This window comes from Haliotis rubra, unplaced genomic scaffold (assembly GCF_003918875.1).
Source record: "Haliotis rubra isolate DU_JTF1 unplaced genomic scaffold, ASM391887v1 Scf274, whole genome shotgun sequence".
Taxonomy (NCBI): domain Eukaryota; kingdom Metazoa; phylum Mollusca; class Gastropoda; order Lepetellida; family Haliotidae; genus Haliotis; species Haliotis rubra.
Window position 1 is genome coordinate 23,190 of NW_025766825.1, and position 104,690 is coordinate 127,879.

Below are 104,690 nucleotides of genomic sequence, written 5' to 3' on the forward strand. Positions count from 1 at the left end.
TTGCGGGTGGTAAATCGCTTGACATATGTCACTCCCTGATCTTTCATTTCGGATACGATGTCCAGTTCTGACATGTCGGCCAACAAACGATCTCTGTCTCTTATAATTCCTTTGCTGGTGTTCAGTGTTCTGTGTGCAGTAACTGAAACGTGGATTCCAGCAAATGTTTCTGTAGTCATCAGGTTGGCAGCTTGTTGTTTCCGAAGGCATTCAATCAATAATGATCCCGAACGCAAGCGTTTTATGGTCTTTACTTCACCTGCGATGCCATATATACCCTTGGAAATCACAAAAGGGTTCAGCTTTAGTGGTGTCTCGTCTACAGTGTCGAGAACCAGGAAACGTGGCCAATTTTCTGTTGATTTGGAAGGTCTCTGCTCATCATCATTATCGAGTGGACGTTTTGTTTTTGTGGGGTTTGGTAATCCATGGTAAGTTTAATTTGATTCATCATCCGGGCTCCCCCACCCACCACGGAGTATCACAAGGACAATGCTAATCACAAGTGGGTTTCCGACTTGCAGCACCAAGGATACCCGGATGATATACTCAAGCAGAACAATCAACAAGCAATTATTCCACCAGATTGGCCCATGAGCCACTGCCTTCTGGACATAGGACTCTAGGCAAATTTCAATAGAACATTTTATTGATGACATTCATGTTAATCAATCACAATAATACTAAATCGCAGTTGTACAATGAAAATATAATATATCATCTTGAAGCCAAGATCACTGACAAAAATTTGAAATAATTTCTAAAATTTGTGCAGCAAAATTAAAATGTACAGGGCTTAACATGACCAGCCGATTGATAGAACCGGGCCAGTTCTACCACCCGTCTAGGTGAAGTAAGGGGCGAAGTGGTGTGTTGGGCAGAGGAACACTGTTCCTGGAACCAGTGCCCTCAACCACCAGCCTCCCGTCCTCCACCGACACAGGGGCGCAACCCACGGCAAACAGGTTGGTGGACCAAATATCCCCCGGGTCCACAACTTCCCTGGGGTTGAAGGGCGCTTAGCGTGACCCAGCACCCACCACGAGGAGGTGGCCCTTCACGGGTGCCCTGTTGGAGGTACCATTGTAGGTTGGAAAGTAGTAAGTGAGTGAGTTTTGTTTTAGGCCGCATATTCCAGCTATATGGCGGCGGTCTGTAAATTATCGTGTATGAACCAGGCAATCCAGTGATCAACAGCATGAGCATTGATCTACGCAATTGGGATGCGATGACATGTGTCAACCAAGTCAACGAACCTCACCACCAGATCCCGTTAGTCGCCTCTTACGACAAGCATGAGTTGCTCAAGGCCAATTCTAATCCGGATCTTCACGGGTTTTATATATTATTTATATAAACTGTTATGAACATATTTCTCATGACCATTTTCTTTGTATTCATGCATTTCCACTTCTTAAAATATGATGTTCTTCACTCTTGCTCACTTAGTCAGCGCGGGGCATGGGGAGCCTAGTGGTTAAAACGTTCGCTCGTCATGCCGAAGTACTGGCTTCGACTCTTCACATGGGTACAATGTGTGAAGCAAATTTCTGGTGTCCCCCGCCGTGATGTTGCAGGAACATTGCTAAAAGCGGCGTAAAACATACTCACTCAGTCAGTCAGCTCAGCAATGAAATATCATTAATTAAACACTCTGGTGACGATGTCACAGTTATGATCACTTGATACCAAGGTTCACTTTTGTATGTGCTTTTACTGATCTCTTAATAGCAATCAGTTATAACTTCAAACAACTCAAGCTGACATTGCATTTTCATTCATTTATTTTGAAGATGGGAATGATAATGTTATTATTATGTTTTACAGATTAAAAATAGTATGCAGCAGAGAGGGTTCGGGCTATCACAGTCAGGCTGGTAAGGTTGTTCATCAGCTGAGGACCCTTTGCCCATATACATGCAATATGAAGACTTTCCACACTGCAGCCGTATGCATTACCCAGAGTACCAGAAGGGCTATGCTCCCGGTGGAGAACCGGGCATTCTCATAATCTGAGTTCAGAAGGTACCAAACCAAAGGCACCGAGAACAATGACATTTCAAAGACAAAGTCCGCATATTTAGAATGCTTTTCCTGAATCTTGCCAATCACGTTGTTGTCAAAGGGACAGAAAATTCAATGACATAAACATATTCATTGGTTTTATCAAAAGGACAAGATCGGGTTTGTTGGCAGGAATTCTTCTGAGGCTGTATATAGGCCTATTACAAAGAAGTTTAAAGCTGTCATTTTCCATGACGCCCTGGACATGTTGGAACCCTTGGAGTCAAAGCCACAGGCATGGCGAAGACGATAGTAGAAGCAACGCTCCATGCCATCATGTCTTTTATTATTATTAGCATTATCATATTTATTAGTTAAGGGTTAATGGTATCAGCTTTGTGTTGTTGAGAGGACGACGTGAGGTGAAACACATGTGAATGGTGCATCGTAAAATCATAAAAACTATGTTATGCTGAGGATTTAGCTGTTGGAACATATCCTCTACTTGGCACTGTCATACGCCCATGTCATGTTCCTATTATACTATATTTTCCTGACCTCTTGTCGTGTCATCTATATCTTCTAGTGTCTGTTTATAATTCTGCATAATTCTTCCTCTCAGATGAGTGAGTGAGTGAGTTTTTACGCCTCACTCCAGCAATGTTCAGCTATATCGGCGGCGGTCTGTAAGTAATCGAGTCTGGACCAGACAATCCAGTGATCAACAGCATGAACATCGATATGCGCAATTTGGGAACCGATGACGTGCGTCAACCAAGCCAGCGACTCTGACCACCCGATCCCGTTAGTCGCCCCTTACGACAAGCATGGGTTACTGAAGATTCATTCTAACCCGGAACTTCACGGGTCTCTTCTACACATGTCATCGTATACAAATTGCGTAGATCGATGTCACGCACTCTTCTCAGATGTCTCAAAATTGTTGATCCCAGCTAACACACAACGTTTTCGCAAGGTTCTAGGAAGGTTGTAGATTGGTTACGTCATGACACAACGTTGTCACAAGGTTAGTATTACGTCATTTCATAACGTTATGTCAGGAACAATAATAACAACGTTGCACACTTACGTTGAGTAAACGTTATACTTTGGGCTCCACAAAACGTTATAATAACATTTTCATATAATTTGGTGTCTCTGAAAACCCTTTCACTTGGAGATTCTTTCGTCACTATTCAGCTACAGTTTCCGAAAACACAAGACCAAAACAACATGCAAATTGACGAATAAACATTGAAGAATTTCTGCTTTGTTTCTTATGTACTGTTCACCACTGGAAAAACTATTTAAATAGTAACGTTAAATGGGAACGTTAAGACAACGTAAAATGCATTAGCATCAAATAACTTTAACCTTGAGTGAGTGAGTGAAAAGTTAAAGTCACTTTGGCAATATTTCAGCCAATGTCGTGACTAAATCAAAGTTATAGATGAATAATATTTAAAAGGTAATTTATGAAAAACCTGTCAACGAAGGACAAACAACTAGAATGTCACAGATATAAATGTAAAACTAGTAGTTAAATCAAAAAAACAATTTATCTGGGATAGCATATCACACTGTTTGACAAACAGAATTCCAAATCCATGCACATCGTTAAAGCGTTTTTCATTAAGAAAGACTGGCTAATGATTGGAAGTGTTGCATTTGCTTAACACTTCTTCAGTAATATAGAAAGTACTATCTAGATCTAACCTGTCGTATAAAACTACTGTTGTATATAGAAAGGTTAACACCAGTCATGTGTTCAGAATAAACACTATATATTTAGCTCGCCGAAAATACTATGTTTGTCTCACCAGACTCTTTTACCTCTCCCATACACACTAATTACAATGTTTATTCCCAATACAGGTTGTGTACCAAATAAAAAAATAACATGTGTGAAAACCTCTCCATAATATACTGTGATTCCTATAATTTGAGTGTGAGTGGGTTTGGTCCTACTACCATGTCAGGAATATTGGACCAGATCAGAAGATATCTAAATGAGAAAACAGTATCAGCATTAGTTCAGGCCTACATCACATCTCGCCTTTATTACTCAACTCACTCCTTTATGGTCTCCCAGCTCATCTTGTCAAGAACTGCAGCAGGTCCAGAATGCAGCTGCTCGTGTGGTCACTCTCACTCCCAAGTTCGAGCACATCACCCATGTCTTGAAGAGACTTCATTTGCTGTCTGTTCACTACCAGAACCATCTACAACATAATGCTCCTCACTTTCAAATCTCTCCACAATCTTGCCCCTGACTACATCTCAAGTCTTAGCCAGCCATACCAACCTCGGCGCAGTCTGCGGTCAGCTTACAGCCATCTCCTTGTGGTACCTTGCTCCAGAACCAAGTCTCACGGCGAACGGTATTTCGCATCAGCAGCACCATTCTTATTGACTGACTGACTGACTGAGTTTGGTTTTACGCCGCTTTTTAGCAATATTCCAGCAATGTCAAGGCGGGGGATACCAGAAATGGGCTTCACACATTGTACCCATGTGGGGATTCAGAACCAGGTCTTCGGCGTGACGAGCCAACGCTTTTAACCACTAGGCTACCCCACCGTTCCCTATTCTTATGGAACAAACTCCCATTCTACATGCGGGCAACACAAGAATTCTCATTCTTCAATTCCAGACTTAAAACACATCTGTTTAGCCAAGCCCTACTGAATCCCACTGAATAGATGTTGGTCTCAAAGCTCAGTGCTTATCTGATTTTATGTATGAATATATGTATGTGTGTGTGTGTGTGTGTGTGTGTGTGTGTGTGTGTGTGTGTGCGTGCGTGCGTGCGTGCGTGCATGCATGCATGCATGCATCTATGCATATCACGGCAGGGGACACCAGCAATGGACTTCACACATTTTGCCCATGTTTGGAATCAAGCCTGGGTCTTCGACGTGACGAGGGAACGTTTTAACCACAAGGCTACCTCACTGCCCCAGTCTAGATTGAGAGCTCACCACTGTTGGTGCTTCAAAATAATATAATGACTGTCTTTACTGCTCTAACAACAAATATGTTTATACCGCCTGTATAAATTGAACTGAAATAAAATTGTGTACTGTGTCTCCGTTGTCTACCGTCATTACACTACGTTTGCACTAATTTGTAATGTTATAATAGAATTAGTAAGTACTTCTCAACGAAACAATATTCGTCATCTGTGTTAACCTTTTTGTTAAACGGAAGAACTTGACAGTAAGTATGGCGATATAATCCGATACCTTCTTCATTTAATTCTGTTCTGTTACTGATGTTAAGATGTTCAGAAGTTTATGATTCCTACCTGTTGTCCTACATTTTTCTGCATTAGTTCCTGAGTATTACTTTTGAAAGTTGGCTTTAAACCGCTGTATGGGATAAGCAGAGGCGGAAAATATTTCAAAACATTAAAACACATTTTAAACAAAGAGACACATTTGATTTGTAAATACAACACTGTTTATTCATGACAAAACAACATCAAAACATCACACTGAATACGTTCAGTGCTATAAAGAACATCTATACCGATTCTATATTACAATTTGGCGAAATAATTATCTCATTTTCAAACAAATATAGCTTCATGTCTGTCTATTCCTTGAAAACAATTTTTTATGAAACCAAATCCCTTCCTCAGACCAGAACCAACATTATCTCTTTTATCTTTCATCGCTTGGAAACATATTTGTGGTGCCTCTTCATGATCTGTTCAAGCACTGGCATAATACTGGTGTCCATCTCCGCCGAGATCTCCACATGTCCATTTTCCCACTCGCAGCTGATGTTCAGATCTCGGTACACTCTTTCTGTCTTGTCTACAGAGTCAGCAATGTCTGTCTTGTTGGCCACAAACACAATTGGGACTAATGGCCCATCTTGCTGGATGATCTGGTCTCTGGTTGCTACCACAGACTGGAAGGATTCATCACACACTAATGAATAAACCAAAACGTAGACGTCACAGGAAGGGAGCTTCTGCATGAAGGGGAGATGCTTCTTTGTTGGTGTTTTACAGTATCGACTGTAACAACCCGCCCATTGATTCCAAGATCAGTAACAACTTTGCAAACTTTCTTTTGACGACTACTGGTCAGCTCCCTCCAGTGTTTGAAAAGCCTTGCAATGATGGTTGATTTTCCAACTGCGCTATCGCCAATAACTGCTAAGCGCAGTGTCTCACCTTCTTCTGAGCTGATACTGACTTCTGACTGAAAAGTAATTTGGCGACAGGACATGTTGATCGACAGCACTTTTCGTCCTGCTGTGGTTTAGCTCAGTGGATGCTCAAACCTGACTGAACGAGCCAGAAACTTCTCATCCTTATATGCAGCAGGTCGACCAGCCTAAAGATAGACTAGCCATGTCAACATGGTGTTGTTGTCATTGGCCAAACATCAGGTGTGAGCAACATCGTGTGACTTCATCATACAGCTGTTTATTCCTATATTAATCGCAATAGTGACAATCTGTGACGTAGACGGCGTCGTCTGTAAACACGACGCCTTCCCTTGACTTGTGGCTCATCACTGAACTAAAACGCCCTATGGTCATTGGCTGGAAATGATCCATTTCACCAATCATTTCCTGCAGATTTGTTGTTTTGAAATTCTATTTTTGTTACAATATCTTATTACATTTTATTAACTTTTACGTATCCAGATCATTGGATCATTTCAGCAGTCAAAGCCCTCAAGTGAGTGGGTAGGTTGGGTTTCACGTCACTTGTAGCAATAGTCCAGCAATATCACGGCGGGAGACACCAGAAATGGGCTTCACACAATGTGCCCATGTGGGGATATCGAAACCAGGTCTTCAGCGTGACGAGCGAACGCTTAACCACCAGGCTACCCAACCGCTCCAGTCACTGCCTGACAACCAAGTACAGTAAACTACGGTTATAACGAACTCAAAGGGAACACTCATTTTAGTTCGTAATAGTTATAGTTTTCTATTCGCATTTTGACTTAAATATATAGCAAGTGGCAGGGGAAACATCAGGCAATTCTTTATCAGTGTGTACTGTATATACTCAGTTTACTTACACTGCCTGAATCAAGAAGAATATACTGCAGACCTATTAAACATTGTAAATGGCGAGTAAATTGGTCAACCTGTTTGTCATGGGTTGTCCCCAGGTGTCAGTAGAGGATTCGATGATTCCTCAGATGAGAAGACTGCTGTCCTGAAGAATTCTTTAAACAGTTACGTTTGACTTTGAAGGTTTCTGAGTCTTGCTGGTTCTTAATGAAAGCTTAAACAATTTTTCCAAGGCACTTGCATTGCTCTTGATGTGCAAGATGTGAAAACAAATCAGTCTGCTCTAAAGTAACCTTGCAAAACCTTCTCGACATACACGTGCGCTGTCAAACAATTTGCCTTTACTCGTGTTTTGATTCCACCAGTTAAAACATCTTCCAAATGCATTGCTATATATAATGAACAGTATCTCTCTAATATGAAAGAAATAGCAGATTAATTATAAGATACACAAATTTCAAACATATATGCTCTCAAGGTGGAAAATATATGGATGATGATGTAGAAAACTACCCCTGAAGATCATGTGGCTTATTTACAGCCCTGTCCAAAGTTACACACGTGAAGATCCGGTTAGAATTGGTCTTCAGCAACCCGTGCTTGTCGTAAGATCGGGATCGGATGGTCAGACCCGCTGGCTTTGTTGACGCATCGTAACCCAATTGCTTAGATTGATGCTCATGCTGTTGTTCACTGAATTGTCTGACCCAGACTCGATTATTTACAGACCGTCGCCATATAGCTGGAATATTGCTGAGTGTGGCGTAAAACTAAACTCACTCACTCACTCAGTTTATGATTTGCGGAGTGCGGCGTTAGACAATCAACCAACCAACCAACACATTGATTGACTGATATCTGACTACAACATATGAGATCGGGAAAATAAAACGAGAAAGAACACACCACCTTCTTCTGGAACCATTTCCACTTTTCAGGTTGAAATATGGAAAACGAATTTACATGGTTGGTCCAGATGATTTGTGTGGAAGCGATAATCTGTCTTGTCGTGACAGTAATGATCAAACTGATGTTCACATACACACCTAACGCGTCGTAATATATCTTCGTTTAATAACGTTTACATTATATATCGATATATAAATTGTCATTTTTCGATCAAATAGAATCATAATGGATAAATATATTTATTACAACACTGCTTTAATGCACCGGTTAGTTAATGCTTTCAAGAAAGTGTTGCATTTCTCCTTTGCATGTTATCACTTTTACAGATCCGCCGACCCGAAATGTGAAGGAAGTGAACAAAATATTGTTTTACATTTTTGCCAATATATGCCGCCGACCTGATAAAAAACAAAGAAGGTGAAAAAAAAAAAAAATAAAAATAGCAAATTATACCTTTCAAATATTCCCTGAAACAGTGGAACAGAGAGAAATGTAATGCCACAGGCTGCTCAGCTGGCATGCGGCACCCGGCATACATGATATACTCAAGTATGCCAATAACATCTCCATGTTCCCCTTTTTCCCTCCCTACCGACCTGATACATTTTTAAATCCGTAAACCAAGTAATTACAAAGCAAATGCCTTATGAATTTCATGGTTTGATTGTTTAGTGAGGTGAGGTTGGGTGGGAAATTGGGTTTAACGTCGTGCTTGAGAAAATATTTCGCTCATATGACGACGTACATGCGTGTGTAATAATATGCGGCATGTGCGGCTGCTTGTACTAGCCCAGACTGAAGCTGGTTTTATAGTGCTAGCCCACTGAGATAGCATGCCGCAGTGAAGCATGAATACCCAACTCAGACACATTATACTGACTCAAAGCCGACCAGTCCTTGTTTGTACCCGTTAATGCCGAGCGCCAGGCAGGGACCAACAAATTACCATATTTTAACGTCTTTTGCTATGACGCGGCCAGGGGGATCGAACCCGCGACCTTCCGCTCTCCGGGCGGACGCTCTAACCACTACACCACGGAGGCGGTCGCTATGCTTTAGTGTTGAAGTCGTCATTTATACACAAAGTAGTGCATCTTATCACGTTTTCATCTTAAGATTCAGGGCATCATTACAGCAATGTTTTCAACAGTTTGGTCTCCAGTCGCTTTGTCTATCAGCTGCAGTTGTCCTATATTTCCTTTCACCTTATTCATTGACGTCATGACGTTGTTTTATGACACTATGTAACGTATTCTTCCACACATTTCTATTCGAAATAAACGGATCTTTCCCTTTATAGGACAGACTGATATGGAAGAAAGGAGTTGCTATTCTTCGGCCTGTTTACTGTTTTTGTTTCTTTTGCCTTGGAGTGTTTGTATGCCATGTCTCATGCGTTCTAAAACAGGTGCTTTTATACCTGTTGTTTTTCCTTTTAATATTTTGATATGTTTCTGTTGACATCAGACCATTAATTTTGTTTTGATCCGTACTAACTTTCTAACTATCAGCAGCACCTGCCTATTTGTCAATCCGGGAGAGCAAACGTAAGAAACGTTAGGTTCCATACCGGCACACGGTAAAAGAGCATTTTTTAAAATGTGAATTTCAATGTTTCTCTCTTGCCCCTTTTCTAGAACAGCATTTCTGTAATGTTATTTCTCTCTCTTTTTTGTCAAGTCAAAGATGATTATTGTATTTCAGGCGTCCGGCCCATAAACATTGGAGTTACATGCATTATACAATCACATACAGCTTGAATACAGAGATGCTTTTAACAGACTATCACGCTTAGACATTGCATTGTAGATGTATTGTGACAGTTTTAAGTTGATACAGTTGTCATAAGTAGACAGGACTTGTTTAAATGCTACAGTAGGTGACTTGGAGAGGTAACATTCAGGGAATATATTGTTTACGTAAATCTATATGTAACATGGACAGACAAATAAAAAATGAATTTCGTTCCCAATAGATAATTTACAGAATGGACAGATTCTTTTATATCTGATGATAGACATACGTATTCCTTCATCAATTATTAATCATTTGATAGGCCTTATCTAAATCGTATTAATGCATTTCTCAACTTTTTGGATGTTAAGCTGGATAGGTACTTTTCGGGTTGGAGTAGGGGTTTAAAACATCCTATAGGGATCATATCTTGAGCGATTATCTTAAAATGAATGCCAATCTTGATTAAATATATTGATAGCTGTTTCTCGGAATTTGTGCAAAAACGATTCACATTGCCAGATGACTGATTTACACAAAACCATAAGCATGAGAAAATAGGAGATTTCTTATAAGAGATGCCCATGTTACTTTACCCAACTCATCCAGATAAACAAGCATATTGTAAGCTTTTCTAGGTAGTCTATTTTTCGTTGGCATTTTTCACTATCACTAGCGTCTGGCTCGAACAAATAAGCCTAGCGACAACAAGCGATTTTGACAGAATCGTCCATGAAAACAAGTTGTAACTCGGAAACTAGGCAAAGCAGATGACAAGATTAAATGACAGTAGATTGTGAAAACATTAAAGCTTTCACTTTTCTCAACAATTGTCACGATTTCCAGGTTTAGACAAACCCGTAAAACAAGATAATTTACCCCGGAAATGTACATGAATTCTAAAGCGCCCCTCGTATGCTTATACCTCACATTACGTCAAGGGAGACGCGCGCCCACTGAAGTTTCGTTCGAGGGGAGAGAATTGTGCACCGTTATAAAAGGTCGATTTAAGTGAATTAAAGTTTGAAAATTAGTAGCTTCAATAACAGGGTTTCATTTATAACGATGCCAATAAATGATTTATGCATTTGTACCTCCCCAAGGTATATAAGTGATCTTTTGAAATTGTGATATAAAGAGGGAGTAAACTGACCCTCAAAACAAAATCATGTACATCCTTTAAAATGCCATGCTTCCACAGGTGGTATCGAATGCTTTTCAAGATCAAAGAATATCGATACTTGTATGTTGTTTATTGACTATAGCATTTTAATAAAGGATTCTAAACGTACCAAATGATCAATGGTACTTCGATTTTTCCTGAAACCATTGAATATTTATTTATAAAGGTTAATGGTTTCAAGATACCATGTTAATCTATTGTTTACCATTCGTTCCATGATTTTACAGAGACAACTCGTTAAAGAGATGATATGTAATTAGAAGGATCACTATGATCCCGGCCAGGCTTTGGAATAGGGACAACAGTGGCATAACGCCAAGATGTTGGGAAATTCCTGAAGTCCATATTGTATCAAAAATATTTAGAAGTGTTTCCAAAACATGATTCAGGTAAATGCTTCAAGAGTTGATAGTGAATATTATCAGCTCAATTGCTGTATCATGAAGGCTTGCTCCAAAGGGCAGTGTGGAGCTCATGTAATGAAAATAATTCATTATAGACTTCGCCATTGTCTGAGTTAAAATGTATTCTAATCTTCACCTGTTGTTTCTGATATTTTTGAAATTCTGGGACATAACTTGACGAAGAAGAATGTTTGACGAGAGTTTCACCAAGCTTATTGGGCAATGTCAGACTTATCAGTTATTAATTGTCACCATCCTTCAGATGTAGGACAGTAGATTTGGAACCTTTGCCCTTTATTCGATTTGATTGAAGTTCCACACCTTTGAAATAGGTGTGTGTGAATTGATGGTTGGAAACATAGTTCCTCCAAGACTGACGCTTAGTCTGTTTAAACGTGCGTCGAGCCTTGACATTTAAAATTTTAACTTTATCTCAATTATGGACTGTAGGATGTTTTGCGAAAAAACGTTTGAGCTTTCTTCCTTCTCTTTCTGAAGCTTGTTTACATTCATTAGAAAGTAAACCCTGGTTTTCGAACATGTGGAAGTGCAGAGGACTTGGGTATAGTTCGGTCAGCAATGTCATTGAGTATATCGGAAAACGACTGTATAAGATCTTCACAGTTCCTGAAAAGGTCATGTTTTAAGTGTTCAACACACAGAGTCTCTTATAATGACCAGACAGCCCTGGCGAAGTTCCCTTCTTGATAAAGGTGGATCATCACCATGGTTGATTGTTTTGAGAATGGTGTGGAAGGGATCACTCCCATATGTCATCATGGACCGTCCATTCAAATTCATTATACATGATGGAGTTCGCGGTGACAGAAGAATGGAGTGACAGAAGAATATGTTCCCAATAGCTGGATGGAGATAGGTGGCTGAATCACCATTGAAAATACATAAATTATTATCGGAAATGAATTCCTCAATGAATTTACCTTTTTATTTGTATGGACACTTCCCAAAGCGGGTTGTGTCCGTTCACGTCATCCATGGTAACACATGGCTTCGGAAGCTGAGCATAGAGTTTGAAGATCCAGTTGTCGAATATTATACGAAGGGGATTTATAAGCTGCACAGAGTCAATGCAATGCAGAGTTAAACATAAATAGCAACAGTCTGCGGATTTGTATTAAGTGGGACAGGGCTATGAATAATGCCCTGCCGCACTAAAAATAGAACCAGGTCTTTGGCGTGACAAGCAAACGCTTTAACCACGAGGCTACCCCATCATTTGTCAAAAATGCCGCGAATTCATTAACAATTTGCAGTGTCGATCTTTTTCAATTTAAAAAAGCATATGACACTAAAAACATGGCATTTTAAGACATTTAGTCGATTTTTGGATTGCAAGGCCGTTTGCCTCAATTTATATCCAACTTTTAATGACAGGGAATTTCAAGCCCGAGTCGGGTCCACCCTGCCTGACCATTACAATCAAGATCATTATGATGTCCCACAATTTAGTATTAAGATTAATAGTTTATCAAAGTTGTTAACGATTCAATAGATGGTAGTCAATTGCGGATGATTTTAATATTTCCTGTCGTGGCAAAACATGGATACAATTGAAAAGCAATTGAAATTGTTTTAAAATTAAAATGAATAAAATATATAAATGGTGTTAAGAAACGAGATTCAAGTTTTCAAAATCAAACTTAAATATCAACAACAATATAATGAATTAAGAAACCTTAATGATACTTATACATCTATCTTCACAGATGGATCCATGGATAGTGGCATAGTTGCTTGTGCCACTGTCATTGGATCCATATCAGCATTATTTCTTCAGATTGCCAAACAACAGCTCCGTCTTTTACAGCCGAACCGATATTTGCTCATTACAATATCAATAAACAGTCTAAATATAAACAATACATAACATTTTTCATATATCTTTCTTGTCAACAGGCCATTAAAAACATGTTAAATAAACATCCACTTTTAATCGAAATTATCGAATAACACAAATGATCTTGCTACTGGCCAATGTATGTTTTGTAATATATTGTAATGCTACCAACAGTAGCATTTGCTGCCTTTATATGTATGTCCTTCTATGACTGTTAAAACCAAAGAAATTGATTTCTTTAGTCATAAAATGATGTTGAGTGTTTGTATGGATACATATATACATCTAAAACAAGTGAAGTGGAAGTGCATAGTGATAGTGAATTAGGAACGTCACCAATATAAGACTTCTTGAGCCGGATGATGGTGCACAAAGTAGAATATCACAATAATTAGTCATTATTTTGTTTATTTCTAGAATACGAAAATTCCAAACAAAATTCGTTTGAACTTTTGAGTCCTTCTTTGAATTATGGATTGTGAGTGTGCTTTGAAACAGGAGATTGGTTGTACATTGCTACACAGACATACCGAGTAGATGATCCCAGTCAATACAGGGATGTAAATAACTGTTTAAATTGCCGGATTTTGAAACCTTTTCAGCAGGCGTGAACAATGGCTGTCGTTTTTTTCTTTAAAATTCTTGTTTTAAGATAACAGTTTATCGTTGAGATTATCATGTGAAATATTTAACAGTCAATACCAATTCTATCAGTTTATAATGTTGTGTTTATGGTTGAACTTTTAAAATCCATCATGTTTTTAGTGAACTTTCTCGTTCATCATAGGTGTTTCTCGAATCATGTCCTGAGATCTCCACTGATCAAGGCAATTGCTTTTCGACTAACGTGTTTCTGTCTAGGAATACAAGTGACAAAATAAGAAATTTCATCGGTGCACTGTGTCATGACACATGTGCTTTTGGGGATAAGCGAAGTGCCTTGTACGGTTCCGATTCCGAGCTCATGTTTATGAATAACTATCAAATAGTGATGATACCAGGTGTAACATTTTGACTGCATTTCAAGAACAGGTTTATTACTATATCGTCAGAAACGTACAGTGGCTTTTGTTTGAGTGCTAATAATAAACAATAAGAATAATCATATGGCCATATCTGCAGATGATTTGAAGCAACCTTTCATGAATATTCATAATTTATTGACTTTTTTTAAGTTAAACATGCAACATTTGGTTGGTTGCAGTTTTTGGTTTTTTTACTTTTTCGGTCTTGGTATGTGAACCCATCATAGCAAAACAAGAAGGATTTAATTTGTAAACATCAATGTCTTCTATACAACATGGCTACAGTAATACTAAATACACAATTAACATTATTTGTGACAGGGAAAACTCTTCACTGAGTAAGTAATAATACCAATACAATGACTGCACAATGTTACTTCAAGCTTTGGGACAAAAGAAGATTATACACAGAATGATGAAGTTTCAATTTTGCTATCATACTTGCGTTGGATCCATGCTCATTTTTTTGCGGTAATATCTACAATCTCAATTTCAAGGATATGTTTAACAATATCCACATTTCCTCCTTCACTGGCTAAATGAAGGATTGTGTTCCGATAGCCGTCTACTAGTGTCAGATCAGCACCTTTCTCCACAAGTAAATCAAACACTTCCTTGTAACCACAATAGGCGGCAATCATCACTGGTGTCCTGTATCCAGAGCCTTTCTTGTTGATGTTCTGTACAACGTTCTTCTGTTTCAAAACAAGCTTCATTAAATCCACTTGTCCAACCATACTGAGCTTATGAAGAATGCTTTCACCTTCATCGTCTACTACAGACAGATCAGCTCCTTTACTCTCCAGCAAGGCAACTATATCTCGGTATCCGTGCTCTGCTGCCAATAACACTGGCGTCATACCTTTATCTTCTCTGTCATTGATGTTGACAGCATTCTCGGTGAGAATATATTTCACTATTTCACTATTTCCGTCTTCACAGGCCATATGTAGAACGTTCCATTCATTACCATTCACTAATGACAGATTAGCTCCCTTTCTCACAAGTAAGTCAAATATTTCTACCAGTCCCTCCTCTGCTGCAAACAAAACTGCTGTCGTCCCGTGGATGTTTCTTCTGTTGATGTCTACAAACTCATTCGTGAGGACATATTTCACTGTATCCATATGTCTGCTCTCTAAACCAAAATAAAGAATATCTTTATTTTCACCATTAATAAGGGTTAGATCAGCTCCTTCACTTACTAGCAATTTTAACACACTCGTATGTCCCGCTTGTGCTGCTTCCATTGCTGGGGACGATCCATCATCTGATTGACTGTTGATTTTCACAATATTCTGGGCAAGAACATACTTAACTAGCTCCATATTTCCTCCCTGACAGGCCATGTGAAGAATATTATATCTGTTGTCATCCTCTTGTGACAAATCAGCTCCATTTCGCAGAAGTAAGTCGAACATATCCTTTCGTCCCTCAGAGGCTGCTAACATTACGGGTGTTATTCCCTCTTTCCCAATATCATTGACATCCATACTGTAGTTCGTGAGAATGGATTTAATTATTTCCATATTTCCTCCTTTACAAGCAACATGTAGGATGCTGTTCTGGTCAATGTCCCTGATTAACAAATCAGCATTTTCCCTTACAAGCACGTTAAATACGTCTTTATGACCTTTATATGCAGCCATCATCACTGGCGTGAGCATGTTTCTTCCTCCAAGGTTGATATCAACACTACTCTGTTTGAGGATATATTTTACTATTTCAACATCCCCTCCCTCACAAGCTGCGTGAAGAATACTGTCACCTTCTTCTTGCATCAGGGACAGATCAGCTCCTTCTTTCACTATCAAGTTGAATATATCTTGTTGTCCTTTAAGGGCTGCTTTCATTGCTGGCGTCCAGTCGTTTTCTCCCAAGCTGTTGATGTTGACAGAGTTCTGTGTAAGAATATATTTCACGATATCCAAGTTTCCTCCTACACAGGCCAAATGAAGTATAGTATTTCTATCATCATCCACGAGGGAAAGATCAGCTCCTTTCTTCACAAGTAGGTCGAATATATCCTTATGTCCCTGAAGGGCTGCTTTCATTGCTGGTGTCAGTTGTCCTCTCCACGGCTGTTGATATTTACGGCGTTCTGCTTAAAGACATATTTTATTATATCCAAGTTTCCTCCGTCACAGGCAAAATGTAGAACCGTATTGCTCTCAGCATCGACAAGAGACAGATCAGCACCTTTTCTTACAAGGAAGTCGAACATATCAATGTGTGCTTTCTCTGCTGCAATCATCACCGGTGTTTTTCTTTGTGGAGCTCTGACGTTGATTTCCGAGCGACCATCAGATAAAATGCATTTCACTCGGTTTATGTCTCCATCAATACAGGCACCAACAAGCTTGGTGTTTAAATGTATTCGGTATCGCTGTTCATCAGGTTTTCCTGTAAAGAGTTAAAACTGGTGTAAGATATTGCCCGATTGGTTACCTGCATCTAGAGGTAATGGCCACATATGATATTGTACAGGACATGTCCGATCTAGCAACAAATATCAATGACAAAAAAGAAACCTGAAACACTTAGACCTTAGAGACAATTACAAAACTAAGCCTGTAGATTGTGAAGCTGCGTTGTTGTTTTCTTTTATATATTTTTCAGGCTATATACATAAAGAATATATGCGTAGTGCCTAAGTAATAACATGTATACAACGGACAAACAGAAAATGAAAAGCAACCATAAACATTCTCTATGTCCGTGTGCTTGCAATAATGTAGAAATTACGTTTACATTTTCGAAAGAGCCTAGATTAACACCGAAAAAGCTGATGTTCCCATCTTTTTTCATCAAATGTGAGGGTGTTTGCAATCTCGCTAATGTTAACGGGTCATTTTCTTATCTAATACCAAATGATTTTCAGCAATGGTTGTAGACAGATGCCATGATTTGGAAGCACCAGGTGACATGCAGAAGTGCCAGACATGAATCATCGATGAATGGCCGTTGGTTTGTTGTTTAACGCCGCACTCAGCAATATTCCAGCTATATGGCGGCGGTCTGTAAATAATTGAGTCTGGACCAGGCAATCCATGAGCATCGATCTACGCCATTGGGATATGATGTCAACCAAGTCGCCGACCACCCGATCCCGTTAGTCGCCTCTTACGACAAGCATGGGTTACTGAAGATCAATTCCAACCCGGATCTTCACGGGTGAGCTCATTGAAAATTATTTCCATTGGCTCACCACAGTTGCATATAAAACACATCGCCAAAACGTATATTTAAGATGTCTGTACCGTTTTGTTCTGAGTTATCCCATGATATATCCTCTTCACATGTCATTTCACCCATTCCTGGAGAGATATACAATGTGGTTTAGATTATGTTGCATGATTTATAACCCAGAAACAAGTGTTGCTAGTGTACGCAATAAACTAATTGTTAAGGAAACAATAAATAAAAATATAAAAACATTCAACCATCTTCAAAAACGACAAACGTGTCTATGAACCTCCAGAGCACATGCATACGGATTTAACATAATCCACCACCAATTGTCAAGGGTAACTTGTGTTTCTGTGTTTAAAATTAAAGGGCATGAACAGTGCATGTCACACAGGAGGGATTTGTCGTTTTAAGCCACTATCCATATCCGTTAAAAAAATGGTCAAGTTGCTATAGTTTGATTAATTGATACGTCAATAAATTCAATTCGCCTTAGCATCAAGAATGTGTGAATGTGTAAATTATTCTTCGTCACGTCAGCCGTGACCATTAAAAACTTATGGATATACATTGAAGAGATAATATATTACAACAATATATAACTGTGACTTTTAAAAGTGTTACCAATGGAAGTAGGCCCTTCACAAAAGAAAAGCCAAATGCAAAGACCCAGCCACAGGTGAAAGTCTGTGGGGCCAAACCCAAAGTAAATAATGTTTCAATGCAATGTAACATATTTGTCCTGCGGTCGTCCGTTCTCCTCTCAATGATTTCATTCGCGGTATCGCTGAAAGATGGATAGTATAAATCTAGGTGGGTGATTTTCCAAGTACCATTGGTGGCCTCAGTTAAGCTGATGGGGATCAAAAGCACAAATTAAAAATTGTATTGTTTTAAATAGTGCCATGTTTATGGTTTCTGTGTCAGTCTTGTTTTTACTGTCCTTTGTCTACAGGTTCTATACGCTAACTTCCCTGTATCTGGATCCCTGTGTCAATTGTTTTAGTCACGATGTGGCTTAAACACCTCCGATGTGAATGTAAATATTGACTTATCCCTTTTCGTTACAACACATTTCTGTTTGAGCGTTTTCAACTGCTTTTCAGTATATTAATCTTTTAATCACGACTGAAACACTGTCCATGTGACTATAAATATTAACTTACTCACCTCTTCTCATCAACACAACACACACATTTCCACTAATGCGTTTAGAGCTGGTTTTCAGTCAATAGAATGACAATACTGCACAAAAGCAAACATAGGTCAAAATACTAGAACCAACGGAAGTATGGTATTATATGATATACTGTGCAGCAAAAAAAACCGCCAGTACGAATTCAAAATAAGACAGGCACTGTAATCAAATCTTAACAGAAATGGACATAATAAGCGGATCAAAAACAATTTTGGTGTACAATATCCTGACACATCAATGAAAAACTCAGCACAATTCCAAGACATTACGTGAACGTTTGCAGTCCATTCAGACTCTTGACTTCTGTATCTAGTGTGACCACCACCAGCGGAAATGACTGCAGCACAGCGTCTACAGCATGGAGTGCACCAATCGATTGATGAAGGCCATTGGCACCTGGAACCACACTCTGAGATAGGCCTGGCACAATAAATCGGCTGTGTTCGGCCTTGGTATGACATTATTCAATCTCCTCTGAATTTCATACCAAAGATGTTTAATTGGGTTTAAATCAGGACTAAGGGCTGGCCACTGCATAATGTTGACACCCTTCTACTGTAGGAAGTCCCGTGTAGATCTGGCAGTATGGGCCCGGGCGTTATCATGCTGGAAAATGTTGTTCCAGTGACGTGCGAAATGTGGTATGACATGGGGTCTGAGAGCTTGGTCGATGTAGCGCACCGCTGTGATGCCGCCTCCTCTCCCTGGACCAAGGTTCTGGAACACCACAGGACCGACTCTCTGGTTCAGAGACTATTCCACCCCATACCACGATGCTTGCACCTCCCCATGAGTCTCTTTCCATAACACATGGTCTGAGTAACGCTGGCCAGGTCGTCGTCATATTCTTGTTCTGCCATGTGCAGTTGATACGCAGTACCGACTCTCATCTGTGAACAGAACAGTTATCCATTGCCTGTATCGCCAGTTTTGGTGTTGTAGGGCAAACTGTAGACGTTCACGACGATGACGAGGGGTGAGGATAGGTCCACGGTAAGGTCTACGGCAATGGAGGTTCCCGCTGTTAAGACGTCGGCATACTGTATCAGTACTGATTGGTCTTCCGTGTGTTCCCACTGTCTTGCGTGCTGTTTCAGATGCCTGCATGAAGGGATTCTGTACATGCTGTCGCATAACATGGCGGTCTTCTCGTCTTGTGGTCACCCTTGGTCTGCCATTACGGGGGCGATTATATGTGGTGTTGGTGTCCCGGAAACGTTGCTGCAGCCTGTAGATGGTCCGAACGTTAACCTGGAAGTGATTGGCAACGGATTGTGCAGTGTGGCCAGCTTCAAGTCTTCCTAGCGCCTGGTTCCTCTGAGCTGTCGTGAGTCCCGGCATCCTGCTGACGTTGTAATGTGAATGTTTCAACCAGGTTTGGTGGTGCATTTTATAGGGCTGGTCCTTGTGAACAGCACGTGGGGCATGAGTTGCATGAAAAACATGGAGAACACCGTACCATCTCCGAGATACGGTTGCGTTTTTCAGAACATTTCCTGGGTTCCAGTCTGAGTTTGGGAAGAAATGTCTTTGCTCAGGTAAAGTTGGAGATGTTGTCAGAAATATACAATCAAAACATTAAATGAGTTTACAGTTATCTGTGTCTGCGAAGGGAAATTCCAAACTGACGTTTCTTTTGCTGCCTAGTATATTTTGGAAGATATGATGTCAGTAATTACCTTTGACACATACACCTCTTCCAGAACGAGCCTCCACGCATCTCCTGTCTCGACAAGTCTCAGATGAACAGGGGCCAGCTTGATTCTGAAGACAAACGTAACAGGGAATAAAAGACTAATGTGTGATACTGACTTCGTTTGTTAGGGACGCCATAACAAAGCTACTTACAGTTTTGTTTGGCTTTGGTATGAAAGTTAATTGTCCACATTCTTCTCTATAGTCCAGTCTCAGCTTCAGCACATGACACATGAGGGTGACTACATCATATCCGATGCTCCAACAGTAGCCTCTGGCTGCACATTTGAGACTGCACATGCTCACGCCAACCATTGGAAAGTTTTCCACCTCGTGTTTGTTGATGATCTCGTTTATTTTACTACAATATTTCACAGATGTAACAGTGTCCACTGAGGACAACATGATGCACAGCTGTAGCAGGAACATGATTATTTCATATTTCATCAATTATACGAAAACATCAAAACATGCCTGCACGCGTTCTTCGTTCTGGAACTGCTGTAATCCTACTCACTCTTTATACTCAAATTTGCTATGTTTATCTCAGAGATTATCGAAACATATCCCAATTTCATCGATTTAATTGATCTAGATAACTGTAAATATGTCTTTATCTTGAAACGTACGATAGTCTGAACATATCTTTTAACGTATCGGTCTCTTTAATGGTATATTTATGGGTGAACATTCCTCTACTGAAAGATTGCAATGGATTACGTTTTTTCAACGGTCACTATCTCTCTTATTCTATTTCAAGCGAAATGCTGCATAAAAAGAAACATATAGTTTGACCCACACAATAAACTGAACTACTTTGACAAAACTGGTCAAGTAATGGCAAGTTATAGATTTTCCAGCAAGACTGACGTTGATTCCATATTGTAGAAATTACTGGTGAATCAAGTGAGTGAGTGAGTGAGTGAGTGAGTTCAGTTTTTGCACTCAGCAATATTCCAGCTATATGGCGGCGGTCTGAGTGGACCAGAATCCAGTGATCAACAGCATGAGCATCGATCTGCGCAATTGGGAACCGATGACATGTGTCAACCAAGTCAGCGAAACTGACCAGATGAGTGAGTGGACGACAAGATAGTCGCCTTTTTATGGCAAGCACATGGGTTGCTGAAGACCTATTCTACCCCGGATCTTCACGGGTCGAGTGAGTGAGTGAGTGAGTGAGATACGTTTTACACCGATTGTAGCAATATTCCAGTAATATCACAGCGGTGGACACCAGAAATGGGTTGAAAATATTGTACCTATGTAGGAATCGAACCTGGGTCTTCGGCGTAACGAGCGAACGCTTTGACCTCCAGGCTACCCCACCGCCCCAGATGCCCCAGATGGCCCAGAGACCAGAATTGAGTCTGATGCAATTTCCCATTCTGACGTGTACGTTAGGTCCCCATGTTTGTTCACTTGACTTTGCATGTATTTGTGACTGGTCCCCCGGTAGGGTTCACCTTACTTTAACCACTAGGCCACCCCAGAGCTGCTTAGTGACAGGAATGAGTCAATATAAAACACTGTACGGCTAATGTGGATCATAGTAAGAAACCAGAAAGTACAGCGCAGTAACATCGACAGGAATTAAAGGAGCGAAGAGAACTAATGAAGATTGATTTTTTATGATGAACAGAATCTCACCCAAGTGTCTACTGATATAATTTATCTCTCTCATGTGTAATTAACGCATGAAAAGAAATAGTGAATTGGATTCACAAGAAGAAGAGGGATTTGACGTTATAAATCGTTCATATCATTATCAGACAAATTAATTTTGTGTCTTAAAAATATCCAAGGTAGTCGATTTTCTGTCATCGGAAGCCAAAGAATTCCGCAATTGTACTGTATCGTTGAGAAATGACTTGGCATAATTTACACTTTTACAAGCGATAGTTTTGAAAGGTCTCGGAAATTGTAATTTGCACTGCCAGATACCTTAGGAGGGACGAGTTTATTCAAATATTTTGGAGTTTTTGCATGTATCTTCGCGGGCATAGTTATTGGAAATTTGTCTCATCATAAATTTTAATATGACTCATACCCCGAACAGCACTGCAAACAGTTCTAAGTGCGTCTTGATTAAGTTTTTCAAGTGTTAGTGCTTGCTGTTTGGTACAATTGACCCAAATGTGACAACAATAATTGAAAATTGACAAAATAAATTGTTTGTACGTTGTTTGTAAGGTTTAACGTGCGAGACGATATTTAAAGTGAGTGAGTGAGTTAAAACTTAACGTCACATATCATTGCAGCCATATCGTGACGGGAACAGTTTATAGCAATATTCAAATCAATAAATGTACAACGTAAAACCTGTCATCGAAGGACAGTAAAACTACTAAAATATCACAGCTCTTAATTTAAAACTAGTACGCTATCATAAAAATATATCACGAGAGACAATAGTACAATATAAGAACGGGCTATAGATCACCAGCAACTGAAGGTTGATCACCATACTAAGGGGTCTTACAGTACCTTTTTCTGCCTACATGGACCCTAGTTGGATTTACATCATCCCTTCAGCAGCCAGCGATTGTATTCAGATTTAGCCAGAATTAAAATCACAAAAATTCTACGCTTAAAATCCTGGTAAGTTTGAAATTTACTTTGAGAGTTTTGGGGCTTATGTCCCCTCTCAGGAGTACACTAATTTTACAATACTTTAACCCCTCTTGAGGGTACAGCCACTAACAATCTGAGTTATTAATTTAAACTTCCCATCACAAAATATTATTAATATCTATTTACAAATCTGTTAACAAATCTAATTCTGTTAAAAATGCAATAATTAAATGAGGACTTATATCAGTAAAAAGACGATATTTAAAACGACTGAGACAGTTTACCATGGTGCAACCTTTTTAGCGATACAATTAACAAGACAAGACAAGAAATTATTTTAGGTCAAAGACCAATACATTTTACATCAACTGAATATTTGCCGATGCACATGGCGAGGTAGGCACATAACAATCGTATTATTATTGTTATTATTGCCCAAGAGTGAAGATATATGTAAACGATTCACACAAATTCAACTTTGTTTCTTTCATTTAAGATATGATCAACACACTTCGCAGCTTTGAATACTTTAAAACTGTTTTCACATTTTAACAATTTGATAAACGTAAATATACTTATATTTTCCAATAAAATATTACTTAAATGTTGTTTACGTATTTCTCGATATTTTTGACAAGACAAGAGTATGTGGACTGAGACGACAACGTGTAAATGCAGTTCTGTACTTCTTAACATCAATATTACTTAAGTATTTCTCGATGCACAGAGTTTCCTTAATATGAAGATACAATCTAGTTTCACTCAGAGTTGATAATTAATGTTTCCACATTTGAGAATAAATTTCCTTAGCCCTTTGTGTAAATTCTCTCACAAAATCGCTACTTTCAGCAACATATTGGGCAACCAAAATATCAAACCTGAAGAGCGTATCTCTCAATAAACTTGCCCAATTTCAATATCAGGTTTCTCATTTGAACTTCTTTACTGATAATTAATTGATCTCGTCACAATATGGCTGCATTATTGCCGATGTGACGCTAAATATTAACTCACTCACTCACTCTCACTTGAACTATTCAATAATGAATTATATATCAAAACTATATATCTATCTGGTTTACTTCTCAAAATCTTAGACCCGTGAAGGTCCGGGTTAGAATATTTATCTTCAGTAACCCATGCTTGTCGTAAGTGGCGACTAACTGAATCGGGTGGTAAGGCTAGCTGACTGGGTTGACACATGTCATCGGTTCCCAATTGCGCAGATCGATGCTCATGCTGTTGATCACTGGATTGTCTGGTCCAGACTCGATTATTTACAGACAGCCGCCATAAAGCTGGAATATTGCTGAGTGCGGCGTAAAACTAGACTCACTCACTCACTCTCAAAATCTTAAGCCAATATTTGATAATCCTGACAAGACGAATACCTTTCAAAGGAAATGTACCAAATTCTCCATATAAGAGAGCTGATGGAGTTGACATAATATTATAGTAAATGTTTCATAAATTTCAAGTGTACCCTTTCAATAGCATTAGCTTCCATAAAGCCCCAAACTTCACAACCATATGAGAGAATAGGAGAAACAACTGATTGGAATAACTGATACTGAATATCTGGAGTAATCTATACAGTATCATTGAATATATTGTAGAATGAACCAAATGCCTTTAAACCTTGTTCTGATAAGATTGAGCTAGTGAACAATTGCTACCCGTTGAAAATACTAAACCAAGAAATTTAAAGCTATTGACTACCTCAAGAAGTGAACCATTATAAGACCACTTTTCAGCCTTGCCCTGTCTACCTCCTGTTAAAAAAATAACAACCTTTGTTTTTGTAGTATTTATGGTCAAGCCTCATTTCGTGCTGTAAGTAAACATCATATCGAAACTGCCTTGTATACCTTTAACACTATTGCTAAGGAGCACCATATCATCCGCAAATAACAATAGAAGAAAACGCACATGAGAAATAACAACTCCCTAGTCATCAATAGAAGAAAGTTCTTCTACGATATCATTCATAAATAATGAAAACAAAATTGGCGACAGTTTTTCTCCTTTCCTGACACCAATGGACGACACAAAAAAAGGTTGAATGAATATTACTGGACAGCCTCACACAAGACTCAACCTCCTCACACATACTAAAGGTAGAAGTATTGAACTTATCCCAAGCTTATATAATTTATAGCAAAGTGCATGTCTATTTACATAGTCAAATGCTTTTCGATAGTAATGAATGCACAGTATAATTTAACTTTACTTTTAATATTAATATTAATTAGTCCATGTGCAAACAAAATGCAGTCAACAGTGCTGTAATTTTCTCGGGAAACCGGCCTGTTCTTCAATAATTAAACTATACTTTTCACACCATGAAAATAATCCTCGAATTCAAAATACCAGTAAACAACTTCTCAAACACGACAGTAATGTGACGCCTCTATGATTATCCAGTATCAGCCATATCGTGACGAAAACATTCATACGATAAAAAGTAAAGACATTTTGAAGAGTAAAAACCTGTCGACGATGGATGGTTTTATATTGTATCGTACTATGTAGTTAAAATGTTTTAGATTTAATTACTAGTTTTAAATTTATATCTGCGATTATCTATTTGTTTTACTGTCCTTTGTTGACAGGGTTTTAATATTAACTGTCAATTACTATTAATCTATAATTTGATTTAGTCACGATATGGCTGAAATATTGCGGATGTGACTTAAATATGAACTCACTCACTCACTCATAAGAAATCTCAGCAGTTTCAGCAGTATTACAGCTATATGATGTAAACAAATCGTGTCTGAACCAGACAATCCAGTGATTCTCGCCATGCGATACGATGACAGAACATGCGTTTATGAAATAGTGATGATACCAGGAGAGTGTATCCTGCCCCATCGGTGGCACCCATCATAAATATGTGCTAAGTCTAGTCATTTATTCACCTTAAATAAATCGGGAACGTATTGTATAAGTCAAATTGGAATTGCATCGGTAAAGTAAGTCTCAAATGTTTATGACTTTTATGTCCCTAAAATGAATTTCCTTCAGTATTAAACTTCGCTTTTGGCTGGGTTGTACTTACGGAGTAAATTGTATAGAGTCTGTTTTAATAGGATCTAATGCAACTTGCCATTTGTCATATCAGTCAAAAACTTTACGTAGATCCTTATTAAGACACAGAGCTGTTTCATCAGGATCGTCTATTTTAATATAAATTGATGTGAAATCTGTGAAGAGAAGGACAATGCTGTTAATTCCTTCAACGATGTCGTTGATAATCTTTAAACAATAAGAATCCTAAGACAGAGCCTTGGGGACCCCGGCTAAGATTGATCTTTGATCAGACGTGTAACCATTTGTAACAACTCGCTGAACTCTGTTGTTTAGAAACTCTCAAACCATTTCAACAAATTGCAAGTTACCCCCGATACTATAACGTCTTAGCTTATGTATAATACCTTTATGCCAAACCTTGTCATACAGGTACGTTGATTTACCGTTGGATCGCCTGGCATAAAACCGGATCGTAAGTTTGTAAGTATTTTGTTAGCCTTAAAGAAATTAAATACATGTTTAAAGCTGCATTTTTCGAAAATCTTTGCTGCACAACGTTTTAGCGCGACTGGTGTACACTGCCTTTTTGTGTACATGGACACTCAAAATGTAGAGTGCTGTTCCACCACATTGTATTTATGAGAGACGCTGGTGAATCTGCAAATGTATCAATTATTATTATTTGTCTGCATATTGTAAATAGTCTAATGGGAAGCGACCGTAAAATGATCCCGACTACTATAATCTACTCAATTCAGTTCAATTGTTTATTCCAGTCTAAAGGCCATAGGCCCATGAACAAGTTAAGAAGTGCAAGTTTTACAAATTGCGCAAAGTTATACAGAATAGTACAAAGTTATACAGAATAGTACAAAGTTATACAGAATAGTTCTATTGGTACAGGATAATAGTTCGTAGTAGACAGAGATGTTAACATTTGCAAGACAGTGTTTTCGTAGATGTCAATGTCTTAAAGTATCATAAGCTGGGCAAATAAGACAGAAATTGTATTCGTCTTCAACGCTATGGTAATCACAGAGTTGGCATATTCTTTCTTCATGCAGTAGTCCTTCCCAGCGTCCGGTGTTAACTCTCAATGGCAGTTCTGATGATCTAAGGCCTATCTGATGTGACATATTTTGGACTATAAATTTGTCAAAATAAACAGTACATTACAAGATTATTACAATGATACGTACCAGTATTCTCGTACAGAATGGATATTTCTTTTGCTGTCAGTGGCTCCGCTTGCATAGATCTGCCGTTTAGTTCCTTGCGTTTAGCAGCCAGTATATATCTCGAATGTTGGAAGGCTATGTCGGTCAATATATTTGCCGGATATTGCTTCCCCTTCAAATATCTTCAGAAACTTCCATGCAGGTGGCAAAAGTACTGTAAGTCCCCATGGTCCCTAGTATTGATCTACCTTTAGTTGTTGGCGATCTATAGCCAGTTTTTATATTGTACTGTCCAAATAGTGCTATTGGTTTTAACTTTCCACACTAGTTATAGTTGTAATTGTGATATTCTAGTTGTTTTACTGTCCTTTGACGACAGGTTTTTATATTATGCACATATTACATTTCAATGTAAAATATGTTCTCGTCACGATATGGCTGAAATATTGCCGATGTGACGTTAACTGTTAACTCACTCACTCCACAGAAACTCGATTGAAAGGACTTCAAGGAATCTGGTTCATACTCAGTCTGTCATGTTAACTGACATTTAGGGAGAACCGTGCTAACAATTTGCCCAACATCTCAGGTTCAATGCTTTCTGGTTGCCTATTTTCCCCGACCGAGCGCAAGCACTTCATCATAGCTTTGATATCACCTTCAGTTTTAGGCTATGTAATTCCGCCTGTTGAGAGTGGGCTTAGGAGCTGCGCTACGACCGTTTTGAGGACTGCTTTGGATTTACGCTCATCTGTCTACTAACATCGTCCGCTCACCTCGTCTCAACTGCCGTCAACAATCGCCAATCAGTATATCGACAAGAATCAAAATTTCTGTAACTATAGACATTCAGTTAAGTTTTTAGATTTGTGAGCTAATATTTTAGATTTGTGACTCCATAATATTGTTTTAGAAATCTGTACTGTCATTCGTTGTAACCTTGCTCATTGTTTATTCAATATATTATTGAACTTATCTGTGTTCTATTTTGCTGGTTTAAAGGGACTCACAAATCTTTTGTCTCAGCAATTCCTAAACCGTAACAACATACATGTACATGTAGATAGGTTTGAAGGTGAACTGGTTCCTTTTGGTAGTTGTGGATTTCTGAATAAAATAACTTTTGCTTTTCTATGACAACAATTTTGACTTCGACTGAATTTGGTGGTAGGTGCAAAACTTTAAAGCCGTCCAATGTTTTTTCACCAAACTTGGCACATAGATAGGTCTGATAGTGAGACGTTTGGTAGTTTCGGATTTCTGGATAAAATATTGTTGGCGTTTCCATGGCAATAGGTTTTACTTCGACTGAAATTGATGGTAGTGCTCTATTCCGGTGCAGAACTTTAAAGCTGTTCAATGTTTCTTCACATACATAGGTCTGGTGCCCTGGTTCCTGTTGATAGTTTGGATTCCCATGGCAACAAGTCTTACTTTGACTAATTCCACTTTGGGGGTATTCAAGAACCTAAGGACATAAATCACGGTACCACTCTATTTCCAGTATCAACATCACTTTAGGAAAACCAAACTGTGGAAACCCTCAGGCAGTCTGTTGTTCATACAAGCATGCTAGTATATGAATACAGTCTGCCCATTACCCATGGAGTGAGTGAGTTAAAATTTTATATAGCATCGGCAATATTATATCCATATAGCGATGAAAACAAGGTAATAATTTTAAAATATCTGTCAACAAAGGACAGTCTGTTATGTATGATTTCTCCATTTGTGAAATTGTTGCATTTGGTGATTACAATGCAAGAACTGATACTTCCTTGATTCTGTGACTGATTCTTGTACTGCCACTTACACGTTCTTCCGAGGAGAGAGGGGGGGGGGAGGGGGTCTGGTTGACTATTGTTTATGTTCCAGCAGTATATTTTGGTATGACATTGATTTTTATGTTCCAGCAGTATATTTTGGTATGACATTGATTTTTCTGTTGATACACGATGTGACTCATTTTTCGATTGTATGACTATGCCAAAGAATGCAAATGAAAATATAGAACCACTTCAGAAAGACATGCTTAATACATCAACTTCACATGTAATGATAGTACGGACGCTTTTCTTGCTAGTAACATGTCGAATCTTCTTGCAGAGGAATGCTGTCTGAATGATATTGATGTGGCTGTTGATAAACATTATTTAAGAATCTACTCGACTTTGTGGTCCTCAGAAGCATTCATCAACACGACGTCGTCCAAATTTTGCAAATAATGAAAAATGGTATGACGATGAGTGTATTTCGTTAAAGTTTCAGACACTGGATTCTTTTAGAATAACGGGGAATAAGGAAACACCCAAAGAATATCAGCACGTTAGAAATACATACAGAATTATGTGCAGAAGTAAAAAGGTTTATATGAAGATAAGTGTGTAAATAATCCTGTATTTACCAGTAATAGTGGCAAATTTAAGTCAGACACAGGATCAGATAAATAGTGATAACATTCCCGCCGGGGAATGGACTGAATACTTTAAACACATCCTTAATCTAGTGGACGTTCAAGTGGACGCTGACAACCTGGAATCTGCAACTCTATGTGAATCCAATCACACAGAGGAGAACTGTAACTACTGTCAAGATGAAACTTTGACATTTTGAACTCTGATATATCAGAAAGTGAAGTAAATACTGCTATAAACAGACTGAAATGTGGACTGCACCTGGCCAAGATGGTCTACTACCTTACATAATCATGAAATGTTGTAGTACTTTAGTTCCAATTGTATCATGCGCACGGGCATGTGTCCTTCTATTTTGGGCTGAAAGTTTTATTATACCTTTACATCAGAAGGGAAGTATGAACGATGTTAATAATTATAGAGGTATATCTTTGATAGACACAATAGGAAAATGTTTGACTGCGGTTTTGAATAGTAGATTAGCTCAGTTTGCTGATTTGTATGAGAAGATCCCAGAAGCACAGGCTGGATTTAGACGTGGTTACTGTACTGTTCATAATATCTTTACTTCACAATGTTTGGTTCAAAAATATCTATAATGGCTGAGTATTTAAAAAGGGAGGAAGTTTTCATTGTATTTTTGTACATTTCAAAAAGAGGCTTTTGATTCTATTAGCAGGGTTTCTTTGGTATTCTATGATGAAGCATGGGGTTCATGGTCGTATATTAGTTCTTATAAAGAATATGTATTGTAAAATTCAGTGTGCAGTTAAAGTGTCTAATACTTCAGTGTCAGAGTTCTTTGATTCATTAAGTGGTGTTCCTCAAGGGTGTATTATTAGTCATTGTTATTTTCCATGTTTATGTTAGAACTTGTATGCTCCCCAGGGAGTTGAGATTGACAATACGATGTGCCGTTGAGATTGACATCCAGTGAACGAGGGAAAAACAAAGCGCCTTTGAGCAGCTGAGCTGAGCTGGATATCGGCGCTATACAAATGTTAGTATGTATGTATGTATGTAACTTCAGAGCATGATATAATCTCTACTCTAAGAGGTATATCAGTCGGTCAAGGGTTTATGGAAATAGTGTTGTTATTATATGCGGATGACTTGTGTTTAGTTGATGATAGTGTCACTGGTTTGCAGCGGAAGATAGATATTCTTGAGAGTTTCTGCAATAAGTGGGGTATTCAGGTTAATTTAGATAAAACAGAAGTCATGGTCTTAAGAAATGGTGGTATATTAAGACATTATGAAAAATGGTTCTTTAGTGGCTCTCAGATAAAGGATACTACTTATTATGATTAATTGGGTATTTTGTTCTCAAATGGATTGTCATGGTCACAGTGTGAGGTGAGGTGAGGTGAAATTGGGTTGAACGTCGTGCTTGAGAATATTTCGCTCATATGACGACGTGCATGCGTGTGTATGTGTATGTGCGGCTGCTAGTACTAGCCCAGACTGAAGCTGGTTTTATAGTGCTAGCCCACTGAGATACCATGCCGCAGTTAAGCATGAATACCCAACTCAGACACATTATACTGACTCCGAGCCGACCAGTCCTTGATTCATCCATTAATGCCGCGCGCCAGGCAGGGACCAACAAGTACCATATTTTAACGTCTTTTGGTATGACGCGTTCCAACCCGCGACCTTCTGCACTCCGTGCGGACGCTCTAACCACTACACCACAGATGCGGTTGGTCAAAGTGTGTAGATACGTTAGCTATTAAAGGTAATAAAGCTCTATTTTTCATCAAAAAGTTACTTTTTAAGTTCCCAGGATTGCCAGCTAATATTTCATGTAAATTGTTTGACATTAAAAGTAAACCTGTGTTATAGTATGGTGCCGAGGTTTGGGGATTGATATCCAGGGCTAGAATCATTTATACTAATTTCTGTAAGTTTGTTCTAGGGGTTAGGAAATATTATTCTAGTAATGCTGTTTTGGCGGATTGTGGTAGACATCAATTGTATATAGATTATCATGTTAAATGTGTTAAGTATTGGTGCAAACTTTTGAGGATGGATAATAGTAGGTATCCGAGGCAGTGTTATCTTTTAATGAAACAACTCGATGAATCTGGCAGGACAACATGGGCAAGTGGTGTAAGGCAATTACTTTTCAGTTTCGGAATTGGTGATGTGTGGTTGTTTCAGGATAGGGGTAATGGGGATATGTTTTTAGTGCTTTTTAAGCAACGCATACGTGAATGTAATATACAGGTAATTTTTAATAACATAAGTACATCTGATAGGTTCAAATATTATCTCCAGTTAACATCGTGTTTTGATATAGAATATTATATCATGAATATTAGAAATTGGGAGTTTAGGAGATATTTATGTTTGCTTAGATTAGACGAGCTACCTATTCAAACAACCATTGGTATAGATAAATGTTTGTGTTTCTGTAAGAATTGAAATGATAATGTGGTTGAAGATGTTATTCACTTTTTGGTTGTTTGCCCAATGTATAATTTGAAAAGGAGTAAATAGTGCCCAAAGTGTTCAGTGCTTGATGTGGTGCACTCCTCAAGTTCTTCTGCAAGTTCAACCTGATGATATCCAGATTTTAGGTCTGATTTAATGTAAAACTTACTGCCAGCTAGATAATGTAAAATTTCCTCTGTCTTAGGTAAAACAAAACTGCCGTTTACAGCGGATTTGTTAACCTTTTTAAAGTGCACGCACATTTTAATTTTTCCATTCGTCTTTCTAGAAAGGACTACACTGGAGGCCCAGGGCCCCGTTCCACAAAGCGATTGTAGCGCTACGACTGGCGTAAGTCTGTGTCAAAGTATAGTGTTAAGGTTACGATCGCTTTGACGAACTGGGCCCAGGACTATAGAATCTACGTATAGCTCCACAGGCTAGCATCTGTTTAAGAGGATCTTTAACCTCCTGAAACTTGAATAGAGGAATACGTCAATGCCTCTTTTGAAAAGGAGTTCCATCCACAAATTCAATGTGATGTTGTACAGCAGTTAAATGACCCATATCTAATTCTCCACTTGACTGATACAATGCTAGTAGTGAGGGGGACTTTTCTTGGCTTTGGTACAGGTGTACATTCTCCATCATTCATCCGAGCGATTGGTAGATTCAGACTGAGTTCACATTTCCAAAAGCTCGCAAAAGAAGAATCAGGATATGCTCATAATATAAATTATCCGCTCAGTGTTGTGAGCTCTGAAAGTTGCCAGCTTAAGGACATCATATGTAAATGGTGTATTTGAACCTGAAGTAACATCATCCATAGGTACTTAAATAAACATATGATCCTTTGACATTTTGAATCCGCAAAAATAACTTTCAGAACTGCTTCCATTATACAGCTGTTCGACCAACCTGTCAGCCTTCTGACTGTTATACCTAGTTATACCTAGTTATACGCATAACTGGAATAGGAGGACTGTTATTTTTTAAGAAACGCCTGCATAAGAGCAATACGATTGGTTTTCAGTGATGCTGTCCAGACAATCAGATTTGAACTTCTTGAACAAATTTAGGAGTCATAGTTGTGAAATTAGGCACGCAATATTTCAGTTTCCTTGAGCACTATTCCAGCGGGGAACTCCACAAATGGGCCTCACACATTGTATCTATATCGGAAACCCGGGCGTTCAGCTTGACAAGCGAACGCTTTAACCACTACTCTACCCCAATTGTCCTTATAGCGTCGTGAATTTTGGCTCTTAGGCAAATGCCACTATCTGGCCCTCATTACATTCCCATACTCCACTCTCATTCCATATGCACTCTCAACCAGCTTACAACCTGTACACACACTGTCACTCTATCAACTGACCTGTGTCTTATGACAGTCCATTCGGAAGTGCACAAAAAACAACAATTATAAGGCTTGTAGATCCCTTGTTGTGCATTATGTTCACATATTTTCTTTGTAACTTACGAGATGACATAATAAATTCTCTTAAACCAACATAACTCACTTGAAGAATGACAACTTGCTTGACAACGACATTAGAATCTATGTCGAAACATCGCCTTTCACAATAAAAGAAGTTGTATATTCATAAAATTGTCATCATTCTTCATCAACTCAACTTCTAAAATGCCCATCAAAGAAGGCAAAATGCACTTGCTTGCTCACGGGCAACATAAAAAAGAAGCACTTAAAAGATACCATAAAGGAGATGGCAATCATTGGCAGATAGACCGACTGTCCATGGCAATATGTGAGTTGAAGACAAGTCACACATAAATATATCATTAGTACAACCGATAAGTATCGAATATATTTTGATATTATCAGTTGCAAGATAAAGGTTCATTTAAACTTCATGATAAATGGATACATGAGATTGATAAAAAATTTAGATCATTTAAGATATAAAAAAATCGGTGTAAAACGACAGCCATTCCAGTAAAAAGCACAGGTCTCCTTTGATGGTTTCATGATCAAGTGTAATTGATGAACTATACATTATATCATATAGCACAGGGATCATGTACTTGATGCGAGTGTACATTCTATTGTCCTCAGTGAATACTGTTGCTCTGGGGAAATATTGCAATATAAAAAACGTCATCATAGACGTTCACGAGGAAGAACACTTCACAATGCTAGGTGTGAACATGTGCAGTCTCAAATGTGCAGCCAGAGGCTACTGTTGGAGCATCGGGTATGATGTGGTCAGCCTCATGTGTCACGTGCTGAAACTGAGACTGGACTATAGAGAAGAATGTGGACATATAACTTTCATACCAAAGCCAAACACAAGTGTAAGTAGATTTGATGTTCTGTCGTGCCAAACGAAAGAAGTCGTCAGTATCATACCGTCTATTATGCCCTCTATTACGTTTGTCTTCAGATTCAAGCTGGCCCCTGTTCATCTGAGACATGTCAAGATAGGAGATGCCTGCAAACCCGTTCTGGAAGAGATGTATGTGTCAAAGGTAATTTATGAATTACGCTCCTCCAAGAACGTATGTAATACTAGACCTACTCTAAGTTGGCCTATTTTCAGTATTGCCATTTGTTTGTTATTCAATATTTTCAATGTTCTTCAAATAGTATTAAATCTGTGATCAGCTACTAGTTCTACAGTTTCAGCACATCACAATTGAAGGGTTTGGTTTGGTTTGGTTGTTGAAATATTGTAGCTATATGGCGGGGGTAGGTAAATAATCGATTCTGGACCAGACAATCCAGTAATCAACATCATGAGCATCGATCTATGCAATTGGGATACAATGACATGTGTCGACCACGTCAGCGAGTCTGAATACCCGATCTCGTTAGTCGCCTCTTTCTAGAAGTATGGGTTGCTGAAGATCAATTCTAACCCCTGCACTGACAGATCTGAACGAAACCTTTGATACTACAAATCAGGACAAGGTCCTTTCTGTACTGAAGGATAGTTAAACTGTTTTAGGTTTAATTACTAGTTTTAAATTCGAATCTGTGATAATCTAGTTATTTTACTGTCCTTCGTTGACAGGTTTTTACAATTTACAATTACTTACTATGTATAAAATTAATTGTTCTCATCACGATATGGCTGAAATATTGCCGATGTGAACATAAATTTTAACTCACTCACTCATTGTACTGAAGGATCTAATTGGAATTGTTTGAACGGCACTGAACTCGTCTAATTTCTATCTGACTGCTAGATTCTAGCCTGATATCGTGGGAGCGTGAAAAACACACAGGAACATCTGACCTTATGGTTTCAGTTTATGTGTAAATTACTGTTTGGTTCACTCAATGCAGAGGCACTTAACTCGTTCATTTCCTACCTGACTGGCAAATTCTAGTCTGATGTAGTGAGAGCGGAAAAAACACCAGGAAGATGTGACCTACTGGTTTGAGTTTATCCGTAAATTACTGTGTCTGTCCCTTTTGTATTAATACTGGAATATATGCTAGACAGACCTGTGTTTCGCTTCAGGAATGGTGGTGGTGGTGGTGGAATTGGGTTTAACGTCGTGCTTAACGTCGTGCTTGAGAATATTTCGCTCATATGACGACGTGCATGCGTGTGTATGTGTATGTGCGGCTGCTTGTACTAGCCGAGACTTCAGCTGGTTTCATAGTGCTAGCCCACTGAGATACCATGCTGCAGTGAAGAGTGAATACCCAACTCAGACACATTATACTCCGAGCAGACCAGTCCTTGTTGTACCCATTAATGCCGAGCGCCAGGCAGGGACCAACAAGTACCATATTTTAACATCTTTTGCTAGACGCGGTCGGGGATCGAACCCGCGACCTTCCGCACTCTGGGCGGACGCTCTAACCACTACACCACGGAGGCGGTCGCTTCAGGAATGAGTGAAATGACATGGGAAGAGAATACGTCATCACTTCGACTATCCATCCACCTGATGCAAACAGTGAAGGAATTTAAACATATATTATGACAAGTGTTAGCAATAAGATAAACAGGAGCAACTCTTTATAGCATTTGACGCACGTAAAATGTTGCCAAACGTCCCTAATCACTTTATTGTTTGGTTTCTTGATGTAAGCATACTTGTTTACAACAGAGGCTGAAAATCATTTGATAGTAGACAATACATGTCCAATTTACTAATAAAACCATTTGAATCTTAAAATGTCTTAACACATTTATATATATTCTCACAGGAAAGATTACCAACCAACAATACCTGATCCATTTAAACACCAAACTCGTTGGTGCCTGTATGGATGGAGACATAAACCGAGTCAAATGCATCATATTTGATGGTCGTGTGGAAATCAATGTCAGAGGTCTACAGAGAAAGACACCGGTGATGATTGCAGCAGAGAAAGCACACAAACATGTGTTCGACTTCCTTGTAAGAAAAGGTGCTGATCTGTCTCTTGTCGATGCTGAGAGCAATACGATTCTACATCTTGCCTGTGAGGGAGGAAACCTTGATATAATAGAGACTGTCCTTGTGCAGGACACTGTGGACATCAACAGCCTTGGAGGGCAAGACAGGACGCCAGCCATGAAAGCAGCAGTCAAGGGACATAAGCATGTGTTTGACCTACTTGTGACAAAAGGAGCTGATCTATCCCTCGTGGATGGTGATAGAAATACTATACTTCATATGGCCTGCGAAGGAGGAAATTTGGATATCGTGAAACACATTCTTACGCGGAACACTGTGAACATCAACAGCTTGGGAGAAAACGACTGGACGCCAGCAATGAAAGCAGCCATCAAAGGACATAAAGATGTATTCGACTTGATAGTGAAAGAAGGAGCTGATCTGTCTCTGGTGGACGAAGAAGGTGACAGTATTCTTCACGCAGCTTGTGAGGGAGGAAATGTGGACATAGTAACATATATGCTCAAACAGAATAGTGTTACTATTAACCTAAGAGGAGAAGACATGTTCACGCCAGTGATGATGGCTGCATCTAAGGGTCATATAGACGTATTTAACGTGCTTGTAAGGGAAAATGCTGATTTGTTAATCAGGGACAGTAACCAGAACAGCATCCTTCATATTGCGTGTAAAGGGGGAAATATGGAAATAATTAAATCCACTCTCACGAACTTCAGTATGGATGTCAATGATATTGGGAAAGAGGGAATGACACCCGTAATGTTAGCAGCCTCTGAGGGACGAAAGGACATGTTCGACTTTCTTCTGCAAAATGGAGCTGATTTGTCACACGCGGATAAACATAGAAACAATATTCTTCACAGGACCTGCCAGGGAGGAAATATGGAGCTAGTTAAGTATGTCCTTGCCCAGAATATCGTGAAAATCAACAGTCGATCAGATGATGGATCGTCCCCAGCAATGGAAGCAGCCCATGCGGGCCATATAGAAGTGTTGAAATTGCTTGTAAGTGAAGGAGCTGATCTGACCTTTCTCACTGAGGATAAGGACAATATTCTCCATGTTGCTTTACAGAGCAAACATATGGATACAGTGAAATATGTCCTCACAAATGATTTTGTAGAGATCGACAGTAGAAACATCCACGGGATGACAGCAGTTATGTTAGCAGCAGAGGGGGGGACAGGTAGAAATATTTGACTTCATTGTTAGAAAAGGAGCCAATCTGTCATTAGTGAATGATGATAAACAGAACATACTACATATGGCCTGTAGAAAAAGGACATAGCGAAATAGTGAAATATATCCTCACAGAGAATGCTGTGAACATCAATGACAGAGACAGCGAGGGTATGACACCAGTGTTATTGGCAGCAGATTACGGATACGGAGATATAATTGAATTGCTGGAGAGTAAAGGAGCTGATCTGTCAGTAGTGGATGATAGCGGTGAGAACATTCTTCATAAGCTCAGTCTAGTTGGACAAGTGGATTTAGTGAATCATGTCTTGAAAAAGAAGAGCATTGTGCGGAACATCAACAAAAGAGGTGTGCGGTACAGGACACCAGTGATGACTGCAGCATGTTGTGGTTACAAGGAAGTGTTTGATGTACTTGTGAAGAACGGTGCTGATCTGACGCTAATAGATGACGATGGCAACTCCATCCTCCATTTGGCCTGTGAAGAGACCGTGGACATAGTGAAGTACCTCCTGTCCAATAACATTGTAGACATCGATAGTAGAGGATATTTGGACAGGACACCAGTCCTGATCGCAGCAGCACGTGGAAACAGAGGCGTGTTTGAGCTACTTATGAAGCAGGGAGCCGATATGCTTCTTGTAGATGATGATGGCAACAATATCCTTCATTTGGCTGTTAAAGGAGAAAATGTCGATCTTGTTAAACATATCCTTGAAAATAGGATTGTGGATATTAAAGCTGAAAATAGTCATGGATTGAATGCAACCGAAATAGCAAAAGAAAACAATCGTAAATCCGTATATATTTTTCTGTTATCACAAGGTTTTGGCTTGAAGTAAATATATACTTTAAATGTGGGATATAGATAAAATTCGTCAAAGTCTACTTTTTTAAAATAATATTGTATAGTTTAATCAGTACTAATATGGACATGTATCAATCTTGGTTTACGGTCATGTGGTCACACATTATATACTCAAAACGTTGAAACTTTATTACAAAGAATAAAGAAGTTGTAATCCATTAATGTATCTTGATCTATGTTTCTATCAGTGAACCCCTGCTTGCCTTTGTTTGTGTTTGTGATGTGTGCGAGCGTTGGGGAAGGACACACCCACCTTTTGCAATCACCTGGTATGATCACTACTTGAATGTTCGTACAAAAAAGTACCAAATGATGACTAAGTAATCCTGCACGGAAAAGGTTCAGAATGGCGATCTTCGTACAAACACCCACATCTGGGTGCCACGCCACCACTCTCTGTCCAATTACAAACACCCACATATGGGTGCAACGCCACCACTCACTGTCCAATTACAAACATCCACATATGGGTGCAACGTCACAATTCTCTGTCCAATTACAAACATCCACATCTGGGTGCAACGCCACAATTCTCTGTCCAATTACAAACATCAACATCTGGGTGCAACACCACCACTCTCTGTCCAATTACAAACATTCACATCTAGGTGGAACGTCACAATTCTCTGTCTAATTACAAACATCCACATCTGGGTGCCACGCCACCACTCTCTGTCCAATTACAAACATTCACATCTTGGTGCAACACCACCACTCTCTGTCCAATTACAAACATCCACATATGGGTGCAACGCCACCACTGTCTGTCCAATTACAAACATCCACATATGTGTGCAACGCCACAATTCTCTGTCCAATTACAAACACGCACATCTGGGTGCAACGTCACAATTCTCTGTCCAATTACAAACATCCACATCTGGGTGCAACACCACCACTCTCTGTCCAATTACAAACATCCACATATGTGTGCAACGCCACAGTTCTCTGTCCAATTACAAACATTAACATCTGGGTGCAATGTCAGCACTCTCTGTCCAATTACAAACATCAACATCTGGGTGCAACGCCACAATTCTCTGTCCAATTACAAACATCCACATATGGGTGCAACGCCACCACTCTCTGTCCAATTACAAACATCCACATCTTGGTGCAACACCACCACTCTCTGTCCAATTACAAACATCCACATATGGGTGCAACGCCACCACTGTCTGTCCAATTACAAACATCCACAATTACAAACATCCACATATGTGTGCAACGCCACAATTCTCTGTCCAATTACAAACACGCACATCTGGGTGCAACGTCACAATTCTCTGTCCAATTACAAACATCCACATCCGGGTGCAACACCACCACTCTCTGTCCAATTACAAACATCCACATATGTGTGCAACGCCAATGTTCTCTGTCCAATTACAAACATCCACATCTGGGTCAATGCCAGCACTCTCTGTCCAATTACAAACATCAACATCTGGGTGCAACGCCACAATTCTCTGTCCAATTACAAACACCCACATCTGGGTGGAACGTCACAATTCTCTGTCTAATTACAAACATCCACATCTGGGTGCAACGCCACCACTCTCTATCCAATGACAAACACCCACATCTGGGTGGAACGCCACAATTCTCTGTCTAATTACAAACATCCACATATGGGTGCAACGCCACAATTCTCTGTCCAATTACAAACATTAACATCTGGGTTCAATGCCACAATTCTCTGTTCAATTACAAACACCCACATCTGGGTGCAACGCCACAATTCTCTGTCCAATTACAAACATCCACATCTGGGTGCAACGCCACAATTCTCTGTCCAATTACAAACACGCACATCTGGGTGGAACGTCACAATTCTCTGTCTAATTATAAACATCCATATCTGGCTGCAACGCGCCACTCTCTATCCAATGACAACCCCCCACATCTGGGTGCAACGTAACAATTCTCTGTCTAATTACACCAACCCACAAAAGGATGCAACTTCGGATAAAAGTTGTTTAACAAACGATCATAGATTCAAATCACTATTATTGGTTTGTATTACAATAGGGTAAGCGCAGTAGTTATAACAGTGAAACAAATGCACGTGCGGTACGTGAAGAGCATTAACTTATAACAACCCTTGTCGTTCTCGGTGTTTCATTTGATGTGCATACCCCCTTGTAATATAAACCAATAATAGCGATGTGAAACTATGATTGTGCTTGGGTGGAGGACCAGAATCTGGAAGAGAAAACAATTGCCCGTATTGAATGACCCGTGCGCTCGCTGGACCTAAACCCTATTGAACATGTGTATAACACGCTGCAGGTCGCCATTTCTGGACGTCAGGCACAATCCAGGACGCAAGAAGAAGTCGGAAATGCCATGGTCGAGGAATGGAATAACGTTCCAATGGCGAGCATCCGGGTTCTTATTGACAGCATGAACCGTCGATGCAAAGCTGTCATTCAGTCACGGAGAGGCCATACCCGTTATTGACATTAACATTGAAATGGATAAAATCAAAAGACACCTCTCTGTGTGTGTGCCAGTTTGCCATTCGCCTTGCGATAATGATCAATCAGGGTGTCGGCGTATTTTGTCTGTCACATTGGGTCCATCAACAGCTATGCCATCTGGATGATATTTCTTGTCGCGGTAAAATAATCAGGATCAGTTGTGATTAAAAAATAGTAAATGGTGGTGTGAATACACAAGGCTATGTATTAATGGTATTTTACAGATCATTCATCCGATCAAAACTTGATTACGGTTCCATTGTATATGGTGGAACTTGTAAAAGCAGCCTCAAAATACTTTATTCTATCCACCATCAAGGTCTTAGACTTTGTCTTGGATCCTTCAGAACGTCTCCTATTGACAGTCTTGACGTTAAAGCGTAGTACGGTACGAACCTTCTTTAAAACAACGCCGTATCAAACTATCTTTTCAGTATGTTACAAAACTACAAAGCAAATGAGTGCAACCCTGCATACACATGTGTTTTTAATCCCCTATATGATTAAAAAAATCTTCACTAATTCCACCTCTCGGAATACATGTAAACCTTTCCTTTTCGCTGCTGGCATTGAGCTCGAAAATATATCTCCTTCTCGCTTTCTTTCTTCTCCTCCTTGGCAATTAGTGAGGCCAAGAGTTGACCTAACACCGACAACACTTAAAAAAATCAGAAACTAATGAATTACAATATAAACAAGATTTAATCAATTAAAAATTAAATATAATACTTACAAATCCTTCTTTACAGATGGATCCAAGGATGGTGGCGCAGTGGTTTGTGCCACTGTCATTGGATCCAGAACAATATCATCTAGATTGCCAGATGACAGCTCAATATTCACAGTAGAAGCAAACGCAATGCTCACACCTCTAAGATATATTACTAAACGTCCCAAATATATACAGTGTATAATATATTCAGACTCGCTTTTGTTCCTTCAGCCCATTAAAAATCTCTCTTGTAAACATCTACTTTTAATCGACATGGCACCCGTGAAGAGCCACCTCCTCGTGGTGGGTGCTGGATAAAGCTAAGAGCTCTTCAATCCCCCGTGTGAACCCGGACGGGAGTCTGGTGGTTGAGGGCACTGGTTCCAGGACACAGTGTTCCTTTGCCCAACACACCACTTCGCCCCTTACTTCACCTGGACGAGTGGTTGAATGGGCCCGGTTCAAACAATCGGCTGGTCATGCCATGCCCTGTTCATTGTATTTCATATTGCACAAATGTGATTTTTGTAAATGATCCTGGTTTGGGTATTGGTAAAATTATTTCACTGAATGTGTATTGGTTTAAAATTTCAACAAATGTTAAATATGCCTAGAGTCCTATGCCCAGAAGGTGGTGGCTCATGGGCCAATCTGTTGGATTGATTAATTTCAATTATTCGTCTGCTGGAGTATACCATCAATCAGTATCCCCGGTGCTGCCAGTCGGAGACTCACTGGTATATATAGCATTGTCCTTGTGATACTCCGTGGTGGGTGGGGAGCTGAGATGGCGAACTTTTTTCAAATTAACCATGGCTCAACACAAAAAAATCACAAACGAGCATTGGATGAGTGTTTGTCCTCTGAGAAGGATAGCATCACAATTTATAATTTAGATCTTCGGATAGATGGAGCAGATTTTTGGTTGTATCTTCAACTGATGGTGAACCGTTGAAATTAAATCCGTTACTCTCTAGTATTTACATGTCATGCGTATTGTAATCAAATAAAATAGCATCAAATTATCCCGTATCGGACTGATAATGTAACTCCGATAACGGTTGAGAAGTTGGTCTAAATTTGGGAAACATCCATGTATCCATGGCAACCATGCCAATCTCGAGCTGGATATTTCAGGATATTTCAAAGTCATGATACTTAACATACTTTGTATTGACGAACAATGTTTGTTGAAGCGTATCCTAAAATGGATGACACAACTATACACATGTTCAACAGAGCAACCATGGCAACTGAGTTGAAAATTCAGAGGCGTCAAACAGCTACTTATAGTGGGGAGTCAGAGTTCTAAATGTGACCCGTATCAAACGTCATCGTATTTTGTATGTTTCATATGCACGAACAAAAACACATGTGTAAATATTTACCTTACAATTCTAGTGTCTGTGTGTGTGTGTGTTTGTTGCTTAAGGCCACACTCAGCAATAATCCAACTTTATAGCGGCGGTCTATAAATAAGCGAGTCTGGATCAGATCATCCAGTGATTGTCACCTTGGGATACGATGGCAGAGCATGTGTTTATGAATCACTATCAAATGGCATGTAAGTCTTTGGCTCCACGGTTTCTTGAACACCTCGTGTCTCCAGTGAAATCTGCTGATTGTAAACACATGTTCACACATGACCACACCTCCTTCCTGTTTTGTGTGGTGACTGTGTAGTTGTGGTCGGTGCTGAGAACGCTGTCTCGTCAAAGGGTGGTAACATACACAGGATCTACAACCAAACAAAATAGCCTCAGTTTAACAACAGAACAGGATTTCAGTAGTATTAATGTGTATACACAGATTTAGGATCCGATGGTGACTCCCAGTCTTGTGTACTGAGAGCTGAGAATGAAAATCGTGTGTTTGGTTGGTTGGTTGTTTAACGCCGCACTCAGCAGTATTCAAGCTATATGAAGGCGGTCTGTAAATAATCGAGTCTGGACCAGGCAATCCAATGATCAACATCGTGAGCATCGTTCTACACAACTGGAATGCAATGAGATGTGTCAACCAAGTCAACGAGCCTGACCACCCGATACCGTTAGTCACCTCTTACGACAAGCATGGGTTACTGAAGACCAATTCTAACCCAAATCTTCAGGGGTGAAAATCGTGTGCACATTGTTCTATTGGCCTGTTTTAGTGAATGTGAAAACAGTTATATGCATGTCATTACCAGTCTTAACTATTCCCAGAAACAATTTCTGTTTGGTTTAAAGGGTAATAGCTGTGAAAAGTATCTGAATGGATCACTGAAAATCGCCATGAGTTCGTGAAAAGGATGAACATGTAACACTACCATTGTTGAGGTCAGCTGTATTGCAGTCTGTGTCTGAATCCTCTGTTGCTGGCGACGGTTTCAAGTCAAGTTTCTCATTTCCATTTTCCGAATCTGTGAGTATTAAAACGTATTGTAAATAAAGAAAGATCCGTCCCATCAAGAGAAACATAGCATGCCCATGTTCTAGGGTATAAACATAAAATATTTCGGAAGCATGTGTATAAAAGGTTCTCAAGGAACACTTCACGTGACTATATGTTTTAGTTTTGGTCTGGCCTGTTCGTATCACGGACGCTAATTACTTTATGATGGTACGTAAGTCCCAAACACTTTCAAAGTCAATTTCGCTCAACCATACCTTTTAATCGTAGTATTTTTGTGATTTTAATTTCGGCTAAATCTTCCTACCATCGCCAGCGGCTGAAGGGATGGTGTAAATCCAGCTAGGGTCGATGCAGGTAGCAAAAGTAATGTAAGTCCCCATGGTTCCTAGTTTGGTGATCTACCTTCAGTTGTTGGCGATTTATAGCCCGTGTTTTATATTGTGTTGGATTCTTTAATTGAAATCTTTTAGTTTTACATGTTAGTTTTATGTTCATATCTGTGATACTCTAGTATTTTTTACTGTCCATAGTCGACAGGTTTTACTCTCCAAAATGTTTTCTTTTTTTATTGTATAAATTGTTTTCGTCACGATATGGCTGAGATGTTGCCGATGTGACGTTTTATATTAATTCACTAACTCACTCACTTTATGATGGCTTTGGACGTTTCGTGTCAGCTGCGTAGCACAGGAAAGAGCTGTATTTGATTAAAGAGTAGGTTACAAAACTGAGGCTGTATTTTACGAGGGAGAGGGTTCTACTTATTGCCGTACCGCGGGAAGTGTAAAGTTGATCCACGTCTTGTGTATAAGATGATGTAAAATTTGAGCATGACTGTGCCAATGGTCGCGGGTTCGACCGACCGCGTCATACTAATAGACGTTAAAATATGGTACTTGTTGGTCCCTGCCTGGCGCTCGGCATTAATGAGTACAACAAGGATGGGTCGGTTCGGAGTCAGTATAATGTGTCTGAGTGGGATATTCATGCTTCACTGCGGCATGGTATCTCAGCGGGCTAGCACTATAAAACCAGCTTCAGTCTGGGCTAGTACAAGCAGCCGCACATACACACACACACACGCATGCACGTCGTCATATGAGCGAAATATTCTCAAGCACGAAGTTAAAACCAATTTCACCTCACCTCACCTGTGTCAATGGATAAAGAGTAGGTGTTTTTACGGGTATGTTGAAGTATGACAGTAAATGATGGTATTAAAAACACAATGTATTTATATACATACATACATTATACATACACTCAATATATAATCAGTTCAGGTACCTTTGCTGCGTTACATTTGGTGTTATTGCATGTAGTCATTTAATGTGTTTAACATTCAACTGTTTCCTATTTCTGATATATTAGAAACTCGATGAATTTTGTGATGGTTCAGCACCAGCTGGCTGCAATTACACCTTTAACTGTAGAGTTCTGGCAATGCTCTTGTGTCTTTGTGTGGATGTGTTCATTGACGTTCGCTTCTTCTCTGTGGGTTTCCTCGTCTTGCAGCCACAAAGAAAAGAATTAATTTAAGCAACATAAGCGCATAATTTTGTTCTTAAAAGAAATGATGTAAAACGTTATGAAAACGTTATAAATAATAGAGATACATGATAAGAAAAATTGTGGGTACTTTGTTATGAATATGGGCATTGTTGTTATAAATATGGATATTGTTGTTTTATATGAATCTTTTTGTCATAGATATTCATATTGTTGTCTAAATATTGATGTTGTTGACTTACCCTGTACTAGCTGCTGTGAACATGACATCTGCATAGTCCTTAATAAATGGAAAACAAATCAAAGATGAGGACCTTACATACTTACACAAGATGAACTTAACATATCTTATATTTGGGATGGCACTTTGAAGTACAGATCCTAGTACTAATATTAGGTTGAGTCCTTTTCGGGATTCAAACCAGCACTCTCAGCGTCAGGCACACAAATTAAAGTCCACGATCTAACCCACTCAGCCACCACAGCATCCACGGTTCCAAAAGAACTTGTTAAATGTGGTACAAGTTCTTGAAATGCATTTAGAAGTTGGACGAACATGAATGCATGAGACGTTTTATGGATAACAACTTCTTTTTATTCTATATTCTTTACATGGAATAAAAAGAAGTTGTGTATTCACATGTGGCACAGTCTGAAAGAAACAGGTTGTGTAGCCAACAGGGACAACAAGGATTTCGTATTTTGGTTAAAGAAGATAAACGGTTAATTGGATGCTACAAACAATATGTTTCAATTATACTTACATTTGTATATTGCCTGGCTCCTCTTTATCTGAAAGGTAAATTACCGAATAAAAAATTGTATCTAATAACAGCAACGTGTGACCAATGTATTGGGATCAGGGCAAAAAAGGAACATGCTTCACTGGTCTATGAAGTTTGTGTGAGATGTGCACTTATTTGCAATATGCAGCGTATCTCTCCCTCAGCTGTACCAATACAAATTCAATAAAACCCATGAAGATCCGGGTTAGAATTGTTTTCAGCAACCCATGCTTGTCGTAAAAAGCCACTAACGGGTTTGGGTGGTCAGGCTCACTGACTTGGCTGACACGTGTCATCGTATCCCAATGGTGTAGATCGATTCTCATGCTGTTGATCAGTGGATTGTCTGGTCCAGACTCGAATATTTACGGACCGCCGCGATATAGCTGGAATATTGCTGAGTGCGGTGTTAAACAACAAACCAACTCACCAACCAACAAATTCAATGACACTAATACCAGATTGATGTGTAGCTAGAGAATTGTTTCTTGGTTAGATAAAACAGACAGACAGATCTATGTTGATCAAACCTTTTGTTTGTCTTCGTTGGAAACTTCTGACGACAATAATTGCGATGACAATAACACAAGCTCCAAGTGCTGTTCCGAGGCCAAGTATTGTTTCAGGTGTGCCAGATGCTGACAGAAGATATGAATGAAATGAGAAATATGAATTGTACTGGGATTAATCTGCATCTTATAGACACGAATCTGTTTCTGGGATCGTTTGTCAACAAAACATAACGTAACACCAGGCCAAACGTCCATTGGACGCTCAAACGATATCATTATCAATCAACTCAGTCATCTTCCAGAATGATCCATGCAACTGCTCTTATGAGAATGTTAACAAAAATATTATTAAAATACCCAGCAAATTTTTGTTTTCGCTACAGATGCGGACACTGTAAATGGTTATTCGACATATCCGCCGTGATATTGCTGTAATATTGCTAAAAGCGGCGTAAAACCCAACTCACTCACTCATTGTGAACACAACTGATTTGTGTTAATATTCGACATACTTTACTTTCGTTAAGCAATACTAATCGCAGTAAACAAAGATCATGTAAATTGACATTCGACATACTTTACTTTCGTTAAGCAATACTAATCGCAGTAAACAAAGATCATGTAAATTGACATTCGACATACTTTACTTTCATTAATCAATACTAATCGCAGTAAACAAAGATCATGTAAATTGACATTCGACATATTTTATTTACGTTAAGCCATACTACTCACAGAATGTGGTTGAAGTTAGTATGACTGATTCCCCGTCACCATAGATATTGCTGCCGAGCAACTTGAACTGGCATCCTTTGGTCGATGTCAGGCCAGGGATGTCTTCTCTGACTTGGATATTCCTTCCCGGATCTTGTATGCCATCTCTCCATGTTGCCCAGTACGAGTGTCGGTTTAATTTGTACTGCAGAGTGAATGTCTGGTTTGCCCCTCCGTTGTAGTTGGAGATCCACTGGAGTGACACGGCTGTACCAGTCACCGAAACCGCGTGGAAATCTGTAGGTGCTGAGGGTGGGGCTGGAATAAAGTTAGTAAGTGGATTTGATTTCATGCCGTTTTGAAGAGTGTCGTGATTATTTCTCAGCTTGTTTGGAGAGGAGGTCTTCAATGCCGGACACTTGGAACCAACGTCCACATATAGGGCGCTGACAGATCAAGGAGTACAATGAGAGTTAATCTGGGATTCGAACCCTCTTTGATAGGTATTCTAGCATGCCCAAGACATGTAGTTGTGTTAAGTAGTACTTAGTAGTAGTAGTAGTAGTAGTAGTAGTAGTAGTAGTAGTAGTAGTAGTAGTAGTACTAGTAGTAGTAGTAGTAGTGGTAGTAGTAGTGGTAGTGATAGAGGCAGAGTTCGAGGTCGATTTCGTGGTCGTGGTCGTGGTACTAGTTGTGGTAGTATACGTAGTAATGGTAGTGGTAGTAACGGTGAGTGAGTGAGTATGGTTTTACGCCGCTTTTTTAGCAATATTCCAGCAATATCACGGCATGGGGGACACCAAAATAGGGCTACATTCTATCCATGTGGGGAATCAAACACGGGCCTTCGGCGTGACGAGCGAACGCTTTAATCACTAGACTACCCCGCGCCCCATGGTAGTAATGGTAGTATTAGTGCAACATTTCATAGTTGCCATGCCCATGTCTGAGTCAAACTCACGCTTGTTTTAATGGTGTTAGTGAATGAATGCCGTATACAAGTGCTTTGGGAATACAGAATACTCACAGTGTACATCCACCCTGACTAGCACAGACGCAGACCCAACACCGTTTGAGGCAGTGCATGTGTATTCTCCTGCCTGACTTCTTCTGATGCTTGGCATGTTCAGTCTGTCTCTGGTACTGACGATGGAGCCGGCATGGGTCCATGTGTAGGTGGTTATCGACGGGTTACCTTGTCTGATATATCGCCTACAGCATATCCTCATACGGGATGATTCTTTGACAGGGTATGTGGACTGTGGGCCAGATGTTGACGGAGCATCTGTACATGAGAAGGGATAGGTTTGGCTGCTAGAAATAATGGTATGTGGGTACCACTGTCAGATTCAAGTATCCGTAGGAAAGCCACTGAAAATCAATGTCAGTACCTTATCAAATTTCTAAAATGCTATTGGTAATATATTAATTGATGAAGGAACAAGGATACACTCCGAAACGTCGTGTTACTCCCAATAAAGACGTTGACATCCATAAATCTTGCTCTTCTTATGCATTCCACTTCTAAATGCCCTAGTCTTGGTTTAATTATGCATATGTAGTCGTTGCATTAAGCATGATGATTATTCAATAGACAACTATATAAAATTAATGTTAATGGGTCAGTTAGTTTCCGGGAAAAAAATATTCAAATGAGAAAATATTCCAGAAACTACCTGTGCAAAATATACATGCAAAACAAACATTTTATTGGGACATTGGAAAGAGTCTCAAGAGGGAATAAATATCATATTACACAAGTGCCTGCAATAGAATATATCATTAAGCGATGCTGTTCCGAGAATATAAAAGGAAACAGAGTGACTATACCCCTTACACTGGACATCAATGGCGATGTGGCTGCGCACTGATCCTACTGTGTTGCTGGCAATGCACGTGTACTCTCCTCCCTGTCTCCTGCTAATGTTTCCTCTTTCAAAGACAGACTGTGTGGTGAGGGTGGACCCTCTCCTCGTCCACCTATAGATGGTCCAGGAAGGGTTGCCTACGACCGTGTAATCACTGCAGTCTAACTTCACACTGGAGTATTCAGCGATGGAGTACACAGCCGGGAGACCAGATATGAGAGGTGCATCTGTGTATGATAACAGTTATAATGTACAGTTATGTGTGCTTGTGCTTGAGTATGTACGTGTGTGTGTGTGTTTGTTTGTGTGTGTTTGTTTCTTTGTTTTTGTGTGTGAGTGTGTGAGAGAGAGGGTGTGTGTGTGTTTGTGTATATGGGTATGTACTAGGACTGGTATTAGCATTATGCAGGGGTTTATACCGCTTTTCAAGAGATACGTATTGCATTATATTTTCTGAGAACTGGTATATTGGTTAAAAATATTAGAGATTTTCTGATTATCTCTATGGTTTAAATCAAAATCTTCACGTCAATCTTTCATTCGCCACTGGTGTTTCCCTTTTTTTATTTGATAAAACGGCATACTTACATACAATAAATTTTATTCAACCTTTCTTTGAGCTTGCTGTTGCTTAATATGTCTTAATATGTAGAAAATTGGATCTGCTTGTACGATCAGCATCACCAACTGCCAAACACCGTAGTTCACAATATATTGCAATACGTATCACAATACACGTACAATTATCACAATATATCGCGATACAATTTACTTGTCAATACACAGTACTGTACATCGAAATACAAAGTATTGTACATTTTCTGAAATTGGTGAACTTATCAGAAAGTAATAGTGAGTGAGCTTTTAGCAATATTCCAGCAATACCACGGCGAAGGACACCAGAAATGGGTTTTACACATTGTACCCATGTGGGGAATCGAACCCGTGACGAGCGAACGCCTTAACCTGTAGGCTACCCCACCGTCCCTGAGAAAGTAATAACCCATTTAGGAAGCAAACATGACGAATCGCGGTGTTGCTACCATGTACTGGTCTTCAATTTTATACACATCTATATTTTCTTAAACTTCCAAAGACAACATCAGTCATCAATATTTATGGTCTATTGTTTCTAAAAATACGCAAGCGAGTACACAAAAGGTTAACAGATGAAATCATTTGCAAGATATCATTTCCAGACATGATTAACTATTTAATATGTGTAGACATCTTTGCCGGAACCATTCTGGACAATATATTCCAGCAATATCACGGCGGGGGACACCAGAAATGGGTTTCACACATTGTACCTATGTGGGGAAACAAACCCGGGTCTTCGGCACGACGAGTGAACGCTTTAACCACTAGGCTACCCCACCGCCCCTTACCCCACAAGGAAGCAATAAATAATGATACAAAGTAATAAAATATATTTCACAAACTGCAGTGCCGTATGGATACCTTTGCACTGATTTCAATTCATTTGAGAACTTAATTAATTTTGAATACAGGCGTTGTTTACAGCACATTTCGTTGTTTGTTAGCTTCACACCTAGTTATTTTGCGCACTAATTTCCGGTTAATTATACAATTTCAACTTTGGAAACAGAAGATGTTCTCATGGTAAGTATTAAGTCAGAGGAGCGGTGGGGTAGCCTAGTGGTTAAAGCGTTCGTTCGTCACGCAGAAGACCCCGGGTTCGATTCCCCACATTGGTACAATGCGTAAAGCCCGTTTCATGTGCCCCCCCGCCGTGATATTGCTGGAATATTGCTAAGAGCGACGTAAAACTAAACTTACTCACTCACTCTCTATTAAGTCAGCGTGTATATGAACTCACATTGGACATCGACATTAACTGCAGCAGATACCGAGCCCAATGCATTGGTGACATGGCATGTGTAGTCGCCTCCCTGCCTCCTGTGGACATGTCTTCTCATCAGCACGGACCCAGCACTGACAGTTGTCGCACCGTATGTCCATTTGTAGGCAGGTGTTGAAGAGTTACCAATAACAGTGTAGGTACTACAGTCTATCATGAGACTGGAATACTCTTTCATGTGTATGACGGGTGGGAGGCCAGTTACTGAAGCGGCATCGGCTACTGCAAGTGTAAGCATCACTTGTATTCATACAGTTAAGGTGGTCAATGAAGGGTTGCCTATGACTGGGTAATCAGCGCAGGCTAACTTCATAATATACTCTCCCCAAAAAGAAACGCATCATGAAAATAGAAATTTCATGTAGCAATGAATTAAAACGTGATTCATTTTACAAAAGGTTGTGCTCTGTTTATGAGTCCTATGGTGTTTATGTTGTGATACATCACAACAAAACGCACCATCCGTAAAATACCCGTATTTAACAGCATGATTTTCAGTTTCGGCGTGTCGAAATCACAGAATCACAGAATACACAATTCACATGCAATGCACGTGAAAGTTTGGGAACAGATAATCTCAATGATGGGTATAAAAGGTTGATCGCTGTCTGTCGATTATTCACTGTATTTGGAATATTGTTGACGAACGCAAAATGCCACGTCTAAGTGGAGCCAACCGTCATATCGCCATTGGTTTGCTTGAAGCTGGCCAGTCTCAACGTGCAGTTGCCCGACGCATGAATGTTCACCAAAGCACCATTTCACGGCTCTGGGAGAGATGTCGCCGGCAGAATGCGGTAGCAGATGCCCCTCGTAGTGGGCGACCTCGAGCTACCACTGCGGCGCAGGATCGCTACATCCGGGTACATCACCTGCGTCATCGAACAGCTACTGCGACCAGTACCGCTCGACAAATACCCGGATTGAGGAGACTTTCTGCACAGACCGTCAGGAACAGGCTGAGAGAGGCTGGTTTACGTGCAAGAAGACCTTATTTTGGCCCTGTGCTTCGACAACAACATCGTCGACATCGAGTTCAATGGTGCACCAACGTTCAGGCCTGGAACCTACCGAATTGGCGTAGAATCTGGTTCAGTGATGAATCACGATTTCTATTGGAACGACGCGATGGAAGAATGCGAGTGTACAGACGTCGACGTGAACGTTTCGCCGACGTGGACAGATTCGGCCGGGTAAGTGTTATGATGTGGGGAGCGATCACCTGCCGTAGGAGAAGTGATTTGGTGATGATCCAGGGCAACCTGACAGCTCAACGGTACTGTGACGAAATCCTACGCCCACACCTCCTTCCAATCATTGATCGCCAGAGGGAGTTGTTTCAACAGGACAATGCCAGGCCCCACACAGCACGTCACACTAGAGACTTCCTCCAGAACCACAACATCAATGTGCTCCCCTGGCCCTCAAGATCACCGGACTTAAACCCGATCGAACATCTGTGGGATGCCCTGGACAGACGGATGCGACGCCGTAACCCTCAGCCCCAGACACTTCAGCAACTCGCACAGGCACTACAGGCAGAGTGGGCTGCGATTGGGCAACCCAAGATTCTGAGACTTATTCGTTCGATGCCGAGGCGATGCCGTGCAGTTCTGGATGCCCACGGTGGTCACACGAGGTATTGACTTCAGCGCCACCACACATGTGACACTCAAACTGACTTTCGTCGAGTTGGTGCCAAAGACGGATAAGCCTGCATTCCCAGTGTGCAATTTCATTGACTCATAAAGCCTACAAGATGTTTCAAAATAAACATAAAAATACAGTTGAAATTCCTATATGCGTTTCTTTCTTGGGAGAGTATATAACAGTTACGATGGGTGAATTTCACTTGGAAAATGCGGATGTGTGAAATATAACAGCACATCACTTCACAATATATCACATAACGTACACATTAGCATTTGGGACCTTTGAAACGATAGGGAACTGTGAGACAGAACTGTAAGACAGAACTGTTAAAGAAATTCCGTGTAGCTGTATCCCGCTCTCGCTGGACGTTATATACTCATGCCAATAATGGTTGTCACCCCCCTTCCATTTTTTTAATTGGAGAGGGGGTGTGGGGTTTGGGGTGTGAGGTGTTGGGGGTTGGGGTGGGGAAGGGGGTTGACAACCATTATTGGCATGAGATATTAATAATCCTCGTAATCATAGAATTTGAAATATTTAACATCTTATTAGTATACCCACCCAAATGAAATAAAAATGAAGATACTATTAACAAATGAAAATGCTACTGAATTACATATTATGTCAATGTATATCTATTTTGCATTATACATAGAAAATCTGTTGTAAATTTGTAATCTGTAAATGTTTGACATATGCTTTTCGGTTGTAAATATTGTGTAAATATATGTATGTACCATAGGCTTCGGGCCTTTTAGACACCGAATGAAGATTGACTGATTGGAGACAGAACACTGTCAAGTCAAGACATAGAACACAAACATCCAGCGAGGAATCTCCAAATTATTGCATATGGACAATGACCCCTTACAAGACGTACTTACCTTGATCCCATACAGCTTTGAATCCTCTGCCGCTTCCGGATACATCAGTCGTGAACACCACACGTAGGGATGTCGCAGGCTGGAGGACGTGACCAACGTTGGCACCGGACAGTGATGCCATGAGGACCTCGCTGCCATTGTACACCTTCAGGTAACAAAGAGGCACATGACCAACATGTATGTACAACGTTCATTGATTGATTGTTGTTTAACGCCGCACTCAGCAATATTCCAGCTATATCCCGTCGGTCTGTAAATAATCGAGTCTTCACCAGACAATCCAGTGATCAACAGCATCAGAATCGATCTACGCAACTGAAATACGATGACCAAGTCAGCAACCTGACCACCAGATCCCGTTAGTCGTCTCTTATGACAAGCGTTGGTTGCTGAAGACCAATTCTAACCCGGATCTTCACGGGAGTATGTAAAAGGGTACAGCACACTTCATACTAAGCATATCATGCCACAAAAAAACTACCCGAAGGTAAAGAAAAGCAACATCACAATACCTTCACATAATCATGTCCACTCTCTGTGCTGAAGTCTTGGAAGGACAGTATGACCAGTGCAGAACCGACGTCAACAGTGTATGTGCAGGTGATGTTGTCTGTGTAGTTGCTGGGGTAGTTTGGGGAGGTGAAAGAACCAGATGTGCTGGTGTACCTGCCTCCACATGCTGGAACGATGAACATTTTGGGGTAATATCAAACTGCTCGACTTCAGATGACGTGAATGGGATTTAACAGGGACATACTCACCAGAACATAACTGTATTTCTTTCCCGGGAGAGATACATAGTAGTTTATCAAGTTCACGTGGACCATTCAGACATCAACATTCTGACAGTGATGTTATATGAAACCTGTTATTACTTACATCTCTTATCTATATCCTTAAATGCTTAGATTTTGATGACCATTGAGCTTCAAGTGACTGATCTGGGTTTTACGCCACTTTTAGCAATATCCCAGCAATATCACAGCGGGGGACACCAGAAATGGGCTTCCCACATTGGGGAATCGAACCCGGGTCTTCGGCATGACGAGCAAACCCTTTAACCACACCGCCCCTTGAGCTTCCACACGTTGCTGGGATTGTCCTGTTTTTATCAAGAAAGTTAATATTTTCTTCCGCATCTCAAAAACACTGTGTGTCATGATATAATGTCTCACCTTCAGTACCACGGGATATTCGGATCAGCTCACACAGTACAACAATGCTGGTTACAATCAATGTCCAATCAGTCCCCATCTTGTTACACATGGATAAACTACGTCTCGATATGCATTGTGTTGTCCATTACAGACGTAGTCTTGGTCTGTGACGTGCATCAATATCACACTACTTCAGATTCAAGTGTTCGCTGAGTAGGTCTAAGGGCGAAACTTGTTAGGCAATTCACGAAATGCTTGTCTCAAGTTGGACAATACCCATTGTCGATCAATTTAAACTACTATCCAATTTGTGTTGAAGTGCTATAAAGTCGTGTACATGTATTCAGCTACGACCGTTCATTTCTGCGCTGTTTATGTATATAGATATTTACGTATATTACATCCGTGTTGACAATGTCAGGCTAATGATGAGTAACGGACATCGTGACAGGAAGCAGCCTCTTATTGAGGACAGTGCTAGTTTATCACATGTACGTAAATGTCTTCTCATTTTATATCGCTTATGAAATATCGTTATTGTTGGTTTTAAATATGTACATTTTGATATCTCAGAAACATTGAAACTTTGAGGTAAGATTTCGTAACATAAACCATGTGTTTCTGGGTGGGGGAATTATTCTGTTAAAGTTTTTTTCGAAGGGTATATAATTTTGTCAGTCCAAACTGGAGGAGATATCGTTTTGACAGTAGATTATGTCTTGACGTCATCAATTACATGAGATGACAATTCTTCGACATCATTAATTACATGACTCACAATGCTGCCACATCAAAAACCTAATGACATCAAAATGCTATGACGTCATAAATTTGATAGCGTCACAATGCTGTGACATGGCTGCACTGCAAGTAGTGTGTTCAGAGATGTGCACTTTCATTGAAAACTAATGAAGAGTGATTTTTGATGATAAACAGAATCTTAACCTCGTGTTAATATGCTTGATATCAGTAGACACTTGGGTGAGTTTCTCTATTTATCACCACGTAGCGAGTAATTGCTGTTGTGTAGATTATAGACGTGTGTTACTCATTATGTAGTCTGCGTTGTACAGTCGACTCTGATTTTAGCAGAGATGTGTTATAGGCGTGGACAGGGTTTTGTCGCCTCTGCTGCACACGTAATGGTGACAAGTACGATATAAGATATTTATACCATTCTGATGACGTCACACTTCTGACGCAGCACACCAAGTTTGGCGAGCATGATGGTTGCACAATTGGGCGTAGTCAACTACCACGAGGCCGGAAGTTGTGCTGTCTCTGACGTTCCTGCATGAGGTTCTGCTCCCAACCCAGCGGTTAATGTGGCGGTTCGCTAACGATTCCGCAGATGCACCAACAGAATACGAATGTCTTGCTATCACACGTAGAGATCACATGATCGCTGCCCTAATGTTGATAACGTCCAGCAAAACATGACACTGCGTTTCGATGAACATTAAAATGTCTAGATATAACTGTTTGCACCATACGTGGATGTTCATTTTCAACTAGCTGTGGCATTGCCCAGGCTAAAAACGTGTTCGTGAGCACCTGATAAGTGAAGAGTTATTGTTCGCTGTTCATATTACAAAAAAGACAAACACGTGTTTAAGTGCCATGCGCCTAGCAAACATTACAGAAATGCTCATGCAAATAGTGAATCACGACTTCAAAGTCGTACAGATACCGTCACGCATGTGTAATTATTCTGTAATTATTCAGTTCATAATGATCAGATTTGTATTGAAAATATAGTGGTACTTTTTACTTTTTTTTCTATTTGTATCCACAAAGGTCATAATAGTTTGGACTATGTATTGGGGCTTAAACTACTTAAAAGTTTTAGGGTTTAAAATTAAAACGCTTTTATATCTTTAAGGAAGATACAAACCCAGAGAGATATGTGGGTCGGTTTCATTGTTATATGTGTATGGTTTCCTCATCATATCAAACAGGGCGGAAACACCTTGGCTGGGACAATGGATGCATGATATGATAAGAACAATGATATATTGAATGTCATCAAAAATCTCTCACAAACTGAGTACACGGTCCAATATAATTCAATTTTTTTAAACAACACAATGCTGAATACTACGTCCGTTTTGTTGTATATACATGCATAATAAGCATGTGTGTATTTTCAATTTTTGTTTGTTTGCATTTAAAAATAATTTTCCGTCTCTGGTATGGTGATTTAGTGGTTGGCGATCTATAGCCCGTTTTCATATTGTACTGTTGCGTGTATAATTATTGTATTATTGTAACATGCTATTCTTACGTCTTATTTGTAATAGTGTTACAGTAGCTATTTTACTGTCCCTTGTCGACAGATATTTATATTGTCTAATTTTGTTTTGATTCATATATACAACTCTCATAGTCGCGATATGGATGAAATAGTGACGAAGTGAATTAGTGCTCGGATAAGCAAGATCAAATCAAGGTTATTTGTCCAAAGCCTTTAACCAGATCCAATTTTGTCTTTGCTTCAGATTTTCCAAATCGAATAAGTGGCGGGTCGACCTTTAATGGCCGATATTGTTTGACAATAATAACAATAAATATAATTAAATCTTGTCCTTTTTTATGTCCTCATTGAATTTTCTATCCCTTTTGACAGCAATGTGACTGGTAAGATTCAGGTAAAACATGCTAATTATGCGGACCTCGCCTTTGAAATGTCTCGCTTGCATCCCAAGTACGCTGTCGTCAGGCATTGTTTTTGGTGCCCTTGGTTTGGTACCTCTTGATCTCTTGACTTTTTCTCCACCGGGAGCACAGCCCTTCTGGCACTCTGGGTAATGCAGAAGGCTTCAACGTTGGAGAGTCTTCATATTCTACGGAAAGTCCTTGGTGGGTTCGACTTGGCAGCGCTTCTTGGGAAGAAGTCCCATTCGCTGTCCGGGGGCAAGGGCTCTGAGCTGATGATGAGTCTTGCCAGCCTGACTGTGCCAGGATCACCCGAACCCTCTCTGATGCAAATTCTGTAAAACATAAATATATAAATACGCGTTCGGCTTTAAATGAAATTTAGAGACTATCAATTCGGTGCAACATTCATCTTATTTCCAAACACAGTACGTTTATCTCCTAATTGTACGATGGAATCTGCATTATGTAGAGATTTCTAGTGATTATCGATATGGCTGAAATATTGCCGATGCGACGATAAATATTAACTCACTCTAGTGATTATCAAACGCGATTTCTTACTAGTTTACCGTTACTCGCAAGGGATGAACTTTGTATTCCATTCTTGAAAACATTTCTTAAAGTTATAATATACACATAAGCGTTTAGCAAGCACCACTTGGTTTTTATATATATAAGTACGAAAACACTGCATGTTGTACATGTTTTGACGGGGCGGTGGGGTAGCCTAGTGGTTAAAGCGTTGGCTCCTCATGCCGAAGACCCGGGTTCGAATCCCCACATGGGTACAATGTTTGAAGCCCATTTCTGGTGTCCCTCGCCGTGATGTTGCTGGAATATTGCTAAAAGCGGCGTAAAACCAAACTCAGTCAGTCAGTCAGTCAGACATGTTTTGACAAGCATATTAAAATGATAACCGTAACAACTTGTACTTAGTTTCTTCTTCATACTGGCAATCAAGCGTCAGATTCTAAGCGTCTGAATCTTCTCATATTCCTCAATTCCTGCAGATCTTGGACAGGAAGATCTCTAGATCGAGCTTGGCGTCCATCATAGTCCCAAAGATCTTCGATAGGGTTCATATCCGGGCGATGACAGTTGCATCGATCATCTCCTGGTGATTTGCCTCGTTACGATGTCTCCATATCGTCAACGGCGGAGGGAAACGCGCAGAAAATAGCATCTTTCATAGGACCAAACAATCGTACACCGTGTCCTCAAGAGGCGGTTCTCTTGAAGCCTGAACCATGCCAGATGTGTCTGTGAGGCGAGCTGAAAAAATGGGGTCTAACGTCGTACTTACGAATGTTTCGCTCATATGACGACGTGCATGCGTGTGTATGTGTGACTGCGTGTACTAGCCCAGACTTTGTGCGCATACTGATGTTATGAAAGTTATATCCCAACGTGCTTGACCGCATTCACAACACGTAAATATACAAGATGCAGCTCAGGTTGTACGCATAATAATTATTAAAGGATACAATTGTAATATCCACTAATATTATTACATCTGCTGTAGATTACTTGTACTAAACGTTATTATATTAAGAAGAAGAATGTGTACTTCTATAGCGCTAACTTCCATACACCTAGTGCATACAAACAGACAGTTCATTATTACCTTGGATAACCCTGGCTGCATGTGAGGCGCTAGAAGTTTATAGTCACTTATCCCACCGGGTACCAATTTTCTGCTGGGTGAACAGAGGCATGTTTGAACAAACTCACTTCAGTTGACAAGAGACAGCTTAATGATATTAAATACAGCACACCCTTAGCCTTTCATCAGACGTTGATACAGGGCATGGGATTTGATAATGCCAAAACAATTTTGCATCAAATTGACTCTCAGAATTTTCATTTCTTTCCATTAACTGTCCAGTGATAAATATATTCACAACTGGTAATATAATTTGCTATATGCACTGTGTCCGAAAGTGTTTTACATTACAAGATTGTGAATGAACTATTCAAAATGTGGCACTTTAGAACAGCCGAACGAATGACCTCGGTCCCGTTAAAAGGTTTGCATGTACTTTTAGCTTTATAGAGTTCTATAAATATACAGAGATTAGTCCTCTGATAACAAATACCGGAACTCCAACCAATCCCGAGGTGCCTCCATCTGCTGTGTGAAGAAAACAAAGACTATGATTTCAACAGTATTCGGGGTTACACAAAACTAAATGTTTTCCCATAGACTTCTATAGTAACGTTATATTTTTAAAAAATCACCCAGGCTGTCAACAGCCATTCCATGTACACATCGGTACAGTCTGGCCTTTAAACTACAATAAAAAAAAACACAAACGGCTAATTTATACTGTCTATTCTCCGAGCTCTGGAAGCTGAACACATTAACGCCAGTTCCGCACCAAATGTCACCTATTTGAAAACGTAATACGAACATTGAGCATAAGTCATAGTGATAAAAATGACTGAATTAAATACTTCTAATTGTGGTCAGTTTTAATTACTGGATGGATGTGTTTTAAAAACATAACAATCTGACACTATTTCATCCAATCGCAGCTGTCACATATCTCTATCTGTCCAGAGGTTTATACACGACACTGGCTCAGCAAGCAAGTGATTCTGAACCTATGGTGCAGTAGAACCTATGGGGATCCTGTGTTCGACAGTTGGTGATTTCCTATGAAAGCCTGATTGGATCCAATGTGGACTTGCGTATGAAATGTATGAAAAATGGGCTGAACTAGCATACGCTTTTCACGAACACCCGGTGTTACTGATTTTCAGTGACACGTTAATATGATTTTCACCGCTATTTTGCGAGTTACGTCTAAAACTGGTATTCCCATCAAATATCAAATTACACCAAACGTCAAGCAGATTTGTAATCAATGCCATAACGTGTGTGAAATAGCCACTGGCCTGTTAGCCCGTGGTTAGTAAAATCAAGTCGGGTCAGTTACTGTGGAGATTTACTGGCCCGACTGGATTTTGTGAATTTTCATGGGGTCATATCGTAAATATATCACTCTCTCCAACTTGTTACGCAATAATACATTTTAAATCATGAAAGATTATGGCCTAATTAAAATATTCATCATAGTAGCAGCTTAATTATGAAACCCGTGTCATGCCGACAATATCTTATTGTAATCTATTTTTGTAATCTTTTGCTTTTTTTCTACATTCAAATTTCGGGATAGTGAATTATTTTGTGGGCTAGTAAGTTTTGCACATAGCTATCCCGACTGGCTAGCAAACTTTTGAAACTATTTCGCACACTGGTCATAACGCGTGTGATTCAATTGTCAAATATACAATGGCCACGCTCAAATCAATAAAGAAAATGTTACCCAGAAACATCAGCTTATGTCAGTTTTGAATTTAGTATACACTCTAAATTTGATAGTCTGTACATGCTCTATCCGATAGTGATGATACGGGCATCGCAGCAGTGTTTTGGACCATAGGTTTGCTCTATTTCAAAAACTCCTTTCAGTCTGGAAATGTGTTCATTGCCAGTATATAATTTCTAATCAAATCCAGTTTTCAAATTTATACTTTCTTTTGCCCGACAGTTGAAAGGAGAAACTTATTTTTTTCTCGACAGAAATTCCAACGTTGAGATTAAAATGGTTGCTACCTTGACACAAAGCTGAGTGAACATACGCTATCAGTCTTCACCGATAAGTAGGCCCAACAACGTAGGGCACATGGTAAAAATCCCGTGTGTATGTGATAAGGTATTTACATGGGACTACAGACCCGGTCAGAGACCCGCCTAAACGCTGATACTGAGGATGAGATATACATGTGCTGTGATCCTTCTGTCAACTCTGATATGTATTACGTCATCAGACATCCCCTTCCGAAACGCCTCCCTACCCTGGCAGGTGCGCGTCGAGGACGTGGTGGGGAGACTGACCATCCAGGAGATTCAGGCCCAGCTGGCCAGTGGTCAGGGAGCTACCCCACCCATCAGTAGATTAGGCATTGGGAAATACTCATGGTGGACAAACTGTGGCCGGGGGGATGTTGGTCAGAACGCTACCGCCTTCCCCCCAGGCAATTGGCATTGGAGCGTCGTTTGAGTGAGTCATTTGTCCCCTCTCAGAAAACATATTCCTGTCAATTTGTGGTGTGGGTTCAATTTGGAACATCAATAATAAATTCTATCATAATAATAAAATGAGAAGGAGACGTCTTTTCTATCTTATTTTCTACCTTATCATGTGCTTTTGTTACAAAGCTAAACGAAAATTGGCATATTTTATCTTTGTATGTATTTCGAGTTTTGTCCGAAAGGTTCATCTGTCTTTCCAAGAATGTGTACATGGAACGAACGAGGAAAGTTGGTGTTTGTCTCTCTCTAACATCGTATTGTTCATGCATATATTTGTGGTTGAATCCCATATTCAAAATTTATAACATGATATATATATACCATTAGATTTGACATATAACATAAACTGAGGACCTTCTGGCACGTTTTCACTGACTCAAATATAGAACGTGAACGTCAGGGAATAACCAGTCTATCTACCCAAACCGATTCCACTGGGTATAAATAGCCGTTAGAGTAATGTCATTGGATCACTGAAAATCAGTGACAGAAAAAGGTAAACATGTCCTGCCCTTCCGGAACACGTCTCACAGACACAATTTTAATGAATAAAAGAATTGTTGAAGTAGGAAAGCATGTTTCAACGAGTGAGTGAGGTAGAGTTCACATTATATGTGAAAAAAGAATATCTTCTTTTACTCAGGTGTATAGTTTATGGCTTCTGTTACATGATGTTATGTTTAGTCACTCAAGGATTGTGTTGTAATGATCCATATTACCTGGTGAATAAAATCAACTCATATGCTCAGTGTATATTATAACGGTAACGCTATTTTTCAGGCATTATCATTTGCAGAAGCCCGAGGTCTTTCATTAACTGCCCGACGAAGGGAGGCAGTTGAAAAGACCGAGGGCTTCTGCAAAGGATAATGCCCTGAAAAATAGCGTTTGTGTTATTACAGCTAAAATGGATAGAATCTTTAATAAAATAAAAACAAACAACGGTATCGGTTTTGAAGCATTCAATGCTAACAAGAAACGACGGAGGTCACCGACACACTTTTTACAAATATGCAGACGTCATAGAACAAAACAGATGACGTCACTATTGAGAGTGACGACATTCGACCTTGACCTTTTCCCATACTATCAGCCGCTTTTTTTTTTCAATGCTCAACAACGATCGAGATCCAGTCGATGTTTTCATTGCTGCATGTTGTAATTTATGGTACAATTGTTAAGGTTGGCACCGTCATGGAAGTGCATAATGGCACAGGTATGTGACGAGTGTGAGTCAGCAATATCGTCAGAACTGAACCCAAGTTCAAACGAGCCGTAGATTATTGAACACCAAGAGCTGAGCTCCTTGTGACGTCACCTAACAACGGGCATGATAATGGCCCGTCGTTAAGCAATTTGGGGACATTATCAAGTTACAATGGCCCGCACATTTCTGATAACACACGGGCGTGTTAATGATAATTCTATCCATTTTAGCTATAATCATAAATATGTCACGTTTGTCTATCCACCATCTTGGTATTAAAACTCGGAAGTGCATTCGTGAATTATTTTCAGCAAGGACCTGATCTACCGAGTAGCAGAAGCCAGCAGTTCCGAGGTTCGAGCCTACTACAACCACTTCGTGAAGACGGGGTCCATGGGCATCCACCAGGCTCTCAGCTGCTGGAACCCTAACATGGACCTCTACAGAGACCCACGCTGGGGCAGGGGGCAGGTGTGGTATACTATACACAGTCACAAAGCTGCAGTATAGGTTGTGAGGGCCCAGTGGACCATGGTTGTTGGAGGTTCAACTCCCGATTCCCTATTCTCGATTCCACTCCACTCCACTCCACTCCACTCCACTCCACCCACTCCACTCCACTCCACTCCCTCCACTCCCTCCACTCCACTCCCTCCACCCACTCCACTCCCTCCACTCCACTCCACTCCACTCCACTCCACTCCCTCCCTCTCCACTCCACTCCACTCCACCAAGGTTTGCTTCTTATCTTTTCCATCATCATCATCTCCACTCCACTCCACTCCACTCCACTCTCCACTCTCACAGCAACCTATGATTCCCGGACCAAATGGATAGCCCCCTCGTAACTGGAAAATATTTGCTGCTCTACTTTAGATTGATATGTCTGATATTCCAACCATAACTCAATTAAAAACTTTAAGATTGAAATTTTTATTTGAATTAAAAGGAAACTCTAAGCGAAGACCCCTACCACGCCGGTGAGCTGGGATTCCAACACGTGAAAGGTCTCCAAGGTAACCATCCTCGCTATGTTAGAACTACTTCCGCCTGTAAACACTTCGATGTGGCCGACGGACCGGAAGACTGGCCAGTAGACTCTCATGTGTTCAATTCCAAGGTTTGTCATCTTACATCAAATGGTCAATACTCTGCTACTTAATCTTTTATCATCATCATCATCATCAATTGTATTAATGTTTACTAGAGCTATCTATCGATATAGATCAAAGAGATCGATCATCGTTTAATTAATAGCGATCGATTTTCGATAAATATCTCGAGAGACATAAATACGCATTAACGATGAGCGATGTGTCAAATGAAGATGTGTTGAATGTAGGTTTCAGAACGAGACTTCAGAAGCTACTTCCTGCCTCCCTTCCGGAAATGTGCGGAGGCTGGGTCCTTCGGCTTCCACTGCTCCCTCAACTTGTGAGACCATCATGTTCTCGTACTTCTAAACACTAACAACTTGTGAGGCTCACGAGTATTTCTAATCACGCCTAACTCGCGATGCCATCTCATTCTCGTCTTGCTAAACACGCCTAAATTGTAACATCTTCTGTTTGTTTTGGGGCGGTAGGGAGGCCTAATGGTTAAAGCGTCCGCTCGTCACGCTGAAGACCCGGGGTCAATTCCCCACATGGGTACAATATGAGAAGACCATTTCCAGGTTCCCCGCCATGATATTGCTGGTACAATGCCCAAAGCGGCGTAAAACCATACTTACTCACTCTTCTCGTTTTTCTGTGAAAATGGTTTGTTTTCGCACTTCTAAACATAAGGACATATATTAATCATTGTGAAAGCAAATAAATCCTTCCTGTCAAAAGAATATTTAAGAATTTAAACTAGTTTCGGCGACATTACGACTAAATATATTTAACAGATATGTATTCATCCTGCTGTTTCAGCATCAACGGGGGTCCCTGCCTGCGCCAATAAGAAGTTGCTGACAGACATAGTGAGAGGGGAGTGGAACTTCACAGGATATGTCGCAGCTGATTCAGGAGCTCTCCTCAACATCATCCAGGCCCAGCACTACTTCAACAACACCGTCGACGCCGCCGCAGGCTGTCTGAACGCTGGGTGTGGCCTGGAGGTGCAGTCGGGTGATTTGAGAGTGTACAACTCAATCAGTGAGTAATAATAAGGGGAAGGCACAGAACCCGACCAAGAATATCGTGGGCAAACCATTTATAAAATCCACTTGAGACTCCTTCCCCTGGATGAAGTCGGCTGGTCTTAAATGTGAAACTGAGGTCCATCCATGGTACGACCCTGAACATGTCCAGGGCGTCATGGAAAATGATGCTTTCAAACTTCTTTGGAATAGGCCCATATACAGCCTCAGAAGAACTCCTGCCAACAAACCTGACCTTGTCCTTTTTAATAAAAAAACGAAGAAGACCCAGGTTCGTTTCCCCACATAGGTACAATTTGTGAAGCGCATATCTGGTGTTCCTCGCCGTGATATTGCAGGAATATTGCTAAAAGCGGCGTAAAACCATACTCACTCACTCACTCACTCACTCCATTAACTTACTGACACTTGAAGGACCTTGTGACAACTTCTTTCAAAGAACCATGCTCTTAAGTCCCATATACTTGCATTACACTGCTAATGTTTGAAGCTCCTTACTAGAACCTGCTTCATCACCCCATGCTCTTAAGTCCCTTATACTTCCATTACTCTACCGGCGCTTAAAGATCCTTGCTATAACCTTCTTCATCGACCCACGTTTGTGTTGCAGCTTGCTGACTTGCTCACTAAATGTCAATCACTGGCTTGTCTGAACCAGGTTCCATTATTCACACAGTTTTCTTTCTTAAAGCAAGAGTGTTCCTAAGAGCGGCATTAAACAATAGAAAAGTCCCTGAACAGCATTTGACAACTATATTATTGTTTACAGTTGATGCTATACATGACAACAAAGTTTCGGAAGATTTTGTCCGGGAGCAGATGAAACCCCTCCTCTACACCAGATTAAGACTCGGAGAGTTCGACCCGCGGGAGATGAACCCGTACAATTACCTCGACATTGATGAAGTCGTGCTGAGCTCCACACACCGACAGTTAGCTGTAGAAGCAGCTGTCAAGAGTTTCGTCCTGCTGAAAAATACCAACAGCTTTTTACCCATGAAAACCCTTTATAGCCACGTTGCTGTGAGTGTCACTGGAACTTCTAGATGAGTGAGTGAGTGATTACGGTTTCACGCTGCTTTTAGCAATATTCCAGCAATATCACAGCGGGGGACAGCAGAAATGGACTTCAAAGCCTTGTGGGGAATCGAACCCGGGTCTTCGGCGTGACGAGCGAACGCTTTAACAACTAGACTACTCCACCGCCGCACTTCTAGATGAGATCTGTAGGAGAGTCACACTTTACTGTCAATCGACGAGCGCTACCAACGTATCTCTGTAAAGCCTAAATTCAAAATACAACAGTAATTGGCCAGTATGTGAATTGTCAGCACAGCATAACCTGACAATGAATCATTTACCATTATTTTAATGGCGAGCTTAAATGAAACAGCTGAAAAATGTTCTTCAAAACTAACAAGAGAAAATGATTCTGATTTCTTACACCTATTTCGCGAACACGTGTTATAGTAACAACAAGTGTATTGATTGCTGACGTGGCACCAACTTTACATTGTATACATTATTCTGGCAACCTATATCAAGATTTTAAAAAAAGGTTGAGTCATTTAGCCCAGGATTCGTCACCGATTGATAAACAAAACTGGTCCGTGTTCGAATCCAACTCTGTCAATGATGGACACACATGACGTTAGTGAGCTATTCGTTTCCAGGTGGTAGGTCCCATGGCAAATGGTAGCCAACAGGTGTTTGGTGACTACGCCCCGAGTCCTGACCCCCGTTACATCAGCTCCCCTCTGTCCGGACTGGTCAGACTGGGCACCACGGCCACCCACGCTGCAGGCTGTTCCAGCACCTTCTGTACCGACTACAGGAAGGGAGACGTGGTCAAGGCGTTGCAAGGAGCCGACGTGGTGTTCGTATGCCTAGGAACAGGTGATAACCTGCGCCACTAAACAAGTGTGGATGTATTTAGTTTTATACCGCTTTTAGCAATATTCCAGCAATATCACAGCGGGGGACACTAGAAATGGGTTTCACATTTGGTACCCATGTGGAGAATCAAACCTGGCGGCGTGACGAGCAAACCCTTTAACCACTAGGCTACCCCACCGCCCCTCACTATAGGGTGTGGTGTCTATGCTTCCACTGCATTGATTCCAATAAGTCCAGTGATAAATAAGGTGCAACATACAAAAGGAATATGCTGATGAGCCATTGCAATGACCTGAGTGAGTGAGTGAGTATGTTTTTACGCCGTTTTTAGCAATGTTCCTACAATATCAAGGCGGGGGACACCAGGAAAGGGCTTCACACATTGTACCCATGTGGGGAACCGAACCCGGGTCTTCGGCGTGACAAACGAACGCTTTAACCACTAACCGCCCCAGAGAGTGACCGAGGGGTGGAGTTTAGAAGGGGACGCCTGCATTTGTATGGAGTATTGTCATTCACGAAACTTTGTAATGTTTATAACGAATTGCACAGATAAGCCATAGAATGTAAATATACACCTAATACCCGTTGTTGTGGGGCAGCATATAGGTTTATTGACACTTTGAACAGAATTCTGCTCTATCACGGCACTTGCGCTCGATGGTAGACGGAACATCAAGGACAGAACACGTATTCTGCCCTGACATAGAGTCTCCCGAGGCACTACTTCCGGTACTAAGCTGGTTCCAGGCTCCATTTGCGCTCGCCAACTTGCGATATGCGAGACGGGGCCCAGATTTCCGGTGACAAGCGTATGTTTAAGAACCATTTCTGGTTCCAAATAGCACGACCGCCAAATGTGACTTTACTGGACCAGACAAGTGTACATTGTTTGTTAACGGTCGTGACCGGAAGTGCCGTGACCTACATACGGGCCCTACATAAGAACCTTTTAAATAAATAACCATTTGTTTACAATTGTATTGATATGACGACAGGCAGAGTGAGTGAGTGATTGAGTGGGTTAAAATTTTAAGTCACATCGGCAATATTTCAACCATATCGTGACTATATCAGGTTATATATCAATAATAATTATAGATAAATTATAAAAACCTGTCAACGAAGTACAGTGAAACAGCTAATTTATAGGAGACATAAATTTTAAACTAGCAATTAAATTTCAAACATTTTAACTATAAATGACAAGACAATATGGAAACAGGCTATAGATTGCCAACAACTGAAGGTAGATCACCACATTAGGGACAATGGGGACTTACAGTTTCTTTGCTGCCTGCATCGACCATAGCTGGATTTACACCATCCCTTCAGCTATGAGCAATTTTAGATAATCCAGCCATAGCTTAAAATACCATATATACTACGATTAAAACAGTAGTAGGTTTGAATGTACGTTGAATCTTTTGGATGACAGGCAGGTGGAGGATACAGTGTTGTAACGCTACTCTGTTCTTGTGATGAGCAGGTCAGGCCATTGAGACGGAGGGGCGTGACAGACACAACATCTCTCTGCCGGGACAGCAGCTGCAGCTTCTACAGGACGTCGTCAGCAACAGTAAGACAGCGTCTACATCATACATTGAATATGAGCTACAAAACACTTTCCACAATCATACTGGTCCTTTGTTCGATTCAGAAAAATAACATGAAATTATGTTCATGAATTACTATAAAACTGTCATGATACTGGGAGTTCGTGTGGCTGGGAACAGGTGAAAACCTCCTTTACTAAATAAGGGTGTGATGTTAATGTTTCCACTGCATTGATTCCAATCTGTCCGGGCGGTGGGGTAGCCTAGTGGTTAAAGCGTTCGCTCGTCACCCCGAAGGCCCGGGTTCGATTCCTATTTCTGGTGTCCCCCGTCGTGATGTTGCTGGAATGTTGGTAAAAGCGGCGTAAAATCATACTCACTCACACACTCCAATCAGTCCCGTGATAAATATGGTGAGTGTGTATGGTTTTACGCCACTTTTAGCAATATCCAAGCAATATCACGGCAGGGGGACACCACCAGAAATGGTGTTCGCGTATCCATTGCGGGCTGCAGTCACAATACATGCAAAGGCAGTGCAAGTATTCGACACGGCAACAAAAAGTACACGCCAAGTGTGCAGGGAGATTGCACAGTGTAACGGCGAAACCATGAACAACAATTTTGCTAAATTAGATCAAATATTTGAAATGACGCAGTTGAGTCTAATGCCCTTGCCAAGATTATTGCGGTTATATATCTGAGTGTGTGTCTTCGTGTGTCCGTGCGTGAGTCGTGACCTCCACATATTAGTGCTATGAGAGGCACTGTCATAGTTTAACATGGACTCCCTACATGGACACGTTGCACTGACTCCATGACGTTCAGTACTTATTTCAAACCCGCCTTGCCCCTGACAACAAGTTCTATTGTCTGTATGATGTATTTGCTGGTTAGCGTCACTGTCTGTTACATTACTGTCTTAATTTTGTTTGGAAACGCTTAAAGTTTGTAATTTCAGAACTTCTCTCGAATTTGTTTCATTTTTACTTACAACACTGTTCTTATTAAACTATAAACTTCACATCATATTATGTCACTTGCGTAAATAAGTTCTCTTCTTGTCTGCGGGTTGTAATATCAAGTGAGTGAGTTTAGTTTTACGCAGCTTTTAGCAATATTCCAGCAATATCACGGCGGAGGATACCAGAATGAGCTTCACACACTGTGCCCATCTGGGTAATCAAACCCGTGTCTTCAGCGTGACGAGCGAACGCTTTAACCACTAGGCTACCCCACCGCCCAATAATATTAAGGTCAGTGATGACTCGCCTCTCTTTATGAAGGAACATTTTGTTTTCCTTAGCGGACAAGCCCGTTGTGTTGATCTTGATCAACGGCGGCCCCCTCAACATCGGATGGGCCATGACAAATCCACGCGTCGTGGCCATTTTGGAATGCTTCTATCCGGCTCAAGGAGCAGGCAACGCCATTTGGTCTTCTTTGACCAACACTGGGACAGGGTCTGTACCAGCTGCCAGACTGCCTTTCACATGGCCGAGCACTGATAGTCAGGTGAAGGTTTTGTACCCCAGGGTGTGGTCAGTCGCTGATAACCAGCTGCGAAAGTCAACTAATGACCGATCAGTGAACTACAAGTTATTTTGGTTATTTGTGTTTATCAGCTTGAACCTATGGCACTGGTTACTTAGAGCTATGGTCGCATATGGCCTGTAGAACGCGTGTCAATATTATACTACCCATCAAAAGTTTAGACTCATTAGTGTAAATGTAGCCACTTACAGTCAACTGTTCTAAACTAGATTTTGCTAAATATTTCATTATGTTTAAAGGTACTGTTTACACATGAACTGATATATTGCAAAACAAATTTGTAACGTTGAAAAATGTATTTTCATTAGTTCAATAAATCAGTGAAAATTGGCGAATTCTTAACAAAACTTTACACCATAACGCAGCTGTTCACATGCACGATATTTGCACATGCTTTTCAGCAATTTGATGCATAATCATCCTGCAATTCATCTGCATGAGGTTTGCAGATGGTTCTCGGAAGTTAGTGGAGAAATTCATCTTCGATGTAACTATCTATATATACATAACATATAGTGAGCGCTTTTAGTGAGTCTAAACTTTTGGGGGAGGTGGGGTAGCCTAGTGGTTCAAGCGTCCGTTCGTCACGCCGAAGACCCGGGTTCGATTCCTCACATGGGCCCAATGTGTGAAGCCCATTTCTGGTGTCCCCCACCGTTATATTGGTGGAATATTGCTAAAAGCGGCCTAAAAACATACTCACTCACTCACTCAACTTTTGATGGGTAGTATATGTTTTTAACCGACATTGTAAGAAACGTCCACAGAGATTTGAATACGATCCCAATTTACAAAATTCACTCGACTTACTCATCCCACACTCATTCAGCAAATCAAGTTTTAAGCGCAGAGCTCAGTTATTGATTTTAATGCATGATTTTCAGTATTCCCTATCTTCCCTTCCAGATCCCTCCGATGGTGAACTATTCTATGGCTGGTCGGACATACTGGTACTTTGATGGAGAGCCGGCCTTCCCCTACGGCTACGGTTTGTCGTACACCACGTTCAGATATGATGACTTTACCTGCGACATCACCGTTTTGGCGGGGGGCGGGTTGTGGTGTAGTGTCACTGTCTACAACACGGGTTCATATGACGCTGATGAGGTCAGTGTACAAAATGTTTACAAGACAGGTTTATATGACGCTGACGAGGTCAATATACACAGTGTTTACAAGACAGGTTCATATGACGCTGATGAGGTCCGTGTACAAAGTGTTTACAAGACAGGTTCATATGACGCTGATGAGGTCAGTATACTAAGAGCACACAACACGGGGTCATATGACGCTGATGAGGTCAGTGTACAAAATGTTTACAAGACAGGTTTATATGACGCTGACGAGGTCAATATACAAAGTGTTTACAAGACAGGTTCATATGACGCTGATGAGGTCAGTGTACGAAGTGTTTACAAGACAGGTTCATATGACGTTGATGAGGTTAGTGTACAAATTGTTTACAAGACAGGTTTATATAAGGCTTATGAGGTTAGTGTACAAATTGTTTACAACACAGGTTCATATGACGTTGATGAGGTCAGTGTACAAAGTGTTTACAAGACAGGTTCATATGACGTTGATGAGGTTAGTGTACAAATTGTTTACAAGACAGGTTCATATGACGCTGATGAGGTGTTGATATAGAGACAGCACACAACACGGGGTCATATGACGCTGATGAGGTCAGGTCTCACAGAATATACATCATGGGTTCACGTGAGCTCTGGGGCGGTGGGGTAGCCTTGTCGTTTAAGCGTTCGCTCGTCACGCCGAAGACCTGGGTTCGATTCCCCACATGGGTACAATGTGTGAAACCCATTTCTGGAGTACCCCGCCTTGATATTGCTGGAATATTGCTAAACGCGGCGTAAAACCCAACTCACTCACTCACTCACTTATGTCAGCTCTAATTACACCTTTCGATATAGCAAATCACAAATATGGATGTTTGATGCTGTGTGCTGTTATTGTTATCTTCAAGTGCCTCTCTTGGTGTAATTGTAATACACGTACAGTTTCTCTCACTGACCCGTGAAGATCCGGGTTAGAATTGATCTTCAGCAACCCATGCTTGTCGTAAAAGGCTACTAACGGTATCGGGTGGTCAGACTCGCTGATTAGGTGGACACATGTCATCGTATCCCAATTGCGTAGATCGCTGCTCATGCTCTTAATCACTGGATTGTCTGGTCCAGACTCGATTATTTACAGACCGCTGCCATATTGCTGATCAAACTTTATATATACACAAAGAACTTAGTTAAGCAGCCCCGACATATCTCACGATTAATTGAGCCCCCGATCTTAACCCTTTGGAGCATACCTGGGACATGATTGGTCGTTGTGTGCAACAAAGGGATCCTCCTGTACAGAACCTGGCTCAATTTGAAGCTGCTTTACACGAGGAATAGCGTAGAGTGACCCTTCAGAGGATCAGGAGGCTGACAGGGGGTATGAGGAGGAGAGTGCTGGATGTCATACAGCCACATGGAGGCTACACTCTGTATTGACCTTGAATCGTGTTAGACACGCAAAATGACATTTTGAATGTTCACATTCACCAGTAAATTCAACATTAAACATTCCAGGACCATACTAGTACAGACATGGTTTTGTATGAAAATCAGTGTGTTTTTAAAAAATATGAGCAATAATCATCATAAAATCAACATATATTTCTATCATTTTGTCGTTTTTTATGAGCCAAAGGATCATACGGGTCAGAAAAACTCATGCTTTCCCATCGTGGTCACCGTGAGAACTTTTATGTACGTGTTGGAAAACCCATTTGCAGGTATCAGCCTGTTACTTGGTGGTATGTTTCCAAGGTAACTTTATGTTTTGAACAAACCAGCAACTGAGTAAACATCGGATGTAAGTCAGTTGGAGTCACGTGACTTAAGCGATGATGTTGTATGCCGTAAGTATGTCCACGACGTTGCCATAGATCATAAAACTTGGTTGTCCCCATCCATAAATCATGTTGGCTTTCCAGGTCACCCAGGCCTATATGTCGTGGCAAAATACGTCACTTCCTGTACCCAGAATTCAGCTGGTATCGTTCACCAGGACAACCATCGCGTCCGGTAGGTCTGCAGTTTACGAGTTTACACTGGACCCCAGGAACATGGCCGTGTGGACTGATTACGATGGGTGGGCGGTACTTCCGGGTAAGTCGGATAACGTGAGTGAGTATCAATTTACGCCGCTTTTAGCAATATTCCAGAAATATCACGGCGGGGCACACCAGAAATGGGCTTCACACGTTGTACCCATGAGGGGAATCGAACCCGGGTCTTCGGCGTGCCGAGCTTTCACCATTTAGCTACCCTAAAGCCCCAAAATAGAAAAGAATTCTCCCTCTTGATACATTACTTTAATGTATTATGTTGCTGGTGTTTTTAATTGAACAAACACCCACATCTGTGATTTCTGATATGAAACGAGGGGCGATGGGGTCTGCTGGGTTTGTCTGCCAGGTGAATAAGATGTATCGTCATGCATTGTATCAAATTTCCCAGTAAATCGACCGATGACTTTTTGTAAGTGGGACATAAGAAGCAAAAACGTCACATCATACATTATGACGTCATGATGTCAGCACTGGCTAACCACCAACCTTGTATATGGGTTGACACTAGACATCAATTGAACAATAATTTTGCATGATCTTTAATAAATATTGTTCATAATATTGTTCACGGAATTGTCAAGATTTTAAATTAGTCGAAGAGGTTCAAAAACGCTTCGGGACGGTTGGGTAGCTCAGTGGTTAAAGCGTTCGTTCGTCACGCCGGGTTCGATTCCCCACATGGGTACAATGTGTGAAGCCCTTTTTTGGTGTCCCCAGCCGTGATGTTGCCAGTATATTGCTGAAAGCGGCGGAAAACTAAACCTATTCACTCACTCAAAACAGGCCTCTGTAAGAACATGAATTTTATGGTTATTGTTAGTTTTTTACCAGAGATTTATCACGTTTGTCCACACAATCCTGGCGGTGACACGTATTTTGTCGATTCAGGTATGATGGACATCTATATTGGAGGTCAGCAGCCCAATCAGCAGATGTCTGTCGGATCTAACGTGGAACACAGACAGTTTCAGATTATAGGAACTAAAATACTAGGAAAGTATTAAATTGTCAAAATCACCTCCTCGCTTATGTTGTTGATTTATGGGAGAGAGGTGGGTGTTTTTTTAATCCAGAAATTTGGACCTGTAAAGTCTGTATGTGTCTTCAAACATGGCTACCACAAATAACACAACCAACCATGACGTATTACAACACGACTACGACGCTGTCACAATACAACACTTCTCCGATGCAACACAGTCACGACAATAACACAATAGCACTTACAACACAACTACAACACTGTCACAATACAACACTTCTCCAATACAACACAGTCACGACAACACAATAACACAAGACCACCTGCAGACATGAGTGTGCAAGAAAAATGCTGACAATCCAAGTTTGGCTGTTGGAATGTTGATCCTTACTGGCGCATCGCATGGTGACAATCACTGGATTGTCTGGTCAAGATTTGATCATTTACAGACTGCCGCCATAATGCTCGAATATTGCTGAGTGTGGCGTTAAGCAGCAAACAAACAAAGTGAGTGAGTGAGTGAGTTTAGTTTTACGCTGCACTCAGCAATATTCAAGCTATATGGCGGCAGTCTGTAAATATTCGAGTCAGGACCAGACAATCCAATGATCAACAACATGAGCATCGATCTGCGCAATTGGGAACCGATGACATGTGTCAACCAAGTCAGCGAGCATGACCACCAGATCCCGTTAGTGACCTCTTACGACAAGCGTTGGTAACTTAAGGTACATTCTAACTCGGACCTTCACGGGTAAACAAACAAAGAGTAAATTGTGCAAATATCATACACATAACATACATAACGGTTATTCGATAATGACGTATTTGATATGGGACCTACTGTTACATTCAGAACTCTGACTCCCCACTATATATAGCTGTTTGACGCCTCTAAACTTTCAACTCAATAGCTACGGTTGCTCTAGATCTGTTGAGCTTGCGTATACATGAGTCATAGGATATGCATCAACAAACGTTGTTCATCAATACAAAGTGAGTTAAGTATCATGACTTTGAAATATCCTTCAAAATTCACTCTGCAGAGTTGCGTCCCTTAGGTATAGCATCACGGGTTCGAGGCATCCCTGAAGAGCAACCTCCTCGTGGTGGGTGCTAGGTAACGCTAATGGCTCTTCAATTGGTTCTTCATATTGGTCCACAGCACCCCATTGCTGGTTGTGAGACCGAAATTGGGCAACCTGTTTGCCGTTGGTTGCGCCCTTGTGTCGGTGGAGGACGGGATTGTGGTGTCAATATTTGCACATTATAATATTATCATTGGGTCTTGTTTTTTTGGATCTACAGTGTATAACCTTTTTATTACTTTAACTTGCCTAGAATCCTATGCCAGAAGGCGGTGGTTCATGGGCCAATCTGGTGGTATTAGACCGCTGAAATCTGTGATTCTTTGGAATAATGTCATGGGCTGAACCAGCCTGACATTTATTCTTTTGGTTTATCATAGCTTTTCATGTCTGTATCTCTGGAGTTTAACACCTCTGTATCCCTGGTGTCAGCATCTCGGAGATCCGTCCTTGTTAACACTCCATGGCGGGTGGGGAGCAGGGGCGCTGAACCTATTTACTCTTACAATGGATCCCAATCCATCTGGTTCATTGCAAAACGAAAAGAAGCGACGTTTCGAAAATAAATGTTGATGACTCTACCAAATCTTTTTCTTCGAATTCTGACTCATGGGCTAGTTTCCTTGTGATTGAGGCAACTGATTTTCTTCCTATAAAACTAAATCCTTTTGCGATATCAAAGGCTGTTTCTGGAAATTGTGAAGATGTTAAGAACGTCACCCGTCTCCGTAGTGGTTCACTTCTGGTGGAATGTGCACGGAGAAAGCAATCTCTAAATCTTTGGTCTATCAAAACATTTGCCAATATTGAGGTTGCTGTGTGTGCACAGAACATTAACTTCATGTCGAGGAATCATTCGCGTCAGAGCTCGCTGCCTGTTCGACATGTCAGAGGATATTGCTGCAGAGCTTGTAGATCAGGGTGTAACCCCTGTGAAACGATTCACCGTCAAGAGAGAGGATACCATTGTGAAAACCAATACTTATCTCTTGACGTTTGCCCGTGCATTTAAACCACAGTCAAGTAAAGGAGGATACTTTAATACGGAGTGGACGTGCATGTCCCCAGTCCACTCCGATGTTATAAATGCCAGAAATTTGGTCATGGGTCGAACTCTTGTGGCTCTGTGGTGTGTCATTGCCGTGGTGGCAGTCATGAAAACATAGACTGTGACAACGAGTTTAAATTAGCAAACTGTTCTGTTCCACATGATTCTTCATCCAACTCGGTGTGTACTGACATCCTCTGTTACCTGTCAAACAGATCTGACATGGGTCAACTCAGAAAAACCCATGACTTCTGCTTCAGTCTTACAATCGCCATCCCGAGCCACTCAGTCTTCATCTGCCTCTCAGTCTTCATCAGGCTCTCAGACTGAAACTCAGCCAGAGACGACATCACAAGCGTCTGATAAACAGTCTAACACTGGTCAGTTGCCCAACAAATAACAACCGTCCCTGCACCTTTAGAGGTTCCCCTCGAGAACCCTTTTGAACCTCTAGACATGAGGGTTACACCGTCATCTCAGGACACACTGGGATGCTTAACCTCCTCACATTCACGCGAAAGATCACACATTGAGCCACCATGACTCAATTGTCCACTATAATACAATGGAATTGCAGAAGACTCAAAAATAATTTCAACAAGATTCAATTACTAACATAGGATTTTCATGCAACATGTTTTAATATGTCTTGTCTTACGTTCCTATTTTGAATCAATTCATAACACTTTAAACATAACACTTTAAAAAAAAACAAATGGCAGTCCATGATTTATTTACAGTCATCACTGGGTCATGGGTCAGCAGTAGTTCCTGTGCAAATTAGCCCAATATTAAGGAGGTCAGGTCTCGTGTCTTGTCCATGGTTTTCATTGGCTGAAGATGTGCAGCAGCTTGATTGGATCTTGAATTTAGTTGCATTTGCAAAGTGTGAACTTGTCTTTCTCCCAACCTGGCATGGTGGTTTGAAAGTCATGGATGGAGGATTGTGACTTTGGTGAATTACAGGTTAGTTACCTTTGGTGTTATATAAAAGGAATAAAATACCGAAATATGTTAAATTGTTGAAAGGTTAATTCAGTATTTATTGTAACTGAATTTACGTATTTGGTGGAGGTATGTTTGGCCTGTGGTTAGAAGTTGTTGGTGTCAATAATTTCACTTACAACGGATTCAGATTAATGTTTGAGTCCAAACAGATTCTACGTTTACTGTACTGATGAGGATTAGCATTTCCATGTTAATTAAGGCATACATATTTTAGGTCCTTGGTTGGTGTTTTGTTAATGCCTCACAACATGTAGCCAGTTTGTAACAAGTTGTCCCATAGATGGTAAGACACGCTGATAGTTCATTGTTGTTTTGAAGATGTCATATGTGTTCCACAACTCGTAAGGATCTCAATATGTAAATGAAATAATAATTTTGTGATGTCCATTTGTTTTGATTTCTTTTTATATGTTCAGTGGTAGGACTGTAATTATTAATTATCTTAACTATGTGCAATGAAATGAATGTGATGGAATAGATATTTGATGGAGAATTATTTATTCATACACATTGTTTCTGACTTGTAGCCCTGAACTACAGCCTCAACAGAGTTGTGTTGTTGAGAAAGAGCCACCGCCGTTACATATATTTAATGATGATTCAGCTACTTATCTACATCCAGCTACGAGAACATATTCTTCCCTGGATGTATCACTTGCCGATTCCAGTTTATGTAATGAATTTGAATGGTTGGTCCATGATGACCTACGAGGGAGTGATCACTTCCCGACCATTCTTAAAACAATCAACCCTGGTGATGATCCACCATCCTCAAGAAGGAACTTCGCCAGGGCTGATTGATCATTATATGAGACTCTGTGTGTTGAACGCTTAAAGCATGACCTTTGCAGGAACAGTGAAGATCCTATACTGCCGTTTTCGGATATTTTAAACGACATTGCTGCAACTCCACACATTCGTAAACCATTGTTTAATAATGAATGTAAACAGGCCAGAAAGTGCAAGAAGAAAGCGGAAAAGTATTTTCGCAAACATCATACAGTCCATAATTTGGACAAAGTTAAAATTTTAAATGCCAAGGCTCGACGCTAATTTAAACAGAATAAGCGTCAGTCTTGGAGGAAGTATGTTTCCAAAATATATTCCCGCAAAATGATGTCAAAGGTTTGGAACATGATCCAAAGAATAAAAGGCAAAGATTCAAAATCTAATGTTCTAATGTTTTATAACTAATAAAACCGACATAGCAAATAAAATTGGCGAAACTCTTGCCAAACATTCATCGTCGTCCAATTTTAAAAGTATCATAAACAACAGGAGAAGAAAAGAATAAATTTCAACTCAGACAATGGTCACGAAATTTTTATCAAATATGGACTTCGTAGCGTAATGCCATTGCTGTCCCTATTCCAAAGCCTGGCCAGGATCATACTGATCCATCTAATTACAGACCAATTATCTCTTTAACGAGTTGTGTCTGTAAAACCATGTAACGAATGGTAAACAATAGATTAACCCATAAACTTATAACAAAAATTCAAAGTGGTTTCAGGAAAAACCGTACTACCATTGATCATTTGGTACGTTTAGAATCCTTTGTTAAAAAGGCTATAGTAAATAAACAACATGCTGCATCGATATTCTTTGATCTCGAGAAGGCATACGATACCACCTGGAGGGGTCGTTTACCTCTTTTTATTTCACAGGTTTTAACCGACAGCCAATTTCAAGTCCGAGTGGGTTTCAACCCTGTCTGACCATTACAATCAGGATCATAGTCTCCCACAAGGCAGTATTTTTGTCTGTCACTTTATTTAGTATCAAGATCAATAGTTTATCCAAGGTTTTAAATGATTCAATCGATGGATCACTTTTTGTGGATGATTTAAATATTTCCTGTCGCAGTAAATATATGCATACTATTGAACGGCAACAGCAGTTGTATTTAAATAAAATAAATAAATGGTGTCTAGAAAACGGCTTTAAATTTTCTCAATCAAAAACTAATTATATACATTTTTATGCCGTAAACACAAACCGCATAAATACCCAGAACTATTTATAAATGGCAATCTCATCAAAGTTTTCAAGGATGCAAAGCTCTTGGGTCTAATTTTCGATTTCCATTTAACTTTTCTTCCGGATATCAAATATCTTTAAAAAGATTCCTGAAGGCACTCGATTCAATGAAAGTAGTTTCTAATTCAAAGTGGGGAGAGATCAAACTACCCTCCTACGCCTATATAGATCATTGGTCCGGTCCAAATTTGATTACGGCTCCATCGTATATGGTAGAGCCTGCAAAAGCAACCTTAAGTAACTCGACTCTGTCCACCACAGACAGGCCTAAGACTTTGTCTTGGGTCTTTCAGAACTTCTCGTTTTGACAGTCTCTACGTCGAAGCTGATGGCCCATCACTTAATCAACGCCGTATCAAATTAGCTTTGCAATATATTACAAAACTACAGTCTAACGAGTCTAATCCTGCATTTAACTCTGTCTTCAATCCTTTTTATGAGGATTTGTACAACAGAAAGTCTTCTCTTGTTCCGCATCTTGGACTAAGAATTAAACCATTCATTACTGCTGCCGGCACTGAGCTGGAAAATATTGCTCCCTCCCGCCTTCTTTCTTCTCCTTGGCAATTGATTTGACACCATTTAAAAAATCTGAAACTAATTAATTACAATATGAACAAGAATTTAATCAATTGAAAAGTAAATATAATACATACAAATCCTTATTTACAGATGGGTCCAAGGATATAATATTTTCAGACTCTCTTGCTTTCAGGCCATTCAAAATCTTTCTTGTAAACATCCTCTTTCAATAGAAATTATTGAATTGTATAATGATCTTTTAATTGAAATAATTGCTACTGGCCAATATGACATAGTCCTCTGTTGCTTACCAAGCCATTTTGGAATTTTTGGTAACACAGTGGCCGATTTTGCTGCTAAGGCAGCGCTCAACAAATCTGTGACACCACTTCTCATCCCATAGTCTGATTACAAAGCTGTCATTAGATCCTACATCCGTGATCTAATGCAAAAGAAGTGGGACACCCAACTTGGTATAAATAAATTACATGAAATAAAACCAACTATCGGTTACACCTACTTGGGTTGTCAGTCCAGATTTGAATCACGGTCAAGCATGTCCTGCTTGACTGTAATAATTTTGCCATCGTAGTATATATGTTCTTTTAATTTTGGCTACATTTTCCTAAAATCGCCAGCGGCTGAAGGGATGGTGTAAATAACTAGGGTAGCAAAGGTGCTATAAGTCCCCATGGTCCCTAGTATGGTGATCTACCTTCAGTTGTTGGCAATTTATAGCCTGTTTTTATATTGTATCGTCCTCTATAGTTAAACTGTTATAGATTTAATTACTAGTTTTAAATATATATCTGTCATAATCTGTGATAGTTGTTTTACTGTCCTTCGTTGACAGGTGTTTATAATTTATTTTTCAATCATTATAAATCTATAACTTGTTTTAGTCACGATATGGCTGAAATATTGCCGACGTGACTTAAAATCTTAGCTCACTCATCCCGCCATATAGCTTGAATATTGCTGAGTGCGGCGTAAAACTAAACTTACTCACTAACGGGTTCGAATCCCGTTCGCCATGATTGTGTTTGTAGGTCCTGGATCCGTGATCGTTGATTTATCCACATCAGTAACATAGGGATTTATCCCGCATTCAGCTGGCATGCCTGGATATCCTCCATAAAAGCCGTTATATCAAGCATACCCACTCGTTATTGCGTCAGTTTTGATCTCCAGATATGCTTCAACAAACGTTGTTCGTCAATACAAAGTACGTTAATTATCTTATGACTTTGAAATATCCTGATCCAGCTCGAGATTGGCTGGGAACTGGTTGCTATGGATACATGGATGTTTCCCAAACTTAGACCAGCTTCCCAACCATTGTCGGAGTTACATTAACAGTCCAATACGAGATAATTTGATGCTGTTTTATTCGATTCCATTACGCATGACATGTAAAGACTAGAGACTTATTTCCATGGATGTACGACCCGTGAAGATCCAGGCTAGAATTAATCTTCAGTAACCCATGCTTGTCGTAAGAGGCGACTAACGGGATTGCGTGGTCAGGCCTGGTTGACGCACGTCATCGTATCCCAATTGGGCAGATCGATGCTCATGGTGTTGACTCGATTACTCTCAGACCGCCGCCATATAACTGAATATTGCTGAGTGCGGCGTTAAACAACAATCAGTCAACCAATCAACCTTGTACACACCTATTGGTCATGTACCTCTTTGTTACCTGTTGGTGCTCAATGGCAGCGAGGAGTGCTTCGTAAAACACTCACTCACTATTGCGTTTTCTCGTTCCTCATGAACGTATAACCCGGAGGAGAAGGCAATTATTTTTTCGACTAACTTGTTTCTGTTTGGGAATGAAAGTGACCAACTAAGAAATCTCATCGACTGTACTGTCATGACACATGTGTTTGGGGGATTAATCGAAGTGACTTGTACGATTCCATTGGCGGTGGGGCAGCCTATTCATTAGAGCGTTCGTTCGTCACGCCGAAGGCCCCGGGTTCGATTCCTCATATGGGTAAAATGTGTGAAGCCCATTTCTGGTGACCCTCGCCGTGGTGTTACTGGAATATTGCTAAAATGGCGTAAAACCATACTCACTCACTTGTACGATTCCGATTCCGACCTCATGTTTATGAATAACTATCAAATAGTGATGATACCAGGTGCTCGCAAAAAGACGGGTGTGTGCTTCCCCAACGCTCGCACACATCACAAACACATGCAAAGGCAAGCAGGTTATTCACTGATAGAAACACTGATAGATCAAGATGTGTTTAATGAATTGCAACTTCTTTATTCTGTGTAATGAAGTTTCAACTTTTCAAATATATAATGTGTGAACACAGGACAGTAATCCAAGAGGTCATTAACTTGTACGTATCAATGACGATTTTTTTAATACATTTCCATGTTAGTACTGTTTGAACTATTTAAACTAAAATAAAGCGTAGAGATTGACTAATTTTATTAACAGCCAACATTTGATGAATGGATATAGTTACTTCAAGCCAAAACCTTGAGACAACAGAAAATTATACACGGATTTAGGACTGTTTTCCTTTGCTATCTCCATTGCATTCAATCCATGATTATTTTGTGCGGTAATATCTACTATCCTATTTTCAAGGATATGTTTAACAAGATCAACATGTTCTCCCCTAACAGCCAAATGAAGGATATTGTTGCCATCATCATCTACAAGAAGCATATCGGCTCCCTGCTTCATAAGTAGCTCAAACGTTCCTCTGTTTCCACGTACTGCTGCGATCAGGACTGGTGTCCTGTTCAAATGTCCTCTAGCGTTGATGTTTACAATGTTATTGGACAGGAGGTACTTCACAATGTCCACGGCGCCTTCACAGGCCAAATGGAGGATGGAGTTGCCCTCGGCATCTACTAGCGTCAGATCAGCACTGTTCTTCACAAGTATATCAAACACTTTCTTGTTACCACAACGTGCTGCAGTCATTACTGGTGTCCTGCCTCTCGTAGATTTTCTATTGATGTTCTGCTCAACGCTCTTCTGTGTCAAGACATGATTCACTAAATCCACTTGTCCACTCACACTGAGCTTATGTAGAATGTTCTCACCGCTATCATCCACTACTGACAGATCAGCTCCTTTACTCTCCAGCAGTTCAGTTATATCTCGGTATCCGTGCTCTGCCGCCAATAACACTGGTGTCATACCTTCATATTCTCTGTCATTGATGTTCACAGCATTCTCTGTGAGGATATGTTTCACTAGTTCGCTATGCCCCTCTTCACAGGCCATATGTAGTATGTTCTGTTTATCATCATTCACTAATGACAGATTGGCTCCTTTCCTCACAAGTAAGTCAAATATTTCTACCAGTCCCTCCTCTGCTGCTAACATAACTGCTGTCATCCCCTCGATGTTCCTACTTTCGATCTCTACAAAATCATTTGAGAGGACATATTTCACTGTATCCATATGTTTGCCCTCTACAGCAGCACAGAGAATATTTTTCTTCTCACTATTGACAAATGTCAGATCAGCTCCTTCACTTACAAGCAATTTCAGCACTTCTGCATGGCGCGCATATGCTGCTTCCATTGCTGGGGACGATCCATCATCTGATCGACTGTTGATTTTCACGATATTCTGGGCAAGGACATACTTAACTAGATCCATATTCCCTCCCTGACAGGCCATGTGAAGAATATTGTATCTGTTGTCATCCTCCTGTGTCAAATCAGCTCCATTTTGCAGAAGTAAGTCGAACATATCCTTTCGTCCCTCAGAGGCTGCTAACATTACGGGTGTCAATCCTTCAAAACCAATGTCGTTGACATCCATACTGTAGTTCGTGAGAATGGATTTAATTATTTCCATATTTCCTCCTTTACACGCACGATGAAGGATGCTGTTCTGGTTTCTGTCCCTGATTAACAAATCAGCATTTCCCCCTCTGCAAGCACGTTAAATACGTCTTTATGACCCTTATATGCAGCCACCATCACTGGCGTGAACATGTGTTCCCTCTTAGGTTAATATCAACACTACTCTGTTTGAGCATATAAGTTACTATTTCCACATTTCCTCCCTCACAAGCTGCGTGAAGAATACTGTCACCTTCTTTGTCCACCAGAGACAGATCAGCTCCTTCTTTGACTATCAAGTCGAATACATCTTTATGTCCTTTGATGGCTGCTTTCATTGCTGGCGTCCAGTCATTTTCTCCCAAGCTGTTGATGTTCACAGTGTTCTGTGTAAGAATGTGTTTCACGATATCCAAGTTTCCTCCTTCACAGGCCAAATGTAGAATCGTATTGTGAAGAAAATCCACGTGGGACAGATCAGCACCTTTCCTCACAAGTAGGTCAAACACATGCTTATGTCCTTTGAGTGCTGCTTTCATTGCTGGCGTCCTGTCTTGCCCTCCAAGACTGTTGATGTCCACAGTGTCCTGCACAAGGACAGTCTCTATTATATCCAGGTTTCCTCCCTCACAGGCAAGATGTAGAACCGTATTGCTCTCAGCATCGACAACAGACAGATCAGCACCTTTTCTTACAAGGAAGCCGAACATATCAATGTGTGCTTTCTCTGCTGCAATCATCACCGGCGTCTTTCTTTGTGGACCTCGGACGTTGATTTCCGCACGACCATCAAATAAGATGCATTTGACTCGGTTTATGTTGCCATCGACACAGGCATGAACAAGTTTGGTGTTTAAATGGATTTGGTATCGTTGGTTGGTAATCTTTCCTGTAGGAAATATATAAATGCGTTAAGTCATTCTGAGATTAACTGAAAATACCACACGCTTAGATTTTTGTTTAAGGAACTCAATATGTCGAGCCAAACCTGCCAATGATCAACAAATGACATATTTTTGTCCTAGTCTCAAAGAGGACATTCTGGAATACACACAAACATTAAATTTATATGACAGTCTTAGTTTTAACTTTACATTGATTCATGTCTGGTTTTGACAATAAACATGCGGTATGTTAGCATTTACAAGTACAATTCAGTTATAATGGCAGTTACAATACTTTCATTGCTAATGCCTTACGCACACACCATAAAAGCATGAGGGAAATATGCCACTTGTCCTTTATTGTCATTTATTAATCAATAGAAATTTTAGAACTTTTTAACCAACGCATTCATAAATATAAAGAGTAGGCAAATGTTCTCATTAGTAAATTGGTATTATTGTTCCTGTATTGTCTACTATCGGATGATTTTCAGCCTCTGTTGTAGAAAATTATGCTTACATCAAGAAAGCAAACAATAAAGTGATTTAGGGCGTTGGGAAATATATTATGTGCGCCAAATGATATAAAGAGTTCCTCCTCATTAGCATATTTATCTCATTGGTAACATATTTCATACTATGGAAATAAATTTCTTCACCGTTTTGATAAGGTGGATGGATAGTCGACGGGATTTGCGATGACTTATCCTCTTCGCATGTCATTTCACCCAGTCCTGAAGCGAAACACATGATTGTTTAGCATACACTCCAATACTTACACAAAAGTTAGAATTTAAAGTCACATCGGCAGTATTTCAGCCATATCGTGACTAAGTAATTTGTAAATTTTAAAGGGGCGGTGGGGTAGCCTAATGGTTAAAGCGTTGGCTCGTCACGCCGAAGACCCAGGTTCGAATCCCCACATGGGTACAATGTGTGAAGCCCATTTCTGGTGTCCCCGCCGTGATGTTGCTGGAATATTGCTAAAAGCGGCGTAAAACCAAACTCAGTCAGTCAGTCATTCAGTCAGTAAATTTTAAATGAATAAAAAACAAACTTATATCATATACTTACCTGCCTGCAAAGGGCAGTAAAACAACTAGATTATCACAAGAATAAATTTAAGACTAGTTTTTAAATCTAAAAGATTTAAACTATAAATGACAATACAATATAAAACAGGCTATAGATTGCCAATACACTAAAGAAACAAAGACAGTAATTTAGGCATAAAGCAAAACCACCAGGTCAGATCTTCCTGATGGTATTTCCGCTCTCACTAAATCAGACTAGAACTTGCCAGTCAGATAGGAAATGAACGAGTTAAGTACCTCTGCATTTAATGAACCAAACATGTATACAGTTGTTTCTCCCTTCAGTTGTGTACCCGTGACGATCTGGTTTAGAACTGATCTTCAGCAGCCCATGCTTGTCGTGAGAGACGACTAGCGGGATCGGTGGTCAGGCTCGCTGACTTGGTTGACACGTCATCGTATCCCAATAGCGTAGATTGATGCTCATGATGTTGATCACTGGATTGTCTGGTTCAGACTCGTTTATTTACCAACCGCCGTCATATAGCTGAAATATTGCTGAGTGCGGCATTTAACAACAACCAAACCCTTCAATTGTGATGTGCTGAAACTACAGTCAAATCCCGATGAGTCGAATCTCTGGGGACCAAGTAATAAATTCGACTTATCGATGTATTCGAGACATAGGTATGTCTATGAGGGTAGAAAAAAAGATGATCCAGTCCTAATTCCTCCGCCTAAGCATGTGTTTATCTAATGATTTCCCTATCACTAATAGGGGCACCTTATCAGTTCCAGTCTGATTAGCACAGACAGTTATTTCAGTAAAATCACTAATCTGCCTTTTGAACTCACCCGTCAATGGCGGAAAGGTGTGAGCCGCGCTTGTTTGTTAATTGGATCAGTTTGCTACACCAATCAACTTCTCATTGACTGACTTCGGCTTATGTATACAATATTGCTGTTGTTTGAATCTCATGGGACCAAATTTTCTTCTTGAGTCATCGTGTGTATTTATGAGACGAATTCGTGTAACCGGTATTCAAATGATGACAACTATAACAGGGAATGGTCGGGACCGACAGGTACTTCGAGTTATGCATAATATTCGAGACACCGGCATTCGACTCATCGGGATTTGACTGTATATAACTAGTACCTGATCACAGATTCAAAACTATGTGAAGAGCATTGAAGATATTGAACAAAAAAACGAATGACAATATTGAACAAAGGCAAGCTTAGAGTAGAACTAGTATTACAGAATTAAGTTTAAAGTGCTGACTCTGACATTCCGTGCTATCCACCTCCGTACATTTCTGAACTCATCCAAGAATATAAACCTGAGAGAACTCTACGTTCCTGTAACCAGTGTCTCTTGAAGCTTCCGTCAGCTCGTACATCACTTGGCGAGAGAAGTTTCGAAATCTCAGCCCCCCCAGTTATGGAACTCCCTCCCACTTGAAATAAGAAGTGCCCTTGAGTTTGAATCATTCAAATCACTACTGAAAACACATTTGTTTAAAGTCTGCTACTGTTAGACTGTGTATTCCTAGGACAGTTCATTGCTCACAAGCGCTTTTGAGCAGTTGATTATAGTGGAAACAAGCGTTATACAAGTGTATATTTATTAAGTGTATATTTATTACATACGTTCTTGGAGGATAGTAATTCATTAATTACCTTTGACACATACATCTCTTCCAGAACGGGTTTCCAGGCATCTCCTATGTTGACATGTCTCAGATGAACAGGGGCCAGCTTGAATCTGAAGACAAACGTAATAGAGGGCATAATAGACGTTGTGATACTGACTTCCTTTCTTTGGCACGACAGAACATCAAAGCCACTTACACTTGTGTTTGGCTTTGGTATGAAAGTTATATGTCCACATTCTTCTCTATGGTCCAGTTTCAGCTTCAGGACATGACACATGAGGCTGACCACATCATATCCGATGCTCCAACAGTAGCCTCTGGCTGCACATTTGAGACTGCACATTTTCAAACCAACCATTGTAAAGGTTTCTTCCCTGTAAACGTCTATGACGACGTTTTTTATGTTGCAATATTTCCCCAGTGCTATAGTATTCACCGAGGACAGCAGAATGCACACTCGCACCAAGAACATGATCCCTGTGCTATAATGTATAGTTCATCAATTACACTTGATCATGAAAGCATCAATGCAGACCAATACTTCATACTGGAATGGCTGACGTTTTAAACCGATGTTTTATAAAACTAATCATGTTCATGCAAATGTTTAATCAGTCCACGTGTGCATTTATTATAAAATTTAAATGAACTTTTATCTTCCAACTAATAATGATCTCGAAATATATTTTCTACTTATCGGCTGATGTGTTTATGATATATTTATGTGTGAATTTTCTTCAACTCAAATATTGCCATGGACAATGGGTCTTTCTGCCAATGATCACCATCTCTTTTATGACATCTTTTAAGTGCTTCTCTTTTTGTTGTATGTATGTGAGCGAGCAAGTGAGTATTGTTGGTTTAAGAGAATATATTATCCCATCTCGTAATTTACAAAGAAAATATGGGAACTTAATGCACAACAAGTGATCTAAAAGCAAAAGTAACAGGCTTTATAATTATTTTTGTGCACTTCCGAATGGATTGTCATAAGACACAGGTCAGTTGATAGAGTGAAAGTGTGTGTACAGAGAGCAGGATGGTTGAGAGTGCACATGGAATGAGAGTGAATTAGTGGAGTATGGGAATGTAATGAGCGTCAGATAGTGTGAGATTGAGTAAGAGCCAAACTTCGCGATGCTATAAGGATAATTCGGGTAGACGAGTGGTTGAAGCGTTCGCTTGTCAAGCTGAAGGCCCGGGTTTCCCATATAGATACAACGTGTGAGGCCCATTTGTGGAGTCCCCCGCTGGAATAGTGCTAAAAGGGATGTAAACCCAGACTTACTCAGTCAACCTCGTTCATGTTATTCTTGGTTCATATTCCACCTCGTATTACATCATGGTCAGCTTGTACTGTAAACGTCCTCTCCTGAGATCTGGTTGGCCAAGGAAACTGACATATTGCCTGCCTAATTTCACAACTATGACTCCTAAATTTGTTCAAGAGGTTCAATTCTGATTGTCAACATCGAAGTCACGACAGCATCATTGAAAACCAATCGTATTGCTCTTATGCAGGCTTTTCTTAAAAAACTAACAGTCCTTCTATTCCAGCTATGGGTATAACTAGCAACATAGTGATGAACAGTCAGAAGGCTGACAGGTTGGTAGAACAGTTTTATAATGGAAGCAGTTCTGAAAATTCTCTTCAAGGATTCAAAACGTCAAAGAACCCTATGAATATTTAAGTAGCTATGGATGATCTTACTTCAGGTTCATTTACTTATGATGTGCTTAAGCTGGTAACTTTCAAAGCTCACAACACTGAGCGGATAATTTATGTTATGTGCATATCCTGATTCTTCTTTTGCGAGTGTTTTAAACTGTGTCTGAATGTGTACCAGTGGCTCGGATACATTCTGTAGATTTATCCCTGTACCAAAGCCAGGAAACACCTTTGTTATCTTAAACATGCCTGGATTAGCAATCCCTGGCTTCCACTTGTCCATCTACCAATTAACTACTGGTTTCCCTTGTTATCTCATAACTGTTGTTGTTTTAACATGTACATATATTGCTGTTTGTTCCTAATTGTTTCATTCACCTGATGAAGGAGTAAGAATATACTTCGATACAGTTTACCATGGGTGCAACCGTTTTAGAGATACAATTAACAGGATCAGTCCAGGAACAATCATGCTGTAAATAGAACCGACAAAACCCTTTCCACATTTATAAGAAATATCTGCCTAAAGCAGAGTCTACTGTATAATTGTGACTATATCATGAGCAGATATTTCTTTCAGCAGTATTACAGCTGTATGATGTTGTTTGTAAACAAATCGGGTCTGAACCAGACAATTCAGTGATTGTCACCATGCGATACGATGGCAGAGCATTTGTTTTTGAATCACTATGAAATAGCGATGATACCAGGTGTTCGCGAAAAGGTGAGCGTATCCTGCCCCACCGGTGGCACTCGTCATAAACATATGCTAAGGATAGTCATTTGTTCACCTGAAACAATTTTGAACGTATGGTTTTAAGTCAAAATATGAAATTCAATCGGTAAAGTAAGTCCCAAATGTGTATGACCATTCACATTCCCTAATACTACTACCCTTCATTATTATTATTACTTGATGATTAAATTAGATTAATAAGTCCCAAGCGCTAGGCAGATATGTTCCCTGGTCACGGTTGATTGCTGGTTGGCTTCTTCTGATGTCTATGGCCTCTTGCAAGTTTCTTTGCCGCCAATTGTTGTTGTTGACAGATAGGACTTTGGTGGCGTGGTCCTGGTTCTTGTTGATGTGTTCAGAAACAGCAAATTTGAGGTCGAGTTTGTTGACAGATGCTTGATGTTCTTTGAGTCTGGTGTTGAGGGGCCTGAGGGTTTCGCGGATGTATGTGTCACCACAATTGCAGAACATTTGATTTACACATCCTCTGGGGTTGGGTGGTGAGCTGCTGGTGCCTCTGCTCCCTTAGGCAAAGATGGCTAATCCTACATCAGTGACTCGTCAACATTTGTCAATCTATTAAAGGAGTCCAACCACACAGGCACCATGGTCAGCTATGACGTCATCGATCTCTTCACTAACATCCCTCTACAAGAAGCCCTAGGCATCCTCCGATAGAAGCTCCAACCCAGAATTGACGACCTAGACACCACACTCACAATAGACAGCATCATCAGCCTCACCTCCAGCTGCTTTGACACCTCTTACTTCACCTTCACCGACAAGATCTACAAGAAAATACATGGACTGCCCATGGGATCCCCACTGTCGCCACTCATCACCGAAATATTTATGACATCCTTCGAAGAATCAGCCCTCTCCACTGCACCATTCAACCCCCCACTGTTGGTATCGGAAAGTGGATTACACATTCACCATCATAGCCCCCCAGAACTACTTGATCACACACAGATAGACAATTTGATATGTTTAAAATTTCCCAAAGCTACATTTAGTTTAATTAATTATTTCATGTTGTTCTGTATATATGTTCCGCTCTACATTTTACAACAGAAATAAAAATTCAGGTTGCCTTATTGATTGACTTGAGGCTTTTATAGTGGATCATTGGACTGATTTCACGTCATCACATGTATTACTTTGTGGGGATTTAAATGCTCGCACAGCTAATGAAAATAATCCAATCTTTGAGCAAAGTGTAGACGTGGTAATGATGATGTCGAGCAGCGGGCATCACATGACTCTACTATTAATAGTTTTGGACGCATTTTTTTTATTTGTGTTATGTTTGTCGTCTGTATATATTGAATGGGAGAGTTGAAGGTGATAAAGGCGGCGAGTTTACTTATGTATGAGAAAGGGGTTTTAGTGTTGTTGATTACTTTCTTGCATCTGTTAGTTTTTTTGAGTTTGTAGAAATGCTAAATGTTGGTGATCGGTTAGACTCTGACCATTTCCCCCTTGAGTTATCTTGCAGGTTTCCTTTAAGCAGTCATGCTAAGCGTACTGTAGATTGTGATGACCATGACGCTTACTTTAGATTTGTCTGGGATGCATCGAAGGTAGACTTTTTTACTGCATCATTGAGACAGATGCTGCATATCAATGATAATTCTTCGCAATATATCGCAAACGGAATGGTTATGTCATTTTAAGGATCTCTTTTCCAAGGAAGTTATTGCTTACGATGTTGACAATTGGTTATCAGATTGTGACAACGATGTGCTAAGTGAAGAGTTTAATGATGTTGATAGGCTTGTGCTGGAATCACCTATAACGGAATATGATATACTGGATGCTGTGTCTCGTCTTAAAGTTGGTAAATCTGCTGGAGTTGATGGTGTTATTTCAGAAATTCTGAAATACTCATTACCTGACAGTATGCCCTTCCTGGTTAAAATGTTCAATCGAGTATTTGATGCAGGTCGTTTTCATTCCGTCTGGGCGCAATCTATTATTATCCCGTTATATAAAAACGTAAATGCACAAAATCCTGACAACTATAGGGTATTTCGCTGACTAGTATTCTAGGTAAAACTTTTACATCTATTATCAACAGTAGGTTAACACAATGGTCGAATATGAGAGATTTAATACCGGAATCTCAAGCAGAATTTAGAAAGGACTACTCAACATTTGATCATATATTTACCTTGTGTGCTATTATTGAGAGATATTTATCCTTTAGCAAGCGAAAGTTGTATGTAGCTTTTGTAGATTTCAAAAAGGCGTTTGATTCTGTAGATAGAGGTAGAATGTGGAAATGATTAAGAAATATAGGTTTGAGAGGTAAAATGTATGGTATCATAAGATCGATGTATTCCAATGTAAAGTCATGTGTCCGCTGTGGCTATGGTGTAAGTGACTTTTTCGATTGACCTGTCGGTCTGTGTCAAGGATGTATTTTAAGTCCTTTTCTTGTCTGCTTTTTCATTATATTTAGATATTATGACTGACTGACTGACTGAGTTTGGTTTTACGCCGCTTTTAGCAATATTCCAGCAACATTACGGCGGGGGACACCAGAAATGGGCTTCACACATTGTACCCATGTGGGGATTCGAACCCGGGTCTTCGGCGTAGATATTATGAAGTCTGGTAAACATGGCATCCAACTTTCTCCCGATGTAATCGAACTTTTTTATTATTTGCTGTTGATGTCATTCTTATGTCCAGCTTTGTAATTGGTCTTCAAAATCAAATACATATACTCTCAGCGTATACAGATAAATGGCAGTTGAGTGTGAATCTAGATAAAACAAACATTGTTATATTCCGTAGAGGTGGTCCTTTGTCGGCTAGAGAGAAATGGGTTTTTAAAATAAACGTATGAATGTTGTGAATGATTATAAATACCTTGGCATATTGTTTACCCATACGCTGAATCTCAATAAGTCCGTACTTGACTTGGCGAGGAGAGCAAATAAAGCTCTTTTACAACTTCATTCTGTTGTTCATATGCTCGGTCTTATTCCACCGACTATTTACTTCAAATTATTTGACTCTCAGATACAACCGATTTTACTGTATGGATCTGAAATATGGGGTTTTAAAGAGTATTATGCCAAAGAAAATATTCATTTGCTTGCCTGTAAAAAGTTTCTAAATGTTGGTTTGTCAACATCAAATGCTATGGTTTATGGTCAATGTGGGAGGTTCCCATTGTACATATCATCTTATTGTCGTCGTTTAAAATATTGGTGTAAAATAATTAATATGCCTGAACATCGTTTACCTAAAAAAGCTTTCAATATGCTTTTACATCTTGATTATCTTGGAAAGAATTACTGGACATCTCATATTCGCACCTTGCTATTTAGATATGGATTTGGTTGTAATTGGTTATCACAGACAGTTGGCAATGCAAATATGTTTATTGGACAGTTTCGTATGCGGGCTATTGACATGTTTAAGCAGGAATGGCATTCAACTATTAATTGAGCCAGAGTGTTATCTTGCTCACCTTCAATAAGAAATATTCGCAATGCTTTTATACGTTTTAGATTAGGCCTTAATGATTTATTAATTAACCGTCGAAGATATGTTTCTATGGAAAAAACAAAGATTATGTCCATTCTGTTACATTATTGAAGACGAATTCCATTTTATGTTTATTTGTCCTGTATATGAAAATCTAATAAATAAGTATCTACCGCAACTGTCTTTATCTCAAATCAACGTTAATATATTGTCTTCCTTACTTTCCTGCAAAGAACCTCTAAAACAACACAAAGTTGCCCTATTTATCTACAAAGCATTTTTGTTAAGAAAAGAATTGATTAGTTAGAAAGTTGATAATATATGCCATTATCAAGATGTATCTCTTTTGTATATGGGCCTATGGCATTTCATACAATAAAGAATTGAATTGAAAAAAACTCAATTCCCAACACCAACGAATCCAGTTTACCATGGAAACGGAAGCAAACCAACACCTTCCCTTCCTAGATGTGCCCCTCCCAACTACCGAAAATAGACTTAGAACCTCTGTTTACTGAAAGCCCACGCACACAGACCAGTACATCCATTACAACTTCTGCCACCATCTCAAGATAAAACAAGCCATCATTGCCACGCTCACCCGACGTGCTAAAGCCATCTGTCACCCTGATGCTCTCAGCAACGAACTGGACCATCTCAAGGACACCTTCGTCTCACTCAATGGTTACCCTGCATATCTAGTCTCTAAAACCATCAACAAGACCCTCAAAACCTCCAAGCCTAAACCCAAAGCAGCCCCATCACCCATCAGGATCACCATTCCTTACCTAAGCCCTGTCAGCCATCAGATCACCATTCCCTACCTAGGCCCTGTCAGCCATCAGATCACCATTCCCTACCTAGGCCCTGTCAGCCGTCAGATCACCATTCCCTACCTAGGCCCTGTCAGCCATCAGATCACCATTCCCTACCTAGGCCCTGTCAGCCATCAGATCACCATTCCCTACCTAGGCCCTGTCAGCCGTCAGATCACCATTCCCTACCTAGGCCCTGTCAGCCATCAGATCACCATTCCCTACCTAGGCCCTGTCAGCCATCAGATCACCATTCCCTACCTAGGCCCTGTCAGCCATTAGATCACCATTCCCTACCTAGGCCCTGTCAGCCATCAGATCTCCCGACGAGTAAAGAACAACACACATCCATAAAATTCTTGCCTTTAACATCAGTCGTGTTGGAAGATCTATAAATTGTCATTACTTGACCAGTTTTGTCAGCGTAGTTCAGTTTACTGAGTGGGTCAAACTATACCCAGGAGCAGAAAAAACGTCAGTACGAATTCAAAATTAGATAGGCACTGTAATCAAATCATTACAGAAATGGACATAATAAGCGGATCAAAAACATTTTTTTGTGTTCAATATCTTGACACTTCAATGAATAACTCAGCACAATTCCAAGACATTACGTGAACGTTTGCAGTCCATTCAAACTCTTGGCTTCAGTGTCTAGTGTGACCACCACGAGCGGCAATAACTGCAGCACAGTTGGAAAATGTTGTTCCGGTGACGTGCGAAATGTGGTTTGACGTGGGGTCTGAGAACTTAGTCGATGTAGCGCACCGCTGTGATGCCGCCTCCTCTCCCTGGACCAAGGTTCTGGAACACCACAGGACCAAATCTCTGGTTCAGGCATATTCCACCCCATACCATGATGCTTGCACCTCCCCATGAGTCTCTTTCCATAACACATTGGTCTGAGTAACGCTGGCCACGTCGTCGCCATATTCTTGTTCTGCCATTTGCAGTTGATACGCAGTACCGACTCTCATCTGTGAACAGAACAGTTCTCCATTGCCTGTATCGCCAAGTTTTGGTGTTGTAGGGCAAACTGTAGACGTTCACACCGATGACGAGGGGTGAAGATAGGTCCACGGTAAGGTCTACGGCAATGGAGGTTCCCGCTGTTAAGCCGTCGGCGTACTGTATCAGTACTGATTGGTCTTCGGTGTGTTCCCACTGCCTGGCGTGCTGTTTCGGAAGCCTGCATGAAGTCTGTACATGCTGTCGCACAACCTGGCGGTCTTGTCGTCTTGTGGTCACCCTTGGTCTGCCAGGAATCAGGTGGTCAGGCTCGCTAACTTGGTTGACATCATACTCCAATTGCGTAGTTCGATGCTCATGGATTGTCTGGTTCAGACTGGATTATTTACAGACATGGGCTCTTTTGGTACGTACATCTGTCTACAACACCGCTTACAAGCGAGTAACATTTCAATGTACCCCGCTGTCAATGGCAACTCATATGGTACTTCGTGGTAGTAATTCTTTATCTCGAATAACATTGAATCACGTAGGATGTACGGAAATTACCGCTGTTTTGCGAATGCAAATCGATGGAAGGGAGATCTGTTTTTCTTGGCAGGAAAATCTAGCGATGGATACAAAAAGATTTGTACCCGTGCTTCAAACAATTCAAAATTAACATTAAGGTGTTCGGTAAGATAAATACGTTGTTCACTGGTCCCTCGGGGCCCATGGGTTGATGTACCCTTCGTGAACAGTGAACAACTTATAATGTAGCCATTACCTCAAGATGCAGGTAACCAATCGGGCAATATCTTACACCAGTTTCAACTCTTTACAGGAAAGCCTGATGAACAACGATACCGAATCCATCTAAACACCAAGCTTGTTGGTGCCTGTATTGATGGAGACATAAACCGAGTGGAATGCATCTTATCTGATGGTCGCTCGAAAATCAATGTCAGAGGTCTACAGAGAAAGACACCGGCAGTAGAGAAAGCACACATTGATATGTTCGACTTCCTTGTAAGAAAAGGTGCTGATCTGTCACTTGTCGATGCTGAGAGCAATACGGTTCTACATTTGGCCTGTGACGGAGGAAACTTATGATAAATTATGTCCTTACCCAGAACGCCGTCGATATCAACAGCCGTGGAACGGCCAACTGGACGCCAGCAATGAAAGCAGCCCTTCGGGGACATAAGGATGTATTCGACCTACATGTGAGGAAAGAAGCTGATCTATCCCTCGTGGATGGTGATAGAGATACCACACTTCATATGGCCTGTGAAGGAGGAAACGTGGATATCGTGAAATATATTCTTACGCAGAATACTGTGAACATCAACAGCTTGGGAGAAAACGGCTAGACGCCAGCAATGAAAGCAGCCCTCAAAGGACACAACGATGTATTTAACTTGATAGTGAAAGAAGGAGCTGATCTGTCTCTGGTGGACGAAGAAGGTGACAGTATTCTTCACGCAGCTAGTGATGGAGAAAATGTTGAAATAGTAAAATATATCCTCAAACTGATTAGTATTGATATCAACCTAAGAGGAGAAGACATGTTCACACCAAAAATGAAACATACAACTTTATGGATGACAACTTAGAGCGACGTTTCGATGTAGATTCTTACATCGTTATCAAGCTAAAAGTGAATACAACCAGATGTTGAGGGGTATATATACACAGTATGTTTTGATAACAGCAGATAAACGTTAACAACAACATGTAATTAAATAACAACTGGTGCATAATTATGAGAGGCCCATGGGAGACTAAGAACAACAAATGAGACTGGGACCGAAGCCAATAAACAAGGGGGATTAAGTTGTTATAACAAGCTGATTGGATGCTTATAGAGTCTATACTTTGATTAGTTGTTCTTCATAGGCCGATGGTATGTAGTATGCTTGTTCTCTGTTGATCAAAGGTTTGTGGCGGCGGATTTCCATGGTTTCCAGGAGTTTTCTTTTTGTGAAGTCCTGATTCTTGGTTGATAGGATTTCAAATTTGTCCATCTTGATTTGAGGGGTAGGGAATTTCTGTTGGTGATCGATGGCAACTCCATCCTCCATTTGGCCTGTGAAGGCACCGTGGATATAGTGAAGTACCTCCTGTCCAATAACACTGTAGACATCAACGCTAAGGGACATTTGAATAGGACACCAGTTCTGATAGCAGCAGCACGTGGAAATAGAGGAACGTTTGAGCTACTTATGAAGCAGGGAGCCGATATGCTTCTTGTTGATGATGGTAACAATATCCTTCATTTATCCGTTACAGGAGAACATGTTGATCTTGTTAAACATATCCTTGTAAATAGGATTGTAGATATTACCGCAAAAAGTAAGTATGGATTAAATGCAATTGAGACAGCAAAAGCAAACAACTGTAAGTCCGTGTATAAATTTCTGTTGTCTCGCGTAAAGTTACTGTATTCCTACATTACTCTAAATAAAATGACCCGTGAAGGTCCGGCTTGAAATTGGTCTTGAGTAACCCATGCTTGTAAGAGGCGACTAATGGGATCGGGTGGTCAGGTTCGCTGACTTGGTTGACATATGTCATCGTATCATTTTGAATACCAACTGGATTGGCAGGTACAGACTCGATTATTAACAGACTGCCGCCATTTAGATGGAATATTGCTGAGTGCGGTGTTAAACAACAAACAAGCAAACTTAAGAAAATCAGTCAAAAGTCTTTTGAGTAATATATTTAATGGTTTCGACAGAGTGAGTGAGTGAGTTAAGATTTAAAGTCACATTGGCAATATTTCAGCCATATTGTGACTAAAACTAGTTCTAAATTCATAATAAATTCATATAATATATAAAACCCTGTCAACGAAGCACAGTAAAATTACTAGATTATCACAAAAATGGGTTAAAACTAGCTAGCATATATCTTTAAAAGTAGAAAACTCTTTTGGGACAATGTAAAAATGGGCTATTGATCGCCAACAACTGAAGGTAGATCACCATACTAGGGACCATGGGGTTTCGACAGAACTGATATGGACATGTATCAAAAATCGTCATGGATACGTACAACTTAATGACATCTTGGATTGCTGTTATGTGTTCACACATTATAAACTGAAAACGTTGAAACTTCATTCCACAGGATAATAAAGTCTTTAGTCATTAAACATATCTTGATCTCTGTTTCTATAAGTGAACAACCCGCTTGCCTTTGCATGTGTTTGGGGAAGGACACACCCGTCTTTTCGAGTTCCTGGTATCATCACTATTTGATAGTTATTCATAAACACGAGCTCACGATATGGTCGGAATCGTACAAGACACTTCGCTTAATCCCAAATGCAAACGTGTCATGGCACAAAACATTCGATGAAATTTCATATTTTTTCACTTTTATTCCCAAACAGATACAATTTAGTCGAAAGAATATTGCCTACAACCTCGGAGATCTCAGGACATGATACGAGAACTATGATGAACGAGAAAACACTAAAAACGTAATGGATTTTAAAAGTTCAATCATAAATACAATATTATAACTGATAGAATTGGTATTGATTGTTAAGTATTTCACATGATAATCTCAATGATAAACTGTTATCTTAAAACATTAAATTTAAAGAAAAACGACAGGCAGATTTACGTAGCCATTGTTCACGCCTGCTGAAAAGGTTTCAAAACGCGGTCCAATTTAAACAGTTATTTACACCCCTGTATTGGACTGGGATCATCTACTTGGTATGTCTGTGTGTAATTGTACAACCAATCTCTTGTTTCAAAGCACACTCACAATCCATAATTCAAAGAAGGGCTCAAAAGTTCAAACGAATTCGATTGAATTTTCGTATTCTAGAAAAGAACAAAATAATGACTAATTATTGTGATTTTCTACTTTGTGCACCATCATCCGGCTCAAGAAGTCTTATATTGGTGACGTTCCTAATTTACTATCACTATGCACTTCCACTTCACTTGTTTTAGATGTATATATGTATCCATACAAAACACTCAACATCCTTTTATGACTAGAGAAATCAATTTCTTGGTTTTAACAGTCATAGAGGACATACATATAAGGCAAATGCTTCTGTTGGTAGCGTTACAATATTTTACAAACCTAGGTATTCTGATACAATCGTCAAAGTAGAAACCGAAAAGCATAAAAATAACCAATCCATGCAAACCTGCACAAATATATAAAATATAATGTATTCGCCTACACCTTGTCGCCCAAAAGAAAACTGTACTAACACACACGATGTCGATGTCGTATTGGCCATGTTTATGTGACATGTTTTAATGGCCTGCAGGCAAAATAGAGAATATGAAAATGTCAAGTATTGTTTATATTTAGACTGTTTATTGATATTGTAATTAGCAAATAGAATGGCGTTTGCTTCGGCTGTAAAGACGGAGCTGTTGTTTTGGCAATCTGGAAGAAACTGCTGATTTGGATCCAATGAGAGTGGCACAAGCAACTATGCCACTATCCATGGATCCGTCTGTGAAGAGAGATGTATAAGTATCATAAATGTTTCTTAATCCATTATAGGTCGGTGATGCACCTGTGTTCTCAGCAATTGCCAAGAAGGAGAAGAAAGTGGGTGGAAATGTTTTCGAGTTTGTTATAAGCAGCAGAAATGAAAGGTTTAATTCGAATTCCATGAGGTGGAGTAGACCTTTTACCATATAGATTAAACACACACAAATGCATTTCATCTATGGGGATTCAGTTTCGTTATATATTCCAATGGGAGTTCATCTGTGTCAACGTAAAGACTGTCAATAATTCGAAAAGAGCCATGACAAAGTCTCAGAACTTGATAATGGTTAGAATAAAGAAATATAATGTTGCTTTTGCGCTCTCCACCATAGATGATAGATCCATACTCGAGTTTTGAACAGATCAGTGCCCTGAACAGTTGGAGGAGTGCCTACAGGAATTTATCTTTCAAATATTTTATATGTGGTCAAAAGGTCAAATGTTGATCGAAAATTAGACCCAGGCCTCTTTAACAATTTTAACAGGAGTAAAATTATTTCCGGGTACTTGTGAGGTTAATATTTCCGGCAATAGTACATACAATATGTTTTTGATGTTGAAAATTTGAATCCCATTACTTAACACCATTTATTAATTTTATTCTTTTTAATTTCAAACACAATTGCAGTTGCCTTTCAATAGTATGCATGTTTTGCCACGACAGGAAATATTTAAATCATCCGCAATTAACTACCCAAATACCGAATCGTTAAAAACTTTTGATAAACTATTTATCTTATACAGATAAAGTACTGCCTTGTGGGACACCCTAATGATCTTGATTGTAAGGATCAGACAAGGTGGCCCCTACTTGTACTTGAAATTGCCCGTCATTAAAAAAGTTGGATAGAAATTGTGGCAAACGGCTTTGCATTCCAAAATCGAGTAAATCTCTTAAAATACCATGTTTTTAGTGTCATATTCTTTTTCAAATTCGAAAAAGATCGACACTGCAAGTTGTTAATTAATTATGGCATTTTTGACAAATGATTCTCCACAAGGGCAGTGGGGTAGCCTAGTGGTTAAAGCCTTTGCTCGTCAAGCCAGAGACCAGGGTTCGATTCTCCATATGGGTACAATGTGTGAAGCCCATTTTTGGTGATATTTTTGCCGTGATATTTCTTGAATATTGCTTAAAGCGGCTTAAAACTAAACTCACTCACTCATTCCAAGCGACTTATATGACGTTCCTAATTCACTATCACTATGCACTTCCACTTCACTTGTTTTAAATGTATATATGTATCCATACAATACACTCAACATCATTTTATGACTGACACCGTGGCCGTACGTTTGACCTTTGAAACATCTCAATGGATTGGGATTATAAGTATCAACAACACTGATATGGCAATATCCTGCTCTGACAGACTATTCAAAATTGTTAATACTGCCAGCAAAATAGCCGGAGTGTCTTTCGAGTGTATTGACTTTGTCTATGAACGCCAGATTGCCAAATAGGCAACTAAAATTAGAATTGATAATCCCCATATATTATCTCACCAGTTTGAACTACTTCTGGACGCCTCTGTCGATTTCCTTTCCTCAAAACAAACAGAGCTCCCCAGTCTTTCATACAATCCAGTATTCCTGAATGGAACAGGTGTTTTGAATCATCATCATGTGATAACTACAAGAATTAGTCAGACTCTGTACATATGCGGTTAATTGTATTGAATCATGTCAGTTTTATTGTGAATATGTGTGTAACCAGCATTCATTTTATGCATGTAATTATTGTGTATATATTTGTGAATTGTCTATACATTCATTTTGAGACCCTTTTCATATAAAAAGAATTTCCTCCTGGGTAATAAAGTTATTTCTTATCTTATCTTAACGGATTTTGGCGTGGGGAAGAAAAATGCAAGAGATAAGTGTTAGTGGGTGTTGTGTCAGAGTGTATTTGGGTAGTAAATCTTTAACAAGTCACTCCTTGTTCTTTCATTTCTGACACGATGTCAACTTCAGTCATATCAGCAAACAATCGATCTCGGACTCTGACAATTGCTTTGCTTGTGTTCAGAATCCTGTGTGGAGAAACCGAAACTCGAACTCCAACAAACAACTCAGTTGACTTCAGGTTGTTTGATTGCTGTTTTCTGCTACATTCTATAATTAGAGAGCCTGTACGCAACCGTTTGATGTTTCCTACCTCACCTGCGATACCATGTATACCTTTTGATACGGTTTAATTTTACAGGTGACTTGTCAAGAGTCTCGATAACGAGAAATCGTGGCCAATATTCGGTTGAGTTGGAAGGTCGTTGGTCATCATCATCATTGTCAAGCTGACGTTTGTTTCTTTTAAGGTGGGTTTTGTAATCCATAGTTAGTGTAAAATCGTTCATCACATCCGAGCTCCCTACCCACCACAGAGTATCATGAAGACAATGCTGAAATGATCAATACCCTTAACAGGATCATTTATAGACATCAAATTTGTTCAATATGAAATGGAATGCACAAGGTATGACCACACAAGCCGATTGATTGATAGAACTGGGTATCACCAGCCTAGGTGAAGCAAGGATTGCAGTGGTCTATTGGCCAAGGAACGCTGTTCTTGGAACCTGTGGGCTCAAACCACCAGATTCCCGTCCTCCGCCGACACAGGGGTGCAACCTACGGCAAACAGGTTGCCCAATTCGGTCGCCCTTTACGATTAGCAATTGGCTGCTGAAGACATATTCTGATCCGGGTCCACACGGGGGAAGAGCTATTAGCGTTACCCAGTACTCACAACGAGGAGGTTGCTGTTAGTGAATGCCTGAACATGACGGTATAGTGAAAGAGAGCGGAGTGTTAATACCTGTGTGCATATTAAATGCCAAGACAGATGCCTGTGATAGTACGAATGGTCAGGAAATGCTGCATTGCTTGGGCATGCTAAGTATGTGACTTAGTTTGATATTTTGAATTGTTATTGAGACATGCCTTTATCGCCCAGAGAAAACAAAATATAAAAACAAAACAAAACAAAATACCAGTGTGCATATTATATGCCAAGACAGATGCCTGTAATAGTACGAATGGTCAGGAAATGCTGCATTGCTTGGGCATGCTAAGTATGTGACTTAGTTTGATATTTTGAATTGTTATTGAGACATGCCTTTATCGCCCAGAGAAAACAAAATATAAAAACAAAACCAAACAAAATACCAGTCTGAGTCAATTCAATTTCGGTCTGGAGGCAACACTTGGTCAACAAAGTCATCTCTGATGTTAAAGACTGTTACGGATACACCGACATCATCATCCTTGCAACTGATTCATTGAGAGAATGTATGCAGGTCATAACAATCTCCTTCGATCAAGCTTTCACGAACGTGCCTCTACCCCATCATGCGACGAAAGATTGACAGTGCTGGCCTAACGTAATGATTTGTGTACATGCGACTAATTTTGGATTCCTTGGAAATTGTATTCATCATTTGGGACTGGATTGTGGCCAAGCTATTTTCAAAGTGTACGAACATAGATCACCACCAGTGACAGCCTTGCGGGAGGCTGGCAGAGAGCAGAATTCTGGTGACTATGAGTGGCATAATTTTGGTGTTTTGCCAGACCGTTATCGTGCAAATTTCCTAATCTAAACGGAAACAAATATACCATTTACCAGGTAAGCAAATTTTTTAAAAACGTTTTGCTGCAACCTTTGTATAGATGTATATTCACAAGGCTTTCTGATTTATAAGTTAGATATTGTTTATGTTTTGGGCTGTGCATTAATATTGTAGCTGAGTTTAGAATTGAATATTTTTATAATAGAAGGTAATGTGATAGTCAGGTTCCCTAATAATTGTGGAGGAAACATTATATAATTGTATTTTTCGAGTTTATTTAAATGTTTTATAAGCATTTATATCACGTTTGTTGTGTTGATATTAGCCAGGTTGGTGGTCAAGCTGAAGTAGTGCAGCAGTGTTGTATATGTGCGCAGTGAAGCGGTTGTGAAATCAGACGCATTTTCAATCCAAATTATTTGCGTCTCTCTTTATTGATTGACCAATCAAATTCGAGTATTTCACGTAGCCATGGTAGAATACTTGTTGAAAGCATTGGTTGTGTGTCACACTGCCAAATCATGAATTATTTCCTTTGCTGAACCATTAACACCTGTCGATTCGTATGTTGTATACCTGGGTAAATAGCAAGAAAGTCGGCCATTTTGTTTTTATGACGTTATCACACAAGTGTGTGGCCTTTGGTGACCTAATCGATTTTGACAGTGAGTTTTGAACCCTTAAGCCCCACTCCCCTTTTGGATGAGTCCCCTTTCGGCCTAGGTGTGTGTGACCTTTAGGTTGACCTTAGTGGTCTGTGATTATTATGCAATTATGTTATGAATAAGGGTGGTATGAGTTTGATTTGCTGACTCGAGTGTTGGGTTCACACAGCACAATTTTTTTTTTTATATCAACGCAGAATTAACATTACACTGTGAATATTAGGTGAATTCAGATGCCAAAGATGCTATTTATTAGATCAAAAGCCAGTTTTGTTTGATGTGAAATATCACAGCGCATTTTGGTAAATCAAACCTTTGCAGATTTCAATCTTAACCACTCGTGATTTCGTACAAGGAACAACACACAAGTGGGCTGCTTCCGTTATGTAGGGAGAGAAGTGTCTGACCGGAATTATAATCATCAATGCACACCTGGTCTACCGAAACTAAGCAGGCTCAGCTCTCCATTCAGGCTAACAGCAGATCTGTTTAAAACTGTGATAAATATCAAACAAAGCCACTGGACAGTTCATAAAGTAAATCAAATGTCATCAAATGCCAAGTGTCCTGTTGGAGGTGGGGAACTGCATTCGGAATCTAAAAGAACTAAACACGCAGTTTAAGAGTTACATGGTTTGTTTTTAACTAAATATTTTGTAAATGCATTACAAAGTGTGTGCCTTGTCCTTTTTGCGTGATTCCCATTGGGTATTGTGGAATCGAAACTAAATGCTAATTTGGGATTCTCCTGACCTCAAGCCAGAGCACCAATTTGCATCAATGTCTGAAAATACTACCACGACAATATACAAGAAACTCCATATGTAGAATGTCTCGTGTGTCAATGTGTAAATATGTCACCATCGGTAGAATATGCAGGTGTTTTAATCATTCCGATAATATGAAAATACATAAAAGAAATCGATGGTTGACATGGAAAAAGTTCACAGGTTCTTATTCCAAAAAATCATTCACAATATCACCAACGAAAAAATGCTATGTTATGAGAACGTTTGGTTCTGAGTATAT

General features: G+C 40.1%; 5 protein-coding genes across 6 annotated transcripts; 2 read left to right on the forward strand and 3 right to left on the reverse strand.

Annotated features, from left to right (window-relative positions):
• Positions 1-36,122: 36,122 nt before the first annotated feature.
• Positions 36,123-38,299, forward strand: LOC124280806 (putative ankyrin repeat protein RF_0381). Its single transcript, XM_046716787.1, has 2 exons — positions 36,123-37,443; positions 37,533-38,299. The coding sequence occupies exons 1-2, from the start codon at positions 36,123-36,125 to the stop codon at positions 38,297-38,299; spliced, it is 2,088 nt and encodes a 695-aa protein (XP_046572743.1).
• A 3,608-nt stretch (positions 38,300-41,907) lies between these two features.
• Positions 41,908-55,239, reverse strand: LOC124280781 (hemicentin-1-like). Of its 2 annotated transcripts, XM_046716751.1 has the most exons (13): positions 54,897-55,239; positions 54,234-54,400; positions 53,722-53,866; positions 51,143-51,406; positions 49,272-49,529; positions 48,462-48,719; positions 47,456-47,752; positions 46,739-46,846; positions 46,188-46,215; positions 45,666-45,703; positions 45,336-45,422; positions 43,829-43,921; positions 41,908-43,258 (listed from the first exon to the last, which is right to left on the reverse strand). In XM_046716751.1, exons 1-13 carry the CDS (start codon positions 54,985-54,987, stop codon positions 43,233-43,235), a joined length of 1,860 nt encoding a protein of 619 aa, XP_046572707.1. In that variant the 5' UTR covers positions 54,988-55,239; the 3' UTR covers positions 41,908-43,232. The 2 variants fall into 2 exon arrangements, with proteins under 2 accessions (XP_046572707.1, XP_046572708.1); XM_046716752.1 differs by lacking the exon at positions 45,336-45,422.
• Positions 55,240-61,271: 6,032 nt separating this feature from the next.
• On the forward strand, positions 61,272-74,147 carry LOC124280805 (probable beta-D-xylosidase 6). The gene is made up of 12 exons (XM_046716786.1): positions 61,272-61,603; positions 63,154-63,313; positions 63,792-63,962; positions 64,185-64,276; positions 64,759-64,983; positions 65,758-66,011; positions 66,662-66,884; positions 68,374-68,463; positions 69,747-69,955; positions 70,901-71,101; positions 72,993-73,167; positions 74,019-74,147. Exons 3-12 carry the CDS (start codon positions 63,946-63,948, stop codon positions 74,132-74,134), a joined length of 1,602 nt encoding a protein of 533 aa, XP_046572742.1. The 5' UTR covers positions 61,272-61,603; positions 63,154-63,313; positions 63,792-63,945; the 3' UTR covers positions 74,135-74,147.
• An 8,153-nt stretch (positions 74,148-82,300) lies between these two features.
• On the reverse strand, positions 82,301-83,581 carry LOC124280807 (putative ankyrin repeat protein RF_0381). Its single transcript, XM_046716788.1, has one exon. The coding sequence runs from the start codon at positions 83,579-83,581 to the stop codon at positions 82,301-82,303; it is 1,281 nt and encodes a 426-aa protein (XP_046572744.1).
• A 202-nt stretch (positions 83,582-83,783) lies between these two features.
• Positions 83,784-87,580, reverse strand: LOC124280808 (putative ankyrin repeat protein RF_0381). Its single transcript, XM_046716789.1, has 3 exons — positions 87,248-87,580; positions 85,605-85,608; positions 83,784-84,535 (listed from the first exon to the last, which is right to left on the reverse strand). The coding sequence occupies exons 1-3, from the start codon at positions 87,578-87,580 to the stop codon at positions 83,784-83,786; spliced, it is 1,089 nt and encodes a 362-aa protein (XP_046572745.1).
• Between the last annotated feature and the right edge of the window lie 17,110 nt (positions 87,581-104,690).

Excerpts from the sequence above, each read along its gene's own strand:
- LOC124280806 (XM_046716787.1), top strand. The coding sequence starts at position 36,123 with ATGGATGGAGACATAAACCGAGTCAAATGCATCATATTTGATGGTCGT. Across the intron at positions 37,444-37,532 it reads AGCAGCAGAGGGGGGGACAG|AAAAAGGACATAGCGAAATA; the intron begins GTAGAAATATTT and ends TATGGCCTGTAG.
- LOC124280781 (XM_046716751.1), bottom strand. The coding sequence starts at position 54,987 with ATGTGTAACAAGATGGGGACTGATTGGACATTGATTGTAACCAGCATT. Across the intron at positions 49,530-51,142 it reads AGTTAATGTCGATGTCCAAT|ATGCACCTCTCATATCTGGT; the intron begins GTGAGTTCATAT and ends TATCATACACAG. Across the intron at positions 46,847-47,455 it reads ACTAACTTCAACCACATTCT|CATCTGGCACACCTGAAACA; the intron begins GTGAGTAGTATG and ends ATCTTCTGTCAG.
- LOC124280805 (XM_046716786.1), top strand. Across the intron at positions 66,885-68,373 it reads GTTCGTATGCCTAGGAACAG|GTCAGGCCATTGAGACGGAG; the intron begins GTGATAACCTGC and ends TGTGATGAGCAG. Across the intron at positions 71,102-72,992 it reads GTTCATATGACGCTGATGAG|GTCACCCAGGCCTATATGTC; the intron begins GTCAGTGTACAA and ends TTGGCTTTCCAG.
- LOC124280807 (XM_046716788.1), bottom strand. The coding sequence starts at position 83,581 with ATGTTAGCAGCCTCTGAGGGACGAAAGGATATGTTCGACTTACTTCTG.
- LOC124280808 (XM_046716789.1), bottom strand. The coding sequence starts at position 87,580 with ATGGTTGGTTTGAAAATGTGCAGTCTCAAATGTGCAGCCAGAGGCTAC.